Here is a 144179-nt window from a genome sequence, read left to right on the forward strand (position 1 = left end):
GCGCCCCACAGGGCAGGACCCGGGCGGCAGCGCTGAAGCTCTGAGGACAATAGATTCCTGAAGGGGGCGAGCTTAATCAATCGATCATTCGGTCAGCTTGGCTGGTTTGTGAGCCCGAGAGGGGAGTGCGATCGATCGATCAGCGCTCTCCGTGAGCCTTCTTCGGGGCGTTCGCGCGCTCTGCCCTTGCCCCAGTTGACGCCATTTTGTGCGGTGGCGGGAGAAGCGGCTGGACGAGGTATGATTCGCCTCCCCCTCATGAATCGGGGAGTGGCCGGAGTGACGTCGCCAGAGTCCCGGAGGAGGGAGAGTCGAGGCTCCTTTCACACCTCAGAGCAGATTCATGCAAAGGCTCCTCACCACTGGGCTCTCCTGGGCCTCGGGGGGCAGTGGCTGTGCCTGCTGCCATGGGGCCCGGCAGCTCTGTAGCCCAAGGACTCTGGTGACGTGACCGCTCCGTTAAGGCACCAGGGCCCCCAGCTCCTGCAGGCAGACGCGGCTCTCGCAGTCAGTGGCAGGCATCACTTGTACAGGGGGCAGTGGAGCCTTGCACCTGGTGTGTGAGGGTTGGCCGCCGGGGGAGGGGTGGAGTGGGTGCCTTTCTCCCCACGCCGCTTTGGAGGGTTTACACCAGTGGTTCTCAAACCTTTGTACTGGTGACTAGGGTTGCCAATTTTCTACTCTCACAAATCCGAACATCCTTGCCCCAACCCAGACTCCGCCTTTTTCTGAGGTCCTGCCCTCGCCCAGCCCCTTCTCCGAGGTCCCACCCCCCCACTCACTCCATCCCCCTCTCCCTCTGTTGCTTGCTCTACCAACCCTCCCTCACTCACTTAGTTTCACCAGGATGGCTCAGGGTTGGGGTGTGGGAGGGAGTGAAGGCTCTGGAGTGGGGCCAGAAATGAGGCGTTCATGGTGTGGCAGGGGTTGGGGTGTTGCAGGGGCTGAGGGCTCTGGGCTGGAGCTTTGGGTTCCGGTGTGCAGAAATGAGGGTTCAGGGTGCAGGAGGGGGCTCTGGGCTGGGGCAGTGGGTTCGGGTGCAGGGGATTGAGGTCTCCAGGTGTGGGGCTTGGGATGAGGGATTTGGGGTGTAGGAGGGCGCTCCATGCTGGGGCTGAGAGGTTTGGAGGGTGGGAGGGGGATCAGGACTAGGGCAGGGGGTTGGGGCGTGGGAGGGGGTCGGGGCACAGGCTCTGGGCAGTGCTTATCTCAAGCAGCTCCCTGAAGCAGCAACATGTCCCTCCTCCAGCTCCTATGTGGAAGCGCAGCCCGGCGTTTCTGCGCACTGCCCTGTCCGCAGGCATGGCCGCCAGCCAATGGGAGCGGCAGAGCCAGTGTTTGGGGTGGGGGCAGCGTGCAGAGCCCCCTGGCTGCCCCTTTGTGTAGGAACCAGAGGGGGGACATGCCACTGGGAGCTATGCAGAGCCACGACAGGCAGGAAGCCTGTCTTAGCCCAACTGCACCGCTGACTGGACTTTTTAACAGCCTGGTCAGCGGTGCTGATCGGAGCCGGAAGGGTCCCTTTTTGACAGGGTGTTCCGGACAAAAACTGGACACCAGGCAACCCTACTGGTGACCCCTTTTACATAGCAAGCCTCTGAGTGCGACCCCCTGCCCTTATAAATTAAAAACACTTTTTTATGTATTTAAACCATTATAAATGCTGGATTCAAAGCGGGGTTTGTGGTGGAGGCTGACACCTTGTGACCCCCATGTAATAATCTTGCGACCCCTTGAGGGGTCCCAACCCGCAGTTTGAGAACCCCTGGTTTACACATCATGCTGTACCGTGCTCAGAGGAAGCCATGTTGGAGATGGCTGCTCTGATGCCCTGTTAGCTCAAAAATAGTGAGAGGAGATGGGTGCTAAGCTGTGCCATGCTGCACCATGGGCAGAGCGAAAATGAGTGTCTGGTGCAGCATGGCACAGCTTATAGAGCTAGGAGGGCAAAGGGAATGATTACTCCTAAATCCCTGTCTTTGCTGATTAGGGAAATTTTGCACCTCAGACAAATTGGGGCTAAGCCATGTTCCTAGAGAGGCACTAGGGAATTTCCTTGACCGTCATAGACTAAGCCTAACTGAAAAACATGCGTGTGTGTTTAAAAAAGAAAAGAGGAAAGCTTACAGCAATTCATAGTTTAATGTTTTTTAAAAGTTTCAGTGATGTGTATTAGCAGAAAGAAGCAGTTCTGAAAACAAGCGACAATGCTGATAAGATACGTTAGGTAATATCTGTTGTTGGACCAATTTCTGTTGGTGAGAGAGACAAGCTTTTGAACTACACAGAGGGCTTCAGGTCTGGGAGTCCGCTGAAGATACATTAACATTATTTTCTGAAATAGAACATTTTAAAACATTTGAGAGAACTTTTCAGTGGATCTAAAGGTCTTTGCAGGATATTTACAGTTGAATTGTAAGCTTACCAGAAGCATACATCTTAAATGTAAACCTGAATCCATATGTGTAGCTGAATCTGACTTGAAAAATCAAATTGTAAAACAGCCCGAAAACATGAACATATTTATGTACTGTTTTGATCTCCAGTTCTGCAAACACTAATGGTTTATTTTACTACCATGAGTCTGAATCCTTTCGAAGCATCATATGTTACTTAGGGTACAAAAAGGCTTTATCATCTGTCCTGGGTTGGTCTTTGGATGTTTGGTATGTTGTTAAGTCCCATAATTTTCCCCTCTTGGAGCAGTGTTTGACAGAGGGATTCTTTTGGCTGGCCCCTTTTTTGTGTTCCTTCAGCTGCCCAAAGGCACACCTGACACATTAGACACTCCGGTGTCGTTCTTAACCTAAGTCCCAAATATTTCAGTGGGCCTCCTCACAGTAGTTAAGTTAAACTATCAAAACAGGGTAAAATCCTGGGTCTGGGATTCTGACCAGGGAAAGCACTTGTGGATATAAAGCTTTATTGTTTTAGTAACAGAACTTAAGTTTTGTGTCTAAGCTAATTGATATCCTTCCAAGTACATATCAAGTTTGGGTCTAGTAAATTCTTCTAAATTTAGATTTATTATAATATAGGGAGTCTTAAACTGGGCAAAGAACTGAAAGAAAAATATTCTTATTTAGTATTTAAAGTTTTAAAGCTAGTATATAGTTAGATAACGTACAGTTCATCCTATAAACCTGATCCTGCAGGCAAAACCTGTTAAGGACCTGGGGATTGGGCCCACAGTCCAATTTGCAACTAAATAATATGGGCCTATGTAGAAAGATTTCTGACCTGCTTGTAAATTAAAATAATTACATTCTTTAAATAACTGTGAGTAGTCTATTTGGGTTTTTTTGGAGGTGGCAGAATCCGGTCCAACAAAAGGAGAGGGCCCTTTGTAGTCAGAATAAAAGAAAGTATTGCAAGAAAAAATATAAAATAAAACTATAATCCATTGAATATATATTAAAATTGTTTTCTGAAATAAAACATTTTAACACAAACTTTCCCCTTGTCAGCTTCATCTTTTCTTTTTTTCAAAGGTGATATTGTGGTTATGTAAAAAGTGTTTAAAGTTCTACCTGTACATCATTTTTCTATTTCATTGGAAAAGATGAGCTAAGAACAGTTGATTTAGAAAATCAAATGTTTAAGTCTGTAATAAACTACAATGGGTATCTGGTGAAAATTCAGTTTATATTTATCACTAGATACAAAGGCAGATTTAGGCCTTGATCCTGCAAACATTTAGTATATGCTTAACTTTAAGAACATGCATGAGTGTTTAGAGGATTGTGCACATAGCTTTACTGATAGTAATCTTGAAATTTTGTCAAGAAATTGGTTGTTTTCTGGTGGTTACAAAAGAACCTATTTTTTGAAGCAAGGATAATAACCTAGAGGTGCAAAAAAGAAAAAAAGTGTGTGTTCATCTATATATATACGCACACATTTTATTTGGTTAGAAAGCTTTCTTTTTTCTTTGCATGTGTATATATACAACACAATCTTGTACTGTGTTTTACAGTGTAATGAGAATTCATGTCTGATCTTGAGCAATGCTGAAACCTACAGCAACTGTCTTTTCATTGGATAATTTATTTTTTGAAAGACCAGATGCAAATCAAAAGTAAGTTTGTTGAATGATGTACTTTACTGGTTCTCAACCTTTTCAATATTTTGACCTCATGTTGCAACAGAAAAAAGTTTTGGGATTTCCCTTTCCCCTCTAGCTGTAAATAAAAAAAAGAGAGAGAGAGAGAGAGAGAGAGAGAGAAGGTGTGACACTAATGAGGGTTGTTAGTCCCAAACTGGGAACACATAATATTCTGTAATATTGGTTAAAGTACACTGAACAATGTTACTTTGTGCTTGTGTTTATACTGTATTCAGTATGTACTTCTAAGACATGGACTAACAGACGTTTTATGTCTTAAATTTACTATGACTTCTTTAAAAAATGATTATTTATAGGGGAAGAAACAATCAATATGGTACTTATAATTAATAACGTTAATGTATATTGGTGGGAAATGGTTAAGGAATACTTCTATCTCATGTACCTGTGTTACAAGCAGATATTTAGAACATGAAGAGCCAAAAAATTGGTATCTTGCACCTGCTCCATCTGTTACTGGAATTCCAGCCACTCAGAAGTTACAGAAGGAATTGGAAAAAAGTAACTGTCTAGGTAAAATGTTTGACATTCATTTTTAATATGAAATACACTGGTGCTCATGTGAAGTATTATAGACATGTAATTTAGAAAAATAATAGCTCGGATTCTGGGGGATAAGTGTGCTCTTTGTGTTGTTCTGGTGGTGCAAAGGGAGTGAAAACCAGGCATGTCCTCTCTGCTGGGAATTCAGAAGGTTTACTTTAGGGGTTTCATGGTGGTCATGCGCAGGAGCTGGTGTAGAGGTGCAGAAGGTGGTGTTTTGGATGAGAGCAGGGCATGACCAGACTCCATTTACTTTGGATTGTGGAAAGGTGCCATGGAAAGGAGCTGTAAGAGAATGATGGCCCACACATCAGCCCAGTGTTCAAGAAATGCAAAGGTGATGTGGTATAAAGCCACCTGTGCCCTTCCACTCACCATGGACCCCCTCTGGCTATGCCTTCCCAACTGCCCCACTAAGGAGGCACAGCTTAGAATTTTACCTGAAGATTTACAATGAGTAATTATTTTGAATGATGTCAAGTATCGGGGGTAGACGTGTTAGTCTGTATCCACAAAAACAACAAGGAATCCGGTGGCACCTTAAAGACTAGGGGCATGGTTATACTTGTAGATGTAGAGTGCTTTGAGTTAAACCAGCCTTCGTAGAGCGCAGTAGGGAAAGCGCTGCAGCCTGTCCACACTGACAGCTTTCAAGCGCACTGGCATGGCCACATTTGAGGCAGCGGCACTGGGAGCAGTGCATTATGGGCAGCTATCCCAGCATGCAAGTGACTGCAACGTGCTTTTCAAATGAGGGGGTGGGGTGGAGCGTGACAGGGAGTGTGTTGTGTGTATGTGGGGGGAGAGAGAGTGGGTTTTTAGGGGGCTGAGAGCATATCAGCATGCTGTCTTGTAAGTTCAGACAGCAGCAGACTCCCCCCCCCCCCCACCATCCACTGCCTCTCTCTCTCACTCTCTCTCACTCACAACATTCCACGCTAATGGTTGCTTTGTCTCGGGGCAGATAAGCAGCCGGCTGTCAGAAAAGGAGCTTTCAAAGGGCATATCCGCATTCCTGCTGCGATTCAAAACAAAGACAAGAGTGGCCACTTGACTTTAGGGGATTATGGGATGTTGCCGGATGCCGATCAGAGCGCAGTAATGCAACACTCTGTTCACACTGGTGCTGCGGCGCTCCAGCGGGGGCACAGCAAACGTTGTTGTTCCACTCGCCGAGGTGGAGTACCAGCAGCGCTGCAGCCGTGGAGTCAGAGCGCTCTACGTGCCTTGCCAGTGTGTTTGGGTAGTGAGCTAGTGCGCCCGGGGCTCCTTTATTGCGCTGTAACTCGCAAGTGTAGCCAAGCCCTGACAGATTTATTTGGGCATAAGCTTTCATGGGTAAAAAATTGTGAACCTATCCTGGAAAATGATCCCTCACTCTCATAGACCTTGGGAAGCAGGCCAGTCCTCGCTTACAGACAGCCCCCCAACCTGAAGCAAATACTCACCAACAACTACACACCACACCACAGAAACACTAGCCCAAGAACCAATCCCTGTAACAAACCTCGTTGCCTACTCTGTCCCCATATCTACTCTAGCGACACCATCAGAGGACCCAACCACATCAGCCACACCATCAGCGGCTCATTCACCTGCATATCTAGTAACGTGATATGTGCCAGCAATGCCCCTCTGCCATGTACATTGGCCAAACCTGACAGTCTCTACGTAAAAGAATAAATGGACACAAATCGGACATCAGGAATAGTAACATACAAAAGCCAATAGGAGAACACTTCAATCTTCCTGGACATTCTATTTCAGATTTAAAAGTAGCGATAGTTGAACAAAAAAACTTCAGAAACAGACTTCAAAGAGAAACTGCAGAACTAAAATTCATTTGCAAATTTAACACCATTAATTTGGGCTTGAATAGGGACTGGGAGTGGCTGGCTCGCTACAGAAGCAGCTTTTCCTCTCCTGGAGTTGACACCTCAACTACATCCACCCTGATAGAATTGGCCCTGTTAACACTGGTTCTCCACTTGTGAGGTAACTCCCTTCTCCTTATGTGTCAGTATAATAATTCCGTCATCTGTAATTCTCACTCCATGCATCTGAAGAAGTGGGCTTTTTACCCACAAAAGCTTATGCCCAAATAAATCTGTTAGTCTTTAAGGTCCTTGTTATTTTGAATGAGTGTTCAGGGTCTCCACCAGGAGAAAAATTTCTCCTGGGATTCTGGTGCTATACTATCACAAAATAAACTTGTGCAACTCTCAGCTGCTGTGACATAGGTTTTTGTTTTGTTTTTGTTTTTTGAATTGTGGTGTTAAGACCTGTTTCTTCATATGCTTCTGTACATAAGTAATTCTATTAAACTCAGTGGCACTACTCATTGAATAAAGTTACTTACATTTTCAAATGTTTGTGTTTAACAAGCTTAACTGGCCATTGTATTTTTCACTTACAAACATATGACATTGAAATTAATATAGGATGGCGACAATACAGTAACTCCTCACTTAACGTTGTAGTTATGTTCCTGAAAAATGCAACTTTAAGTGAAACGATGTTAAATGAATCCAATTTTCCCATAAGATTTAATGTAAATACGGGGGGTTAGGTTCCAAGGAAATGTTTGGGGGGCAGACAAAAGGCATTATATACTGTACTGTACTGTGATGGGGAGGTGCCCCTGGCTTACCCCTGGGGCTCAGGGCTGGGGGTGCAGGGTATGGGAGGGAGTTAGGGTGTGGGAGGGCGCTCAGGGTGAGTGTGCAGGAAGAGGCTCAGGGCTGGGGCAGGCAGAAGGTGCAGAGCATTTACCTGGGGCAGCTCCTGTTTGGTGCAGGGGGTGTGCAGGTGGGTCTGTGCAGCGCGGCACTGCCCCATGGCTGTGATTCTGGGAGCTGCGATTCTGGGAGCTGCGATTCTGGGAGCCGCGATCCTGGGAGCTGCCCCTCCTGCCTCCCCCCCCCTCCCGCAGCCAGCGGCCGGAGAGAAGCTGCGCTTTCCCCTTCAAAGCACCACTTCTCTCCGGCCGGCTTTGAAGGAGAAAGCGCTGCTTCTTTCTGGCTGCGCGGCTGCCCCTGCTCCTCCTGAGTCCTCAGGCCCGTGCTTGCAGGGCCGCATTCTGAAAGGGGCTTTAGAGCTGCAGGCCAGGGCCCCGGGGCCCCCTTAGCCTAGGGCCCTGCAGTCCCTAAAGCCCCTGCATTCCGGGTGGCCCTGCCTGCCGGGGGGAGGGGGAGCAGCTTCCTCTTTCCCTCCCACCCAGAAAGTCCTAAGTGCCGCTAAACAGCTGTTTGGTGGTGGGGGAACCGCTGGGAGGGAGGAAGGGAGTGGGAGGAGGCAGAAAAGAGGAACTTGTGCAATGCTCCCTTATAAAGTCAGCCAAATGACATAAGGGAGCTTTGCACAACTTTAAATCAGTATGTTCCCTAATGGAGCAGCAACGTAACTTCGAAACAACATTAAGTGGGAGGACGTTAAGTGAGGAGTTACCGTACTGAGCCAAATTCTGCAATTCTCACTCATTAATTATACATATACCCCAAACTCTCAGTGACTTCATTGGGAACTTTTAGTGTGCAAGGAATGCAAGACAGGGTCCATATTCTTTAAACTTACTAACAATTTAAGGATTACTCCAGTGTACCAAAACTCTTAGTTTACTTCTGGCTGTTATGCAAGCATTGGAATAGAAGAAACAACCAACAAAGAAGTCCTTTAAAAGCAATACTGGCAAAGATCATAAGCTGAATTGGCCCCTGTGCAGGAAAAATCCATTTGGGGGATATGAAAATCCACAAGATCGCAATCCTGGCGTTTCCTCCAAATTGTTTTGCAAGAGGGAACGAGTTGACAGAAGTGGATCTGTACTTCTGAATCATTGGGGTGATCAGAATCTGTACATACTTGGGATATCTAGTAAAAGCCAAGGCTGTCTGTGTAGAAGCCCTGTGCATTCACACTTGTTCCCACCTGTGACTCACACCAATCATATTACTAAATTACAGTTTGCATATCTCCTGCAGTAGCCTGGCATCTTTCATATGTGTGTTCAGTTTTTTGCAGTGAGAAGGTAATGTCTGATTCCTCTAGATCTGGAAGATTCTTATGTATGGGCTTGAAAGGTTTTTGTGACCAGGAGAAATCTGTCTTCCACCCACCATGTAGTTTTGAGTTTTCTACTCCATTTTGTTCCCCTCTGTTTTATGTAACAGAGCGTAGCAAGTAGCCCAATTTTTGTAAGTTTTTGATTGACAGCATGATGATGAGATACATCTCATTGAAAGACAGTATATATAATAGAGTACTTAAAAGAAAATAGCACTGTCCATACAGACAATATATGTGAACTTGATCCTATTTTATGCAGAGATTTAATGCACTGACTGAATATTATATAGGGAATAATGTGTTGGCTTTTATAGATGAGACAGAGAGGCAGAAGTTTGTACTACATTTTAAGAGGGCTATTGAAGAACCAAATGGTAAATCATCAGTATCTGTCCATTTTGACATGACCTCTAACAAGCAAGAAGTACTTAGGTTAAGTTTAGGAGAGGGAGATAAGTCATTTGCAACATGAAAGTCTGGAAGTGGTTTTCTCTTTTCCCTATTCTGACCACAATAAAGATAAAAAATGAAATCAGGGCTTGTCAACAACCTGGTAGAAATATTTCAGAAAATAAAATATTAATTAACTTTCAAGAAGATGGTGATGATGAAAGTACCAGCTCAACATTCAAAAAAAGGTATGTGTTTCTAGTCAATTATCATAATTCATCAACTATCAGAATCATATTATTATTTTAGATACATTTGTCAAAGACTGAGTTTTTGATCCTTGAAATGAAAGTACTTAATAGAGCTCCAGGCACTATCGCTATTATTCTTTTGCATGTAATTAAAAACAGATATTTCCTCCTGGCAATATTTTAGTACCTTAATTAAAATTGCCCTGAGCTCAACCCTTCTACAAGAAAGTTAAGCATGGAGTTGATTTTGTTGTTTTAAGGAAATTACTGACTAATACAAACATCCCTAGATGAATGTAGCACTAACTTGTTTATTGCTGTATGAAATTGAAAGCCAATTGGAAGACTAGAAAAACAGCCCTCCATGCAGCTTCATTGGTGCCTAAGAGGAGAGGTCATACATATAAACAATTCTTCTTTCATGTCCAGCTATTCCCAGTCCTGAGGTCTTTAAGTTTCACTCTTTCATCTGTGCAGTAAGTGGCAATCTAGCATTAGGATCCAGTATTTATTTTGCATGGCAGGATAGATGGGATTGGTAGCCTGTCCATTGTGATTGAGTTCTTAAAAATCTGTCTAGAAAAGAGGACTACTTTCTAGGTAGACAAATTGCAGTTGAATCAAGCAAACTTAGACATGCTCATGAGAAGAAAAGATTTTGTTTCCTAGTATTAGTATCTGTACAAACAAAACAATACATTGTATTATCAAAAAAGTATATTCAAAAATATTAGGAAAACTGTAATAAAATATATGAAATCTCCAAATGAGACTTTTGAAGCTTATTTAAAACAACTGATTATACATATGCAAATATAGTTTACAAAGACAGTTCCACTGTGATGAAGGAAGTTGACATTTATTGTAATACAATTAAAAATATACAAGATGAAAAAAGAGTTATGGAAAAATAATCTAGTATGTAGATACCTCAATATTCAGATTTTAGTGTAAATGATGTTTTTTCCGTTTCTGAAGATGGAAAAGAAGTTAAAGTACAGTCATTTCCTGATGCTTCAAAGACTTTTGGCATGGAAGGTAATTATAATTATTCTTTGTAATATTTCGGAAAAAAATATTTACTACACTCTTGATGTGATATCTGTATTAATAATGTATATTCATGCTCTCAGATGAAGAGGAATTCAGGATATGTACAATAAATGTTAAAAATATTTGGGTAAGATGAAGTAATGAGCAGATGGTGAAGGTTAGGTGTAGACCACCAAATCAGGAAGAAGGGATTAACTAGATACTCCTAAACCACAAAAGACACAAGGGCTTATAATAATGAGGGACTCTTATTTGTACAGTGACAATAGCATACTAGGTGCTTGACAGACAAATATATGAAGACAAGGGAGTGGGACTTTAAAAAGCTCCTTAGTGTAGTACGTGAAACTTTTGCTCTTAAGTCACTTAAGCACTTTTGAAAATCACCTGATGTCTTTGTCCCAAAGAGTTTGCAATCTAAAAGCCTGGTTCTTTGAGGTGGTAAATGCTTTCATCTTCCATTGAAATCAACAGGAATTGAATGTTTTCAGAGTAGCAGCCGTGTTAGTCTGTATCCGCAAAAAGAACAGGAGAACTTGTGGCACCTTAGAGACTAACACATTTATTTGAGCATAAGCTTTCGTGGGCTATATCCCACATCTATGCATCTGAAGAAGTGGGCTATAGCCCACGAAAGCTTATGCTCAAATAAATGTGTTAGTCTCTAAGGTGCCACAAGTACTCCTAATCTTTTTTTGACGAATTGAATGGTGGCTGCTGAATAACTTGTGGACATGACTCAGTACCTCAGTGGATCCGGCTTTACAAAGAAAAAGAACAGTGAAAAGGGAGCAGGAGAAAGTAGTGTGACAAAGCATCTTGATAAAATAATAAAATGTTAGCCTTGTAGATTTTATGATTTGTATTGACTTTAAAATCAATAAACTCATATCTTTTTTAAATACTTTCAGTTTTAGATTGAGTTTTTCAGGGAAAGGACTGTCTTTCTCTGTGTGTGGACAGTGCCTGGCACACTGGTTGTTACTGGAATACAAATCATAGTTAAAAATTATATTGATAGGAGGGCTGTCAAGTGATTAAAAAAATTAATTGCTATTAATTGCGCAATTAAACAATAATAGAATACCATTTATTTAAATTTTTTTGAGGTTTTCTACATTTTCAAATATATTGATTTCAATTACAACACAGAATACAACATGTACAATGCTCACTTTATATTTATTTTTATTACAAATATTTACACTAAAAACCAAAAGAAATAGTATTTTTCAATTCACCTAATACAAATATTGTAGTGCCATCTCTTTATCATGACAGTTGAACTTACAAATGTAGAATTATGTACAAAAAATAACTGCGTTCAAAAATAAAACAATGTAAAACTTTAGAGCCTACAAGTCCACCTGAAAGTGAGAACAGGCACTCGCATGGAACTGTTGTAACCGGCGTCTCAAGATATTTATGTGCCAGATGCGCTAAAGAGTCATATGTCACTTCATGCTTCATCCACCATTCCAGAGGACATGCGTCCATGCTGATGACGGGTTCTGCTTGATAACAGTCCTAAGCAATGTGGACTGATGCATGTTCATTTTCATTATCTGAGTCAAATGCCACCAGCAGAAGGTTGATTTTCTTTTCTGGTGATCTGGGTTCTGTAGTTTCTGCATCGGGGTGTTGCTCTTTTAAGACTTCTGAAAACATGCTCCACACCTCATCCATCTCAGATTTTGGAAGGCACTTCAGATTCTTAAACCTTGTGTCGAGTGCAGAAGCCATCTTTAGAAATCTCACATTGGTACCTTCTTTGGGTACTGTCAGATCTGCAGCAAAAGTGTTCTTAAAATGAACAACGTGCTGAGTCATCATCTGAGACTACTATAACATGAAATATATGGCAAAATGCAGGTAAAACACAGCTGGAGACATATAGTTCTCCCCCAAGGAGTTCAGTTACAAATTTAATTAACACATTTTTTTAACGAGTGTCATCAGCATCGAAGCATGTCCTCTGGAATGGTGGCCGAAGCATGAAGGGGCATAGGAATGTTTAGCATATCTGGCATGTAAATACCTTGCAATGCCAGCTACAAAAGACCCATGCAAATGCCTGTTCTCACTTTCTAGTGACATTGTAAATAAGAAGTGGACAGCATTATTTCCCGTAAATATAAACAAAGTTGTTTGTTGAACGATTGGCTGAACAAGAAGCAGGACTGAGTGGACTTGTAGGCTCTAAAGCAGGGGTTCTCAAACTGGGTCCTGACCCCTCAGGGGGACGTGAAATGTAGGATATTGAAAGTTTTGGAAGGACATAATACTCAAGACATAGTAAAAAGTTAAATCCTTATGTAAAGGAAACCTAGGAAAATAAAATAAATGACCTGTTGTAGTTGCATCAGGGACATTTTTAAAGGCCTGTAAATTAAAAGGAAATCTTATAAAAATGCACAAAAGAAATAACAGAGTTCAATATAATGTGATAGGAATGACAAATTCAAAAAGCAAAGACACAAAATGAGCTATAATCAATAAAGGATGTTAAGGGGAATGCAGGAACAGTAACAAGTGACTAACCTGTCTCCCTACTGCAAAACCCTCCATGACAAGTATGTGACCTTCCTGTTACTCCCAATCTGTGGAAACCTGTACAGATCTCTCCTAGTGACAAGCCCATGACTCCCCCTCCCCCTCCCAGCTGTCAAATCCTCCAATATCACCCTATGCCCAATTACAAGCCTGTAACTCTCCAAAGGATGCATATATAAGATTTAGGAAAATAATGTTTAAAGGTTATTGGTATAAAAACTGACACTGTTTTCTAAATCTGTTTTTGTTTCTTTAGGAACTGTAAAAAAAGATTTGTTTTTTTTGAGGGCTGTTACAGAAATCCGTATCCTTTTACTTACTGTATCTGGCTTACATCTAAAACATAAAACATGTATTTTACAGTATTACTTCTGATTCCCAACAAAATCTGGGAATCAAAGGGTAAAATATTCTTTATGCTTGGTACCTCTAAAACATAGTGAAAATAGGACAATGGAATAATAATTAATCATTCATTGCCTAAGCAATTTATTCTTAGATCATGTACTCATACTTGTTTATAAAAATGATACATTTAAAATATCAATATAAAATACGGGTACTTACCTAATTCAAATATAAAACTTCAAATAAAGCTGAAGTGAATTAGCATATGGATGTGTTTCACATTTGCCATCTTTGGTTCTTTAATATTTGTTTTCTAATCCTCTGACACACTCCTAGGCTAAACATTTTCAAAAATGGGCGCCTAAAATTAGGCTTCTCAAATCCATATTTAGGCAACTAAGTGTCCAGACTTCAAAAGCACTGAGGTGTCAGTGGATCTAATGATGTAAGTGAAAGCTGCTGGATGCTGAGCTCTTTTACAAGCAGGTTGTTACATAACCTTAAGTCCCCATTTTTTAAAATCTTGGCCCTCATTTTCCTAAACACTCAATCAGCATTACTTACGCTTCTTTACTCTGTCTTTGATTACTCTTACATATTGATTGATGTTTCCTTTTCATCTTTGGTATTTTCTTTCAACTAGTTCTCAGAATAAAAACTATATTGAAAAAACTAAACCTGTTATTTTTGTTGTTTGAAAATATACAACAACAATACCAGTGCTGTATATACTAATCGGAGTTGAGCAAAAGTATTTAAAATTGCTGTTAGTTTTAAGATACTATATTTGAACCCCACTACATCTGTATATTTTTTAATTGGACAGTACCTATGTGTCCTTGCACTTTTGCCCCCCTTGGCTTTTCTGGGCAACCTCCCCTCTTTTGTGTGTGTGTACATATGTGTTTTGTGGAGAAAAGTAAAGAAGCATAAAGCTACATATACAGAATGAAGAAAACAGCATGACATTCATTTATGTTTATATATGTTTAAAAAATAAATGTGAAGTAGAAGTTTTGAAACCTTGTTTTTAAAAAATGTTAATCAATTTAATGCTTTTGAATCTGAAGTGTGCTCTTGCTCTCTTCACAGAGCAAGCATGCACAGGCAATGAATGCTCTGCTTCACCCTGGTATACATGTTTTGTGGAGTAAAAGAGTTTCCGTCTGTCTTCAGAGGGATGACCTCTAAGGATTATTTCATTTTTCTTTTAGATCTTAGTCTCTCCTAAGACTGCCAATACATTCCTAAAAGTTACTAATGTGGGGGTTTTGTAAAGTGGACTCCTGTCCACAAGGAATTGAACTGAAACCATCAAATCATTTGAGTTACATTTTGGGAACCACCTGACATGTTTGCATAAGTGGAAATTCTTTATTTAGGTTTTAATAAAGCAGCTATTATTTTCAGTTAAAAGAAAAGAAAGATATATTTTATATTCTTAACTGAATGGTTTGAATATGATCTTAAGCTGCTCAGTTTAGAAATATTTTCAAGGAATTCCCATATTTTAACTACATACAGTCCAAGGCTTTGGATGATGTAAGTAAATAATATTTCTTAATTATGTTTGCAGATTGTATTTAATATATTAAATATGTTAAATAAATTGAAGTGCCATTTTGTTATTTACAAGTGTTATTGATAAATCATTAGTGAGGTACAGAGTAGTGCAGCAGTACACATTTCAGGAGCAGGTAAGCAGAACAGTAATGCAGCTCATCTAGAAAAAGGTCCAGGATTAAATTTCTTTATCCATTTTGAATATAATATTATTGTAAATTGTGATTTGCATAGCCGTTTCACATGTTGACTCATAAGAATGTTTTTTTCCAGAACAAATGTAATCAAATTTTGAAATTAAAATTTGTGAAGTCAATAACACAGTTATGTCGCAGGGAAGACAGTCTTTTAGGAAAGATTTTCTTATCCTACATCTAGGGTTCTTCATCATTTAGGGAATCCTGAGGATTTTCCAATTTTTCCCTGCTTTTATTCTCCAAACCTCAAGACCCTACATTGAAGCAACCGTTCTTCCAGCAGAGGAAGACACTATTACAAGTGTTGCAATCTTATGATTAAAATGTGCAGAGGGGTTTGTATAGGAGATTTAAGTCCAATTCAGTGAGCATTTTAAGCATATGCTATAAAATGGATTGGGGCCTTAGGGGATGGCCATGCAAGCCTCATATCCATTAGTTAACATTTTCTGCAGAGAAGCTGATATGATTGTTTTGCCGTGCAAACACTAATATTACATTTAAACTCCCTGGGGCCTTGTAGCGGGGTGGTTCCCTGCTCCTGCCCAGAAGGGCTTAAAACAGCCCTGGCAGAGGGCTGGGGCAAAGGAAAAGCTACTAGGCTGATTGGAGAAGTAGCCGCAGCTGGGCCACGTCCCAATCAGGCCTCAGCTGGCCCTATATGAGAGGCTGGGAGCCAGGAGCTCAACAGACTCCCTCTAGCTTCTGAGAGGGAGGGACCTGGCTGCAGGGAACTAGAGACAGGGTACCTGAGTGGAGCAGGGCTGGGGAAAGGCTGAGGAGCTGAGGGATCTCCAGTCTGGAAAGCCCCAGGCTGTGGCCTAGCAGAAGACCAAGGAGTACTAGGGGTTGCAGAGGGCAGCCCAGGGGTAGGCCAAGGCAGCAGGTCCAAACCTTCCTTGCCAGTGATGAGTAGGCTGATACTGCAGTCTGCCCAGGGCGTGGGCTAGACGACTGGCAGTAGCCTTATACTGAGGCAAGGTGATAGGGGTACCAAATGGTGGGGGTTCCCCGGGGAGGGGAGACCCTAAGACTGCAGGGTTACTGCCAGGGGGCAGCACCCCAGGTAAAAGGGCACCGGGGTCGAGGGAGGGACACGGGGGCCAGAGGACAGGCAGATCACCGGCCTGCAGAGGGCGCTCTGGAGCTGGAACAAGCTAATTCCCGGAAGTCACCAGCAGGAGGCGCCGCATGGGGTGAGTCCGTACTCCTACAGGCCTTAACATGTGAACCTTTAAAATCATGTGGATTGGTATTCTTTTTACATTTGCAATCTCTTTCCCCTGTTTTTTTTTCTTCTCTTTTTGAAGTGCCTGTCTATTTTATCCATACTAGTTAGATGCCCCATTGCTCAGTAAGAGACCCAGTATTAATTAACAAGGGTTTATCTAATGAGTACCTACAAGATATATTGCACAATTTTTTTCTTATAACTTTCATGAAAATCAACTTTGCTTGTGGCCATACTCTGCCATTATTCTGCATACAGTACTCCCATTGGATTGAAGTTAGTGGTTTTTATGCAACCTTCCACTAGTTCTTCTTAGAGTGCTGTCCCTGTGGGTGCTCCACTTAAGGTGTCGGTGCATCCCGGTGCCATTGATTGGAGATTTTTGGTAGCAGTGTTCGGTCAGGATGTGCGTGCACAGAAGCTGTCTCGCGGTGCCGTTGGAGTCTTGTCTAGCATGTGCACGGCCCGACCCCTTCAGTTCCTTCTCAACCGTCCTCAGCTGAAGACTGAACTAGGGACAGTATGTCAAATTCTTCCCCTGTAGATAGAATAAAGAGAAAAACTAGTTAGATACCTTAGATAAGTTAGTTTATAGTTTAAAAAAATATATTTTCCTGTTTCCTTGCTCCTTTTTGGAGCACTCTCTGAAGCATGCCTGGTTCCCCCAGGCTTTAAAAGATGCTGCAAAGTGATGCCGAGATCAGACAGACACTCGCGGTGTGTGAGATGTCTTGGTGAATCACACATACCCCCATAGTGCGTTCACTGCAACAACCTGAAGATGAGAGCCTGGTGCAACTGGGACCTTCGCCTCAAGATGATCTTAATGGAGAAATCATTACTACCAAGCCCAGAAATGGGCCACCAAAAGCCCCTCTCTAAAGGCTCTCTGACCAGGTCAGAACTGATGAAGAGCACGGCTCGATCCTCTAAAGAAAAGACGGAGCGACCGTCAACCTCTCTGCAGAGGGAACCACATAAAAAGAAATGGTCCTCTGCGAGATCGTTACCTTCAGTGCCAATCACCTCTCAAGTCAGCACTTTCAACTCGCCTGGTACCTCCGGCACAGGCCGCACGGCCGAACCCAAAGCAAAAGAAATGGAGGCAAGGCATAGACATAGCCGAGCCTCCTCCATGGCACCAACTATGTCAGCATGGGAATCGGCACCGGCACTGATCATGCCACCACCTATGGCACTGACAACCAACTCGGCACCACTGACTTCGTTGGCACTGCCATTTCCGGCACCACCGACTGATATAACCACAATGGGACTGCTGGTACCGACAAAGGTGAGCCACAAAGCAGTTGCACATTATTTAGCTCCTACAAAAACAACATCATCGGGACCTTTGGCACCACCACCATCACTAAGTTCCCTGTAACCCACGTGGCCGTGCGGCAGCCTATTAAGCACCACATAGGCACTCAGGGAGCCCTCCCGCTTGGGATCTGCCGTGGCCAGGGGAGGGGCGCCCCTACCCCTACCCCAACCCAGCCCCGGACCTGCCGCGGCCAGGGGATGGGAGCCGCTCCCACGGCCCGAACCCAGCCCAGTCCCGGACCTGCCGTGGCCAGGGGAAGGGTGCCCCTACCTTGGCCTGAATCCAACCTGGACCTGCCGCAGTTGGGGGAGGGGCACCTATCCCGCGGCCCAGCCCCAGAACTGCCGCGACGGGGAGAGGTACCTCTCCCCGCCCCCCAGAGCCCAGGTGCTTCTGCGGGGAGAGAGTGTTGGGGGGAGTCCTCTCTCCCTGCCGTAGCCCCAGGGCAGCCTGCACCCCAAACCCTTCATCCCCGGCCCCACCCCACAGCCCACACCCTCAGCCGGACCCCTCACAGCCCTGCACCCCAACCCTCTTCCCCAGCTTTGAGCCCCCTCTCACACTCTGAACCCCTCGGCCCCACCCCCACCACATGAATTTTGTTATGTGCACCAATTCACTCCGCACATGTGTGGGGAAAATTAAAGGGAACACTGCTCCATCAGCACCACAGCAATTCCTTACACAGAGGGATATTTCAATATCTTTGGTACCCCTATCACCACTTCTTCTCAGCACCAATGGATCTCCCCCATGAAGCATCACTATACAGCCCATGTCTCCCATGGCACTGTCGGTACCAAGTGACAGGCGGATGAGGATCAGGAGAAAGGGGTCTTCTCACTACAGCATTGCACTCCTACTCACCACAGACCAATTGGAGGAACACTGTAGCCACCATAGCCCACTCACCCATGGTATGGACAACCCTGGATGTGTCCCCTCATGGCATTCCCCATGCAGTGACCATGAGGGGACACATCCAGGGTTGTGGGACCCAGGGGCAGAATATAGAGCCCACTACACCAGAACCTTATTGCCACCCAAGGCAAACTTGGGTCTCCTCCCCTATCCCCAGTGATTACATCCATTGCCCCAGAGGATATAGCAGAGGAGCTTGAGGAAGAAACAGGTCAAGAAAATGTACCACCAACTCACAACTCTTCTTCATCTCCTGATGAGGCCATTATGCCACCTCCACCTACAATGATGGATGATTTTAAACAGTTTCAAGAACTGTTTAAGAGAATTGCGCTGAGCCCGGACATACCCATTGGAAGAAGTCCAAGAAAATCAGCATAAATTGCTTGACATTTTGCAAACCTCATCTTCAAAAATTGCACTCCCAGTAAACGAGGCCATTCTGGAACCTGCCAAAACAGTGTGGCAGATGCCAGCCACTATCTTGCCTGCATGCAAAAGGGCCAATAGAAAATATGTGCCAGCCAAAGGAATGGACTTTCTCTTTTCCCACTTGCCACCAAACTCACTGGTAGTTGACACAGCAAACCATTGATCCAAACAGCCTCACTCTAAATCCACACCTCTCGATAAGGACCTCCTAGGAAGGAAGGTCTACACATTGTCCACTTTTCAATTTAGGGTCGCTAACTACAGCGCCCTCCTGGCAAAGTATGACCACGACAACTATGGGAAGCTATTCGAGCTCACAAATGACCTTCCTGAGGACAAACACAATTCAAGACCTTACTAACTGAAGGACAATTGGTGGCCATCACTGCCTTACAGGCTTCCCTGGAGGTTGCTGATACAGCAGTGCATACCACAGCCACAGCAATTGTAATGTGCAGAGTCCCTTGGCTCCTGTCTTCTGGCATCCCAAAAGAACTGCAACTCAAGGTGGAAGACCTCTGCTTTGACAAAGAAAAACTATTCTCATCTAAGATCGATGAGGTGCTACACTTGGTGAAAGACTCATGTGCGACACTCTGCAGGCTCGGCATTTATACACCATTTGCTAAAAGAAAGCGTTACCAACCTTATCACCGTTTTAGGGTCACACCATTTAATCGACAGAAACCCAGACCTTATGAAACCAACAGATAGAGAAACAGACCACAAAGATGTCGACTATCACAACCCCAACCACTTGTGTCACAACCGCCGCCAAATAAACTGCAATTTTGAATGGTTGGTTGAGGGTCTGAACGACCTCAAGACAGTGCCACTTTGCCCATTTGGACATCGGCTGAGACCTTTTTACCAAGCATGGAAGTCCACCACGAAGGACCGTTGTGTCCTAGAGATCATAAGATTGGGCTCTGCCTTTATTTCTTGCCTACCTACTCTATCCCCTTCCCCGTCCCTCTTCGGTGACCCTTCTCATGAGCACCTCTTAAGGCAGGAAGTAAATCATCTACTGGAACTAGGTGCTGTGGAACTAGTACCTACGCAATACAGAGGGAAAGACTTCTATTCCCACTATTTTTTGACCCAAAAGAAAAACAGGATGGCGACCCATACTAGACCTACAAAAACTCTACAAGTTCATCCGCTCCCAGAAATTCAAGATGGTCACATTAAGCACAATAATTCCAGTGCTGGAACAGGGGAACTGGTTTTCAGCCCTCAATCTACAAGACCCGTATTTCCACACAACCATACACCCAGCACACAGACGATTCCTCCTCTTTACAGTAGGACACGAGCACTACCAATACAGGGTGCTCCCATTTAGCCTGGCTACTGCACTGCTCCAAACCACTTGTGATCATCGCAGTGCACCTGCGTAAGCAAGGGATCATGTTTTTCCTGTTTCTAGACAACTGCCTCCTGTAAGGCCCCACTCAGATAGCGATGGCAGAAATCACTCAATGGACTTCTGCCCTCTTCCAAACACTAGGGCTGCAATTAAACATACAAAAATCGACATTGATGCACACGCAACAACTGGACTTGATTGGAGAACCCCTCAATTCTGTTCAAGCCAAAGCATCTCTACTACAGAACAGATTTCTGGCGATAAAGAAATCTCATAGAGATAGTTTACACCACTCCTCGAATCACAGCAAGAACCTGTCTACAGCTGCTAGGACATATGACAGCCACCACATTCATGGTAAAGCATGCCAGATTACATATGCACTGTCTCCAAGGCTGGCTGAGTTCACTGCACAAACCCATCAAACACAGCCTGAACAAGACCTTAACACCACCTCCCAGAGTCCTAGAGTCCCTTCAGTGGTGAACAAAGCAGGAGAATCTCTGCTCAGGGATCCCCTTTTATCAAGAACCTCCCTCAATAATTATCACAACAGACACCTCACTGATAGGTTAGGGTGCACACCTGGATCATCATGCAATTCAAGGCAGATGGTCAGCAGTGGAGAGACATCTCCACATCAACTTACTAGAACTGAGAGCAGTACGGAACACCATCCTCCATTTCCTTCGGTTCATAAAGAACAAGACAGTACAGGTGATGACAGACAATATCACATGCCTGTTCTACATCAGTTGACAAGGGGAAGTGCAATTCCATTTCCTTTGTACTGAGGCCATAAAACTATGCAACTGGCGCATTCATCACCATATTGACATCTCAGCCTCCTACCTTCCTGGATGTCAAAATAGCACAGGGGACACTAAGCAGACAGTTCTCCCAGGAACATGAATGGGAAATAAATCCCACAATCCTACAACATATATTCCAATGATGGGGTTTTCCCACCATCAGCCTATTCGCAACATCACAGAATCACAGATGTTCACTATTCTGGTCAAGAACAGGATTAGGCCCTCAATTCTTAGGGGATGCCTTCCTCACATGGAACACAGTGCTTCTATATACATTCCCACCAATTCCGCTAATCCCCAGAGTCCTACACAAGATTCAGAACGACAATGCCAAAATGATACTGATAGCCTCAGTGTGGCCCAGACAGTCCTGATATCCTTACCTGATGTGCATGACAGTTTGCACTCCATGAACTCTCCTGTTGAGATCAGATCTCCTCTCAAATGCCAGTGGTCATATCCTCCATCCAAACTTGAAACTCCATCTGAAAGCATGGCTCCTTCATGGTTCCAGCAACACAAATTAAACTGTTCGGAGCAAGTCAAACACATGTTATTGAACAGCAGACATACATCCACACGCAATACTTACCTACAAAAATGGAAAACATTCTCCATATGGAGTCAGAAAAACAATTCACTCCCAACACTACACCACTATCACTAGTGCTAAAATACCTCTTAGAGCTAAAGAACTCCAGACTGTCTGCAAGCTCTAAAGTACATCTTGCAACGATCACCACTTTCCATCATAAAATTGATGAATTCTCGGTATTTGCATACCCCATCACCAAGCAGTTTCTCACTGGCATATAGAATCTCTACCCAGAAGTATGCCAACCCATGCCCACTTGGGATCTAAACCTAGTTCTCAAAGGCCTAACTAGACCACCCTTTGAACTCCTGGCCACTTGTTCCATGCAGTATTTGTCAATGAAGGTGGCATTCTTTGTGGCTATCACCTCCGCAAGACGAGTAAGCGAGATAGGTGTATTAATGGCCAATCCACCATATACTGTCTTCTTTAAAGACAAGATCACGTTGCGACCTCACTCAAATTCCTTCCCAAAATAGCATCATCCTTCCATATCAACCAACCTATTAATCTCCCCACATTCGATCCCAGAACACACAGAAGCACATAGGAGGCCATGTTACACACTCTAGACCAGGGATGGGCAAACTACGGCCCTCGGCTGGATCCGGCCCACAAGCTGCACCACAGGGCTCAGCCCCACTCCAGCGCTCCGGCTGGGGCGCTGGGTCGGGGGCCACACCATGGCCCCGGTCCGGCTCCTATGCTTTCCAATGGGAGCTGCAGGGGCGATGCCTGTGGATGGGGCAGTGTGCAGAGCTGCCTGGCCGTGCCTCCGCATAGGAGCCAGAGAAGGAACATGTCACTGCTTCTGGGAGCCACTTGAGGTAAGCACCGCTTGGAGCCTGCACCCCCTGCCCCAGCCCTGATCCCCCTCCTGCTCTCCAAACCCCTAAATTCCAGCCCAGAGCACCTTCCTGCACCCCAAACCTCTCACCCCCAGCCCCACCAGTCAGCCCACATCCCCTCCCACACCCCAACCCCAATTTTGTGAGCATTCATGGCCCACCATACAATTTCTATTCCCCGATGTGGCTCTCGGGCCAAAAGGTTTGCCCACCCCTGCTCTAGACGTTCGAGCAATAGCATTTTACCTGGATAGAACAAAGTCTTTCCACAAATCCCTGAGACTCTTCATCTCGACAACAGAATGATCTGAGGGCTCAGCTATATCTATGCAGAGACTATCTAAGTGGATCTCAAGCTGCATTTGCTTATGTTATCAAACAAATAAGAGAGCCACCAAAGGAGATCAGATCCCATTCTACTCGCTCCATGGCAGCATCCATAGCTTTCCTGAACAACATACCAATAGCAGATATCTGCAAAGCTGCTACTTGGGCCACAGAACATACATTCTTTAAACACTACGCAGTTGCACAACACTCACAAGCTAATGCCGTACTAGGCCTAACGGTCCTTTCTTCTTCGAGTGATTGTTCACGTCCATTACACATTAGGTGTGCGCGCGCCGCGTGCACGGACGTCGGAAACTTTTTCCCTTAGCGGCTCCCGTCGGGCCGGCGGGGCCCCCACCTTCCCGCCAGAGCGGCGCCCCGCTCCAGGGTATATATATCCCTGCCGACCCGACCCCTCCAGTTCCTTCTTACCGTCCGTGGCGGCGTTGGAACAACTCTGTCTCTCGTCAGAGAGTGTCCCTTAGCAATAGTCATTAGAGTTATCTAGTAGTTATCAGTTAGTTATAAGATAGTGTTACTCAGTAGTTAATGGCTCATTAGAGTACTTAAAGCTCCTGCTGGGGTTGTTTGTTCAGCCCCGGCACCGGCCCCGGGCGGTGGGGTATGCCACACGCCCAGGGTTTCAAGGCCTGTGCCACGTGCCGCAGGCCTGTGCCATTGAGCGACCCCCACGCTTCGTGTCTGCGTTGCCTGGGGGAAGCTCACCAGAAAGAGCGCTGCAAAATCTGCAAGGCTTTTAAGCCCAGAACTAAAAAAGAGAGGGACTTTCGCCTTAAGCAGCTGCTCATGGAGACGGCGTTACAGCCCTCCACTTCGACGGCACCGTCTGCCTCCGTGCGGAGCGCACCGGCTTCGGTGCGGGAACCGGCACCGGCAGGTCACTCGAAGACCGCGGCACCGACCAGCGGGGTAGGGCACGACGCCGATCGTCTTCGCCGGCGAAAGTGAAGGGCCAGCCTAAGGCCCACGGTCGCTCACCACATAAGAAGGCGGCACCAATAAAGACCTCGAGTGCCCCTAACGCCGACACGGCCTCATCAAGGACCCCGGTAGTGGCTCCGGCGCCGAAGGGCCCGTCGAGCCCCGGGATGAGCGCGTCGAGCGACAATGAAGGGCTAGAGGAACTTGTGGAACAGCCCTCCACTCCGGACACGTTTGAGGCAGCTAAGGACCTCATCGCCTTGTCCGTTGAGGCCCCAGTACGCGCTGAAGGCGCCCCGCCGATGCTGCCGCGCAGAGGCAAGCCGGCGATGGTGCGCCCGTCACGGTCGCCGTCTCGGCACCGTTCCAGGGACCGGTCCCGGTCGAGCTCCGCCTCGGTGGACTCCCGGTTGCCCCCGGCGCAAGAAGCACCGCAGCAGTCGGGCTTCAACAAACGGTCGGCACCGACTCAGCAGCCGAGCACGAGTCGGCACCGCGAAGCATTGGCGGCTCGTTACCCAAGGCCGACCAGCCGTAGCCGTTCCCGGTCCCGGGATCACCGGTACCGTTCCAGGTCCAGGTCGACGAGGCGCCATTCCAGGTCCTGGTCGCGAAGGCGCTACTCTCCAAGATCGGACCGGCACCATTCTACGGCTCCACTGTGGCCTTCCAGGTCACCGTCCGTGGTCTCGGGGACTGACTCAGACCGATACGGCGGGGTTGCCCGTAGGTCACAGGTTAGCAGGGACTACAGACAGTCTCAATGGGGCCAGCCGAGCCAATGGCCATTCTGGACACCCTGGGCCTACCACCAACAAGGGCCCCCATCGAGGGCCTCGAGATCCGGGCCGTACCGGTCCCGCTCCCCGCGGCACCGTCCGCCATCGTATAGGGAGGCAACGGTCTCTAGACCACCGGAGCGGGAAAGAGGGGACTCGGCACCGAGTACAGTACCGTCCCAATCCCACGTGGCGGGTCATGCCGCAGAGGAGCAATTGGCTGAGGCTGCGTTGCAGGATACGGAGGATGGGCAGAAGGCCCCGACCTCTTCCTCCTCGCCAGATGAGGCAGTTGCGGGCACATTGGTGTCCGGCCCTCCCCCGATTGGCCATCGGGCACATCAAGACCTGCTTCGCCGGGTAGCCCTCAATCTGGGTTTGCAGGCGGAAGAGACCGTGGAGCAGGACGACCCCATGGTCGATATCCTGAGCCCAGAGGGCCCCTCCAGAGTCGCTCTCCCGATTATACGGACAGTACAGTCCAACTATAAGACGGTGTGGCAAACACCGGCCTTCAGTGCGCCAACTGCAAAAGGCATGGAGAGAAAATACTTCGCCCCATCTAGAGGGTTTGACTTCCTCTTTCTGCATCCGTCCCCCTGTTCGCTGGTGGTCTCGGCGGTAAACGAGAAAGAGCGGCATGGCCAGCAAGCCCCTGCCCCCAAGGGCAAGGAAGCTAAGAGATTGGACTTATTCGGGAGGAAAGTCTATTCATCGGGAGGCCTTCAGCTGAGGATCGCCAATCAGCAGGCGATTCTAAACAGGCACAATTTTAACTCCTGGGCATCAGTCGCCAAGTTTAAGGACTCCCTCCCACCTGAAGCCCATCAGGAGTTCACGGCCCTGGTAGAGGAGGGAATGGCAGTGGCCAAGACCTCTTTACAGGCCGCTCTAGACTCAGCCGACGCTGCGGCTAGAACGATTGCGTCGGGAGTCGTGATGAGGCGTTCGGCGTGGTTGCAGGCTTCAGGTCTCCCGCCGGAGGTACAGACCACGCTGCAAGACCTCCCGTTTGAAGGTTCGGGCTTGTTTTCCGACCAGACGGACGCCAGGCTGCATAGCCTTAAGGACTCACGAGCGACCCTTAAGTCATTGGGTATGCACACGCCGGTGACACAGCGTAAACCCTTCAAACCCCAGCCGTCGCAAAGGCATTACCACCCTCGGCCCAGACACGAGCCTTACCGCCGTCGAGGCAGGGATAATAGGCGGAGACGAAACAATACGCCTAACCAGGGCCAGAATCATGGCCAGGGCAAGCCATAGCCAGGAAATAAACCAGGCTTTTGAAGCTACGCCCGAGGACAGCGTACCACTCCCTATACCGGATCCTCCTTTGGGTTTCGAGGACCGTCTGTCCCGTTTCTACCGGGCCTGGTTGCACATAACATCGGACCGCTGGGTCCTGCGCACAGTGAAGGCGGGTTATACCCTACAGTTTTCCTCGCCCCCTCCCTGCCATCCCCCTTCCCCGTCCCTCTTCAGGGACCCTTCTCACGAGCAACTCCTCGTTCAGGAGGTACAGACCCTTCTCGCTGCAGGAGCAGTAGAAGAGGTCCCTCCGGACCTAAGGGGAAAAGGATTCTATTCCAGATACTTCCTGATTCCCAAGGCAAAAGGGGGCCTTCGTCCTATCTTGGACCTGCGCGATCTAAACAAGTTCCTGATCAAAGCGCGCTTTCGTATGGTCTCCCTTGGAACTATTATTCCATCCCTGGATCCGGGGGATTGGTATGCTGCCCTCGATATGAAAGATGCCTATTTTCACATCGCAATCAATCCGGCCCACAGGCGGTTTCTGCGCTTCATCGTCAGCCAGCGCCATTTCCAATTTACGGTCCTGCCCTTCGGCCTGGCGACAGCACCGCGGGTGTTTACGAAGTGCATGTCCGTGGTAGCAGCCTTCCTTCGGAAGAGAAGGATGCGTGTGTTCCCGTACCTGGACGATTGGCTACTCGCGGGCAGGTCGGAAGCCAAAGTCCGATCTCACGTAACGCTGGCCTTGCAGACGTTCGACAAGCTCGGCCTCCGGGTCAACGTGCCGAAATCCACGTTAGTCCCCACACAGAGGCTGGACTTCATAGGTGCTACCCTGGACTCGGTAACCGCGCGAGCGAGTTTACCAGAGGCACGGTTCATGTCAATTCACGGGGCCGTAAGCTCGGTTCAAAAATTTCCCACGACAACGGCAAGGTGCTGCATGCAGCTTCTGGGGCATATGGCAGCTTGCACACACGTGGTCAGACATGCCCGGCTGAGGCTCCGGCCTTTACAGTTGTGGTTCGCCCACACGCATTGCCCCAACAGAGACCCATTGGATCAAGTAGTCACGATCCCGAACCAGGTACTCAGCTCGCTACGCTGGTGGCTCGATCGCCAGCAGGTATGCGAAGGGATCCCCTTTGCTGCCCCACAACCCACTCTGACGTTAGTGACAGATGCATCAGACATGGGTTGGGGGGCGCACCTGGGGGAACTGCGGACCCAAGGGCTGTGGTCCAAAGAGGACAAGCTGCTTCACATCAATCTGAAGGAGCTAAGAGCGGTTCGCCTCGCCTGCCAGACCTTCCACGCCTCCCTAAAAGGTCACAGCGTGGCAGTCCTGACAGACAACACTACCGCCATGTTCTATATAAATAAGCAGGGCGGGTCCCGGTCTTCTCCCCTCTGTCACGAGGCACTCCTATTATGGAACTTCTGTATAGCCCATGCGATACACCTCATCGCGACGTATCTTCCGGGAATTCAAAACGGCTTAGCAGACCGCCTCAGCCGATCCTACCAAATGCACGAATGGACGCTGAGAGGAGACGTCCTGCATTCGATCTTCCGGAGGTGGGGTTTTCCCCGGGTGGATCTATTCGCCACCAGGGACAACAGCCAATGCCCTCAGTTCTGCTCGTTCCAGAACCTCAGCCCGGGATCATTAGCAGATGCTTTCATGATCCCATGGGGAGGGAGCCTAAAATATGCCTTCCCTCCATTTCCACTTATACACAAGGTTCTTCTCAAGACCCGCAGGGACAGGGCAACGATCATACTTATTGCCCCGGCCTGGCCTCGCCAGCATTGGTTCACGTCCCTGCTGGAACTGTCCATAGCCGATCCAATCACCCTTCCCCTCCATCGCGACCTAGTCACGCAAGACAAAGGTCGCCTACTCCACCCGAGCCTGTCCTCGCTTCATCTCACAGCATGGTATCTCTCTGGCTGAACAATGCAGAACACAGGTGCTCTCACCAGGTTCAGCAAATCCTCCTTAATAGTAGGAAGCCCTCTACAAGGGCAACATACCTGGCGAAGTGGAAAAGGTTCTCCCACTGGTGTGAGCCTCAACGCATACAACCTTTACAGGCCTCGGTCCCGTCCATCTTGGACTATTTACTGCACCTCAAGAATCAAGGGCTTGCGCCCGCCTCAATTAGAGTTCACTTAGCCGCTATTTCGGCTTTCCATCCGGGAGAGTTGGGAGTGTCAGTATTCTCCAACCCCACAGTGGCCCAATTCCTCAAAGGGCTGGAAAGGGTGTTTCCCTACTCACGCCCGCCGGTTCCGACGTGGTCTCTGAACCTAGTCCTAAATAATCTCATGAGTCCTCCCTTTGAGCCCCTGGCCACTTGCTCCCTCACGCACCTCTCGTGGAAGGTGGCGTTTCTCGTGGCCATCACGTCGGCCAGGAGGGTATCGGAATTGAGGGCCCTCTCGTCGGAACCACCCTATACAGTGTTCCATAAAGATAAGGTGCAACTTAGGCCGCACCCCAAATTCCTCCCAAAGGTGGTATCACAGTTTCACATGGGGCAAGACATTTGCCTACCGGTGTTTTTTCCAAAACCCCATACGGACCCTCACCACCGCAGCCTACATACCCTGGATGTCCGAAGGGCGTTGGCATTTTACCTGGAGCGGACCAGGTCGTTCCGTAGAACACCCCAGCTGTTCATTGCAATTGCGGAACGTGTGAAAGGCTTGCCTATCTCGACACAGCGCTTGTCGGCATGGATTGTGCATTGTATACGCACTTGTTATGAACTCGCCAATGTTCCGGCCCCGGAGATCCGGGCCCATTCGACTAGAGCCCAAGCGTCCTCAAGGGCCTACTTGGCGCAGGTCCCGATCCAGGAGATCTGTAAGGCAGCCACCTGGTCGTCCATACATACGTTCACAGCCCACTACGCGATCCATCATCAGACCAGAGAGGACGCAATGGTCGGCCGGGCTGTGTTACAGTCAGTTGTACCTTGACTCCTACCCACCTCCAATGGTAAGCTTGGGAATCACCTAATGTGTAATGGACGTGAACAATCACTCGAAGAAGAAAAGACGGTTACTTACCTTCTGTAACTGTTGTTCTTCGAGATGTGTTGTTCACGTCCATTACACTTCCCACCCTCCTTCCCCTCTGTCGGAGTCTCCGGCAAGAAGGAACCGGAGGGGTCGGGTCGGCAGGGATATATATACCCTGGAGCGGGGCGCCGCTCTGGCGGGAAGGTGGGGGCCCCGCCGGCCCGACGGGAGCCGCTAAGGGAAAAAGTTTCCGACATCCGTGCACGCGGCGCGCGCACACCTAATGTGTAATGGACGTGAACAACACATCTCGAAGAACAACAGTTACAGAAGGTAAGTAACCGTCTTTTCCTCCACTATGCATATAACTCCAAAGTCCCCCCAACCGTAGGGGCCACTGTTCTACAAACACCCGAAGTGGAACACCCACAGGGACAGCACTCGAAGAAGAAGAAAGAGTTACTCACCTTGTGCAGTAACTGAGGTTCTTTTAGGTGTGTCCCCCTGTGGTGCTCCACTACACACCCATCTCCCATCTACTTTGGAGTTCAATACAAGGACTCTGTGGTGGAGAAGGAACTGAAGGGGTCGGGCTGTGCGCGTGCTGGACGAGATTCCAATGGCCGCAAGACAACTTCTGTGCATGCACGTCCCAACCAAGCATTGCTTCCAAAAATCTCTGATCAACAGTGCCGGGATGCACTGACACCTGAAGTGTAACACTCACAGGGATACACATCTTGAAGAACCTCAGTTACTGCACAAGGTGAATAACCCTCTCTCTTTATGATTTAAGTAGTTCATGAATTTGGCTTAGTAATTTTAAACATGAAAGGACTTAATTACAAAATAATATTGTTCACTTAGCCTCATATATTCATAACAGTCATTGCAATTAACTGTATATTATAGAAATATTATGTTCAACTACAGAATATAGTTACTTGTTTTTTATCAACTGGCCAAGCTTGTGAGGCCTTACTCAGCTTGATGACATTTTTCTGATTTGGATGTAATTTGATAACTCCTGAACATTTTATCTGATCAATTCTAAATTTTCAGGGCATATTCTAGGCATCCATGGGCAAAACCCTCTTAATTTTGGTGACAATCAGAAAACTAGAAGCAGAAAATGGGGAACACAATGCTCCTGGTATCCGATTAGCGCCGTCTGATTAGTTAGCACCTTCTACTAGCTCTCTAATTGTCTATAGATCAAAGAACTGGTTGATGGCAGCCATTAAAATATTCCCCTTATTTTAGTTCTGCCCATTCTCCTAATACAGTAACTCCCATTTAACGTCCTCTCGCTTAACGTTGTTTTGATCTTACATCCCTGCTCAATTACAGAACATGCTCCATTTAAAGTTGTACAATGCTTTGCTATAACGTAGTTTGGCTGCCTGCTTTGTCCACAGCTGGCAGCCCCCCTATCAGCTCCCCTACGCCCCTCCCCCAGCACCTCCTGCCTCCCGGCAGACCCTGCAAATCAGCACCTTCCCCCTCCTCCCCCTGCCTCCTGCCCACAGCAATCAGCTGATCAGCTGGCTTGCGGTGTTCAGGAGGGAGCGAGGATGCGGCGCACTTCCCCCCTCCCTCCCCTGCCTCCTGCCTGCGGCAATCAGCTGGCTTGCGGTGTTCAGGTGGCAGGGGAGGGAGGGGGAGCCTGTGCGCCATGTTCTCGCTTCTCCCCCCTCCCTCCTGCCTCCTGAATGCTGCAAGCCAGCTGATTGCTGTGGGCAGGGGAGGGAGCGGGGAGGAGCAAGGATGAGGCGTGCGGAGTAAAGGGGGGGAAGGAGGAGGAAGGGGAAGAAGAGGTGGGTTAAGGGTGGGGGCTTGAGGGAAGGGGTGGCATGGGCGGGTTGAGGGTTGAGCCCCCCACCCCTGGTGCTTGCAGAGTAGGGGAAGCTGCCGCTGCTATTGCACAATGTGCTTCTCTTAGCCTACAGCACCTTCAGCCTCTTTGCCTGCCTCATTGTCTCCAGTGCCAGTGGGCTGTGCCTGTGTGGGGTAAGGTGGGAACATCTCCCAACTATTGTACTGTACTGTATGGCAAAAAAAAATTTCCCTGGAACCTAATCCCCCCATTTACTTTCATTCTTATGGGGAAATTGTATTCGCTTAACATTGTTTCACTTAAAGTCACATTTTTCAGGAACATAACTACAACGTTAAGTGAGGAGTTACTGTACAATTTTAAAATGTTGACACACTGTAAGAAAGAAAAGGGGAATAAGAATGTTGGGGGGAGGAAAGAGAAATGGGGAGGCAGGGGAGAAAGGATGGAGTGGTGATACATGCAAAATCCCGGGCATGGGGGAGGGGTAAAATGGGGGAACCTGGAATAGGGGGTGCACAAAGAGCTGCTGGGGTGGGAGAAATGTGGGCACACAGAATCCCTGGAGGGAGGAGAATGTGGGGGAATGAGTAATAGGGGGACTGAGGATGCATACGGTGCTCGTAGTGAGAGATGTTGGGCATTCATCTCTGGTAGGGAAGAGAATTGGGAACACGCAGAGGCCACGGCAAGAAGGAGGGGGATGGGGAGGTTCAGCGAGTCTCTAAAATAGAAGGGGATGGGAGGGTGGCATACAGGGGGTTTGTGGGGGAGGAGGTAGGGATACAAGAGTTCCTGGTGAATGCAATGAGCTTGTTCTACGGAAGCAACAAAGTGTGCAACTCCCTAATATAAAAATAGCAAGCAAGTTTTCCAACATTCATTTTCAGCAGCAAAAAGGTAACTATTTTCCTTGATTCAAGTAAACTTAATGAGTCTGCTGAGAAACTTTATTTTAATATTTTAAATTAATATGTGCCTAAATAGGGAACTATGTTCACTTATTTTGTTTTTATAATATTTTTCTCCATAAAAGTTGTTTAAAACTCAGAATTCTGTTAAAGTGATCTTTTTACCAGTATTAGCATTAATAGATACAGAAATTATAAAAAGACGACTACAGGAATGTCTTTGAAATTTTTGTAACAGCAAAATTAATACAACTTTATAATGAGCCTCTCTTTGCTAATAGTTGCACATTGACAGTGGTCTATTTGTACAGCAGTAATTTGAGTCTAGAGACTGGCATTTCTGTGTTTGTGACGACAGTACATCACTACATCATAGTTATAGGTGTATGGCATCTCTTTAATAAATATTTCAATGGCAACCTGGCATAGAAAAAGACATTCTTTATTCTTTTTCCATTTATTTAAGTTCTCATCTAATACAAAGTATCTAATCTTTAGAAAAAACATGTTGTGTCATACCAGCAGTCATTCACTGGTACATATATCAATTTAATAATCCCTCCTGTGTAATTTTTTTCCTTCACAGTTCTGTCAGAATGAATGAATAGGTACATTTGAATAGCTTCATTATATTTACTGCTTTCTAATTCTTTCCTAGATTCTTTACACAGATAGGAATTTTGTGATTTGTGCTCCGACTGGTTCTGGAAAAACTGTAATGTTCGAACTAGCTATTACAAGGTTACTAATGGAAGTGCCGATGCCTTGGTTAAATATTAAAATTGTCTATAGTGAGTATAATGCTAATTTTAAACAATTATTAGCTAGTAGCAATGATAACAAAATGTAAAAGTTGAAATAATTTTCTATGTACACTTAATGGTTACCTTTAATAAGCTTGAACTTAAATACGTGATGACAACTAAGTGAGGCCTACTTCACAAAACGTATGTATTGTATTGGGGTTGTTGTTATAATCATGTATTTGTATTACTGTGACTATTATTATTATTAATCTTTGTATTGCATAAGTGAGATTGGGAACCATTTATTAGGCTCTGCCTGTACACATAGTAAAAGACTGTCCCTGCCCTGAAGAGCTTATAGCCTGAACAGAGAAAGGCTGTGAAGAAACAGAGGCACTGGGAATGCTTTGCTCAGTGCTGCAACCAGGAATAGAATCAAGGTTGTCTGAATCGTAGTCCATTGGTCTGTCCACTGGACCACGACACGGCCTTCCCATTAACCATTTCTTCTTATCTAATCTTCAGGACAAAGCAGGCAAGGTTAAGAGTTATCTGCATTGATTTAATTATAACAAAAATAAAATATAATTAGTATATTTAAAGGTAATGACATCTCTTAATCTGTCATTCTGTTTTTATTTTTGGAGAAAGGAATTTTGTATCTTCATGTAGATCAAATGAGACTGGTGACTTTTCTCCCTACCCTTGATTTGTCCACATTGTAAAGCCACATGCAGTTTGGCACAATTCAACATATTTGGTAGTCTTATGTTAAATGGTCAACTTTGCATTTACAAAGGTTTCTAGCTTAGTTGGTTGAGGTAATAGCTTTTATTGGACCAATTTCTGTTAGTGAGAGAGACAAGCTTTCAAACTTACACAGAGCTCTTCTTCAGATTTAAGAGCTCTGTGTAAGCTTGAAAGCTGCCTCTGTCACCAACAGGAGATGGTCCAATAAAAGATATTATCTCACCCACCTTCTCTCTCTAATATCTTGGGACCAATAAAGCTGCAACAACATTGCAAACCACAAATTTAGTACTTTTTTAGACACGTGTATTACAGTTCCTTGCTGACAGCAGATGGAGACAGATCACTTGAAGTTTAGAGTTATGACTTGTTCTTTATCAAAGGACCTTTTCTTGTCCCAATCAGTGCAAAGTGGATTTAAACTGTGGAGAAGGGAGTTCTCTGCTGGTGGAGATAGTTCTACCGCCTTCTGCACCGGGGCATAAAGAGAGAGAGTGGACATGTCAGGGGCATAAGATCTGTGAGGGAGTTGTTCCCCTCTACTTTAACTGAGGATGCCTCTGGGTCTGGGTGGCTGAGGACTAGGGGGTCACTGGTGGCTCCTTATCCCCCCCCCCACCCATTTCACACCTCCTAGACCTGGGAAGGATGGAGAAACTGCCCCTCAAAATTGTTACTGATAACCCATGATTTTCCTGGATTTATTTGCTTGTGGCTTAACCAGAATTTGGTGGTAGTGATTTCCTAGCAATGCAGACGACTGACATGCTGACCACTGAATCAGGAAATTGATTTATTTGAACAGCTTTACTTGTGGTACTTGCTTCCCCTCTTCCCTCTCCCCCGCCTTGCCAGTTGATGTATACTGTTGTAGTTGCTTTTTTCCAACTGGACTCTGACTACCTAGCCTAGAATGCAGTTGCAACAGGACAAACTTTATTATTCCTGCTTCAATGTCATTGATGGATCACTTCTTTCACTGGTTAAAGGTCCTGAGGCATGGCATTTTCTATATGAGCTACCCATCCCTAAAGGCTTGTATCTGTTGCTACTTGTATGTCAGTGTGGGGAATCAGGGACATTTCTTTTTTGATATTTTAGAAATGAGCCACCGCCTAGGGAAGGTATGATTTGTGTTGACATCCTCAGGAAAAATGTCAGTGTTGCAGAAGTTTCAGAGTAACAGCCGTGTTAGTCTGTATCCGCAAAAAGAAGAACAGGAGTACTTGTGGCACCTTAGGCCTTGGCTACACTTACCAGCTAGTTCGACGGCTGGAAATCGAAGTTCTGGGTTCGACTTATCGCGTCTAGTCTGGACGCGATAAGTCGAACCCGGAAGTGCTTGCCGTCGACTGCGGTACTCCAGCTCGGCGAGAGGAGTACCACGGAGTCGACGGGGGAGCCTGCCTGCCGCGTGTGGACCAAGGTAAGTTCGAACTAAGGTACTTCGACTTCAGCTACGTTATTCACGTAGCTGAAGTTGCGTACCTTAGTTCGAATTAGGGGGGGTAGTGTAGACCAAGCCTTAGAGACTAACAAATTTATTAGAGCATAAGCTTTCGTGGACTACAGCCCACTTATGCATCCGAAGAAGTGGGCTGTAGTCCACGAAAGCTTATGCTCTAATAAATTTGTTAGTCTCTAAGGTGCCACAAGTACTCCTGTTCTTCTTTTTAGTGTTGCAGAAGACTCATTGTATGAATCTGTGCCTGATGATGACTTCAAGACTTGCTTCCCTACACCCCCATGATTACAAATAGTTCTGTACTGAGTCTAGATGGGATCCAACAGGAAACTGACTCTAACTCTGCAGTTGTGGATCATGTTTTCTATTATGAAGACTCTTCCTATGTGTGTATTAAAGAGTGCCCCAGAAAAATCAAGCTCTAATTTGGAGTGAGGTTGTCCTTTGTATATTAATCTATTATGTGGCTGCCAGGAGTGCTTTTCCTGTGTTTTCTTGTGTTTGTGTGAGAGTCTGGCTCTGTCAGTTGGATGTTTGTTCTTCTGTGGGAGTCAGAAAACATCCGAGGATTATGAGAGGGCACTAGGCATTTTGGTATAAAGAGACGTGTTCCAGAGGGATGTTCAAGTCTTTTGTCTCTCTTTGTGGGCAGGAAAGAACTATAGCCCAGAGATCAGAACTGCTGTAGACAGAAGAGAGTAATGCCATCATTAACTCAATGGGTAAATTTTAATATACATGTTAAAAATAAATAAAAATAAAAAAATAAAAATGTTAATTAAGTTCTTCTGGTTTTAGCTTTGCTCAAGAATTTTTTTCCCCCCAAACTCACACATTTAGCAGCTTAAGCAATACATTTGACGTTTTGTTTTAAAATCCTTTACTTTTCTCAGCGTAATCCCTCAATTTTGTATTATTTTTAGTGGCTCCAATAAAAGCTCTGTGCAGTCAGCGTTTTGATGATTGGAAAGATAAATTTGGACCTATAGGGCTCAGCTGTAAAGAACTGACAGGAGATACAGTGATGGATGATTTATTTGAAATACAGCATGCTCACATTATTATGACCACACCAGTAGGTTTCATATATAACTTGCTATTTGTTTTATTGATCTTTTTCTAAACCAAAAATCTGAAGAAAAATGTATTATAGAAGTAATTTGCTGCATGTAGTCTAGCTAATGTATGTATGCATGCTTCCGGGGCTTCCCCTTGTTTTATAGAGATTGGAAACTTTCAGTATAATTGTAAGGTCATTTTACTTGCCTGTATACTGCCATGCATACTTTTAGTGCTATATTTGTCCTGGGGGAATTCTGTGCCACTGCGCACATGCAAAATTTATGACCCCCACAGATTTCTTTGTTTCCCCGCAGAAAAATGACTTTCTGACAGGGAAGCCACAAAAGCGGTCATGCAACTCTCCCCAGCAGTATGTTTTGGGTGCCCAGGGCAGCCGGCAGAGAGGTAAATCACTATGAGGCAGGACAGGGGAAGACCTGGATGGTGGCTCCTACCCTGTGCCAGGCTCAGTTGCTAGTCCGGGCTGGGCTGGGGAAGATAGGACTTCCTCTTCCCTTGCATGGCATCCGGGGCCGGGTCAGACTCACCCCCAGTTTTATCCCCTGGCTGCAGGAAGCTCTGCCAACTCCCCCTCCTACTTTGTGCAACCATTGCTCCTCAGCTGCAGGGGGAGGAATCCCTGTACAGGTAGCTGCTCGCCCATCCGCCCAACCCCCATGCAGCCAGAACCCCTCAGACCCAGACCCTCCCACTGAGCCTTACCCACTGCACTCAGAACCCTCCTCCCCCGATTAGCCTCACTCTCCCTGCACCTGGACCACCACCACAAACCACCTGCACCCACCCCCACCCCACTGAGCCCCAACCAGTTGCACCTGGATCCCCACCCCACTGAGTCCCACTCCCCCATCATCTGCCCCCACACTGAGACCCATCCAGACCCCAACCATCTTCACCTCGACCCCCTGCAGAGTTCAATTACCATTGCACCCAAAAAAACCCAACAAGCCCTGATGAATCCAGATCCCCTCCACACCCAGATTCCCCACTGAGTTTCCCGCACCCAGAACCCTCTCAACCCACACCTGGATCCCCCCACACTAAGCCCCTCCACACTTGAATCCTGCCTTGCTGAGCCTGCCTGCCCACAACTGGTGCACCTGGCATGGAGGGGCAGGGCCCTGGGGTGTTTCTGGGGCAGGCCTGGTCCTTGCATTGTGTCATGGTTGCGTGCAGCCTCACTGCTGAGTCCGTGTCTGGGTTGGGGGAGCTGCACAGTGATTTCCAACCTCTGTGCAGCCAGTGGCCTGTGCTCCCCAATGACATGCTAGAGTCTCCACATTTATTTGACAAATAAAATTTGCCGAATTTTAAAATATTATGCATAGAATTTTAATGTTTTGGTGCAGAATGCCCTCAGGAGTACAATATAAACAATAATTAGTAATAAAATAATAATGTGTCAAATGCAAAATATATAGCATTAGCTCATCAGAACTTTACTTTTTTTTTTTTATCATAAAAATTTGGTCGTGTTTAAGGTCTATCTCTGCTACTACTTCTGGAATCTGTTTTTCATCATTTCTTCTGCCTCTTCTTCCCCCCCCCCCCTCCACCCCAGGAAAAATGGGATAGCATGACTAGAAAATGGAGAGACAACTCTTTAGTCCAACTGGTACGACTGTTCCTCATTGACGAGGTAGTGATTTTTATAGTCTGTTTGTACATGAAGAAAAAGAAAACTTTTAGGAAATATAACAATGTTATATATGTATTTTAACATATTTGTGGGTTAGAATGCAAAAAGTAAGCAATGTTATTTCACAGATTTCTTTAATTATTTTAATAGGTACATGTTGTGAAAGATGAAAGCCGTGGTGCAACACTTGAGGTTGTAGTCAGTCGGATGAAGACTATACAGTCTTCTCTTTCACGTATCTCAGAGAATCCTGACATGCTTACTCCCATGAGATTTGTGGCTGTTTCTGCAACAATCCCAAATGCTGAGGATGTAAGAGTTATAGTTTTAATTACTTTTTTAAAAATATGTATTTGTTTCTTTGACATCAGTTGTAAAAGCAGTAGTTCTTTAGACTATTCACTTCATTTGAGAATCCTGAGGAACTTCATTTGAGAAACTTAAATAAAGAAAAGTGAGTAAAGCTGTAAAATCAGCTTGACATGAATTTTAAAGTAAAGTTGTCATTTCTGGGCTGTCAGCTGAATGCTGCTGTCTTGATGAACGCAGATACAACTTTTGGCCCCAACAATATGGAAATATCAACCAAAAATTGATCAAGTACTGAAGTTTTATATTTTTAATTAAAATTTTAAGGGTGCTAACACAAGTTACAAAAGCCTGGGTACAGATCTTGACTTCAATAGTACCAGTGTAATTTGGAACAGAATTTGGTCTGCTCATTAGTGAAGAAATTATTTTCAAGTGAATTCATTAGTTTAGACACGACAAAAAGGACTTAACATGTAAACTCTCTTTGTCAATGTCATAGGACATGTGGGGCAGTACAAATAGTTGCTTCCCAGTTCTTTATTCTGTATGTGCTGTAGTTTGAAGACAGCATGTATAATAACAGAGGCATTATTTTCAAGCATCATTTTAACTTGCTTCCTTGTTCTTTAAAGATTGCAGAATGGCTTTCAGATGGTATGAGACCTGCTGTATGTCTGAAAATAGATGAAAGTCATCGACCTGTGAAGCTTCGCAAAATAGTTCTTGGATTTCCCTGCAGTAGCAACCAAACAGAATTCAAATTTGACTTAACTCTTAACTACAAAATAGCTAGTGTTATACAGACATACTCTGAACAAAAACCAACCCTTGTGGTATAATACATTTTTCTCTTAATGCTTTTGAAATTCTTGGTTTTCTTCTTAGTACAATTAATACAAAAAAGGTATTTTCTTACTTATAGTTTTGTGCCACAAGAAAAGGAGTACAGCAGGCTGCTTCAGTTCTTGCAAAAGATGCTAAATTTATTATGACTGTGGAACAGAAACAAAGGTATATTTATATTTCTTGTAGTTTCTAACCATAGAAATGTAGGGCTGGAAGGGAATTCGATAAGTCATCTAGTCCAGTCCTTACACTGTGGCAGGGCTAACTATTATCTAGACCATCCCTGATAGGTGTTTGTCTAACCTGTTCCTAAAAACCTCCAGAAACAAAGATTCCACGCCCTCCCTAGATAATTTAGTTCAGTGCTAAACTACACTTATAGTTTAGCAAGTTTTTCCTAATGTCTGTCTTAAATCTTCCTTGCTGCAATTTACGCTCATTATTTATTTTCCTGTCCTCTGTGGATATAGAGAACAATATATCACCGCCTTCTTCATAATAACCTTTTACATACATGAAGACTGTTAGGACCTTAGTCAGTCTTCTCCAGACTAAACAAACCCATTTTTTTCAATTTGTCCTCATAGGTCATGTTTTCTATATCTTTAATAATTTTTGTTGCTTTACTCTGGACTTTCTCCAATTTGTCCACACCTTTCCTGAAGTATGGTGTGCAGAAATGGACAGAAGACTCCAGCTGAGGCCTTATCAGAGCTGAGTAGAGTGGAAAAATTACTTCTTGTCTTGCTTACACCACTCCTGATAGTACATCTGTAACAAAGTGTTTGGCAGCAGCAGCTGTACCAGAATTCTGATTGCTGGATCTCCAATTATATCACCCTGGAGTAAACCTGAAGGCCAAATATTTGCCTAATTGATAAACTGGGAGGGGCTGAGGAGAGCCCCAAAGGCTAATTATCTTAGCCCAGTAGGTAGAAAAGGTACAGGCAGGAAATGCTCAGAGAAGAAGAAAGAGACTGGTAGGCTTTTGAGAGCCAGAGCCAGAAGAGATCTCTCAAGGAGAATATATCTTCTGTCTCCCCTCCTTGGCTCAGTGAGTTAAGGGCTGTATGCTTGTAAATGTAGAGCTGCACACATTTGTAAAGGTGGTAAGGGAGAACACTAAATAAATTGCACAAGTTGTTTGAACAGAATGTCTCTGAGCAGTTTGCATCTACAGAAAAGAAAGGAGCAGAATGCTACCCTTTCATAACATCCCAGAATGATGTTTGCTCATTTTTTGCAACAGTATTACATTGTTGACTCATATTTACTTGGTGATCCATTATAGCCCACAGATCTTTTTCTGCAGTACTCCTTCCTAGGCAGTCATTTCCCATTTTGTATTTGTGCAACTGATTATTCCTTCCTAAGTGGAGTACTTTGCATTTGTCTTTATTGAATTTATTTATTTCAGACGTTTTCTCCAGTTTGTCAAGATTATTTTGAATTCTAGTCCTGTTCTCCAAAGCACTTGCAACCCCTCCCAGCTTGGTATCATCCACAGACTTTGTAAGTGGACTGCCTATGCCATTCTCCAATCCATTTATGAAGACACTGAATAGAACGGGACTCCGGACAGATCCCTTTAGGACCCCACTCTATATGCTCTTCCAGGCTTGACTGTGAACGATTGATAACTACTCTGAGTACAGTTTTCCAACCAGTTGTGCAGGTTGGAAGTAGTAGGTTCATCTAGGCTATAGTTTCCTAGTTTGCTAATGAGAAGATCATGTGAGATAGAATCAAAAGCCTTACTAAAGTCAAGGTATATCATATGTTCTGCTTTCCCCCCTTCCACAAGGCTTGTTGCCCTATTAAAGGATATTAGGTTGGTTTGACATGATTTTTCTTGACAAAGCCATGTTGACTCTTACTTACTACCTTATTATCTTCTAGGTGCTTACAGATTGATTGTTTATTTGCTCCATTATGTTTCTGTGTACCAAAGTTAAGCTGACTGGTCTATAATTCTGTTTGTCCTTATTCCCCTTTTTATAGATAGGTACTATATTTGACTTTTTCCAGCCCTCTGGGATCTCTCCCATCCTCCACAAGTTCTCAAAGATCGCTAATGGTTCAGAGATCTCTTCAGACAGTTCCTTAAGTATTCTAGGATGTATTTCATCAGGCCTTGCTAACTTGAAGACCTCTAACTTGTCCAAGGCCTTGTCTACACTACAGAGTTTTGTTGACACAAGTTATGCCGACGATCAAAAACCACTATAATTACATCCCTTTTGCATGTTCACACAATGCTGCTTCTGTCGGTGGAGCACATCCATAGTTGGTGCTCTAGCATTGACAGTGAGAGCAGTGTGCCATGGATAGCTATCCCACTGTGCTACTCGCCACCTTCTGCATCTAGAAGTTTTGGGAAGGCCAAGTGGATCACAGTTGAAGTTCCCTCTAAGCTGCGCGGCCACGCAGCAGGCAATCAAGGGCCGCATGGGCAGGGGAGAGGTGTCTCTCCCCTGGCCCCAGCCCTAGAGTTGCCATGGCCAGAGAGGCGCCTCTTCCCCAACCCCAGAGCTGCCGTGGCCGGGGAGAGGCACCTCTCCCCTGGCTCCAGGCTGCTGCAGCAAGAGAGGACTGGGGGGAGTCCTCTCTCCCCGCTGCACCCCTGGGGCAGCCTGCACCCCCGGGGCAGTCTGCACCCCAAACCCTTCATCCCTTGCCCTACCCCAGAGCCTGCACCCCCAGCTGGAGCACCCCCCTACCCCAACCCTCTACCCTAGTCCTGAGCCCCTTCCCCCACCCTGAACCCCTTATCCCTGGCCCCACCCCAGAGCCCTCACCCCCCAGCCAGCGCCCTCACCACCCCACACCCCAACCTTCTGCCCTAGCCCTGAACCCCTTCCTGCACCCCAAACCCCTCAGCCCCATCCTCACCACACATCACCTTCATATTGGTGCACATAACAAAATTCATTCTGCACATGGATGTAAAAAACTAGAGGGAACATAGTTCACAGTGCATTATGGGTATGAGCTCAATGTCCCATGATACAGTTTTTTCTGTCCCAGCATTCCATGGGTTTCTGACTGTTTTGTGCCATTTTTCAATGGCTACTGTTTACTGTGCGCCTGCCATGTCTGCCTGAAAGGATGGATCCTGCACTGCTCTCTACTTTTGTGGTCACTGTTATGAACACTTTGTGACTAGTCATGCTGTATATCATGAGCTGAACAGGAATCCTAGGTGCCTGACCTGCTATGTTCCTTGGAAAGAAACAACATCAGATTACTTTTGGCATTCAAATATAGCAATAGTAAAAATAGGAGCAGCTGCGCACGGTGGACTGTCACTTTTGGACTCGGGAAACAAGCATGAATCGTGGGATCGCATCGTTCTGCAGGTCTGGGATGACAAGCAGCCACTGTAGAACTTTCAGAAACAGAAAGGCATCTTCCTGGAACTGTGTGGAATTTGCCTTAGCACTGTGGTGCAAGGACACCCAAATGAGATTACCTTTCAGTGTGGTAATCGCTGTGTCAAAGCTGGCAACTCCAGACTAGTTACTCGCAGATCAGTGTGGAGTTGGGAAATCAACCGTTGAGACTGCGTTAACGCAACTGTGCAGAGCCATTAATCTCATCCTGCTATGAAGGATTGTGACTCTTGGAAATGTGCTTGAAATACTGGATGGCTTTGCGGCACTGGGATTCCCTAACTGCAGCGAGGTGATAAATGGCTTGGCTATCCCAATTTTGGCCCCGGACCATCTTGCGATGGAGTACATCAATAGAAATGGGTATTTCTCTATGGTATTGCAAGTGCTTGTAGATCACTGAGGTCATTTCATTGACGTCAGGGAAGGTGCATGACACATGCATCTTCAGGACTGTACAGAAAGCTGCAAGCAGGGACTTTCTTTCCAGACCAGAAGATTCCAATGGGGGATATTGAAATGCTCATAGTGATCCTGGAACACCCAACATACTCCTTACTACCACGTCTCATGAAGCCTTACACAGGAAACCTGGGCAGCAGCAAGGAGCGCTTCAACAATACGCTGAATGTGTGTTTGGCAGATTAAAATCTCGCAGGCACTGCCTTTATGGCAGGTTAAACCTAAATGAGGAAAAGAGTCCCATGGTCATAGCAGCTTGCTGTGTGCTGCATAGTATTTGAGAGGTTAATGGGGAAAAATTTCCCCCGGAGTGGAGTGCGGAGGCAGATTGTTTGGTGGCTGATTTTAAGCAGCCAGGTATCTGGGCTATTTGGGGGCACTATTCGAATCAGGGAGGCTTTAAGGCACCATTTTAACAATGAGCACTAGTAATCTGACTTTCTATAAAGCACTCTGCCATGCTTTGTTAATTTCTCACCTTGCAAGAAAATGTTGATAATTGCTTCTTGACCATGATTTGTAGTCTGCAAATGTTACAATTGCCACTGTGTATTAATTCTAGCAGCAACCATTCTGTGCAGGAGACAAATAAAGATTATCTTTCAGAGGGTGTGTTTTTATTAAATATCAATTAACAACACAGAAAACACTTGGTTGAAAGGGAGATAACAGTGAAGGGCAGTCTCCTGATGTAGACTCTCATAGCTGTTTGTAACTCCAGCTATCATTTTGGAACCCGTCTGAAGGGATGTAATGAATGGGGTACTGCGACAGGCTTGGAAGATGCAAGGAATGTGTTGGAGAGGTTTGGGGGCTGCAGGGAGGGACGAGCACACATGTATTAGGCCTGCAATATGAATAGGGACTCCAACATCTCTGTATGCACCTCCATCTCTTTTGTCAACTGCTTCTGACCCATTAAAATTTACTCCTGACTCTCCTTCTTCTCCTGCCTCTCTCTTTTATAATTTTCATGTACTGGTTCTTTCCATGCCCTGTATTCATGTTTTTCTGCGCCTGAGGATTGGAGCACCTCTTGAAATAAAGCAGGAATATTTTGTCAGCGGAAGAAGCATTGTAATGTGTACTGATTTGTCAACGAAAGCTGACTTTTGTCAACCAAACTCTGTTGTGTAGACAAGGCCTTTGTAATTCTTCAATTGTTTTTCCCTATTTTAGCCTCAGATCCTACCCCATTTACACTGATGTGCACTATGTTAGGTGTCCGATGTCCAGGGCTGGCTCTAGGCACCAGCAAAGCAAGCAGTTGCTTGGGGCGGTAGATTTGCAAGGGGCGCAAGAATCCAGCATGGGAGCTAAGAACCAACAGGGGCCCCTGGGAGCTGTAGTTCCTTGGTTAGCTCCCTGCCTATAGAGCCAGCCCTGGAGTAGGGAAAGAACTACATTTCCCAGCATTCCCTTGGCCACTAGCAACAGGAAGGGGTGTGGGAAAGGCATATGGAACTGAAATCTGCAGCTTGCTGTGAATGGTAGGAACAGAGCCAGCTCTAGGTTTTTTTGCCGCCCCCCCCCCACCCTGGGATTCCCTCCCCCGCCCACACCCCCTGCTGCCCCAGCTCTGGCCCCCACCTGCACATCCCCTGCTGCCCCAGCCCTGGGCTCTCCCCCCACTTGCAACTCCTGCCGCCCCAGCCCTGGGCTCTCCCCCAAAGAAGGAATTGGGAGGACTAAATGGACGGTGCACCTCTCTATCTGAAGCCTAGTAAGGGAGGTATACGGATCCCACTAGAATTTAAAATGAAAAGTAAGGGAGGGGAGGCTCTGGACCTGGGCAGCTTTAGATACAGCACCAGGCACTTAGGAGGATTTCCACTTCTGAGCCAGGGAAGCAGAAATTGACTTTTCCTCTCCAGATATAGATAATATTCAGAAAGGGAATCTAGAACCTGCCTTCCAGATTTGAACACCCTCAAAATTCAGGAGAGCTCAAGCTCAGTTTGGGCAGCTGTTACTTCATTTCCCCCAAATCAAATATATTGATCCACTGTAACTTGCTGTAGAAAAAGTAGAATAAATTGAGCAAGAAATGCTTCCCAGTGGTTATTAGGACTGGAATTGCTATTTTCAACAGCCATTGCTTTTTTTTTTTTTAAGTTTTAGTTTTATTTGTTTAAAAGAAAGACCGTGATAGTGCATTCCCCATAGAAACAAAGAATGGAACAAAAGAATAATAAAGGCACCTCAACTTTTCCTCATTTATGTAGGACAGTCTTATAATGTTCATCCAGATATCCTCCAGTCACACAAGCTGAAAATTGTTCCACTTTACTGCAGTTCTGTAACCATATGGGAACCAATCCTGTCTGTGTTCTGTGCTCATCCAATATTCCTGCTGAATGACCCGCCCTGGGAGCGAGTTACCAGTGACCCAGGGCTGGGGCAGCAGGAGGGTGCAGTTGGGAGGGGGAGAGCCCAGGGCTGGGGTGAGGGGCAGCCAAAATTTTTTTTGCTTGGGGCAGCAAAAAACCTAGAGCCGGCCCTGCCGATGTCTGCTAAACTTTTGGGTGAAAACTAAAACAAAAAAGGCATTTAACACTTAGGCTATTGCTACATTTTTTGTTATTGTCTTTCCCTCCTCGCTGAGTAATGGGCCTACCCTGTCCTTGATCTTCCTTTTGCTTCTAATGTATTTGTAAAATGTTTTCTTGTTACTCTTTATGTCCCTAGCTAGTTTAATCTCTTTTTTTTTTTGCCTTGGCCTTTCTAATTTTGTCTCTACATGCTTGCGTTGTTCTTTTTATATTCATCCTTTGTAATTTGACCTAGTTCCACTTTTTGAGTTTCAGATCATTGAAGATCTCATAGTTAAGCCACAGTGGTGTCTTCTTGTATGTTTCTTATGCATTGGGATAGTTTGCTCTTGTGCCCCTTGGCAGTTGTTTTAAAAAAGGAACTACTAACTCTCCTGAACTTTTTCCCCCTTAGACTTTCTTCCCAGGGGATCTTACCTACCAATTCTCCGAGTTTGCCAAAATCTGCCTTTTTTAAGTCCATTATCTTTATTCTTCTGTTTTCCCTCCTTCCATTTCTTAGAATCATGAACTCTATCTTTTCTTCAAAAAGAAGAACAGGAGTACTTGTGGCACCTTAGAGACTAACAAATTTATTAGAGCATAAGCTTTTGTGGACTACAGCCCACTTCTTCGGATGCATATAGAATGGAATATATAATGAGGAGATATATATACACACATACAGAGAGCATAAACAGGTGGGAGTTGTCTTACCAACTCTGAGAGGCCAATTAATTAAGAGGAAAAAAAAAAAAAAACTTTTGAAGTGATAATCAAGCTAGCCGAGTACAGACAGTGTGATAAGAAGTGTGAGAGTACTTACAAGGGGAGATAGAGTCAATGTTTGTAATGGCTCAGCCATTTCCAGTCCTTATTCAAACCGGAGTTGATTGTGTCACAGACAACCCCCCAACCTGAAGCAAATACTCACCAGCAACTACACACCACACCACAAAAACACCAACCCAGGAACCTATCCCTGTAGCAAACCTCGTTGCCTACTCTGTCCCCATATCTACTCTGGCAACAGCATCAGAGGACCCAACCACATCAGCCACACCATCAGGGGCTCATTCACCTACTAATGTCATATATGCCATCATGTGCCAGCAATGCCCCTCTGCCATGTACATTGGCCAAACCGGACAGTCCCTCCGCAAAAGAATAAATGGACACAAATCAGACATCAGGAATGGTAACATACACAAGCCAGTAAGTGAACACTTCAATCTCCCTGGTCATTCTATTACAGATTTAAAAGTCACTATCATTGAACAAAAAAACTTTAGAAACAGACTTCAAAGAGAAACAGCAGAACTAAAATTCATTTGCAAATTCAACACCATTAATCTGGGCTTGAATAGGGACTGGGAGTGGCTGGCTCACTACAGAAGCAGCTTTTCCTCTCCTGGAATTGACACCTCCTCATCTATTATTGGGAGTGGACTACATCCACCCTGATTGAATTGGCCCTGTCAACACTGGTTCTCCACTTGTGAAGTAACTCCCTGCTCTCCATGTGTCAGTATATAATGCCTGCATCTGTAACTTTCACTCTATGCATCCGAAGAAGTGAGGTTTTTACTCACGAAAACTCATGCCCAAATAAATCTGTTAGTCTTTAAGGTGCCACCAGACTCCTTGTTGTTTTAGTATTTCTAGGTTTTCCTGTTTATTCTCCAAACTTCTTATATTAGTATTCAGACATCTAGAAGGGAAATCTAATGAACATCTTATATTCCTTCTTGTCTGTCCTTTGTCCCTGCTATAATAAAAGCATACGTGTATTCTAGCCATTCTATGGGCCATGTGAAGAGGGTTGGTGGGTTCAATACAATTTCTAGTAGAGAGGTATCTATATCTCAAAATCATCATTGCGGTTGGCCCCCTTGCTGGGAAATTTCACTAGTGGCCAGGGACTGAATGGACCATGCAGACTGGAATGTGGAATTTCTCGCCACTAGAATGCTCTCTACAGAATAGGGTTGAGATACATTTATAGGACTGTGTAATCCAACTTGCATTTCTGTTGACTGAGCTATACTTATTTCCTCTAAATAAAGGAATCTCTTCTTGAAGGATGTCTTTTGGGTACTTTTCATGAACATTAAATGCATTTAATATTTTAAATTACCTGTTTTTTGAAGAATAAAAACATTAATTTCCAGTGAGGCTGCAAAGACTTACACATATGAATAGTCCCACTGGATATGGTTTTGTTGAACTACTCACAGATACACGTGCCTAATTTAAGATACTGTAAGTCTTTGCAGGATCAAGTCCTTAGTAAACACAGTCCTAACTTCTGTTAGTGATTATTTATTTCACCAGGTAGTTATATCAAAGCTACATTTTCATTTGTACAACTCCTGGTAGGAATAATAGGAGCTGTGTATCTTGTTCAATCCCAAATGCATTTATTAGAGCCCAATTCAAGAAGGATGCTTAAGAACGAGTTTAATTCCCATTTTAAATCAATGGGATTGAAGCATATGCTAAAGTGTTTTCTGTAAAATTGATGGACATTTGCACATACTTAAGTACTTTCCTGAATTGAGGCCTACATGTATATTTTAATACAGTACTTACATTAAAGTTTATTTGAAGGCTGTTTTTTTAAAAAACAGATTTCAAATGGATCTTGAGATAATAATTATGATACAATTCCGTGTTCAGAATTTAAGACACTATTAAACAACTATTAGTAGCCCTCTTCTATATTAATGTCTGTTTGAGAAGTTCTTGAAACTCTTTGAGCCCAGTCATTATTATTACTATTTATTATAATTAATCAGTCAAAACTCTCATTGAAATCAGAGTAGTTTGAAGAAGTGAATAGAAACTTTGCTTGAGAAAGTACTGCAAGATTATGTCCATAAATATTTCTTTCCCAAGTCCAAATTCATCAATATTCAAAGAATATTGACATGAATAGCCCAACATTCATGAACAGGCTTACAGTGCACACAGTATTTTTACTGTGGGAAAATAATCAGATCCAAATTCTTCAATACTTATTCAGGGCCATAAGCACCTCTTCACTTAGGTTGATGTAGTGGAGAGAAACCTGCACAAAGTAAGTGAGATGCAAAAGAAGAGTCGCTCTTTAGCATTCTCTTTCTTTCCCCAAACCTATGGAAGCTATATTAGAGAACTACTATGATGTTGGGACTCATAGTGAACTCTCATGAGGTTGATCAGGAGGGGGTCTGATCTGGTGGAGCTGATAGGTAATGCCACTCATTGTGGCATGCTCTCCTACCAGATTGGTGGAAACATTCCTTACAAATCTGTAGTCACTTTAATGCCACCCATTAGAAGACCCATAAACTCATGTTGCTGCTGAGGGTGATTGTCTTAGACAAGGGAGGAATCGGTGAATGAGGGAAAGTAGCCTCAAAGAACAGTGTGAAGGGGCAGTTGCTTGTGAGTGGATCCTTGGCAGATATGCAGTATGGAGGTTACTCTCTGCGTTTTCACCACGGCTCACTTCATAGAGTTTCTGGCACTCACGGTCTTCCTCTTGTAGATTTTACCGTGGAAGGATGCAATAACGAAATTTAGGTTTTGCCTATAAGGAGGGTTATCGTGTGGCAACCTGGGGTGTAAATGTACAGTGCACTTGCCTGCTGTGAACTAAATTGTATGTGGATCTGTTGCTGTGCACTAAAACTCCCATAGTGCTCTTTGACTTACTGCTGTTTGAATCAGCAGTAAGTGAAAGTGCTCTACAGAACTTTCAGTATGTGGTAGCAGGGTCCACACGGTCAGTTAGTGCATGAAATGCTGAAGTGCTGTAGATTTACAACCCAGGTTCCTGGATATTAATTCTCTATCTAAACATACAGACATTACTCAAACAATGGGAGATTTGCCTGAGTTTGGATTACAGGATTTAGTCGTCTAAAAACAAACAGATTTTAGTTTCAAGTATCCACAAGGTAATTATAAATGAGAAAATTATTTAAAAATTATGCCATATAAGTTGACCTTTTAGTATTCTAAAATGTAGATATGAAATAGGACTGTATTGAAAAACACAAGGATGTAACAGAAATAAGGACAAATGAATTTAAACAGAAGAATAAATCTTATAACTCTTAATGAGTGTAACTGCTGGAATCAAAGTTTAATGTCATTATGCAGTGTTCTTCATAGGATATCGTTGTGCCTTTTTTAAAACACGTTGGTATGTCTTCATATTGTATTTAAATTAGTAAAAATGCTTTATAATTTTGGGTTTAAAAAGTACTTATTGTTTTTGTTTCATTTTTATGTAGATTACAAAAGTGTGCAAATTCAACAAAAGATACCAAAGTGAGAGGTAAGTACAACAATATAGGCAGCGAGTTTTATATGAGCCCGTGGTGCCCATGCTCCACCAGTATTTAGGAACATGGGCCCGGCTCCATCAATGTTTGAGCTTACCACACTTTGGGGGTCCCTGCGCTTCAGGGGAACGCAGGGTCCAGGGCGGCCTAGGGGGTTAGCGAACGACCCAGCCCCAGCCCACCCCATCCCACTCTGCTCGGGGGAGGGGGTGGAAGCTGGAAAGAGGCAGGGCAGGGGCTTGGGGGAAGGGGTGGAATGGGGACGGGGAGGGGGCAGAGCAGGGGTGGGCTGTGGCTGGGTCACTTGCTGCTGCCAGTGCCAGGCCCCCCACTAATTGCCCAGGCTACCATGGACCCTGCATCCCCGTGAAGCGCGGAGACCCCCAAAGCACGGGGCCCAGGGCGGTTGCCCTGGTCCAGCCTATGGATGAGATGGCTCTGTGTGGACCCGTTCTGGGAACCACCAAAAATTATACAAACCTGGCACCCATATACAGCAATGCTAATTTTTGCCAACATGAATTAATAATATTTGCTTGACGAAAGATAGTAAAGGCAATGGATATAATATTTCTTTTTCAGATCTTTTAATGTGTGGTGTGGCTTATCATCATGCTGGTATGGAACTATCTGATAGAAAAATAATTGAAGGAGCTTTTACCAGGGGAGACTTACCAGTGCTTTGTAAGTAAACTTAAAGATTTGAAAGTCAAAATGTTGTTACTATATTTTTTCTTTTTAAATATAGTGAGGAGATTAGTATTTGGAAAAAGTAAACGTTATGATTCTTTCACTTATTTTTATGACATGAAATCCATGATGATAGAGGGTATGGTTCTGCAGCCTGTATACGAGTAGGTCAATTTGTTTCAATAAGTATTTAGGACATTTTACATGCTACTACAGTATAAATGATACTAATACTCCCATGAGGCTGCATGACTGGGCCTGTACTTTAGGGTTTGATCCTGCATTCCTAAGTCCCATTAACTTCAGTTTTTCTTTTCCCTTCAAAAATAAATTCTGGTCAGAATATTACTTCTTCATTGAGGAAGAATAATACCAGTTGAAAATGGAAAGCCAACTCTTTAGTTCTAATCATGTTATCCTATTCTTCTTAAAGAAAATGGATTGAACATGTGAAAAATATTATCTAAATATGACCAGATTCTTCAAGTAAATCAACACACTTATGATTTACTCAGGGGTGAAAGTAACTTAAAGGACTTACCGGTACACAGGGCAGCCAGGCTCCTGGGCAAGATGGGGAGCAGCTCTGGGCCCTGGAAGGGGTGGGGCCTCGAGCAGAAGGGGCAGGGCTTATTTTCACCTCTGGATTTACTAATATGTCTTTTTTCAGAGTAGCAGCCATGTTAGTCTGTATCCTCAAAAAGAACAGGAGTACTTGTGGCACCTTAGAGACTAACAAATTTATTAGAGCATAAGCTTTTGTGGGCTACAACCCACTTCTTCGGATGCATATAGAGTGAAACATATATTGAGGATATATATATATACATACATACAGAGAGCATGAACAAGTGAGAGTTGTCTTAACAACTCTGAGAGGCCAATTAAATAGGAGAAAAAAAACTTTTGAAGTGATAATCAAGATAGCTCAGTACAGACAGTTTGATAAGAAGCAAGTGTGAGAATACTTACAAGGGGAGATAGATTCAATGTTTGTAATGGCTCAGCCATTCCCAGTCCTTATTTAATCCTGAGTTGATTGTATCTAGTTTGCATATCAATTCCAGCTCAGCACTCTCTCGTTGGAGTCTGGTTTTGAACATGTCTTTTGTGTTTGACGCTGTGTGATGGGTGGCCAGGCATAGTAGTCAGACCCTAAAGTCTGCAGTTACAAGACAGGAGTCAAGAATCAGTTGAGTTGGGACACTGGGAGATCAGAATCAGGAGACAAATTAGAGATCAGAACACGAGTCGGGAACTAGAGTCAGGTTGGGTCCGGATACCAGATGTAAGGATCCGTGGACTAGAACCTAGGTCTGCAGATCCTGGGATAGCTGACATTCCCACAGTACCACTGGGAAGGCTTGCAGAGCCACATCCAGGGAGCATTGTGGAAAGTAGGCATCACAGGAAGTACCTCCCAAATGACCCAGAGTGAGAGTACCCTGCAGCCCTCTGATTGATGAAGTGCACTATTTAACCCAGGTAGGTGCCCCAGGAAGTTGTCTGGGCAACCACACAGACTTCTGGCCTGCTGCAACTCCAGACTTCACCTCATCTTCTGATCTCTGGTCTCTGATTCTAGCCTGACCCTGACTCTTGCTTATTGAACCCAGCTGTAGCGATTCCTCTGATCCCTGTTCATTGACTTCTATCCTTGACATGTGGACCCCAGCCCAGCTGTGATTGCTAGGCAAGACTGCCTACACTCTGGTCCCTTACACCAGGGAGTCAGGAGCAGGAGACAAAATGTAAGTCAGGAACCACCAGTCAGGTGCCAGGAGTTAAGCAGGTCAGACTGCCAGGAGAGATCAAGCTGGGGAAGCACGGGTAGATAGTGGGGATTGGGACAAAGCAAGGGGGTGGAGCCTCGTTGTTCAGATGGCTTCCTGTTGCTGGCTTCAGTAGGGACAGTGGGCCAAATAGCCACTTGGGGACTCCACAAATCAGACCTTAGGGGCAGAATCTCACCAATGGGGGTGGGCTTCATGGTTCTCAAGTAGGCTGTTGCCAGAATACTACCATGTGGAGGGTTGGAGCCTGGTTGCTCCTATGCAGAGGTGGATTAAGCTTTTGTGGGGCCTAGGGCCCTGGGCCAGAGCAAGTGGTGGCCCCTCCCCACCCCTTCTGCCTGCAGTCGTCCCCCCCACGCACTTCTTCTGGGGAAATGGAGTTGGAGTGTGGGGGCTTGCCCTGCTCTGCCTGCCTGACATTCCTGCTGGGGAGCAGGGTTGGGGTGTGGGGGCTTCCCCTGCTCCCCAGCAGGAGCACTGGGCAAGCGGAACGTGGCAAATCCCTGCATCCCAACTCCATTCCCCAGCGTGGGGACCCCCATTTTTCCAGGGTCCCGTACAGGCCCAGTGGCTAATCTGCCACTGCTCTAATGAACCTTGTGGGCCTGGAGTTTGAGACTGGTGGGTCATGAAAAATACATTATTATGAGAATTATTCTAGTACTATAGATGTGCATGTCACTTTACAAGCAAATTAAAAGACCCAAAAACTGTCCTTAAGTATACAGTCACTACAAAACAGGATGAAGTAATGGCTATATTCAAACAGTTCCTGAACTATTTGTATTGAATGATTAGCAATTACTTCAATGTGATTTTGGTGCACGAGGAATGAAAGATTGGACCCTGATTTACCTGTAAATGTTAATAAATATTTAAATACAAATATGTTGGCTATATTTAGTTTTTAAGGGAGCATTTGACAACACAGAAATCATGATCAGATACACTGAAATACTGCATATGAATGTATATACAGATTATGGGCCCTATGAGCTCTTCAGTGCCCTTTCCTCCCATTGATTTCATTAGAGTTGAGAGTGCTTAGCACCTCACAGGATTGGACCATATATTTGCTGCTTTATTTAAAATTTTGCTAGTTTACCGAATACTGTTTATTATTAAATTAATATGCTTTAATCTGATTCAGTTACTACTAGTACCTTAGCTATGGGAGTAAATTTACCTGCACACCTGGTAGTTATAAAATCTACAATGCACTATGTTGGAGGAATGTTTCAAGAATACAGTGAAACAGATATTCTGCAAATGATTGGGAGAGCAGGGAGGCCTCAAGTAAGTTAACTGTGTATTTTATATTAATGCTTTCTAAATCTGGCTTAGTAAAAGCTACAGTATACACTTGACAAATAAATAAAAAATACCCACAACTTAAGGGATAGCATTTGCTTTTTAAAGATTTATTTGTAAGTGAATTATTGAGTTAAAATAATACTGAACAAAGAGATCTGTGTGACACTGTAGACAGATCAATGGAGATCTCCATTGATCTGTGTGCAACTGTAGTCCAAAAAGCAAGATGTTAGATTGCATAAGGAATGGAAAGTTGAATAATATGGCAAATATTATAATACCTTTTATATAAATTGTGCAGCTTCATTTGGAATAGTGTGTGTAGTACTGAGAAGGACATCACAGAGCTCTTGCATATTATTTAAATAGAACTAAAAGTTTTTGAAAATTACCTAGATCATTTGTGTTTTATGCTAAAAATCACACGGGTCATATTGTGTCTCCCTAAACCACTGGTTTTCAACCTGTGGTCTGCAGACCCCCAATTTCCAAAGGGGTCCACACCTCCATTAGAAACTTTTAAGAGGTCTGCAAATTTAAAAAGATTGAAATCCACTGCCATAAACTGTTTCTAAATGGATTAAATAATGTATTGTTGAATGTTACATATTAGCAGAAATTCCTGTACCTATGATGGTATGATCTCATTCTACCAGAGCTGTGGCAGCCTCTTTTGCTTGCCTTAAGCAAATCCCTGTTACTGAAATTTCCAAGCTGCAACGTGGAGTTTTTCATCAAGTGCTTGCTCATGTCCATTCCATTAGGTAGGTGTGTGCTTGCTCCAAGCACTGCCACTGGAAAATTTTCCCTCAGTGGTATCCATCAGCTCTGCTGCCCCCTGGAGTCGCACGCTCCTAGGACCAGTATAAAGGGTCCTGCCAGGAGCCGCAGCCCTCTCAGTTCCTTCTTACTGCCTGTGACCGTCGCTGGAATTACCTTATCCTTGCAATCTGCAAGTACACCTTTAGTGGACTTTTTCAACCCTATACTGTATATAGTTATCTCTTTTTGTTAGTAGTTAAATTTCTGTTATTAGATAGATTAGTGGAGTTAGTCTCTGCCTGGTGCTGGGGCATGCCTTGGTCTCCAGGTTTTAAGTCTTGTGCCTTGTGCCACAAGCCTATGCCTGTGAGTGACACCCATTCCAGTTGCCTTAAGTGACTGGGGGAAGCTCACATATAAGAACGTTGTAAGATCTGTAAAGACTTCAGGCCCTGCACCAAAAAGGATACAGACTCCAGACTGAGATTTATCCTAATGGAGGCAGCGCTAAGGCCTCCATCAGCACCGGACCACTTAGACTTGGCACCAAGCACTTCAGTTTCAATAAGGAGTGCTCCAGCTACTCTTTGAGATCCTCAGCGCTGTTCTTCATCACTGGCACTGAGAAAAGATGCTCCTTCTACCTTTCGAGAGCCTTGGCACCATCCACCATCTCCGGTGCCAAAGAAAAATGCTCCAGTGAGAGAACCTTGGCACCATGCTCCGTCACTGGTACCGAGGAAGAAATAGAAGAAGACTGATAGTGGTTTATTCCCATCCCCGAGGTCAGCGGGGCAGGGAAACACTAGTAGAGCGCGACCTGCGTTGGGACACTCCACAGCTTCAGCAACCTGTGCAGTGCCGTTGACTCCAGCCCCAGAGTGGGTACTGTTGAGTCCTGTACCAATGAACTCACCACCGCAGGAGAGCCACTGGAGATACTTTGTTGGCAGTACTATCGACGCCAGACGCATTTGCCGCAGCGAGAGACCTACTCACACTGCCAGTACCAGCGTCTCCAGCTATGCAGGAGCTGACAGCAGTGGCACTGATGGGAAACAACCTCAGCGGCACTGAGGCCCCAGGTGTCTTCAAAAGAAAAACAGTCCCTCTCAGCACTGCTCGCTGGCACTGATTAGCATCGCTCCTCCCTTGTCTTCAGGAGGGGAGTCTTTGGAGACAGAGTCAAAGGCCGATTCATATGCCTCTCGCAGGAACTGACTCCGTCACTCAAATTAGCACTATCCTGCCATGGACCCAAGCCAAGGCATCCCATCCACAGTGTGGCCCCCGGGGCAGTGGCAGATGCAGTACAGTGGCCATTCTGGGACCCCTGAGCTTTCCAGACAATGCAGAGGACTCGTTGCAGAAGGTCATACTCCATGGTGTCTGAGTCCAGAGCACTTCCACTGCTCCACTCAGAGCAGGACCCAGGCTTCAGTACTGAGGCCAGTGCCAAATAGCAAGAGCCAGCACCTTGAGACCTGTCTGGTGCTGAGTGTGAAGAACAGTGCCCCCTACCAGTACGGGCTTCCTCCTCTTCTCCTCATGAGACTGGAGTGGGAGCAGATGTAGCACCCTCCCAGGATGATTACAAGGCTCATCAGAAGCTCCTTAAGAGAGGGGCTCAAGACCTGGAGATCCAAGTAGAAGAGATCAGGGAGTCCTCCCATGCTCTAGTGGACATTCTAATAGTCACAGCCCATCAAGAGTGGCATTGCCCCTTAACAAGGCCATTATGGACCCCATCAAGGCATTATGGCAGGCCCCAGCATCTCTTCAGCCAACAGCAAAGAAAACTGAAAACAAATACTTTATCCCAGCTAAGGGTTGTGAGTTTCTTTTACACATATCCACCACTGGGCTTTTTGGTGGTGTCAACAGCCAATGAGTGGGAAAAACAGGGGCTACAGGGGCCAACCCCCAATTAGACCTTTTTGGCAGAGAGAGCTGTTCAACGGGGGGCCTCCAGCTCAGGATCATGAATCAGCAGGCATTCCTGGGCAAGTACGATTTTAATTTCTGGGATTCCATGCTGAAATTTAAGGAGTTATTACCCCAGGAGTCCAGACAAGAATTTGCAGCTCCTGTGGAAAAAGGCAAATTGGTGCAAAGGCATCCTTGCAAGCAGCCTTGGATAATGCAGACTCTGCAGTCCAATCTATGGCCTCAGCGGTGGCAATGCACAGAAGCTCATGGTTTCAATCCTCGGGCATGCTGCATGCGGTCCAACAGACCTTGCAGGACCTTCCGTTTGTGGGCACATCACCCTTTTCTGAGCAGACAGACTCCAAGCTGCACACCTAAAGGACTCAAGAGCCACTGTACAAGGGTTTGCCGGGCTCAACCCCCTCCGGGGCGGTGGGGAGCCACACCGGCTCCCTACACGCAGTTAAGTTCGGGGGAATTAGTCTGGCTGCGGGGTCTTCCTTGGCAGCCCTTGCAGAACTAGAACAAATACCGTAAACCCAGGCCCTGGGTCAGGGTGGGGCAACAAGGAGTCTGATGCTCAGGCCCTCAGGCAGGACTGAGCAACCACAATACAATAGAAATAGGTCCATGTCCTGGGTCAGGGCGGGGCAACAGTGAGTCAGGGGCTCAGGCCCTTAGGCAGGGCTGAGCAACAACAGTACAATTAGTAGCAAGCCCAGGCCCTAGGGCAGGGCAGGACAGTACAGAGTCAGGAGCTCAGGCCCTCAGGCAGGGCTGAGCAACAACAGTAGGCCCAAGCCTCCACAGGCCTGGGAGACTGCCACCCACAAGTTGGGTGGCAAGGGGGACGCAGGCCCTCCCACTCCACTGCGTCCCAGCTCGGGGCCCTAGCAGAGGCAGAAGACCCGCTGCTGTGTCAGTGGGGATCCTGGCCGCAACACACTGACATGGGCTCTGGTAGTGCTGCAGCCAGACTAGGGTCGATTGCCCCCGGGCTACTTTCAGACTCCCCTTTGGGTAGCACCTGGGTCAGGGTGTTGTCCTCTGGGGGATCCAGCACCATGGGTTCTTCCGGGTAGCGAGCGCAGGGCAAGTGTGCCTTGGGCTGCGGGATTTTCCCAGTCACGGGCTAGGCTGGAGGCGTCTGGCCTCTCCAGCAGCTGGGTCCTTACTGAGCTCTGAGGGTGAGCCTTTATACTTCTGGGTCACCACCTGACCCTCTGAGCTCCCTAGCTCGGCCCACTCCGGCCTCCGGATGGGCTCGTCCCTCTCCGGGATGGCGGGGAGCCACACAGACTCACTACAGCTACTCTGAAGTTTCTAGGACTTTATACGCTGGCACCCACAAGGAAACATTATAAGCCTTAACTGGCTGCTCGATTCTTCCCACCACCTGCCTGGCAAGACTACCAAAGGGAAAGGAGCAGGAGCTTTAGGAGAAGACCTCTGCCTCCATCCACATCTACGCCTTGCCCCGCCTCTCTGCCTCCATCCACATCTACGCCTTGCCCCGCCTCTCCTTCCCCCTCCCTCCCGACACTCTGGTAGGTCCAAGCAGGCCTTTTGGTGGGACGCTTGAGGACAACATACCAGGATAGAATTTGGATCCAGCCTCTCCAGTTTTTGTGGACTGTTTATCCCATTTCAATCAGGCGTGGGCCCACATTACAACAGACGACTGGGTGCTAAGCAGTGGGATACACTCTTTAGTTCAGTTGTTCCCACCCTCCCCATCCCTTTTCAGGGACCTTTCACATGAGCTACTTCTAGCCCAAGAGGTGCAGTCACTACTAAGGGTGGGAGCCATGGAAGAGGTGCCACCAGAGGGCTGATGATTCTACTCCTGATATTTCCTTATCCCGAAAGCCAACAGCAGGCTCAAACCAATTCTGGACCTGCAAAAGCTCAGCAGATACATGAAGAAGCCAAAGTTCTGCATGGTCTCCTTGACTTCCATTATCCCTTCCGTGGATCCTGGGGACTAGTACACCACTCTTGATTTGAAGGATGCTTGCTTGCTTGCTTGCTTCCATAACTCGATCTTTCAGGAACACCGAAGGTTCCTCAGGTTCATCGTGAACCACATGCGCTACCAATTTGCGGTTTTCCCATATGGCCTGTCAGCAACCCTCGAAGTGCATGGCGGTCGTTGCAGCCTTCCTGAGGAGACAAGGGGCTCAGGTCTACCATTACCTTGGTGACTAGCTGGTCAGAGGTTAGACCAATGGCCAGGTGGAGTCTGACATAAAGTTAATCCAGTCAACATTCAGGACTTGGGTCTGCTGATAAACGTTCAGAAGTCTTCCCTCTCCCTGGTTCAGAAGATAGAGTTTATCGGGGTGATCCTCAACTCTGTCCAAGCCAGAACTTTCCTGCCAGAAGCACGGTTCCAAGCAATAGTGCTGCTTATAGAGAACCTCAGAGATCACTCCATCACTACAGCGAGGAACTTCTTGAAGCTCCTGGGCCACATGGCCTCATGCACGTAAGTGGTGCAGCATGTGAGACTTCAACTAAGACCTCTCCAGGCATGGCTGGTGTCCGTATACTCATCAAACCGACACTGTTTGGACACAGTTATCACGGTTCCCTGTCGGTGATCACCTCTCTCAATTGGTGGTTAAACCTGCTGACCCCAACCATCTGTGTCTCTCATTACAGATGCTTCAGTGATAGGCTGGGGTGCTCTTCTATGTTCCCTCAGAACTCAGAGCCTTTGGTCTCTGGAAGAGCTCTCGCTACACACATCAATGTCTGGGGGCTCAGAGCAGTTTGCTTGTCATGCCAGGCATTCCAGATCCATTTGGTGGGCAAGATGTGTCAGTTCTCACAGACAACATGATTGTGATGTTTTATATCAATAGGCAGGGAGGAGCATGCTCCTCTCACCTGTGCCAGGAAATACTTCGCTTGTGGGAATTTTGCATAACGCACTCGATCCACTCCAGGCCTCCTATCTGCTGAGATCACAGAACGAGTTAGCGGATCACCTCAGCAGATCTTTCTCCATTCGTCCAGATGTTGTGAACACCATTTTCCAGAGATGTGGAACTCCCCAGATAGATCTGTTCGTGACAAAGCACAACAGGAAGTGTCTCCAATTCTGTTCCCTCCTGGGTAACAGCCCCGGATCTCTCGCAGACACCTTCCTTATTCCCTACACGAGTCATCTCTTCTATGCGTTTCCTCCCATTCCTCTAATACACAAAGTCTTGCTGAGGATCAGAAAGGACAAAGCGTGGGTCATCCTGATAGCCCGCTCTGCTCTACCTGTCCTGGAAGGTGACCTTCCTGGTGAACATTATTTGTGCCAGAAGTGTCTTAGAGATCTGGGCCCTTACTTCAGAACCACCATAACATGGTATTCTTCGAGGACAAGGTCCAATTGCGTCCTCATCCAGTTTTCCTTCCAAAGATGGTTTCCCAATTCCATAGTAACCAGGATATCTTCCTACTGGTCTTCTATCCAAAACCACATGCCAACAGAGAAGAACAGAGGTTCCACTCGCTAGACATCAGATGTGCACTGGCTTTCTAATAGAAAGGACTAAGCCATTTTGGAAAACTACTCAACTATTCGTGGCCTGTGCAGACAGGATGAAAGGTCTTCCCATCTCAACCCAGAGTATTTCATTGTGGATCACATCCTACATCAGCACATGCTATGACCTCGCAAAGGTCCCTGCCCCAGCTGCCCTGACAACACATTCCACAAGGGCCCAAGCATCTTTGGCAGCATTTGTAGCACAGGTTCCTATCCAGAACGTTTGTAGAGCTGCAATATCGTTGTCGGTTCACACTTTCACTTTTCACTACCCCGTCACCCAACAGGCTAGAGATGATGCTGGATTTGGCAGAGCGGTGTTGCAATCAGCTGGTCAATAAACTCTGAATCCTCCATTTGCAACTGCTAGAGAGTCACCTACATGAAATGGATATGAGCAAGCACTCAAAGAAGAAAAATAGTTACTACCTTTCCATAACTGTTCTTTGAGATGTGTTGCTCCTGCCCATTCCAAGACCTTCCTTCCTATCCCTCTGTTGGAGTTGGCCAGCAAGAAGGAACTGAGGGGGTTGTGGTCAGCAGGACCTTTTATACTGGTGCTGAGTGTGAGACTCCAAGGGCCACCAGAGCCGACCTAACGGATACCTCTGAGGGAAAACTTTCCAGTGGCTATGCTCAGAGTGAGCATATGCCTACCTACGTTGGAATGGACATGAGCAACACATCTCTAAGAACAGCAGTTGTGGAAAGGTTAGTAACCGTTTTTTATGTTCACACATTTAGTAAACATTATTCTCTCAATTTGGCTTCCAGGGCAGACATTAGATGTCACAGCAGTGCTTCAGTCACTATTCAGTTAGGACTCTGTTCTCTCCTTTAGGTTATTTTCAGTACTGTTTATAAAACTACCCGTGAGTGGGAATACACAGAGCCATTCGAACAAGAAATGAAGATTACTTACTTGTAACTGGAATTCTTTGAAATGGCTCTGCATATGCACACTTTCTTCCTGTCTTCTGCTCTTTCTTAGGGTCCTATTGTTCTGTATCTCTGGGATGGTGGCGGAAGGAACACAGGTAGTAGAGGGCGCTGCAGCCTCTTCTATAGCCTCATCCTCAGAATATTAAGAAATGCGGAGAGGAGTAGTAGGAAGGGTTGCGTGAGCATTCTAACAGACACTGCTTGGAGAAGGTTCTACTATTAGGCACCACTAGGAGGCGCAATACCCATAAGTATGAATAAGCGGAGCCATCTCAAAGAACTCTAGTTACAAGTAACCTTCACTTCTTTGAGAATTTGGCCATTAGTATATTCCACAATCCAGCTTCCTTCCCCTGTGCTATGAAGTCCTGTACAGCTGGAATTCTGTGGTGGTTGGCTTGCTCTGCCCTGTATGCTGTTGGTAAGGGGCATGAGAACACTTTGGGCATGTGTGCCTCCCAATGGACACTGCTGAACAAAAGACTCGGGTTTCAAGCTCCTGGAGCACACATAAATGATAACTGGAATATATATGTGGACAAGACATCTTTAAGAACTCCGATTACTGCACATATAAATAATTCTTCTTTCTTATCTTTGGCCATTTAAAAAAAAGATACATGATTTTGCTGCTAGAGGTCCTGATTCAGAAAGATACTTAAGCATATGCCTAACTTTAAGCATGTGTTTAAATTCTTATACTGAATTAGGAAGAGTTATTTGATTCAGGGCTGTTTTCATATGTACCACATACACTGATCCAAATTAAAAAACTTGGAAAATTCCCATACAAAAATTAACAATATACATTTAGCTTTATATTTCCAATTCTAAACAAAGCAAGAGGGAAAGTGAAGGTTGGGTGCTGAGTACATGAGGTAACTTGATAGTGAGTAATGAAGTCAGTAGGGCACTTGGTGTATCTCTTAATGGTTCATTTCCAGGCTTTTTAACATTTGGCAATAATTAATGAGATTATCAGTGTCAAGAATTGGTTTTCTGAGCTTTTGTTTAATAATCATTCATTTAAGAGCTGCTTCCCGCTCTTAAGGGAGGAATTGACAATCTCGCTAATCATAAGACTAATGTCCAGCACTGCAGAGTGCATTGAACGACTACAAAGTGAATTCTCTCCAGTCCTTCTCATTCAGAAGGATTGTGGTGGTGACATGCAGCTTGGGTGAGGTGGGATGTGGAAATCACTTGACTGAGGTTAATGGATTTTTCCAAATGCGTATTTGTCCACAGGATAAGTGGGATTCTCTTTTGTGTATGCACAGTATTGTTTAACAACTGTGCAAAATTTCATTGATCCTAATACTGTCTATAGTATATACGTGTTACAGCAAATAGGTTAGTAGCACCAGCCCAAATGCAAACAATTATTTTTTTTAAAGTTCAGGTACTGTTCAATGTGCAAATGGATTTGTCTTTCAGTTGTTGATGCCTTGGCATTCCTCAACGGGTTAAACATAACATTTTTAAAATACATTTTGAATTGTTACCAAAGATATGAAATGTATATTTTAGGTGTCTCTTGCTAAATCTTAAAGTACTTTTTTTTTTCAGTTTGACACTACAGCTACAGCAGTTATCTTGACTAGGTTAAGTACAAGAGAGAAATATGTACAGCTGTTAAATGGTGCAGATACAATAGAAAGCAGGTAACTAGGTAATTTTGCCACAAGCATACTGATGGATAGAACCAACAGAATGTATTGTTCTTTTGGCTTATCATCCCACGGTTTATAAAAAAACAGGTTTATGGGGAAATCATATAGAGGTACACCAGAGGTGGAAACTTCATTTTATCTATTCAGTGACTGAGAGAATATTAATCAACAAGAAAAGCAAACAATATTTACAAACAAAAAAGTAATCACAGAAGCTTTCTTGTAGTATTTTTTTTAAAGAATCAGTTTTTAATTGAGAAAAATAAATTCTGTAATTTGGGCATCTATCCTGTACATTTAAAACATCATAGATATCTACCAAACACTCCAATCCTGAGCCCATTCCCTTTCCAGTAGTCCAAGAAAAAAAGATGAACTTTGCAGTGTTCCCATACGTGATGGGGTATACCTACCCCATACTGGGATGGAGGGGATTAATCCCAGGCTCTGGGCCAAGGAAGCTGCACCCTGTCATCCCTGCTGGGCATGCTCCAACTGGAATCACAGTATAAGAGGGAGCAGTTCCACTCAGTCTGGGCTGACTGAGGAGGAGAGCAGATGTGTGCTGCAGGCTCCTGTCAGGAAGCTGCTGGAGCCCCAGGCTGCAGAGGCTGACTGCGCTGAAGCCACTGCAGACACCCAGTTGACCGCCGAGGATGACAGAAAAGAGTTTGCTGATGCTGGGAGGCTACCAATGCTGGAAGTGAGGGTAGGAAGTGATGCAGGGAATGGAATGGCTGCAGAGAGAGACCGAGCCTGAACACAGGAGAATCGGTTCCTCGGGGCCGTGGGTTGGGACCCAGTGGAGTAGGTTGGGCCTGAGTCCCCTTATTCTGCACCATACCCACCACTCGATGAGGTCACCGCTCGAAGGCGCGAGCTGTACTGCCTTGAATCGAAGGGCAGCTGCTTAGACTCTGGCCTCTGGGTCACACTGCCTTGAACCAAATGGCAGCTTTTTAGACTCTGGCTAGTGAGCCTTGCTGTCCTGAATCCTGGGACAGCCCAACTGACTCTGGCCATTGGACCATACCGCCCTGAGAAGGGCAGCTATTTAGACTTTGGCCACTGGACCTTGCTGTCCTGAACCCCGGGGTAGCCCTACTGACCCTAGCCATTGGGCCATGCTGCCCTGGGAAAAGGGTTGCTATTTAGACTTCTGGCACTAGGCCTTATAGTCCTGAAGCCCAGGCTTGCCCTGGTGACTTGGGCTACAGGGCCATACCACCCTAAGGAGCTGATGGGTTATACCCACAACACCATAACACTGACATAAATACTGATGCCTATTGTCTCAGTGGATGAGTGAGATGCTTCACAGTTACTTCAGTTACTGTCAGCAGCTTAATGTTAGAGGTGAGTTCTTCTCACCAGTTCTTTTGGTATATAAATTCTGTTCATTTCAAGTGATTAGTCTTGTTCCTAATACCAATGATGTTCCCATTCTAGCGTCCTGGTTTTGGGTGGGGTAAGGAGGTTCTTAAGTTATCCCTGTTTTGGAATGTCTGCCTGTAAATACGTAGATCCCTGCTAAAGTATAAGTCATGTTCCTTGAAAACAGCAGTATGACACTGAATGAGTTTCTGGGTTTGGAGATTGAGCTCCATGTATTTTTCATCAGCTGGAATACTACCCATACCTGATACCTACAAAAGAGAATTAGGTCTATAGTTCTGTCTTAAACATATCAAAGGAAATTGGTTGTAGATATGTGGTGATAGTATTCAAAAAACCAAGAACAGAACATAGAAAGCTCCCAGGCCATGTCTTTGAAGTTTGACACAAGAGAGATTCAGGAAACGCTAGCCTATAATGCTCAATTGATGGAAGGCCTACAGGGAGTGAGAGACATTTAAAAATAAGAACATTCAGACTTACAGTGGAATTTAAATGCTAAAATTGAAAATCGTATAAGCTAAATCTTGTTAAGACTTAAACTTGGATATTTCCCAAAGTATCAAGAATATAATGCAACATGTAAATATAGATAGTTTTGTTTCCTGGATGCCAGTGATGTCCAACAGCCAACACCAAAAATCTCCATTTCTTTTGCTAACTGGAGCCCATTCCATAACAAACAACTTGAATTCTTCATCATTTAAGTATTTTTTACCTTTTTATACTGAGTACAACAAAAAGCAGCAGCAGTAAGTGGACTATTTATGGTAAAATATAATTTAATATTGTTTGTAAAAAATGTTGATTAACATTTACTTAATTTAATTATATTTCTAATTGATTTACCTTTTGTTCCTTACTAGTTTGCACAAACATCTTGTTGAGCATTTAAATGCAGAAATAGTGTTGCACACTATCACGGATGTGAAAATAGCTTTGGAATGGATACGATCAACTTTCCTATACATCAGAGTTTTGAAAAATCCTGTTCATTATGGTTTGTTGCTTTTAAATTGATTAGAATATGATACTGGATTATATGTCATGTCTTAAGATAAAGTAGGTTACAGTAAACTACCTGCATTTTGGCAAGTAATTTTCTGTTAGTGAGAAATGATAAAAAAGATTAGTGTTACTTGTTTTCTCTTGTCTTTTATGGACTGTCATTTCAATAGGGATTGAAGACAATGAAGTTGTTAAAGGTGACCTGGAACATCTTTAGGAAAAAGCATTTCAACCGTGTTAACGTAATTAGCAGGCATTTCAACATATTTTAAACTTGTACTACTTTTTCATTAACAGGTCTGCAAAATTTCAGCCTATGATTACCAACTTCCCACTGTGTTGAGGCATCACAGCACACACAAAGCTGGTGGCATATTACCATTACTTTTCAGCTCTGAGTATTGAGTGTGCCTCCAAGGAAAAGGTAAATCAACTTTTATTTAATATTGAGTGGTTTTTCTTTTTAATATCCTTATTTTATAGAAGATAAAATGAGGATATTAAAATTCAGAAAACTGCTTCATATTGAATAAAAACAGATCTATCTTTTTCCCCCAAAGGCAGATTTTCTGCTTCAGCACTGATCGTACAGGCTGCTGACCCAATCAGCATAAGGCATTCTGTGGTGCTCAGCAAAATGGGATGTCTATGATTGTGATTGTGGAACAGCTGCTTTGTGGCACTGAAAAAGAAAATTAATAATTGGTAAATTTAAATCTTTTTGGTTGACTTTTTCCCAAGTGATAAGTGTTTGGACATTCAGCAGCTGTTAGTAAGGTACTCCTGACTCCTTTATACATATATATATGTCTGTTTACACTTTAGGATATTGTTAATATCATCATACTATTATGTGAAAAGCTATATAAAAATAATACGAAGATTACAATCCCCTGCAAAACCAAGGCCATTATTAGTTAAGACTATTACAATAGATGCCTGTCTCATTGGCACTATCATAATCCAAATAAATTACGTTCACCCAGATTTCAGTGTTTTGTTTCCTAGTTTGGTAGGAAATGGAAACATCACATAAGAAATGTTCTTAACGTTTTGGGAGGAGGGAAATGAGGAAAGCTGCATATTGTTGGAGGAAATTTTTGCTAGGAAATTCTAGCTAGGAAATTTTTTGCTAGGAAGCTGTATCGATGACTTTGAGGAACCCTTGCTCTTGTTTATGGCCGATGACTTCAGACATTTTCAAGACTTATTCTGCAGGATTGCAGATCCCCTGCAGATTCCTTTGGAGGAAGTCAAGGATTAGCATCATAAGATGCTTGATATCCTCCACACGTCCTCTTCCTTCAGAATTGTACTACTGATCAATGAAGCTCTTCTAGACTCTGCAAAAGGGCTCTGACAGACCCGAGCATCCATCCCTCTGACTTGCAAACCTGCTGACAAAAAGATAAATGTCTATCAGGGATGGTCTAGACAGCATTTGGTCCTGCCATGCGGGCAGGGGACTGGACTCGATGACCTCTCGAGGTCCCTTCCAGTCCTAGAATCTATGAATCTACTCCTCAGGGGGCTACCTCTCACCCCCCCCACTGAAGCAACAATTTTGAAAGGCCTCGAGGCCCCAAGAAGCGCCCCCCTCTTCCAGTCATTCCCACCATCTTTGAGGTCCCACCAGTTTGGTGACCGACAAGCTCTGTTTCTCCCATCATGGAGACTAATCACCTCAGACAGGTGGGTTCTAGAGATAATTAAGGAAGGATATTCCATCCCCTTCATATCTGTCCCACCCTGCCACCGCCCACTTCCTGTCCCTCTTCAGGGACCCCCTCACAAACCCATTCTAGAGGGAGAAATAAATTATCTTCTGCAACTGGAAGCCATAGAACTGGTCCCTTTCCAACACAGGGGACAGGGTTTCTACTCCCATTATTTCCTCATCCAGAAGAAATCTGGCAGCTGGCAACACATCCTGGACCTTCGCAATCTAAACAAGTTCGTCAAACTGCAACACTTCAAGGTGGCTACCTCTCCACTATTATCCCAGCACTGGAACAGGAGGACAGGTTTTCTGCCCGTGACCTCCAAGACACATACTTTTATATTGTAATTCACTCTGCCCACAGACGATTTTTCCAATTCATCATGGGCAACAACCACTACCAGTAGAAGGTACTGCCTTTCGAACTATCGACTGCCCCTTTGGTGTTCTTCAAGGTCCTGGCAGTAATCGCAGCCTGCCTAAGGAAACAAGGCATCATCATCTTTCCATACTCGAACAAAACTGTCTCCTCAAGACCCCTGCTGAGACCGACATTCTCCGAGCCGTCTACAACAATGAACTTGTTTACAAAGCTAGGCCTCCTCATGAACCTAGAAAAGTCCACTTTAATGCCAGTACAACACCTGGAATTCATCGATGCATAATTGGACACCATACAAGCCAGAGCCTTTCTACCGCTTCACAGATTCTTGGTCATACTAGATCTGATATCCAATGTGCGGGGTCTGCCCCCGGATCTCTGCCAGGACATGATTCCAACAACAGATTCCTCCCTAATCAGTTGTGTCCCCTAATCACACAGTGCAGGGCAGATGGTTGTTAACAAAATCCACTATACACATCAACCTCCTAGAACTACGAGTGGTCCACGATGCCTGACGACATTTCCTCCCTCTCCTTGAACGTCACACCATCAGAGTCATGACAAACAATCTCGCCTGTATGTTTTACATCAACAGACAATGCGGAGCATGTTCCCACTCTTTTGCTCAGAGGCACTCAAATTGTGGAACTGGTGTATCCAGCACAACATCACCATTTCAGCAGCATACCTCTCCGGATACCAGAATACCATTGCGGACACATTGAGCCAGAGATTCTTCCTTCAGCCCATCTGCAGTTGATAGGGATGTCCTATCATAGATCTTTTTGCTATACCGCAAAACACCCATTGCCCTCAATTCTGTTCCAGAGCAGGACTGGGACCCGGATCGCATTCTTTATCGCATATAGTACACCACTCCTCTGTGCCTTCTCTCCATTTCCCCTCCTATTCCAGATACTTCACAATATACAGGAGGACCAAGCTCACATCATTCTTATAGCTCCAACATGGCAACAACAGGTTTGGTATATTTATCTCCTTCACATGATAGAATGCCAACCGATCGCTCTCTGTCCAATACCACAGCTCCTTTCACAGGATGTATCCTCCATCCCAATCCAGAGATGCTCCCCTTCAAAACCTGGCTCCTCCATTGTTCCAGGATTCAGAAATAACCTGTTTGGATGCAATGAGATACTTTTGAGTGGCAGGCGTGACACAACTAGATGCACTATTCCATTTGAATACACCATGATCAGCTTCAAAAATGGAACACTACGTACTTTGAGGATCACATCCTGAAAGAAATCTTTCCCAAACCCCACTTCTGGCCCTCAAACAGCCATCCAACCTCATCAAGCTCATCATCAGAAGCAAGCTCCATGCAGTCAAGGAAACACCACCTGAAAGCACCAGACCCTACCAGAACAACAGATGCAAAACCTGCAGACACATCACCACGGCTGTGATGATCAATATTCCCCCAATACACCTTTCAAGATCAATTGGTTCTACATATAAGGGATATCTCAGTGGTTTGAGCATTGGCCTGCTAAACCCAGGGTTGTGAGTTCAATCCTTGAGGGGGCCACTTAGGGATCTGGGGCAAAAAATCAAGTACTTGGTCCTGCTAGTGAAGGCAGGGGGCTGGACTCAATGACCTTTTGGGGGTCCCTTCCAGCTCTATGAGATAGGTATATCTCCATATATTTTATTTATTTATTTATCACAATATGTGGTGTTACCTGATCCAGTTTATCAAATACCCCAACAACAACTATGTGAGTGAAACCAGCCAATCACTTTGCTCTCAAATGAACTCTCAAAGAAAGATTATAAAAGACAAAAACACCCTATCACATGTGAGTAAACACTTAAGTGAACACTCTGTGTCTGACCCCTCAGGCCTCATCATCAAAGGAAACCTGCACAACACCTTCAAAAGATGAGCCTGAAAACTTTAATTCATAACTCTGCTGGACGCTAAAAATCATGGACTTAACAAAGGCATTGGTTTTATGGCTTATTACAATTTTTAATGCACTCTGCTGCCTACTAACCCTCCTTTGTCCTAAAACTGGTGAGGTGTTCAGTGCCATCTTCATTTGAAGTGGTCTCCTACAATATTAATCTGAACAATCTGTCCAGCCTTGTATGTAGCTGTGACACTCTGGTTACCATTTCCTGACCTGAATAAGGAAGATCTCTGTGAAGCTCAAAAGCTTGTCCTCTCTACCAGCAGAAGTCAAGCCAATAAAATATATTATCTCATCCACCTTCTCTCTCATATCTAGGACCAACACAGTTACAACAACACTGCAAACTTAAAATGGATACTATTTCATATATATGCAGAAGTTGGTCCAATAAAAGATATTACCTCACCCACTTTGTGCCTTCATTTTAAGTGTCAATTAGTATGAAAGGTACAACCATTGTACTGAAATTGACATTTTTTACAGTCAGTAAATTGTTTTGGTAGACAGTAATGTTGAAAATTAAATGCATTATTGTATTAATTTAAAAGGCCTTTTTTCCTTTTCCTGCAGGTTTTTCGCCTGGACTAGACACAGTTGGAATTGAAGCAAAATTACAAGGTCAGTGCCTTTTCACCTTTCTGAGTACAACATGACATTTTGAGCCAGATTCTTCCACCATATCTGAATAGCTCCATTCATTTCCCTGGAACTACTGATGGAGCAAGATACTATTCAGTGTGATTAAGGTTGGCTGAATCTAGCCTTTTGTGAATTGTTAAAGCAACACTATTACTTTCAAGTATCAGAGGGGTAGCCATGTTAGTCTGAATCTGTAAAAAGTGACAAAGAGTCCTGTGGCACCTTATAGACTAACAGACGTCTGTTAGTCTATAAGGTGCCACGGGACTCTTCGTCGCTTTTTACTATTACTTTCATTTAACTTACATGCTATTCCATATTGTAAATACTGGACTTTCCAAATATGATTCTTTTACGAAAAACAGATTTCATAATATGGCGAAACAATAAATACTCCTCTTCCCAAGTTCTTGCCCACATGTACAGGTATGTATATCCTGCTTCTTGTATATCCTACTCATAAATCAAACTTTGGATACAGTAAGAGTCATTTCATTTTGAATGCTTTTCATTTTCCTTCCTTTCCCTCCATTGATTTGTCATTTGATTTAATTTCTTTTCACATTCCTTCAAAATTTGCTCTACAGAAATTTAATATCAGATTTCCTCTTTCCACAAAACTTAAATACCTGCAGCTTGCCCAAAAGCAATTTAAAAACTGCATGCTTGATGCACATGGGGCAGCAGTAGTAGAGACTATGTGCGGGGGAACTTCAGACTGCCTTGTATTATAGAAAACTTTGCATCAGGCCTCATAACTCCCTGAGGAAGGTGGGAGGAGAATTTTGTACAGGTCAAGGGCATGGTATTTTAGGCCAGTGGGAGTGTATCCAGTGAGCTATAGGAGGGCCTTATATGCTATTCTTTCATGTTACCTATATTGATGGCTGTGATCAGGGGCAGCTCTATGTTTTTTTGCCACCCCAAGCACGGCAGTCAGGCGGCCTTTGGCAGTGTTTCTGCGGATGATCTGCCGGTCCTGCGCCTTCGCTGTACCCGCCGCCAAATTGCCACCAAAACTGTGGGACCAGCGGACCTCCCGCAGGCATGCCGCCGAAGGCTGCCTGACTACCGCCCTCATGGCGACCAGCACGCTGCCCCCCGCGGCTTGCCGCCCCAGGCACGCGCTTGCTGCGCTGGTGCCTGGAGCTGCCCCTGGTTGTGATTTGGCTATGTATACAGTCTGGCTGGTTTAGACTGAGGATTCCATTCCCCAGGACCATGAGATTTTTGACATGGAGCAAAGCCCTTCAATGCATATTCTGCTCTATTGCTAAAGATTTAGCATTTATTGCTTGATTTATTCATTCTGTTTATGTATGCCAGGAGAAATCTTACACATCTTGCAAGATTTGTATGCATAAAGTGTTCCATAACTTATTTAGTCATACCTCAAATCTATTTGATTTATTAGGTCTTCTAAGAATTATTTTGCTATGCTAAAGTTGTTCTAAGCTTGGTTATACATTTATTCATATAGCAAATAGATAAACCAATGCCAGGAAGTAAGATAAGATAATTCAATCAAGCAATTAAGGGACCCCTTGTATGCTGTATTGTTAAAACGGACATGTAGCATCTGACTTTGCAAATACAAAAAGATCAATTATATTCTTCAGTTCTCAGGTTTTTATAGAATAGTCTTTAACTATTACTTAAAGAATTTTTAAAAAGACGATTTTGTTATGGCTTGAACATAAAATAATTATTTACTTTAAGGCTCTTTAAATATTAAAATTACTTCTCAATTTATGACAATACTATCAAATTTCCCAGATGAAACTCAACAGTTTAGGGGTCAGCCCCTCCCGTCTTTAAATGATAAAAACAAATATGCTATACTTTCTTTCATACTGTCTCCAATATAAGAATTATATGAAATGCAAAATAGGTATGGTAATAGAACATTACTTGCCAAGATTTTAACCGCACAAATCTGGAAATTCAACTTTATTATTCTAAAAGATATTGTAACTCAGCCCTCTTGCACATATGCAGTATTTTGTAGTAATGTATATTCTGTTAATTATAACAGATCTTTATATATATGTGTATGAATATGTATATATAGTGTATATACAATGTGGATGATTTGTGGTTGCTATGGGAACTACAACGTTGAGTTTCTTGACATATTTGCATTGAAAAATCTCAACATTGTATTAATGTCATTTTTGCACTTAATTTTCTTGGTTTCGAAAGAGATAAGAACAAAGGAAACACTTTGATCATCATCATCATCATTCAAATATCCACTGCTAGTGACTACATAGGTTTATTTGAATTTGTAACCATTGAAATAAATGCAGGCACAGTTACTATAATGTACATATACCATTAAAAACTCAATCACACGTGCATTTGAATAGCCATGCCTTGCTATGTTGTTAAAAATTAGTGAAAATATTGTATTGTGTTGGATGATTACTAGTGGACTCTCAACCTTTTCAGAGCTTAAGTTGACATTTTAAACTTCTCAGATCTAGTTTCTTTTACACTTTCTACAATTTTAAAGTGAGGTTGGTTGGTTGGTTTTTGTTGCATGTATAGTTGAGCTTGAGCCTGCCCCAGTGAATTTAGTAAGAATTTTTGCCACTGACTTCAATGGGAAAAGGATCGTGTGCTTAGGCCTTCTGTTGAGTTAAGTGGAGTTACTCTGGCTTTACACTGTTGTAACTTAGACCATAATCTTTTCCTTAGTATATACAAAAATATTGTATCTTTTTCCTGCATGTTCGAAAAATTAATTTCTCTTTTCAAACTCTGGACAGAATTGTGTTTGAAGAATTTGAACGATTTGTCATCTCTTGATTTGATCAAGATGGATGAAGAATTTAATTTCAAACCTACAGGTAACATTTACTTCATAATATAATTTAGACTATAGTATTGAAAACGTATTTTTAAAATATTTTTATAAGTTTTAAACATTATTCTTGATATGCATTTATCATAAGACATACTAAGGTGCACAGAGATTGTGCAGTGAACAGAAAACCATTCAGGAGAAAGGTTGTCCTCAGGTACATCTGTGTACCTCCAGTGGAGTTCTACAGATGTAGCTGAGGGCAGAATTTGGCCCATAATGAACATATTCCGTATTTTATTATCTGAGCTGAATTTAATTTAGCAAATGATAGAAGTTGTATTCTTAGGACCATATACTGATCTGGATCCCTGTGCAAATCCTCCTATTAAATCACTGGAAATTCTGCTGCAGATCAAAAGATGGCCTGGTGACAGTGATCTATGTATAATAGTATAAGGAAAATAAAAATGCAGTTCTGTTGCTTAGAAGAAGCAAGTACCCTACACCTCTCTCTTTAAAAAATGCACTAAATATTTTTAATCTTCATCTACAGAGACTGGGAAACTAATGGCTTGGTACTATATTGCATTTGATACAGTGAAACAGTTTTCCACAATTAATGGAACAGAAACTTTATCTGAACTGGTAATATAATTTTTCTAAGAATATATATCTATATCTATATGTACATCTGTAAGTTTAAAACAGAATTGAAGCCAGTTTATATTGTTTTTCCTTACACCAAAAAATTATGAAGTTCAAGATGTATAAGATGTATGCAGTATGATTTTTTTCAACGGTTTTAGTCTCTGAGATCTTCCAATTGTCCCATCTTTTACTCTTCTCAGTTACGTAGCACTGAGTCATCTTACCCTTCTGAATGAAGGAATTCTGAAGCAATTCTGATTATATATAACATACTATATTGTCTTGTGCTGTTACTTCCATTATGTCTTACTACTAACAACAATTGCATGAAAACAGGATCTGTTAAACAATGTTAAATTGTTACAGATCACAATGATATCCGGCTGCATTGAATTTTCAGATGTCAAGTTAAGAATAAATGAGAAGAAAATATTGAACACTTTGAATAAAGACAAGAACAGGATAACTATCAGGTACAAAAAAATCAATGAATTAATGTTCAGAAAGAAAGTATAATTTTTAGTTAAAGTGAATAGCAAAAAATCAGTATGTTTTATTATACAGATTTCCAATGGAAGGGAAGATAAAAACAAGAGAAATGAAAATAAACTGGTAAATATTTTGTCTTATCTCATTGGCTTGAAAATTAAAAACCCTGATCCAAACTCCTATTGACTTCATTGTGTGCAGGCTCATGCCTTTTGATGCCAAACAATGTTGCTTTTATCTTGAACTTGCCTTTGTTTTTCAATGGAGTCTTTGACTCTTGTTTTATTATATTTTGTTTACTAATATTTTTTATATACTAAGAAATATTTCTTTTTCAGTCTTATTCAGGCTCAATTAGGATGCATTCCTATTCAAGACTTCACTTTGACACAAGATATAGGCAAAATTTTCAGGCATGGCGTAAGAGTTACTAAATGTATGTTAAAATTTAATGCATTTTGATATATTTAATAATAAACTGTATTATATTATTAAATATATTTTTTCTTTTGTAGGGTTATCTGACTTTCTGGCATCACGTAAAAACAATTTCCCTGCATTATTAAACTCTTTGATTTTAGCTAAGTGTTTCAGGTGCAAACTGTGGGAAAACTCTCTGCATGTATCCAAACAGCTAGAAAAAATTGGTAGGTACCAGAAAGAAGTAGTAATTATAATAGTGTGTCAAAGTTCATCATTAACTTCACTGTAAACTTTTAGAAGATCTGTTTTCTGGACTAAATAAGTCTTCCAACTTTTCATTTGCCAGAATCATGGTAGAAAAGACTGTTGCAAAGATGATTAGTTGACAGACCAGTACAAATTCTTTCAGAATCAGTAAATTATTAACTGGATTAGTAACTAGAATGAAAACGTTGATCTAGGAATAACAACAAAAATACATTAGAGAAAACATTTAAGGAACTTTTTCCAGAGATTTAACAGTATCAGATTCATGTTTATAAAGAAAATTGAACTATCCTTTGGCAGAAACAACTGATATTTGAACTTTTAATTAATCTTTTTGTAATTTGTGATGTACCCTGCAAAATATTGAATTTCTGCTGCTTTGCTGATAATGTACACAATCCTGTCCTATTACATTACTGTTTTGCTCAATGGTAGACAGTCTTTTAATTGAAAATTCACACACAGGGCACTTTCAAGGATGACATAATTGTGACGAATGTAGTATGTTAATGATGTCTGAGACAGGCTTTAAAATAACTTATTTATTTACCTAACAACAGGAGATTACATACAAAATAAATACAGGACTGATGCTGCTGTAATCTAATCTTGCCGCCTGAGTCTGTGCAGCTGCTTCTTGGTGCTGTGTGGGAGACAGGAATAGTGGTACTGCATAGAGTCCTACAGAATGTGTAGCGACTTCCTGCTACAGTTTTAGCTCTTTAGGACACCTTCTCTTTTTAAAAAAAAATCACCATATTCTCTAACTGAACAAATTCTAACAGTGATTTAACTTAACATTTTTAATGTTGTTTTTACAATATCAGCCAATCTAATTAATCTTCAGCACTTTTCTGTATCTGCAGTATTGGGGGTTTTAGGCATGTCTATGTCTTAAACAGTCAGTTCACTCTCTTTGAAATAGTCTGAAACACAGTCGATCCATTACACTTTTTTGTGCTTCTCGTGATTTTTCACATTGCAACTGTGTTGCTCTATAATTGAGTAGTGCTTAATAAATTGCCTTTTTCCCTTCACTCTACAGAGTCCACATTCTTCAAATCTGTTTTCTTGTGGGTATCAAGAACTAGATCAGGGGTCGGCAACCTTTGGCATGCGGCTCGCCAGGATAAGCACTCTGGCGGGCCGGGCCAGTTTATTTACCTGCTGACGCGGCAGGTTCGGCCGATCGCGGCCCCCCACTCGCCGCGGTTCGCCGTCCCAGGCCAATGGGGGCGGCGGGAAGCCGCAGCCAGCACATCGCTCGCCCGCGCCGCTTCCCACCGCCCCCATTGGCCCGGGACGGCGAACCGCGACGAGGGGGCCGCGATCGGCCGAACCTGCCGCGTCAGCAGGTAAATAAACTGGCCTGGCCCGCCAGGGTGCTTACCCTGGCGAGCCGCGTGCCAAACATTGCCGACCCCTGAACTAGATGATGTACTGAATTTCATAAGTTTTAGCCAGATCTATTAATTCTTGTATTCTTGAATTGTGGTCCATTGCAGTCCTTGAAATTCCATAACATGCAAATACAGACTTAGTGATCACAGTTGAAGCTGTGGTATCTTGAAGTATCAATCTAGAAAGTGGTTAAAATAGTCCATTATGATCAGGTGATCATGTCTGGTGGGCAAACAAATCCATTCCGACTTTGCCTTCGAGTATTGTAGGTTGTTCATGTGGTGTCATGTTTCTTTCCCATTGTGTATCTCTGTATTTCAGGCAGGTTCCACACTTGCTTATTATTTCATCCATATCACTGTTTATATGTAGCCAGAATATTACTTCTGCTCTTTTTTTTTTTTAATTAATCATTCCAAGGAGGTTTTGGTGTGGGACTTAATTCTCATGTACAATAAAGTCCCTTTACAACGCACTGGGAGTGGGAGTAAATGTACTTTTTAAAGGGGCCCTCATATAAATGAGAATCAGGTCCATATTCTTTCCAGTATTTTTCTTCTTATGACTATGGAAATTATTGTTTTTGTACATTTCATGAATACTCCCAAAATCAATGAGAGGTTCATTTTTATATGGTGAATAATGCATGTGGGGAAATGTTGACTCCATCCAGTACTTAGAGCATGTATTACTGCTTGTATTGTTTCATCCTTAGCTGTTTCTCTTTCCTGCTAATCTTTTATTTGTGGCAAAAGGGCGCGTGGTGCTTTTCTTGGTTTCACATGAACTGGTAACTGCTTATTCTAGATCAACTATTTGGAAGGTAGCAAAGAGAACATATGCTTTTGATGGCATCTATTTGGAAGGTGGCAAAGAGAACATATGCTCTTGACAGTCTGCAATTACTAGATGATGTCCTGTCCAGAACTATAGGATTAAACTATACTTTTGTACTTTCATGGTCTGTCTACACTGCAATAAAACACCCGCAGCTGGCCCGTGTCAGCTGACTCAGGTTCGGGCTGCAGGGCTAAAAATTGCAGTGTAGATGTTGGGGCTCGGACTGGAGCAGGTCACAGATGCTGAGCTCCAGCCCGAGTACCAACATCTACACTGCAATTTTACAGTCCTGCAGCCTGAGCCTTATGAGCCCAAGTCAGCTGCCATGGGCCAGTTGCGGGTGTTTTATTCCAGTGTAGACATATACACAGAAGTAACTTCTGTATTCTTCTCAAAGTCCTTTCTTGTGTGTTGTATTCAGTGGGTTAAGGTCAATTTCAGCTTTTCAGCTACAGTTGTACAGAAAATTGTGAACTTTGTACAGCTATATAAAAAGCCCACATCTTTCTCTCTTTTGGTTTCCTCTTGTATGTTTTTCTGTTGCTGTCATAGCTCTTGCAGCATATTTTATTGACAGCCATTCATTTTCATGCCTCTGTAGTAGTGGTAGGGTGACCAGATGTCCCGATTTTATAGGGCCAGTCCCGATTTTTGGGTCTTTTTCTTATATAGGCTCCTATTACCTCCAACCCCCCGTCCTGATTTTTCACATTTGCTGTCTGGTCATCCTAAGTAATAGAGCTCCCAGGTTCCTTTTGAAGGTACTCTTTCGGTGGGTCAAACAATTGCTGAATTAGAGTTGATATCAATACTTTCTTCAAATTCTTGAATTCTTTCATGCTCTGGCAGCTAACTCAATCTTTTATCTTTGTGAAGTGAGGTGAGTTATTCTAACTACATAGTTGGGTGTGAATTTACTGACATAGTTCAACATGCATTGTGGTCTTGGATTTATTTATTTTTATTAAATTTTTGGGTCTCTGTATGTCAGTGTTGCATAAATCTTAGAAACTTCAAGCTTTGTGGTCAATTTATCTCCTAAATGTGTGATTTTTTTTTTAATTGACACGTGACCTTGTTCAATTTAGGACTGTTCTAAATACTTCTTGCATTTTCTAGTACCCTCCACATTTCTCCCTGATGTTCAGCAGAAATGCTGCTCCAGGCTATTATATCAAATGCCAAGTTTCTCCTCACTTCTTCTGGCAGGCAGGATTATGACCAATCACCATCCAGGGTTTTTTCACCTCTTCTGTTTCTTCAGTTTTTTAGCTGCTTCACCCAGAGTATTATGCAAAAAGGCAACTTCTATATCTGCATCTTGTTCTATTTGTCTCCCAACCAGAGAATGAAAAAGAAAAAGGGGGAAAAAACCATATCCTTATAGTAACGTTTTTTCCTTCCTTTTTTGACAGAATCTCCGACTACTTCAGCTAGGCAGTGGCTAAAGCAAGTTCAGGAGCTGTGACAAACAAAATTAGTCAGCTAGTCAGCTTCCTTAAAGGGGGATGAAGGCTCACCTAAGAGGGTAGAGACATTTGCTGAAGTAACAGCAAACTAATAAAGTGATTGATGCAGACTCTGGGGCTGGAAAAGACAGCCTGCACAAAGTTATCACAAAGCGGGAGAAGAAGAGGTCTGTTAGGAAGAGAGGCTCTCCCTAAGTCAGACCTGGAAGAGGTGCTTCAATACTTCATTGAGGGAAGTGATCTCAACAGGCCCCTTCCTTTTCTCTTACCTAGTCCTCCTTGGCTGCTAAATCTTACCAGGAGACTAACCTTTCCTCCCAGAAGTTATCTAAAAAGGCTTGAAGGCTTCTAAGTTGCTGAAGGCTTCTAAGTTGCTTATTCTTAGCCTTCTTTCACTGTTCCTAGAAAATTATTTATGATGAATGCCGATACTTTTTGTTCTAGTGCTGGTCCCTGTGTGAATTCCACACGTGGGTATGCATGCGTACCATGCACCCAAGTCCAGAGATTTTAACGAGCTGTGTCTGTTGCCTTGCACATGTGCAGTAGGTCTCCTTGTGCTCCCAAGTGAGGGTATAAGAAGTGTGTGGGTCAATGCCCCCCAGTTCCTTGTTACCACTGCATGGCTTGATGCAGAATCTGTAGTCCTCGCTTCAGTTTTTCAAAGAACCTGTAAATAAAATTGTAAATAGTTATTCTTCCTAGATTTAATAAAGTTATAGTTTTAGTGTAGCTTCCTTCCCAGACTGGGGATTCCCTCCCCACAATCTGGGACTATGCCCAGAGTCCTGGGCTTCAAAAACTGCGTCTTCTGCCCTAGATCCTTCTCTGTTACCGATAAACAGCAACACTTTCTCTACTGTCTGAGTGAGACACATATTTCTGCAAAGTGCAGTACTTGGCACTTGTTTCCACCAATGGCTTGTAGAGCCTGTGAGCTTCACTTTAGGAAACACTTGATGGAGAAGGCCATGAGGCCCCTTTCCAGTCTGGGCCAGGGAGACATGAGTAGGAGCGGAGCTTTTGGTTTCTAAGCCCAAAGACCCTTCGGGTCTTCCCATGAGAGTAAGGGACACTGTTATGGGCACAAGGGCAGATCCCCATTGAGGTCTATCCATAAGAGACATGGTCCTTTCCTGAGCCCATCAAAGTCAGGTGCCTTCACACGCAGACCCCAAGAAACTGGCTCTGCTAAAACCTCCTAGATTGCAGGGTAAAGTGTGTAGGAAGGATCTGACATTTCCGTCAGTGATTCTGTCACCAAAGCATAAGGACTGTTATCTGCCTGTTCCATCTACAGGTGCAGGTCTGGACTTCTTGGTTCCGACTCGTCCACCCAAAGAATATACCTTACCCAGGGACACACTGTTATTGTTGGTGCCGACCACTGGGACCCGTTGCAAATCAGGACACACATAGACCTACATGGCACCGGCGGATATCTTTCTTTTCTACTTGCAGTCCCCCCGTCTTCTCTGGCCCAGCCTTCCTAAGTGTCCTCCAGAACAAAAATGCAGTGCTCTACACAGGATAGGATCACCTACATCGATGGGCGCATATACATTCCACCGAGGTGCCCCCGGCTAGAAGGGCTCCATCTTTGCCATGACCCTCCATTGACAGGCCACTTTGGCCACCTTAAGACTTCCACACGCCTTCCCATTTCTTCTGGTGGCCCCGTAGGCAAACTGAAGTCCAGGACCATGTTGACTCTTGTGGCCTGTTTGCTCACACCAGGATGCCCCAGTACTCCAGAGACCCCGGGCCTCAATCACCCTGGATTCCATAGTGCAATTCCCTTCCTTTGGCCACAAGTCGCCTTAACTGTTGTAGACCAATTGATCAAAATGGCGCATTTCATCCACTGTATCGGCCTAACCTCTGCTGAAACAATGGCTCGACTCCTAGCAGTTCATGTGATCCATCTTCATGGGCTTTCAGACTGTAGCACTTTGGACCAAGGCTCTCAGTTGGTCTTACGCATTTGGCATAAAGCCCTCTGGCTAATGGATGTTCACACTTTTACTTCCTCCATGTACCACTACCAGACAGATAGGCAGAGAGAGAGGGTGAACTAAGTATTAGAGCAATACCTATGGTGCTTGGTCAACTACTATGAAGATAACTAGTTGTCCCTCCTTTTTTATGCCAAGTTCTCATACAACAACGCTGATTGTGCCTTCTTTGCAAATTATGGGTTCCAACCTCGCTTTCACCTGGCCTTATCAGCAGCCTCCATGAACCCAGCAGCCGGTGACTGAAACCAACAAATTCACCATATCCAGGAGAAACTTAAGGACCACCTTGAAGATGTGAAAAGGAACTACAAGCAGTATGCGGCTGTTGACCCCAGGAAGGCCCAGCTCTCATGGTGGGTCAAAAGGTCTGGCTTGCAGCAAAACACCTCTGTATGAACAGGCCATCCTTCAAGCTAGACCACCAGTTCCTCAGACCCTTCCAGGTTTGTAAGCAAATCAACCCTGTTACAGTCAAATGGCAGCTTCCTCAATCTCTTGAAAGTTATCCAGTTTTCCATGTATCCCTCCTGAAGCATTACACAGAGGGACCCCTTTCTTGATTCATCCCAACAGCTGCCCCCACCAGTCCAGGTCCAAGGGCATTTAATCCATGCTATCCTGACTCTAAGCTGAAGAGGGAGAGACTGTACTACCTAATCAATTGGGAAGGCTAGGGTCCTGAAGAAAACTCCTGGGAACCTGCTACCCATGTCCATATCCATGTCCCTGACCTGCTAAAAAGTTTTCATCAAGACCCCTCAGATAAACCAGGCTCAGTGCCCATCTCAAGGAAGGATGCCTCTGAAGAAGGTGATGATGTACAGATACAGGGACTAGAACCCAGGTCTTCAGAATGTAAGACAGCTGACATTCTCACAGTGCCATCAGGAGGCCCTGCAGAGCCATAGTCAGGAAGCACTATGGAGACCCTGAGTGGCAGTAGCCTGCGGCCCTCTGATTGGTCAGCCACCTTATTTAACCCTGGTGATTGCCCCAGGAAATTGTCTGGGAAGCCACACAGACTTTGGGCCGGCTGCAATTCCAGACCTCACCTTGTCTCCTGATTTCTGGTCTCGAATCCGAGCCTGACCCTTGCTCTTGCCTCCTGACTCTAGCCTGGTAGTACCTCTGATATCCAGGATCTGACTCCAGCCTTACTCTGACCCTGATTCCTGCCTCTCAATTCCAGCCTTGTACTACCTATGGTCTCCAATCCCAGTCTGACTTTGATCCTGACTCTTCGTATTGAACCTAGCTCCAGCGATTTCCTCCGACCCCCGTTCACTGATTACCCACCCTGATGTGTGGACCCCAGACCAGTTGTGACCTCTAGACCAGACCACCTATGCCCTGGTCCCTTACAACACATTTGCTAGACATGCACTAATCCAGGCCTCTGCTGCAGATTCAGCAATGGGATCTGCAGTACTGCAAGCATCTTTGCTGCCTGCTTCCTCACATCCACCTCCAGTCTGATCACAGCTTGCCCATCATCTACATGTGGAATACACATAGGGACCAGGACTTGAGGAAGAAATGGAGGTTATGTACTGTAACTGGAAATTCTTTGACATGTGTGTTCACTATCTATAGTTCACTACCCGTCCTCCATCCCCTCTGCTTTGGATCTGATTAGATTTGCAGTAAGAAGAGGAACTGAAGGGGCAACGACCTGCACTGCCTTGCTTGGGAGAATGAGGAGACCTACTGCACACAGGGCCGGCTCTAGGCACCAGCGTTCCAAGCATGTGCTTGGGGCGTCAGTTTTCAAGGGGCGGCATCCAGCTCTTTGGGGCAGCACTTTTCAAGGGGCGGCACTCCAGCCTTTTTGTTGTTGTTGGTTTTGCTTCGGCAGCGGCATTCCGGCTTTTTTTTTTTTTTTTTTGCTTGGGGTGGCAAAAAACCTGGAGCCGGCCCTGACTGCACATGTGTGGGCCAACAGACACTGCTTGTTAAAATCTCGCACTTGGGCATATAGTGTGCAGCTTGTGTAACCATGTGTTGAATAGAGATAGGACCACACATCTCAAAGAACTTCCAATTACAGTAAGTAACCTCCATTTCTTCCAAGTAGACTTTTCTGTCTAAGTTATTTGTATTCATGCCAGTGAGTCATAGTTCCAAGAAGGAATTTCCTGATTTGGAATCTAAGTGCTGACTCCCATACCCCACAAGGGGAGACTGAGGAATTGGGAATACTTGTAGAGGCATGTTTTTTTGTTTTGTTTTGTTTTTTGCAGAAGTCCCTGCTAGCTTATCCTTTAGTCCAATAGATCACAGAGACTGCCTGTTCTTTTCCTGATTCTAATCAGGTGTTTTGCTAAATCTGTTCAGGGACTGTGTATTCTCCCAGAAGATTTTGGAGGCAAGTGGCTCTCCCTAGAGTGGATTTTAGTTACATCTTGCTCAAAAAAAGATAGACTTCACAGGGATTTCTAGCATATGCTTAAAGGATCCCTTGGGTAATCAACAGGAGTCTCTTGCATGAAAACTTATTTTATTTCAGTGCCATGCTGTTTATTCATTTGTGTGTCCACATTAGTTATTTGCTGACTGTTGGAGTTTTTCCTGTGTAAAGCCTGCAGGAATTGGCCCTTGATCTGCCTTTCTTTGATTCTATAACTTAGTAAAAGACATTGTCATTTTCAAGTGTTTTATACTTCATTTTATTGCTTTTATGTTTTGTTTATACTGTTGTATAAATTGAACTAAACTGTATTAATTTTTCTGGCCACTTGAAGAGAAATAAAATTGTTTTCTTTTCAACAATAGTCATTGACCACCTCTTGAAAAAATGCTAGATAAAAGACCTCTTGTTAAAATTAGTTATGCTTTATATTTATTTGCCATAATGCAGTTGTTGAAAGTAATAATTTGGAATTAGGAATTCCATATAAAAATATTACAACATTTTTCATTTTTTACAGGTGTAACACTATCAAATGCAATGGTAAATGCAGGTCTGACATCATTTAAAAAAATTGAAGATGCAAATGCAAGGGAGCTTGAATTGGTATTTAAAATTTTATATGCCTATTTATATAAGGAAATGCTAATGTTTAATACTTAATAAGTTATAGACTCCAATGTTTTAAGTGGTTTATTCTTGTACAGTATCACACTAGATTAAAGAAATATGCAATTATCTGACAGAGGTAGTTGATTCTTTTCCTGAAGTTGGTTAAGTTGGTGTTTTGCTTCAATTATAAGTTACATCTTAATTTTACTGACATTTTTGTATTACCATATGGGGGAAGAGAGATTCACCCTAGAACTTTCCGCTAACTAAAAGAATAATAGCTCAGATTCAGGAATTTCATCATTATCCTTTTAGTAGTGGAAAGTCGTAGAATGAAATCCTGACCCCACTGAAGTCAATGGCAAAACTCCCATTGAACATGGGTGAGGCCAGGATCTCACTGCTGGTGCGGAAAGATGTGGGATTAAATTTTGCTGGGCTCTGATGCACAATTTCTTTGGCATTTCTGGTTTTTAAGTGTGATAGCATCCTCTCCCCACAGTGTGTAAGGTGCTCTTTCAGATCTCCAAATGTTGTGGGCTTCATTAATACTCTTGTTTTGCATTTGGGAATTTGTTAGATCTTAATTTGCCTTCTCTGCCTGTTTCTCCCCCCACCCCCCAGTTTCTTGTGTTTCATCATTTAATACATTAAAGTTTAGGACAACATAGTATAGATTCCTAATGTAGGCACTAGAGGCAGCTTTTTGAGGTCTGGCTCTACTCTGGAGAGAAGCAACAGTTTGAAGCATTTCTGGCTTTTTGGTTAGGTTGCTATTCAGGTTACCATTGGAGGTAGGGAGATAGGAATCTTATATTTGGTTTGTTTCTTTTAATGACTCAGATGGCCTTACTTGGTTCCTTGTCCTTGGTTTTAAATTTCTCTCATATGTAGTTTTTATATTATGATAAAATAATAGTAAAGTTGGAATGTCAAGTACTCCAAAGTTAGAAAATGCCAGTATTAAGATTTCCTGTGCAACCTTAATTTGGCTCCCTTTTGTTTATGCTTTATGATACAATATTTAATTATATGATCACAAATTACTTTCTCCGCAGAATCCCTGCCACATTCAGTGCGGTGCTGCCTGGCTAAGGCAGGTTAGTCCCTATCTTTTCTGACAGCAGTCTGCGCCCCGGAAGCGGGCAACAGCAGGTCCGGCTCCTAGGCAGGGGGACCACAGGGCTCTGCGTGCGGCCCCGGTCCCAAGCACCGGCTCTGCACTCCCATTGGCTGGTTCCCAGTCAATGGGAACTGGGGGAACGGTGCCTGTGGGCAAGAGCCGTGTGGAGCCGCTTGCACTCGTCCACCTAGGAGCCGGACCTGCTGGTGGCCGCTTCCGGAGCGCAGCGCAGTCTGTGGTGCCAGAACAGGCAGGAAGCCTGCCTTAGCACCGCCGCTGACCGGGAGCTGCCCGAGGTAACCCCGTGCCCCAATCTCCTACCCCAGCTCTGAGCCCCCCCCAAACCTGGAGCCCCTTCCTGCACCCCAAACCCCTCATCCCCAGCTCCGTTGGGTCACGGGCATCAACAGTTTTCTTAAACTGGGTTACCAGAAAAAATTTTTAAAACCACTGTTCTAGACCATACCCTCCACTACACAGCCCTGATTCAGTCCAGAGGAAGTCCCTCCTGTGCACTGAATGAGGCAGGAGCCTCAAGGAAAAGATATGTGGTCATGTAATCCGAGACCATATCGTGAACCATATACACAAGAGTGCCAAATTAAGATGGCAAAAGCTAACTCTTTGTGTGCTTGACTTTGCAATCTTTTTGTTCTTTTAACATAGCTTTTGTGTGTAATTTCTTAGATTTTTAAAAAAAGCAAATTGAAAGAACAAATACCATCACGTGTCTTCATATTGACATCCAAATGGTTCATCAGCCAGGTTAGAACCTCTAGATCCCCAGCATGACCTCTGCCACTGAAGCCAACACAGTAAATGATAGCAAGAGTAGGTTATCATCTGCTATGTGGACCAACCCTAGAGAGGGATAAGACACATTTTACCAGTATTTCATAGATATTTGCTCTCTTCAATTCTCCTTGCCTATTCAGTCCCAGTCTCCACACCTCAGGCTTCTTGTCCCAATCTCCTTGCTCAGCCAGTCCCTGCCTTCCCTTCCTCCAGCTCTTAGTCCCAGGCTCCAATTAGTCCAATGCTTCCCCCAGATCCCAGTGTCAACCACAACACCCGGTCACTGTTTCTCTCTCCCCTTCCCCCACTTGCAGTTTCAGTGTCACCAAGCTCCTTGTCACAATCTACTCCTTTCCTTCCCCCTGGTCTGGCTCTTGTTCTTTCCACATTCAAGTCAGGCAGCTTCCTCTCCCATGCTGCCTGGGCTTATCACAGGGTCCTTGAGTGCCCATGGGAGGCAAGCTCTACGCTTTCAGTTTTGGTGCCTGACCCCCTCACCTCCCCCCCGGCCCTGGCCCATAGCAGACAGGAGCAGCAATTACAGAAAAAGCCTTATTTCACTCCTGTATTCCTGTGTTTAGGCATGCTCTGTTGCTTTTTGGGCATGGTGCATGCCTAGTTTGAACAGCACTGGGAGCTGTGAGGGGATGGAGGCTGCATGCTCATTGAGAATGGACTATTCAGAGATTTTAGCTACTAAACTTTAAGAAGTCTCTACTGAGCATGTGAGAACTGAGATTTTTCAAAGGTTTATAATTTGGCCAAGTACGGATGGGTTTTCACATGAACAGCAAAATGCACATTCCTAATACAAAGGCCACTTTTGCCAAATGTCAGTTCCCTACTCCAAAGTCTGGGGGTGATAGAGCTTCTCAAAGAAAAAGTCACCAGAATTCTTTTGACATTGCAAAACAATGCTTTTTTCCCCTAACCTCATTCTTGGAAGAAGCTGAACAGTTTTAGCTGAGACATTCACCGTCCTGCCCAAAAAGATCAGCCTGTGACACTGAAAAATGGAAAATTTCAGCCTGTTGGTTAAAGTTTGACAGAGTTTTAAGTGACTGAAAATAGCGTCTTATAATTGGAAATGTCAGGAAACTTTAATAGGTAGTGCTACCAGCCTATAACATTAGGATAATATACATTTCCTTAGGGCAGAGGTTCTCAAACTATGGTCCGTGGACCACCGGTGGTCCGTGAACTCCATGCGGGTGGTCCGCAGATAGTTCCCTCTAAGGTGCGTGCCTGGGCGGCCGCACACAAAACAATGAAGGGCCACCCACCTAATTAGTAGAGCTGCGCAGGCATGGCTCCACAAATTAGGTGCCTGTACCCTGGAGAAGACGCACATGTAAGGTGAGGTGGTGGCCTTGGAGGGAATCGGGGGTAGGTGGTACGGGGCACTGGGGTGAGAAGAGGGGGTGGGGGAAATTTGGGATGTGCAGGGCTGTAGCTGCCAGGGAGAGATGGCCCTCCTTCCCAGCTCAGGGGCTGCCACACGGGGGAGAAAGGGCACATCCATCGCATTAGAAAGGTAAGACTACTGATATTAAAATATGAGTTGGGTGCTTTTATTTGTAGAACAAAAAAAAACGTTTATAATTAAGGGTTTTTTTATATGGTGCTTTTATCCAAATCGCTTTACAATAGTTAGCTAATGGTACAAACAACATTTGGAAAGATCATTAAGTGGTCCACTGAGACCCTCAGCAATTTTCAAGTGGTCCATGAAAAAAAAAGTTTGAGAACCACTGCCTTGGGGAACCCCTGTGGATGCTGGGTCATCTAGTAACTTCCTTTTATTATGGTATTGCCAATACTGCATCTAAAACACCTCCTTTCTCCTACTCCACTGTAATGTTGAGGAACTATGGTCCTTCCAAAATGACAATAGAAGCTCTCTATGGTCCCAAAACACTAATTTGTATGACTGAAGTTATGCTTGGACTTCCATATATGTGCTATCACAGTTTTCTCTCAAGAATAGCCCTTACCCAGGATTAGGGTTTTCCCCTCTTACACTTAATAGTATAATTTATCAGATAAAGTTGTTCATATTCATTCTAGCGTGATCTGATCCATTTTACTGGGGGCAGTCTTCTATAGCATTTCTTTTTTTGTGGGTGGAGGAGGGCTGGGACAAAGGAGTTCAATAGGTTCCAAGTTCCGTGCCTGTTGAGGATTATGAGTGAGATGAGAGTCAATCTCTGAGAGACTATTCTGCTTGTGGCTGAACAGTTATTGTACATCAAAGCAACAGATACTTTTTCTTGTCAATTCTTTCCTGGTTGGTGAAGTATTAACTGCTTCCAGTTAAGACATTTCTTCATCAGGATGAGGAAAGAAGAAATTATACCATCCCTGGAAAATAATTATCCCTCTTTAATAATAAGTACAGTATTTGCAAATTATGGGCCAAATCTTGAAACGACATGGAAACCTCCAACTTCTTTGATATTAAGGGTAGTTGTAGGTGAATAAGAACTGTCCATAGTTGATCCTGTGCATTCTCTTATTAAACTTCTTTATTTGAAAGTTATTTTTATTACTGGTAATACATGACTTGTAATATATCAGAAATAAAACTAAATATTTGCAGATTTTAAACAGACATCCTCCTTTTGGAAACCAAATAAAAGAATCTGTGCTACACCTGCCAAAATATGAACTTGACATTGAACAGGTAACTTCTTCCATTTGCTTTAGTTGGATAATGCTTTTATGATTGTTTTGCTTTAGAATTCTGCTAACATAGTAAAAATAAAATATTTCAATAAAATATTATAATATTAAATGTGTACATCCCCCATCAGGAAAACGAAACCAGTCATGCCCCCCCTTCAACCTTGCCATTTGTTGTTAAAGGCCTGCCCATTTAATTTATACATATTCTGTGTTCCTAAGAGTGTTCTTTGTGACCTCTGTATGGGCACACTCCACATTTTAGGAAATATTGTCATAAGAAATGTTCCTGAAACATAAGTTCATTCAAAGACTTCTTAAGTCAGTTGTCTACATTCTACACAAAATATCTGATCTCTTTCTTTTCTTGTTTCTTCTATTTGTCAGCAATCTTTTTATGTTAAAAGATGTGAAAGGAGACAGTTCACCTATTGATCTAGCTCTTTTGAATATGTAAATCTGACAGCTCTCTTCCATCTTAAATATCAAACATGAGGCAAAAAGAGGTCAATAAGAATTTTTTTCTGTTTTTAGATGTCAGATTCAGGAACATACAGAAACAATAGCTGATTAGAATCAAATAATTGATACCATGCATATCAAAGGAGGCATGAGCTAATGCTTTGGTTGGGAGACCGGAAATCCTGAGTTCTGATACTTACTCCCTCTCTGACATTGGGCAAGTCACTTAACCAGTCTGCCTCATCGTTCTTATCTGCAAAATGTGGATGATAACACTTAATTGCCTCATAGCGTTGTTAAGACAATTAGTTACAGTTTGTACTTCGAAGATAAAAAACTTGATATAAGTTTAAAGTGTTATGACTATTACTATAATAATGATCAATTCAGTTTTAGTCTGTCATTTTGTAGATTAGCAGAAGTGCTTGAATAATGTATTGGTAATTCTAAAATCCTTTTCAGAAGGAAAAGTTAACAATGATAAATGCTTCATCCCCAGACATATTTACATATGAATTAATAAGAGAAAAGGAGGATTTTCCTTGTCTTATTCTGTATTCTTTCCTGTGAAGCTAGTTCATGTTTATTTTGATACATATATTTGGGTCTGATACATTTTTGTTGATGCCAACAATGGAGGATCAGAATTTAATGTATTAACCTCTTTCAGCCAAGATTTATTGTGATTCTATTTTAATTTATGTAATCCAAATTGGACCCATAATAGCTGATATCATTAACTGAAAAAAACACCAAGACCATCTCAAATCAGCATTTGAAATAGCATTATATTGTTTATGAAAAATATACATACATGTAAAATACACTTCATTTTTACCATAAGTTTCTCCAAAGCAATTATTTCCTATATCTTCCATAAGAATTCTTCAAAATTATGGGCACAGTTCATTTCTCTAGAATTTGGCGATCACGTTTCTGGCTTCCGTTAACCACTGATTAATCATTTAAATGGTATAATTAGTATCCAGCAATTAAACTTAATAAAGGGATACGGAAGCTCTGATTGTTAGATTACCAAACTGAGCAAGACTGAACTATGCAGTGTTGTAGCTGTCAGTCCCAGGATATTAGAGAAACAAGATGGGTGAGGCAATATCTTTTACTGGACCAACTTCTGTTGGTGAGAGTGACAAACTTTCAAGCTGCTTCTTCTACCAGACCTGAAGAAGAACTCTATGTAAGCTTGAAAGCCTGTCTCACTTACCAACAGAAGTAGGTCCAATAAAAAATATTACCTCATGCCCCTTGTCTCCCACATAGAACTGGCAGTTGTGTCTGTAAGTCATTATAATAGGAAGGTTCTTTAGGGGTTTGTGAGAAAGAAGTTGATGGTCTCAATCTAGTTTGTAGTGAAAAAAGTCCACTCTCAAAATTGCCATGATTAGCACTCATCATTGCAGTCTTAACATTAGAAAAAGAATGGAGACCGAACTATCTTCACTCACCTAAAGTAGTCTCCTTCTAGATCAGACAAATAGACATTGGAATGGGGGAACAGGGCAGTGTTGTGAAAGCTTGCCTCGCTGCTGTCTGTAATGAACTTGTTATGTGGGTGAATAGAATAATAGTTGATTAACTTGCATCACCAGTCTGACATATTTTGAAAACATTAGGATTACAGTAACTCCTCACTTAAAGTCATCCCGGTTAACGTTTTTACGTTGCTGATCAATTAGAGAACATGCTCATTTAAAGTTGCGCAATGCTCCCTTATAATGTCGTTTGGCAGCCGCCTGCTTTGTCCACTGCTCGCAGGAAGAGCAGCCCATTTCAGCTAGCTGGTGGGGGCTTTGAACCAGGGTGTACCGGCAGCCCCACTATCAGCTCCCCATTGCCCTAAGTTCCCTGTGCGGCAGCCACCCAGCAGGCTATCAATTGCCAGTAGTTCAGCTGTCCCTCCCCCGACTGCCATGTGCTGCTCCTGCCCTCTGCCTTGGAACTGCTTCCCGGAGCCTCCTGCTTGCTCTGTTTGTGCGCGGTTGGGGGGGGAGGCGGGGGGCTAATGTCAGGGTGTCCCCCTCCCCCTGCTCCTGCACCCCGCTTACCCCTTCTCTATAGTGCAGGGGGGAGGGGACACGACAGGGCTCAGGACGGAGGGAGCTTGCTCGCAGCACGGGCTGTCTCAACTTGCTGATCTACTTAAAACGGCAGTGTACTTACAGTGGGGTCAGCATACTTAAAGGGGCAATGCACATCTCTCTCTCTCTCACACACGGTGTGTGTCTCTGTCTGCCATGCTGCACCACCTCAACCAAGCTTCACAATCATCATCGCTGTGTACCAGTATAAAAATTGTTTGTTTAAAACTTATACTCTGTGTGTGTGTGTGTGTGTGTGTGTGTGTGTATGTATGTATGTGTGTATATATATATAATTTTGTCTGGTGAAAATTTTTTTCCTGGAACCTAACCCCCCTAGTTACATTCATTCTTATGGGGAAATTGGATTCACTTAACATCATTTCGCTTAAAGTTGCATGTTTCAGGAACATAACTACAACGTTAAGCGAGGAGTTACTGTACTTAATAAAGTTCTAGTCAAATAGGTATTTTACAAATAACACATTTCTAGAAAGCACCTGGTTTAAAGACTAAAACACATCTTGAAATGCTAGTATAAACAGGGCATGAATCATTATTTCTGGTGTTTGAACTCCAGCAATGGATACATGATGAGCATTCATATCTTTCTTTGGATTTACTAGTAAACAGACTGTTCCACTGGAAGTCACTGATGTGCATCCCTCATAGAATCAGGTTTCTATTTTCCTTGGCAGTGAACAGAAGGGGTTTTTCTATGCTGTGACATTCATCTTAGAAGTGCAGAGTATCTTTGAACAGTCATTCAAACTTAGAATCTCAGCAATGAACTCATGATGATAGCCCTTTCTGGTGTATGAACAAAACAAATGTGTGTTCTGTTGAAATTGCACCTGTCCAAATTGAGCCTTTGTTTGTGCGTGGTGTACAAATTCATGAAAAGGCGTGTGGCTTACTCTGAAGTGTTTTTACTGGTTATATCATTTTATGTATGATTTATTTTCCTAGCTTACAAAATACAGTGATACAGTGGCTGAAATCTTAGTGACCATCATATTAACAAACTTTGAACAGCTTCAGATTAAGAGAACTGCACCAGACTTTCACTATGTAACCTTGATCATAGGAGATGCTGATAATCAAGTGGTTTTTAAACAGAAAATTATGTAAGTGTGATCAGTCATGTTATTTACATCTTTAGGAATGCCATTTTGTATTATTTCCATGAAGAGTCAAATAATATGTAGCTGGTGTAACATTTTTTTATATTAATGAGACTAACCAAATCTCTATTATTTTAGTGGAAGTCCTGCTGCAAATGGATTCCCTAGGCCTGATCCTCTGTTGCTTTGTGCACTGTGTAAAATGGGCATAAAGTGCTTCCTGATTTCATAGCATTTTACAGTTGCTTTGCACTGGTGTAAATGGCTAAACAAGGCGCAGTGCAATAGTCATGCCATTCTAAATATCTGTGTAATTATGTTATCAATTTTATTGATTATATTGAAGCCAAAAGCATCCAGTTTTAATATAAATATACAAAATTTACATTACTTAATGCTAATAGAAAGGAAACTTTTGAATTGTTACTCATGAAAATTAGGTACTGAATTATTTACATGGGCAGCACTTGCCTACCTTCCCTACACTGGTTTTTTTTCACCTGGCGGAGGAATTAGACACTCTCTCTCCAGTTGGATGAGCTGTACTTGAAGGGAATGGGAAACAAAGAGTAAAATAAATCTTCTCCAACTAGATGACCTGCACCTGCGTCCTGATCAAGTCCTCACAAAGAGGAAGGCTTGCTCTTTGCACCTTGCATCTTCAGGACCCTGGCTATCTTAGGGCTGCAGGCTGTGTGGGCACATTCTATTGAGAATGTTTTTAAGAGACCCTTCATCAGTTAGATCCCCTGAATCAAAACTGCTCTATGGTCTTTTACTAGATTTCCATACTGCTAGCATCACAAATAAAGTGACTTCTTTTAATAAAATGTTTACCACTATCTTACTGTCCATTGTGTTTACTTAATATCATTATATTATTATATGTTGCAGGGATTCTGTCTTGCTGAAAAATGGAAATTGGACCAAAAAAATTGAAGTGAAAAGAGCTCTTAAATCTGACGAACTTAGCATAAATTTAATTAGCTCTGAATATGGTAGGTTTATTGATATGAATATACTTTTAAAGATGTTGAATAAATAGGGAAACCAGTTTCCTTTATACCAAGCCAAAAATTTAATAAAAATGAATTAATTTTAAAATAATATTCTATTCATTGTTTTATTGTATGGCATACTACACTAAAAGCATTAATAATGAGATTTTTCTAATGTAACTGTTTCATCTAAATGTCATATACATTACCAGTCATCTCTCCTTGCTCCCTAGGATTTAACCCGAGCCCTTCTTCCCAAAACTCTTTAGAAGATGACTCCAAAACCCTTCACCCCGTCCATCCCCAAAGTTTTCCAATCTCCTCTCCATCAGTTCTGAGCCACTTACCAATTCATCATATCAGATTTGCCTGATTTAGCATTGATTCTCTTAATGGCAAATCCCTCCTAGTCTTTTAACCTTGTGTAGATTGTTCTGTTGTCCAAAGCTGTAAATATTAATAGCATTTAACATCAAAAGTACTATCGGCACTTAGTTGTACTTCTTGTGTAGCTGCAAATAGTGCTACTAATGTTCCCTAACAGCAGCTTGCAATGCAATGCTAAGGAGGTGAAAATTGTTCAAAATTGGATCAGAAATGCCCAAGACACAGTCCCACTTCCTAAAACAAATACATATACACATGTTAAAGTGAACAGTGTATATTGTACAGATTAGCTAAATGATTCTTGTAGGAACCATAACTTTAAATTTCCAGATTTTTTTTTCGTTTAAATCTCAATCACAACATTAAATGCAAAATACTATATTACTATAATGGTAAATTATGAAAACATACTGTATAACACTGTTCATTATAAAATTGGAAGTACAGTAAATGGTAATTGAAAAATAATTTTTTATATTTACATAAACATTTTTGTGGATCATTTCGAAAAGTTGGGGTGGATATTCAGCAAAACTATTCAGCCTTTTACTTAGGACCAAAAAGGTTTGGAAATGAAGTGGTTTTACAAAGAAAATTAGAAGCTGAGTCTTCACCTATGTATCATGCCTCTTCAATAAGATCAGCAGCAGCGAGAAAGGATACAGGTAATTAATAATACTCTAAAGAATAGAGTCCCACATCCTGCACCTCTTGAGGTCAATGGAAGTTTGGTCAGTTACTTCAATATGAGTAGGACTGGGCCCCGTATTTGGTCATCTTTCCTCACTTTTGAGTAAAATGTTGTATGAAAACACACTAGAATATATTAAGGAATTTAGTGTACAATGGCTTTGAATCTGGTATAGACAATTAGGACTATTTCCATCGAGTCCCAACAAGGGCATAGAGTGTTGCTCCATCTAGTACCTCATGCTTTCAGAGTTTTAGAGTGGTGTTGAGGTGATGCTTACAGCTTTTAGTGGGGACAATTATTGCTTTGCTATGAAAACAGTCTTAGCAACCCAAAGGGGAAGTCTCTCTGGCAAACATGTAGCAGTTGACTTTTTTGACCCAGTTATTTGGAGGTGAACAAAAATCTAGTGCCATGGATTACTTTGTTCCTTTTTCTCCCTGAGAAACCCTCAACAAAATCAGTGAAATAGAAAAAGTCAGCATTTCTTCTTCTTATATTACCTCAGGAGGTGCCTGTAACCGAGAGATCACCTACATGAAACTTGGGAACAGAGAATGCAGCCATCACTGTAAAAATAAAGATGTATGTGGACATGACTGCTGTGAGTTTCATGAAAACTCATTATTTCTAACATCTAAATTCAAAGGATCTAGTTCCCTCATTTACACAAGTGTACATTAGGATTTTGTTGATATCTATGGTGACATTGGTGTAAAAAGAGTACAAAGCAAGAGAATCATGCTTTAAAATGTCAATATAATGCAATCTAAAAAGTAAAAATTATTAATAAATAAATGCAGTAGAATTATTCTGTAGTGATTACAATGAAGAGTAATATTTTACAGAATTCGATAGCAATGTCAAGCTTCTCATATTTTTGTATGAAAACAAATGCATCAAAATTTGTCTTTTATAAAACATCAAAGATGAAATCTTAGCCCTGTTGAAGTCAAAATTGACTCAAATGGGGCCTGTATTTTACCCCTAAAATTTAATCTGAAGAATCTTCAATTCCTTTTCTTAGGTAAAGTTGGAGTTTCACAGAAATCTGAGTTAAAGAGAGATTCAAAGTTTTCTTCATACCTAGCTGATTTAAGGAACAGAAACTCAATTTCATCAGTTCCCCCAGTAAAACAATTAAAGGTTCGTTTTAACATACACACTCCTGAAAAAAAAATTATTTAAACATGTTTATTGAATATATAAGTATTGGTAGATTGAAGGTATTTTATTAAACACATATAGACACATAGGATCAAATGTATCCCATTGCTGTGAAATATGGAAATAGCGAAGGAGCACAAAAAGGATGAGAAAAGCCCAGTAATCTTGGAAAGGTATAGCTGCTAAGTGGTATGCTTCCCATGAGCCTGTGGAAGCCTTTCTCTGCAAACACTGCCTGATTTGTACTCTGCAGGTTTAGGAAAGTATAGTAGACTGAGTAGCAGGCATAGCTGGAAGCCACCACTCTATGTGACGACCTAGGGAAATACTACCTGAAATTATAAGTAAAAATTAATACTAGTGTCCTGAGAGAATTACGCTGCCAGAGGAGGTTTTAAGAGTAACATTCTTTTTAGATTCTTAGACGCCACAGAGTTTCAAGGCTAAGCACTTTGCCCCCTGGATGTGCCTGCAAACCCCTCTTCCATATGGGGAGAATGTGGCATCTGAATTTTTGCAATGCTTATTTCCCCCTCCCTGCAGGTTTTTCTGCAGTGGAGGATGATTTGACCCAGAGATAACAGAGAAAGAAATGTGGTTAACAGTCTGGGCTTGCTGAGATACTTGCATTACTCCAAGATCTCACTGGCTAAATTGAATAATGTGCGTAATAAAACTTTTAAAAAAATCTATTCCATCAAATAGCTGTACATTTTGTGCATTAATTGTATAAAATAGGAATAATAACTTTCTTCCTATAATGGCTTCCCTATTCTTTGGAAAGTGCAAGTGGTGTGATCCAAACTATTAAAATACAATAATACACTAATCATCTGTAATGATCTTTTTTTTAGATGCAGATACAGTTAAATAAATCTCAAAATGTGGATCTGAAACAATTTGTTTTTACACCGAAATCTTTGTTGCCAGCATTGCCAAGGTACTATATTATTGCTATAAATATAATAGAATTTAAAACCTGCTCAGTTAAAATTCTCTCATTGGCATAAGCAGTGAAGACATGTTTTCTGAAGCAAATTATTTTTAAAATGCAACTTTCTTGTGACTCTGTTTTACTGATTTGTATGAAGGTCTGACTATGTACAGTCTTCTGCCTCAGCTTCACGAGAACACTGGAATAATGTTAACATCCTTGGTAGACCTCAGAACCAACTGCAATCAGAGAGTTATGAAAAGAGTAGTAAGTTATTACTAATGTATGAGATTTTCTATGATTTTTTTCATTGTTTTGAATTAAATGTTTCTTGCAAAATTAAACCTGTTGAAATCACTACAGCAACCACCATAGTGCTGCAGGGAACTGCATATTTAGGGCTATACAATACGCTCTGTCAAGGCAAGGAACTTGCTTTGACATTGGCTTTTCTTCTAAAATCAATTAAAGTTGCAAGCAGAGCTCTCAGCCAATAAATGTCCCTTAAAGGAAAACTGTAGTGGTTAGTTCTAATACTTTAGGGCCTAATTCTGTAAATACTTATTACTGAGTTTGATGCTTATGACTGTGCTTATTCCCGTTGGTGCCAATTGTAATGCATCAGATAGTTTATCTCTATCTCCTTCTGCTTTCCACACACCTTTCCCATCATTAGTGGAGTATCTGAGTGAAAAATGAGCATTTTTGTATTGTTTGCTGGGTTGGGCCCTTAAAACAGCTAAATTAACATTTAGTAAAACCTCTCTCTCTATCTATATTAAAAACTGAAGTTTTATTTTAATACCTTTCAAGGTTCTAATTTCTCCATAAATGTGAGTATATCTCAATAATCAATGAAACTTTACTGCTGCTTCCCATCACTGTTGATGAAGGTCCCAATCCTACCACATAAGCTATTTTCACATACATACACTGCATATTACGTGCTTTCCATTTCTAGCATATGCCGATTTACAGTATACAATTGTGTTCTATTTCCAGTGTTCAAAAGATAGCAGTATTTTCTACTTATTTTGCTAACATGAATGTGTATCTCCAGAAGTGTACTGCCGCCACATCTGCTCATGCTCATTTCTGCTACTCATGCAGTGAAAGGAAATGGAAACCCTTCCATTCTGCATAGTACTCTCAAATAATGTTTTAGTTCAGCTATCTTAACATATTTTAGTTAAATGCTTTTAAAATTAATTATTTAAAATGTGTTTGTCTGCTGTGATTAGTTCTTGGGGAGTTGAATTTATAGGAGAGGGAGACAGTGAGTCAGACTAAATAGAGTGAATAAAGAGCAAATGAATGAGGGAAGGTAAAGGGACTGGGCTCATCAGTGTTAAACTTGCACTCCACCAGACCATAATTCTCACACTGGAAAAAAAATTAAATCAGAGGTGACTTGAAATATTCTTTATAAGGGTCACTTGCTGGAATTTGGAGTGAAGATGACTTTTCTTAAAATAATGTTGAGAAAAAGTGTGTAGCTAACATAGTTTGCTTTTTTTTTATAGGTTGAACAAATAGTCTTAAGCATGCAATCCAGAGTTTTACATCCCTATTATAATTGCATTACAGATTTCTCTTGGGAACATTCTGTGACTGTAAGTGAGGAGAGCCATCAGACGATGACGTCAAAGAAAAATCTTAAAGAATCTTTAATGCATAATTTTACTAATGCAGATAAAAGCAGCTCTTGGTTTTCAGAGGCTTTGAATGTGAACTTTGAATTGGGAGATGAAGTTTGGGATGATTTTGATGATGACAAATTGATACATGCTAGCAGCTTTTTCACTGGTGTGGAGAGTAGAGAAGATTTAGGTAAAATTATTTTGGTGTAACCTATTGTTTATAATTGTCACTGTATGTACCAAATGGACAGTGCACCAGATAATCTTCTTCAAATTAACTCTTCACCCCCTTTTTGTTAAAAGTAATTAATTATGATCTAAAGTAAAATTTAACTTAAAATCTGTGGGTAACTTAATTGACCGTCTAGAATTGTAGTTTAAAGACAGATTTTTCATTAAAAATTACTGCAGCCTAAATATCAAAGATGGTTTTCTACTGAACCTTCATTCACAGTCTCAGAAGTTGGGTATTTGTTAAAATGATGAGCAGGTAAATAGTTAATGTTTTCACTTCAATTGTCACCAATTTGGTACAATTAATTGTAGGTCTTACCAACAAATTATAGACTCAGCACCTGCTAGCCCTCTAAATTATCATAGACTTCAGAGGTTTTAAGATCAACAGATTTTGCCTTTTTCCAGCAGGCAAGTTCTACTGTCTAAATGCTGTGAAATTACTTTGCAACTGCCAAACATTTCTCCCTTCCTGTGGCCTGAATTACAGACACTGTATCCACCCTTTTCCCATAAATTATATCCTAATCAGGTTAAGGGACCTGATTCCATGTGTATTATTCCCTATTCACAATCACAGTCTGAAGCAGGTTCTTTCTGACTGAGTCCATAACCAATCTCTCTCACAAAGATAGATGACTGGAAGAGCCTCCACAGTATTAGATTAGAATACAGATTGGGAGAATGGAAAGTTTCCTTTCTTCCCCTGTGTCTCCATGTAAATATTCACATTTTAGGCCCATTTCTAGAAGGTGCAGAGCACCTTCAAATCTCATTGAAGTAAATGGAATTTGCAGAATTGGGCTTACTCACCAGGGCCTGGGTAGGATAGCTTTATCAAGATGCATGCTTCAAGTTGGAAGAAGAATGGTTCCTGAGAATTAAGAATTGTTTTGGCCTTCCTGCTTTCTGTGTTTCAATAAGTGGTATGGTTTTGAAGACAAAATAAACCTTTGTTAAATTGCATATTGAATTATGCATTCATTGTTCTCACAAGTGAATGTAACCATAAATGACCTTGCAATGTATTTCCTTCTGTTCTTCTGCAGCTATATACATGCTTAAAATCAATAGAAAAGCTATCTAAGGGAACAAGTGTATTAAAAGTCTCCACATTATCATGAAAGTCAAATGATAGATCAATTCAGAATTATTGTGATAATTTTGTAAATATGTGAATTTGTTGTTTTTTTATTTATGCTGCAGTGTTGATAAATGTAAACTTTAAAATTAATCGTCTTAACAGCATCAGAACAAGTAACAAATGTTAAATTAAAGTCTTAGAATAGGCTGCATCTACACTGCAAAATGTGACCCTTAATTCACCCCTGGTGGTAGCAATGGCAGGAACTATAGCATAGATAGGGCTCAAGCAGACTAAGTTGTTTTCACCACCATTTTGTCTATCCCCACTCTGAGCAGAGTTGAACAATACAATGGTAAAAACACCTGTCTAAATTAGTTTCTTCTTTGAATGGTGGTCCCTATGTGTATTCCACATGTGGGCACACAGGCGCGTCATGCACCTGAGACTAGAGATTTCTAGCAAATAATGTCTGTTGGACCACACTTGTGCAGTGGTTCTCATGTTCCATACCGAAGGTATAAGGGGTGATTTGAACTGACACCTCTCCAGTTCCTTCTTACTGCAGCATGGCCTGAGTCAGAATCCTCTGTCTCCAAAGAGTATTGTCTACCTATCTATAAACATCTTGTACATAGTTCTAGTATTTTACCATTTTAATAGTTTCCCCCACCTCAGGGACCTTTCCCATTTTTCCCTTTGGGAGAAGGACTGTGGCCAGAGTCCCAAGGTTTAAGAACTGTCTCTCCTATACCTGCTCCTTCTCGATCAGTGATGAACACTAATGCTGCCTTTACTACCTTGGGGAGGCTTATATCTCTGCCAAGTGCAGCAACAGCTGCTGCTTCCCTCCCTGAAACTGAGATGGACGAGAACTTTGACTGAGGAAGTATCTTGTGGAGAAGGCCATGAGACCCCCATCAGATCCAGGCTGGGGAGAATTCCCTGTATATCGGCTTCAGGCTGTGAGCAGTGCCCCTTTGAGGACAAGCTCTGGAATAGAGGCCAGAGTTGTTAAGCCCAACTTCCGAAGGAATCATTAGCTTAGGCCTTTCATGAGAGTAAGGGGCACTCTCATAGACATAAGAATATATCCCTTTCTTTATCTGCTCTTAAAAGAAAGGATCCCTTTCTGTCTCTGTTCAAGTTGTGAGAGTCCTAAAAACTTAGGTCCACCTAAATCTTCTGGCCACAAGGGTAAGGTGCGAAGGAGAAAGGATCCGTCGGTTCTGGCTCTGGCTCCAACTCATAAGTTGAAAGATCAGCACCAACTGAAATTTCCAAGTTGGACTCCTCTTTGATGATACTGATTGACTCCCATCAGGGTCCACTGATGACCATGCCCATAGTCACACTAGATCCATCGGTTCTGACTACCATAATGCTTTGCACTCAGGGACAGACTGAAACTTAACTCTGTGAGGGTGAGATAAGGCAAAAATATCCTCCAACCTCCTCCTCTTCTTCAAGTGCTTACTCATGTCCATTTCATATTAGGTGTGTGTGCTCGCCACATGCAATGGTGCCGGAAGTTTTTCCCTCAGTAGTATCTGTAGGGGACCAGCTCTGGCGCCCTCTGGCTCCCCCCACCCTCAGTTCCTTCTTGCCGCCAGTGATGGTGCTGGAACGTCTGTGCTCATTCAGTGTTTCTTATGAAAGTTTTCCTGTAAAATAGTTGTATGTAGTTAATAGTTCCCTTAGTGTTGGCTCTAATTTAGCCAGACCCAGACGGGACTCATATCCCGGTCCCCATGCTTTAAGCCTGTGATCATTGTAAGCAGCCTATGCCCATCAGCGAACCGCACAGTAGTTGTTTAAGGTGTCTGGGCGAAGGGTACATAAGTGAAAAGTATCACATCGGTAAATCCTTTAAACCCCAGACAAAAAAGGAGAGAGACATCCATCTCCGGGCACTCCTGATGGAGTCAGTGCTAATGCCGACACTGGACCAGAAATCTGACTCAGTCCTGAGCACCGCAGCGTCGGTGCGGAGTGCCCTGCCAGCGCAGTCTACAAGCTGGCACCGATCCCCCTTCCTGGTTCTGGCCAAGAAGCCAAAGAGGACCACAAGGGGAAGATCTCCCACTTCCCGTAAGACAGTGTTTCCCAAACTTGGGACGCCGCTTGTTTAGGGAAAGCCCCTCGTGGGCCGGGCCGGTTTGTTTACCTGCCCGCATCCGCAGGTCCGGCCGATCGCGGCTCCCAGTGGCTGCGGTTCACTGCTCCAGATCAATGGGAGCTGTTGGAAGCAGCAGCCAGTATGTCCCTCGGCCCGTGCCACTTCCAGCAGCTCCCATTGGCCAGGAGCGGCGAACCACGGCCAGTGGGAGCTGCGATCGGCTGCACCTGCGGACACAGCAGGTACGCAAACCGGCCCAGCCCGCCAGGGGCTTTCCCTAAACAAGCAGCGTCCCAAGTTTGGGAAGCACTGCCATAAGAGAAAGGAGAGGGCCGGAGGAGAGCTAAGACCTGTGCTGGGTGGCTCAGCACCTCCGTCAGGGAGTCGGGCCCCAGCTCAAGTCGAGCGGTCTAGCCCATCCCGTAACATGCCTGCCACGCCAGACAGTGACAAGGGCCTCTGTCAACTGGAGGTCCCGTTGACACCCGACGCCCTGCAGGCAGTGCAGTAGATCCTGATGCTACCAGTGCCACCCACACCGGCTCTGGCAGTACCCCAGTGCAGGGGTAAACGCGCCTTGGGATCTCCCTGTGTGTCACTTCCTCAGCAGCACCGCTCCCCATCAGAAGTTGGGAGGCCAGCTCAGCGAAGCCCTCTTCAGGCTCCGGACCCTGGGCACCAACAGCAGGATTCGAGGCACAGCTCACCGGTAACCTGGCGCATACCTACAGAGGCACACGCCCCCCCCGGCAAGAGCATCAAGACTGGCCCTTCATGTCTCCAATGCCTCGGCACTGATCATGTGACTGATAGTTTGAGCAGAGCCACCAGTCACTCACCCGCTGACACTTGTTGCCAAGACACGGATCCCCACGGTGAGGGAGATCCAACAACTGGCCCATTCCAGCTCCCGAGCCCGGTCTAGATCCCGGTACCAGTCGAGCAGCATGAGGTGTAGATCGACGGATTACCAACAACGATCAGCCAAATGCTGCCAGTCCCCAAGGTCCTGCGTGAGGAACTCGTCTCGATCGGACAGGTCTATGTCTAGGCATAGCAGCTGGCACTACACAGAGAAGGGCCAACAGTCTGCCCGATCATGGTCACCTGACAGCAACCCCTCTGCTTCTGGCTCTGGCACTGAGCAGGAGTCCTTGACATTGGGACAAGCCCTGGCACCGGCGGTACCATCTACGTCATCGGCACCGCAACCAACCCCATGGCTCCAAGGCCAGTGGCCAGCGGCCTGGTAACCCTGGAACCCTTGGGAGTTTACCCAGTCTTCGCAGGGCATCCGGTCAATGTCGGGAGCCTCGGATAGGCCATTTGGCTTCAGCATCCCACCCTTCCCGGAGGTGGAGGCCCCAGAAGAGAAGACCCCCCCCCCAGGCCCATGAGGACCCAGGGGAACAGCCAGAGGGACCACCAGAGGATATGACAGCTCCTATGGCACTGGCTTCTTCCTCATCGTCTCCAGGCAAAGCTATTACGGGTCCTTCTCACCTAGTTCCATAAGATAATGCTAAAGCTCATCAAGAACTATTGAAAAGGGTCGCCTCCAACCTGGGCTCCACAAAGAGGAGCTAGAGGAGCCAGCGGACACCCTGGTCAGCGTCCTTTGCTCTACGGCATCTGCTAGGGTGGCTTTGCCCCTATATGAAGAGGTATCGAAAATTACTAATGTCCTATGGCAAACCCCCTCCTTCCTGCCCCCATTTCAAAATACTTTGTGCCAGCTAAAGGTCACGAGTACCTGTACACTCACCTGGTCCCAAACTCACTCGTAGTTGAGGCTGTTAATCAGAGGGAGAGGCAGGGTCAAACCAGGGCTATGCCCAAGAATAAAAACTTGGAGACTGGATCTGTTTGGGCGAAAAATTTATTTGTCTTCCAGCCTTCAATTGAGAGTGGCCAATCACCAAGCCCTCCTTGATGGCTACAATTATAACATGTGGCAGGCCATGGCCAAGTTTGAGGTTTCACTTCCCGAATGGTCCAGGAAGGAATTCCGGGCGATCCTCGAGGAAGGCACAGCTGCAGCCAGAGCGGCCCTCCAGGCAGTTTCAGATGCAGCAGACTCGGTGGCTTGCACCATGGCCTCAGCCATCTCCAAGTGGCAGGCAACCTGGCTGCTCCTCTCTGGCTTGTTGACTGAAGCTCAGCAATCGATGCAGGCCCTCCCCTTTGACAACCAGGCCCTGTTTGCAGAGCAGACAGACAGTAAGCTGCATGGACTAAAGGACTCCTGCACTATCCTGAAAACTCTAGGGCTGTACGTCCCCAGTCCAGCCTGTAAGCGGTTCAAACCACAGCAATCTCAGTGCCAAGGGAGCCAACCCCGGCAAGCGCCATCCCAGCCACCCACCTCCACCCTCTGCCCAATCAGGCTCAACCCGCAATAAGCAGGGTGGCAAGCGAGCATTTTGAGGGTGCGCCCGAGGGCAACCTACCAGACTATACCCCAGATCCATCTTTCCCACTTTTCTCCAACAGCCTTTCTTTTTCTTCTCTGCATGGACCACTATAACTTCAGACTGCTAGGTCCTCAATACAGTGGCATAGGGTTATATGCTCCAGTTTCTTTCTACCCCTCCTTCCCACCACCCCTTCCCCGTCCCTCTTCAGGGACCCCTCTCATGAGAGAGTCTCCTCGCGCCGGAGGTAGAAGGGTTGCTGCAGTTGGGGGAGATGGAGGAAGTTCCTCACGAGTACAGGAACAAGGGGTTCTGTTCCTTGTACTTTTTAATCCCCAAAGCCCAGGGCAGTCTACGGCCCATCCTGGACCTGCGCAACCTCTACAAATACCTAAAGCAATTGAAGTTCTGCATGGTCTCACTGGCCTCCATCATTCCCTCCCTGGATCTTGGAGACTGGTATGCCGCCCTCAACTTGAAGGACACATATTTCCACGTAGCGATCTTTCAAGGTCACAGATGCTTCCTACGATTTACGGTGGGACCCGATCACTATCAGTTTGTGGTCCTCCCATTCGGCCTACTGACAGCACCCAGGGTGTTTACCAAATGTATGTCAGCGGTAGCCGCTTACGTCAGGCGTCGGGATATCCAGATCTACCCATACCTCGATAACTGGCTCATCAAAGGCCACTCCAGTTCCCAAGTCCAAAGGGATGTTGAGGTGCTGCAGGCCACCTGCTGATCCCTGGGACTGCTCGTAAATGACAAAAAGTCGACGTTAGTTCCGGTGCAGAGAATAGAGTTCATCAAAGTGGTGCTCGACTCCACATGTGCCAGGGCATTTCTGCTGCAGGAGAAGTTCCAAGCGTTGGAGGACCTCATTGCGGGAGTCTGTGCGTTCCCCCTGACCATGGCTAGGGTTTGCCTTTGCCTGCTGGGCCACATGGCAGCATGTACGTATGTCGGTCACCATGCCAGGCTCTGGATGCGCCCCTTACATCTGTGGCTGGTGACGGTCTATTCCCAGTTCAGAGATCACCTGGAAAAGGTCGTTACCATCCCACTGACGATACTTACCTCGCTGCAATGGTGGACCAGCCCCAGGGCAGTCCTGGAGGGAGTTCAATTTGAGAGCCCTTGTCACTCGATGGAGTTGATATCGGACACCTGGGACCTCGGCTGGGGAAGCACATCTCGACGACCTTCAGACCCAGGGCATGTGGTCCCCAGAAGACATGATGTTGTAGATAGACGTCAAAGAGCTCAGAGTGGTCCGCTTGGCATGAGGAGTCTTCTTACCGCACCTGATGGGCAAAGCGGTGAGAGTGATGGACAACACAGCCTTGATGTTCTACATCAACAGGCAAGGGGGAGCATGCTTGTCGGCTCTCTGCCAAGAGTCATTCCATAAGTGGCATTTCTGCATCAGCTACAAGATCCACTTGGAAGCTTGTCATCTTCCCAGCATCAGAAACATACTGGCAGATCACCTCAGCAGGTTCTTCTCCTCTCATCACGAGTGGTCACTCCACCCAGAGGTAGCCTGCATGATCTTCCAGAGGTGGGGATCTCCCCAAGTGGACCTGTTCGCCACCAGACAAAACAGAAAATGTCATCGTTGTTCTCTGCAGGGTCTGGGCAAGGACTCTCTCTCTGATGCCTTCCTCCTGTTGTGGTCTGGGAGCCTGATGTATGAGTTCCTGCTAAGTCTGCTCATCAGCAGGGCCCTGGCAAAGATCAAGAGAGACAAGGCACAAGTTATCGTGATCGCCCTGGCATGGCCGTGCCAGCACTGGTTTGGCCCCTGCCCAACCAACTGGACCTGCTGTCTCAGGACCATGGGCGTCTCATACATCCCAATCTCGCCCCCCTCCACCTCTCGGTGTGGAGGCTGCGTGGCTGAACCCGGAGGAGAGGACCTGCTCTCTTGAGGTCCAACAGGTCCTCCTGGGAAGTATGAAGCCTTCCACTAGAGCAACTTAACCTCGTCCCCTTGGACAGGTTTCCCACTGGGCGTCCGAGCACGGTATCTCTCTGTTGCGCTCATCCGTACAGTCTATCCTAGACTGCCTTCTCCATCTGAAGAACCAGGGTCTGGCACACTCTTCAATCAGGGACCCTCTCGCGGCCATCTCCGCCTTTCACCCTCCGATCCAAGGTCAGATGGTGTTCTCTCATGACATGTCGGTCAGATTCTTGAGAAGCCTCGAGAGCCTCTTCCTGCCAGTCCAGGCTCCTGTCCCCAGAGTGGGACCTTAACTTGGTTCCTTCTAGGCTCACAGGCCCACCCTTTGAGCCGTTGGGCTCCTGTTCCCTTTCCGACCTGTTATGGAAGGTCACCTTCCTTGTAACAGTAACGTCAGCGAGACGAGTCTCAGAGATTAAAGCCCTGTCATTAGAGGCCCCATATACGGTGTTCTACAAGGACAAGGTTCAGCTGCGACCACATCTGACCTTTCTGCTGAAAGTGGTGTCTTCCTTCCATGTTAACCAGGACATCTTCCTCCTGGTATTTTCTCCCAAGCCACACACCACTAGTGAAGAAAGGAAGACGCAAGCCCTGTACATCAGACGTGCCCTGGCATTTTACCTGGAGCATACCAAGCCTTTCCGCAAGTCGACCCTGCTCTTCATTGTGACAGCGGACAGGATGACGGGCCTTATGGTGTCCTTGCAGAGGATTTCCAACTGGGTCACCTCCTGCATCGGGACCTGGTACGAGCTGGCACAAGTCCCAATCGTGAGGGCCCACTCGACCAGAGCTCAGGTGTCCTCGGCGGCCTTCCTGGAGCACATTCCTATCCATTCCTATCCAAAGTCCCTCAGGAAGAGAGTATCCAATTCCAAACTCTTATTGATGAGGGCAAACTGGTAGCTAAGACATCATTGCAAGCGGCATGGACACGGCTGACACCAGACCTAGATCCATAGCCACAGTGACAGTTACGAGACATGAATTGTGGCTCCACTCTTCGGAGTTCTCCAGGGAGGTACAGAGTACCATTGAGGACTTGCCCTTTGAGTCTCATCACTTTAATGAGAAGACAGATGAGTCACTACACCCATTAAAAGACTCAAGACAGTCCCATACATCCTGGGTAGTTATACCTCGGTCCCGAAGAGGAACCACCACAAACAGATGTGTAAGCCAAGGCCTCTTCACCAGCCTTTCTGTCACCAGCACTTATATGAGCCATCATGCAAATTCCAGAAAGGACAAAGACAGGTATGCAGCCTCCTCAACCTCAGCCACTCAAACCCATCTGCTGTCCAAGAGTTACTGTTGATGGGAAGCTTTAGAACTGCATACCATTACTGATGCCATCGCTTGTCGCCCATCCTCCCGCAAAGTTTTGGTGTCCATGTAGTGTACTTTGCCCACAACTGGAGGACAATAACAATGAAGAAGTGGGTACTAGATATCCACTCTGACTACACTGCTGAGTTCCTTTCCCCTCCTCTGAACAAACCCCCTTCCTGGCCTCTCCTCAGGGATCTCCTGAGGAGATCCTCTGGCAGGTGGTGGATTTTCTCCTCCAAAGTGGGTCTATGTTTTCCCTTCAACATCAAGGGAAACAGTTCTACTCCCAGTATTTCATACTATATCCATACTATCAGATTCTTTACGGGAATCACAAGGACCTTCCCACCAGTAGTGAAGCCAACATTGCAATAGGACCTCAGTCTTGTACTTTCAATATTTACCAAGCCACCCTGTAAACCATTGACCATGTGGTCGATGTCTGTATACTTGAAGTCACCTTTCTCATTGCCATCACATCATCCAGAAGGGTGAATGAACTGGGAGCACTTATGGATGATCTACCATACACCACATTTCATAAGGAGAAGTTTTCCCTTCACCTTTTACCCAAAGTTCATCCCTAAGATAATTTCTGAGTTTCACATAAATCAATCTATTCACTTACTTGTATTCTTTCCAAAACCTCATGTTTCCAGTGAGAGAAAGGAGTCTTCATTCCCTGGTCATTAGACAGGCTCTAGCAGTCTACCTTCAAAGAGTGAAACCAATCAGGAAAATGTCTACATTTTTTGTCACTATAGTAGAGTGATCATGGGGACAAGTATTATCTGCTCAGAGACTCTCTAAGTGGATCTCTTGCTGTATCACTCTTTGTTATCAGTTGGCACATCTCTTTTCTCTGCGGGGAAGGACCCACTCCAGTAGAGCACAGGCAATCTCAATAACATCTCTTCAATATGTACCTATACTGGATATTTGTAAGGCAGAAACCTGAAGTTCCATCCCTACCTTCACAAAGCATTACACCTTATTCCAAGCCTCTTCTGCAGATTCAGCAGCTGGGACAACAGTATTACAGACATATATATCAACTGCATCCTCACACCCCTTCCTCTTTGAGTACCACTTACCAGGTATGGAATATACATTAGGGACCAGCACTCAAAGGAGAAATGGAGATTTCTTTAAGTGCTTGCTCATGACCATTCCATGCTAGGTGTGTGCATGCCATGTGCACAGTTGCCAGAGATTTTTCCCTTCACGGTATCAGTAGGTCTGGCTCTAGCACATCATGGAGCTGCACGAGTATGTGCCAGTATAAAGGGTGCCGCCAGCTCTGCACCCTCTCAGTTCCTTCCTACCGCCCATGATGGTTACTTGGAACAATCCCTCTTGCTAGGCTTCTTTCCCAGTGATATGGACTTTGTACTATATTGTATAGTTTTTGTAGTTAGTGTATATAGTTCTTACCTAGTGTTAGTGTATATTGTGTGAATAGTAGTCCGTGTCGTTGAGGGACTTTCATCAAGCTTCAAGCCATGTGCCTCCTGCGGCAAGCCCAGTAAGTGACCCACATTCTAGTATCGAAAGTGCCTTGGGGAAACTCATGTTACGGAGATGTGCCAGATCTGCAGGGGCTTCAGACTGTGCACTCAAAAAGATAGAGACGTTCATCTGAAGGCCTTACTCATGGAGGCAGCCCTCAGAACAGCCTCAGAGGTGAGCTGCTCCGAATCGGCACTCTGTACTTCGGCTTCCATGCAAAGCGCTCCACCGGCATCATGCTTTTCCCTGCACCATTCTCCATCCCTGGTGCCAAGGAATAAGCATAAGAAATAGCGTGCCGAGAGTGGGCACTCTCTGGTGCTGAAGAGTGACAAGCGAGGACTGACTAGAGCATTGAGTCCCACGCTGGACCACTTGTCCTTCCCAGGGCCTCCGTTAGCTCCAGCGACTCCACCTAGACATGGAGTCCAGTCCAGGGCCCACCCCTGACTCCCAAGAGTGGTTGTGGGAACTCGTGCCTGCGGGCCCCTTCAACTCCGGAGGCTTTCCAGTTGGCAAAGGATCTGATATCCCTCCCAAACCCATCCACCCCCCAAGGTCCCCTGACGGCCACGGCTACCGGTAATAGAAGGGATCAAGGGGCGGTGAGCTTCATCGTGGCACCAACCATCATAGCACCATCTAGAGGAAAACCGTCTATAATCCCATTGCAACAATTTCCAGCCGGTCATTGGTCACCAGTTCCCTGGCACCACCTGGAGGCGGAAGCGGATATGGCGCCTCCGTGGTCTCTGAGGGAAGACCCTTTGAGCCATTAGTATCTTGTTCCTTACTACTTCTGTCTTGGAAGATTGCTTTCCTGGTGGCAATCACCTCCGTCAGAAGGATCTCCAAGATCAAAGCCCTGCTGTCAGAACCCCCTTATACAGTGACCAAGGACAAGGTTCAGCTGTGCCCCTATTCAGCCTTCCTACCAAAGGTGGTGTCACAATTCCACAACAACCAGGACATTTTTCTGCCTGTTTACTTCCCAAAACTTCACAAGACTGCTGAGGAATATCAGCTCCATACCTTAGGCCTTCTATATTGAGAGGAGTAAGCCCTGTATCCGGGCTTGTTACGAGCAGGTGAAGGTTCCGTCTCCAGCCATTGTGACTGCTCATTCTACGAAAGCTCAGGCTTTGTCAGTGTTCCTCGCACAAATATCAATCCAGGATATCTGCAGAGCTGCGACATGGTCATCGGTTCATACCTTCACGTCCCACTGCGCCATCACCAGCAGACACGTGACAATGCCAGTTTTGGAAGAGTGATGTTTCAGTCAGCAGGTCCATAAACTCCAAGCCAACCTCTGAGGGTCCTGGTTGTGAGTCACCTAGCATGGAATGGATGTGAGCAAGCACTCAAAGAAGTAAAAATGGTTGCTAACCTTTTGTAACTATTGTTCTTCAAGATGTGGTACTCATGTCCATTCCATGACCCACCCTCCTACCCCTCTGTTGGAGTTATTGGCAAGAAGAAACTGAGAGGATGCGGAGCTGCAGTACCCCTTATACCAGAGCATACATGCATGGCTCTGGGGGCGCTAGAGCCAGTCCTATGGATACCACTAAGGGAAAAATCTTTGGCAACTGTGCATACGGTGCACACACAGCTAGCGTGGAATGAACATAAGCTACACATCTCAAAGAACAACAGTTACAAAAGGTTAATAACTTTTTTTTCTTACCTATAACTGGAGGTTCTTTGTGAAGTGTGGTTCCTATCTGTTTTCCACCACCCACTCTTCTTCCCCTCTGCTTCGGATCCTGTCTAGTTCATGCTAAGAGGAAGACCTGGACAGGTGTCCATCTACACCCCCTCTTATTCCCTCAGTATAAAGAATGAGGGGAGCAACTACACAGGCAAGGACACTACTTGCTAGAAATCTCTGGTCTCAGGTGCATGGAGCACCTGCGTTCCACATGTGGCATAAGGATAGGGACCACACATCTCAGAGAATGCCCAGTTACAGGTAAGTAACCTCCATTTCCAGATTTGCTACTTGTGGTGAATTTTTGGGTCACATTTTTGCCAATATAGACAAAGGAGGACCAAATTTATTATTGTTAGTTATTATTTTTATTACTGTGGCACCTAGAGGCTTCAACTGCAATTGGGGTTCCATTGTGCCTAGACACTGTATAAACATATAGTACAACATATATAGTTGTTGCCCTGAAGTGCTTGAAATCTAAATAGCTAAAGACAAAGGGTGGGAAGAGAAATGGAAGCTCAGAGAGGTAAAGTGACTTGCTGAAAATAACATAGCAGAGCTAGGAATAGAACATACATCTTCTGAGCCCCAATTCAGGTCCCAATCCAGGGAACCACACAGACTATCAGTAAATTGATCCACTGATGTCATGGATTTACACCAGCAGAATATTTGACTCATTCAGTTTTTTCTATAGTGGTATAAGACCAACACTCATGGAACAGTAAGAAAGAAATAGCTTTGAATCTTTCAGAGGATATGTGACTCTTCAGGTTTGATAGTTTGACTGTTTCCCTCGACATTTTAAAATTAATCAAAAAGCCAAACAAACATTAAAACTTGATGAATATTAAAGTTCCTTTGTGAGACTATGACTTCTGGAATTCCAGAAAGGATTCATAAGGAGTTCTTTGGCTATTTTGTGACTATATTTTACAATTATCATTCTAATATAGGATCTGGAAACACTTGCCTTCAAAGTACAATAGAATGTAAACCACTGTTTCAGAATTCAGAGAGCAAAGTCACAAGTGACATTTCAAAAAAGTAAGTATAATACTAGTTATTATTCAGTTCAGTAAAAGCATTGTCTATATTTGAGGGACATATGTATTATTAAATTTGTATCAGTGTGTCCCTGAGGTTTTGGGAAAGCTTGAGAACTAAGTAGCTGGAATACAAGCTCTAAAGTCAGAAGTTTGAACATTTTAAAAAACTACTTTAAATAGTTAATTTTTGAATTATTTTAAATAAACTTAGACCTGGAGGGATAGAAATTGAAAGCACTGAACTTTGAGAAAACCATTTATGCTTATGCACAAATATCTAAATTATCCAAACTTTCTACATTTTCAGTTTTTGCATGTTACAAGATAAGTCTGATGTTCATCTACAAAATTCTGCCTTTTCCACATTAAATGCACCATCAGAAAAGAAATTATCTGTACAATATGGAAATACGAATACTGTAAGTAAAGATATATTTATAACAGGATTTCTTGCAATGCAGTGAAGTGATTTTTTTTGTAAACTTGTTTGCTATATTGGACTTATTCAGTTTTGCCACGTTCAGTTGTCTGTGGATATTTGGATGACTGGTGTGTCTATTCACATACATTTTTGTGGAAGCTATCTTAGTTCTTAAAATATGTATATTCATCCATTTTTGGCTTTGTGTGCCCTTCACTTACAAAAAGAAATAGGACCTGAATTTTGACCGATAAATTCCATTATGCAGTGTTTTGGAACTGATTTCAACAAGCCAGTTGGTTTTTTAGGCTTTCATTCAACAAAGCACTTAAGCCCATGCTGAACCTTAATCACATGTATATCCCATTGACTAGTGTAATCTCAATTTTATATATCAAATCTTTATTTTTAGAGTTTGAATCCTATCACATTAAGCATAGCTTTGATTGCATGCTACTGTATATATTAGAGTTTATTACAATATGGAAGATTGTCTTAAAATTAGTTATTTTTAATCATGTTTATTTTGTAACCTATACATTTCAGTTCAGCTTTCAAAAAAGAAAACATCCAAATCCTCTACAAGAGTTGAAAAACAGAGAGTTTTCTCCTAACTCAGAAATAATCTCAGGTTCTTCTCAATTCATTGGAAAGGAGAATTTTTTTATTTGCAACAAAGAAAGGAAAAAAGAAATTGATGTCAGGTAATAAAAATGATTTGTGTATTCTGTTGTAGATTCTTATCCTTCAAGGTACTGAGGATCTTAGGTCATAGGCAAAGCTCTTCTTTCTAACTTACAAGTTTTTATTTTAATAGTCGTAATTAGCTTTTCATGCAGATAGACTTTAAAATTATTTTTTGGATACAGATCTTTCCTGGCTGTTTTATAAATAATATTCTAATTTCATGGTTTTTGGTATAAAGTATTGTTCACAATTTAATTCTTTTGGTTTGCTTCATTTTCATTAGATATCTTTCAGACGATGAAACCAATGACATTAAGCCTTTTCTTGGAATATTTGATGGCATTTTCTAAAACATAAACAAGATATATCGTAAGTGCTGAAACATATTATACTCTCATTTCCAGAATGAAAACTTTAAATATAGTTAGAGGATTTTCTTTAATAGCTGTTCATTAATAGCCATCTTTGCTACACAGACTAGATAATGAAATTGCTAGCTAATTTATTTACAGAATTCCATGTATGTTTTATCTTTTAAAAAGTTATTAAAATCTTTGTTTATCTAACTTGCTGTTTTTAGGATTGGAATGATAAACATATTTGACAGTCTCTCATTAAAGGGGATAGTTTTCAAGCTAAGCACTTTTTGTATAAATCATATGTAATTTTACCATAAGAACAAAGATGCTGTTTGTAATATGCATGTGCTCACAAAACACATTTCTGAGTAACTGAAATGTTGTTCATTAACAAATTTCTTATGCTATTTGTTTTTATGATGTCTGGTAGGTATCCCATTTAGACTGAATTTTTCATAATACTGATTTTTTTCTGAAACAATGAGATTTACAAATAAAAAGAAATAGACTGAATTATTTAATATATTCTGTACTCTATATTTCTTTCTACAGCGCTATAAGCCTGTAATGTATTTGTCAGCATTAAAACGTTGTATAGTATTGTCCATGCAAAATGTATCTCAGAATGGACCACAAGACAGTTTTAAAATATGTCCACAGAGAATATCTGGACGTAGTATTTGGGTGTTGACATTGCCACATAAACTTATAAAATGGGCATTTATGCATTTTAAGTCTGATTTGTACATACTAATATTGGATTTAAGCGTCCTGTTAAAGCACCTATGCTTGAATATTAGGCTTCCCAAATTAATACAGTTATGGATATATATAATATTACATAAAAATCTATATTAAGAAAATGTTACAGTTACACGGTTAAACACTCAAAAGTAAGGAAATACCATTGTTTTGGTTTTGTATTTTTGATTTTCTTATCCTTAATATTCAGTTTCGAAAATGTTTGGAGAATAAATCAAAACAGACCATGAATTAGAAAACACAATCAAGACAAGCAAACAGAAACTACACAATTGAAAATCAGAGTGCAAAAACACACCCATTTTGACAGACTGAGTGCCCCAAGGGTCGGTCCTGGGGCCGGTTTTGTTTAATATCTTTATTAATGATCTGGAGGATGGTGTGGACTGCACTCTCAGCAAGTTTGCAGATGACACTAAACTAGGAGGCGTGGTAGATACACTAGAGGGTAGGGATCGGATACAGAGGGACCTAGACAAATTAGAGGATTGGGCAGAAAAAAACCTGATGAGGTTCAACAAGGACAAGTGCAGAGTCCTGCACTTAGGACGGAAGAATCCCATGCACTGCTACAGACTAGGGACCGAATGGCTAGGTAGCAGTTCTGCTGAAAAGGACCTAGGGGTCACAGTGGACGAGAAGCTGGGTATGAGTCAACAGTGTGCTCTTGTTGCCAAGAAGGCTAACGGCATTTTGGGCTGTATAAGTAGGGGCATTGCCAGCAGATCGAGGAACGTGATCGTTCCCCTTTATTCGACATTGGTGAGGCCTCATCTGGAATACTGTGTCCAGTTTTGGGCCCCACACTACAAGAAGGATGTGGAAAAATTGGAAAGAGTCCAGCGGAGGGCAACAAAAATGATTAGGGGTCTGGAGCACATGACTTATGAGGAGAGGCTGAGAGAACTGGGATTGTTTAGTCTCCAGAAGAGAAGAATGAGGGGGGATTTGATAGCAGCCTTCAACTACCTGAAGGGGGGTTCCAAAGAGGATGGAGCTCGGCTGTTCTCAGTGGTGGCAGATGACAGAACAAGGAGCAATGGTCTCAAGTTGCGGTGGGGGAGGTCCAGGTTGGATATCAGGAAAAACTATTTCACTAGGAGGGTGGTGAAACACTGGAATGCGTTACCTAGGGAGGTGGTGGAGTCTCCTTCCTTGGAGGTTTTTAAGGCCCGGCTTGACAAAGCCCTGGCTGGGATGATTTAGCTGGGAATTGGTCCTGCTTTGAGCAGGGGGTTGGACTAGATGACCTCTTGAGGTCCCTTCCAACTCTGATATTCTATTCTATTCTATTCTATTCTATAATATGTTGAGCACTCTGAGTTGACAACTTCAGCTTAGCACCTAATCAAAATGAGCAGGATACGTTTTCTGATTTTTTCCCCTCCAATAATTTCTTTCCCTTGCTATTGACTGTTTTGGCCACATTTGCACATTGAGTGAGATATTTCCATTGAGTTGTCTTCAGTGGGGCCTAGATCTTAGTTGTTTGTAAGTTGGAAAGCGCTTTAAATTAGTATTGTCAATTTAGATTTATTGTGTAATAAGTGTTTTTAGTACATGCAATTACAGATTCCGATAGCAAATTATTTTAACTGAATTTTAAAAAAATCCAGCATTTTATGGAATTATGGTAACCTTCCTTGTTAGGAGACAGCCAACAGTAGGGGAAGGCAAAAGATCTAAAACCACATATTACATGATAAATCTAAATTGACAGTGCCAATTCAAAGTACTTTCCAACCTACCAAATGTTTAGAAAAAGATCTAGACCTCATAGGAAACATGGTAGCTCTTTCCTACAGAAGGAGATGATATAGGCCAATATGAAGAGCTTTTTGGTGAGCTGTGTGTGGTGCAGAACAAGGCCCATATTATTGCTCCTTTGCAAAATTAGATATGCCTGTATGTGCCCCAAAATTGAACACCGCCTGAATTTGAGCCTTTATACTTCATCTACATTTGCTAGTTTTATATTGATAATATTATCTTGAAGATATTAGCTTTGAAGTTACTCTCTTTTCCCCTTAAATTAAAGCTTACCCAAGTGTAGGGGGTTAGTAATTATTATTGGAATTTTTACATCTTCAAACTGGTTAATTTTCTATAGCCAAATTTCAGATCTCTTCTGATAGTTTTCCTCCCCATATGAAATTTTTCATTTCATATGCTGTTCATCAATAACCTATCCTCCATGTTTTGGGGAATATCATCAGTTTGTTTGTAATTCACGGTCATATTTCTTTTGATAGAAAAGGCTTTCATTTCCATTTTGGTGTATAGTCAGAACACATTGTAATAAACTCATTTTACTACCTTCAAGACTATTGTGACTTTTTTTCACCTCATTTATTAAATCACTTCCTGACTTTCTTTCCTTTCATAACAAATCAATATCTTATAATGTACTTAGAAAATAACAAAACTGTGCTATTGTTGTTAATGGTAACAGTATTTCACAGATCTCAAAAGGTATGAACCTTTTTTATACTGCAGCGTCCTTTTAGTAATGCTGAATTTAGGGTAAAAAATAGAAGAGCTTGCAGTATTTAATTAGATTGTTTCATTTGACACCATTCTACTTCATTATTCATTTTGGTTCTGTGATTCTTTAAAGTGTAATTTCCTTTCAAAAAAAGAGTTTGGAAATATTAATATATGCTGAAATGTTCCTAAGTCTCAAGAGAAGGAAAGATTGTTGTTTTTTTAATATGCTGACATCCATTTTCTGATTGTTCAGCTTTCTGATTTATAAATACACCTCTACCTCGATATAACGCTCTCCTCAGGAGCCAAAAAAATCTTACCGCGTTATAGGTGAAACTGCATTATATTGAACTTGCTTTGATCCACCGGAGTGCACAGCCCCGCCCCCTGGGAGCCCTGCTTTACCGCATTATATCCAAATTTGTGTTATATCTGGTCGCGTTATATCGAGGTAGTGGTGTAGTTGCAATACCTGATCAAGATCAAAGGTGATAAACATAGGATTAGTAGGTCTTCTCAGCAGTATTTAGTTCACACTAGCATGCAATAATTCCTTTTAAAAGCAAATAAAGGTAGAAGGAATGGGTTTGTTGCAGTATCAGCAAAACTTAGCCAAGTCTAAGTAAAATTTATCTTACAGTGTACATATCAAATGTGCTGGTAGTCATGAAAAAACACTGGACTGCTTATAGTAAATACACAAGTCTACTTCAAGAACTTTTAAGACTGCCATGGTCAATATAAGTGGTGGCATAAATGCTGGTTGTGACGGGTTACCCCCTTTCAAGGTGCCACTTGATGTGCTGAGATGCCACTGAGCCCACCTGTTCTGCCAGCATGGGCCCCCTTTAATCTGTCTTGCTGAGCCAAGCTCTTAAGCCTCCTCTAGCACACACACAGGCAAGGCCACCCCAACTGCAGAAAGACAGACACTGAGATCAGCTCTGGGAAGACTCACCTTAAGACTGACCCAGCACTCAGGAGCCCACCTCCCCTGGAGCGCAGACCCAAAGGTATATTGTGAAATCCGCCCCCTCCCTCAATGTGGAGGAAGGTATGCATAGCCTCTTCCACTCCCCTCCCATTATGATATACACAAACTGGATTTCAAAATAAACAAAAAAAAGTTTATTAACTAGTAAGAGTAGATTTGAAGTGAGTATAAGAGAGAACAAACAGAACAAATCAGATTACTAACAAAACACGCAAACTAAGCTTGATTCACTAAAGAAACAGGTTACAAAATGTAATTTGTCACCCTAAATATTGCCACAGGTAGATTACAGAAACTCTTGAAAGGCATCTGCACTGACCTGCAGTTTGAGACTTCAGGTATTTCCACTCACAGACTGGACACCCTCCCAGCCTGGGTTCAGCCCTTCTCTCCTCAGTTCAGTTCTTGCTTCCAGGTGTTTTTCAGTGTCTCTTTGGGTGGGGAGGCAGAGGAGAACTCAGATGATGTCACTCCCCTGCCTTATATAGCTTTTGTGTATGGTGGAAACCCTTTGTCTTCCAGTGGAAAAACACTAGCATTCCAAGGAGTGGGTCCAGTACCAGGTGACCCAGACCCATGTCTCGGCAGGGCTGTGGCAGCCATTATTCATATGCTGTCTGGAGCGTCCACAGAAAGACTAAGCTCTTTCACAGTCAATTTGCTAATGGGCCATCAGCCCTGTCTGGTTTTTCCATTGTTGTATCTGAAGGACTAGGTGTGGGTGACACCCAAAGTAGCATATTTGAAATACAGATACATGATCAATATTCCTAACTTCAGATACAGAAATGATACAAATTGGATAATCACATTCAGTAAATCATAACCTTTCCAATGATCTCTTACGTGAGCCATCTTGCATAAAGTATATCTCAGTTATGTCATATCCATATCATAAGCATATTTTCTTAAAGAATATGGAGTATAACATCACACTGGTCACATCCTGAATGATGCATTGGAGCTGCTCAGAGGTCTGACATGACTTTTCAGAAAATTTGCCGTTTTGTTTTCATGAGCAGGCATACTTTGCCTGTATGTAATTTGCCATGATATGCTCTCTTATTTTGAGATCACTGAGCACCATGCTAAATGTACTGCACCTATGAAGTATCCTATTATATCTTTGTTAAAGTGAATAATTAAGATATATTCTGCCTTCACATACACCTCATGTAATCCTATTTAAGTAACTGACACAGAAATCACCATGTTAATTCAATAGAAATATTTTATAGAGTTCTTTGATCTTAAATTATTGCTTAACTTATATCTGGAACTATGGCAGGAGTATTGACAAATGCTATATATATTTTTCTCATACTGCAACATGGCAAGCATCTGTTTAATTTGAAAATCACTAATATCGTCAACTTGCAATTACATAGTGCCTTTCACCCTAAAGATTTTTATACACTATTCACTTTAAAATTATCTCACCTACTTGTGAACTGCCGCCACCGCTGGGGTGTAATGCAAGTAGCTGTTTAACAGAACATAGGACAGTAACTGAAGAATAATCTCATATTCATTTGATACTGAATGTGGATTTTAGATAGGTAAAATATAATTGTCTGTATTGGAATTAAGCAAGGATATAGAGATTAACACCTTTTCTTACAAAAAGTGCACTGTCATGTTAAGTGTTGACAAATGGACCTTGGTCCTACACCTTATCGAAGGAGACCACCTCTTCCAGCAGCAGTTTCCTCCCACCCCATGGTTGTTATAGCATCGATTCAGTAAAAACTGATTAAAACCTAAACATCAATATACATAATGATATAGCTCACATCACCATAATATCTGAGCATCTGATTAATTTATTCTGACCACACCCTGGGAAGTAGGAAAATATCCCTGTCTTGTAGATTTTAACAGTATGGCTTGCCCTGTGGGCTAGAGAGCCTATTGCTAAGGCAACCTGATTACAGCATTAGTTCTACCTGGGGGAATCAGACTGCAGTAGAGAGGGGAAGAGTCAGGCTTTTAAGTGATAGCAAAACTTGGGTAAGGAAAGATCCAGGCAGGAAGCAAGCTCAGAGCAGTAAGGAAAGCTTTCCAGGCAGGGAGTCCTGGAGGGACACTGACTAAGCAGGCAAGAGATGAAGAGACCCAGAAGGGAACTTAAGAGGCTGGGTAGGAAGTGGCCCAGGAAAACTATAGCACAGGTAAAGGAGCAGGCCAGATCTAGCTGTTCAGTACAGGGCCCTGGGCTGGAACCTAGAGTAGAGGGTGGAATTGGGTTCCCCTATTGGACCCAGGGAAGGGGGCATACAAGCCCATCACAAAGGTTAACCAGCCCAGTGGAGGGGGCTACAGGTTAAACCCCCAAAATAGGCTAGGAATAGACCCCTAGGAATAGATGTTAGAAGGATTTTGTTTGTTTTAAAGACATATTTAGGACTTTTAAATTTGGACAGTCGTGACTCCAGAAGGTGCTGACTTAAGTCTTAAGACAATGACCCAGCTGGAGGACTAAGTCACTGCAAGAGAAATTGCTGGAGCGACCGTTGGCAGGGGGCGCTAGAGAAGTGAGCAAGCTGCTACACCATGCCTGGCCACAAGGAGGCCCATAGCAGTAAATAAACTCTGTTTCACAGATAAAGAGCTGAGGCAAAGGCCAATTAAGCAATCTGCCCAGTGTTACACAGGGAGCCTGTGCAGAGCTGGCAACCGAACCCAGTTCTCCTGCAGCCCAGTCCAGTGTCTTAAGCATGCTAACCTTCCTCTGTAGAGGCTGGTCTAAAGCCCACTGAGATCAAAGGAAAGACTCAGCTGACTTCAGTGCACCTTGGATCAGACCCATACTGACTCACCAGTGGTAATTCCTACAACACTTCCCTTCTAAGTATTGTCATGCCTGATCCTGCTTTGTTTGTGAAATCTGACACAAACAAAACCAACCATAGAATGGCTACATCCTTACTAATGTCACTACACACAACTTTCCTACAGATATTATGGGAGATAATAAAAATGCTAATTAAATACAACAGGTGTAATAAGGACAATTTTACTAAGCTACTAAAAATAAAATATGAGCTTGAAATAAATTTTTTTGTCTATAATTTAATTGTAAGTGAGTATATTCAAGTATTTTGATTTTTTTTCTAGTATAGAAATGTAGCATTAAATGAGTGACTGGGCTTGGATAGAACAACTAGTTCTCCAAGGATTCAAGAGAATGCTATGGTCATTATTCAAGGGAAGATTCTATGTAACTTACATTATAACAATGCTGCTTCCCATAATGGAGTGGTGAAAGAAAAATTCAATATGACAAGATGTCAAATTTTACTATCTTACCAGTTTGAGAAGCACATGCTGATACCTGCTTTTAATTTAACTTGTCCTGTCAGATATTGGTTTCCAGATAAAAACTGAGGTTGACAATAGCTGCATCTGAATATGAAGAAATCGGAAACGAAATCTATTGAAAAGCATGATTCTCAAAATTGTTAGTGCGAGAATGTACTTAGGACTAAATTCACAAAAGGATTTAGGTGCTGAACTGCCATTTCTGGTGTGTAAATCCCAGAATCAGGCCCCCCGGGATTCACAACCCCCCTGCTCAATTGCCCCCAAACACTGTAGGTGCCTAAACTCGCTCTGTGCCAAAGTTTTGCAGTAAAAGTTCCATAGGGGCCCAAGTTCCTGCTTCTGGGTATGTGCATTGCTGCCTCTTCCTAGACATCTGGGCATCTATCTCCTGCCTAAGTCTCAGAGTGATCAACAGACTGGAGGAAAGACAGATGTTCTGTCTAACTCACCTGCAGTACCCAATCTGGTAAGGGTATGTCTACACTACGGGATTAATCCGAATTTATATAATTCGGATTTGAAAAACAGGTTGTATAAAGTCGAAATGAATGCGGCCACACTAAGCACATTAATTCGGTGGTGTGCGTCCAAGTACCGGGGCTAGCGTCGATTTCTGCACCGTTGCACTGTGGGTAGCTATCCCATAGCTATCCCATAGTTCCCGCAGTCTCCCGCGCCCATTGGGATTTTGGGTTAAGATCCCAGTGCCTGATGGGACAAAAAACATCGTCGCAGGTGGTTCTGGGTACAGCCTCACCTCCTCCCTCCCTCCCTCCCTGCATGAAAGCAACGGACGGCAGACAACCATTTTCGCGCCTTTTTTCCTGGGTGGGTGAACACTGCAGACTCCATACCACGGCAAGCATGGAGCCCGCTGAGCTCAAGACAGCAGTCATGAATATTGTAAACACCTCGCGCGTTCTCGTGGAGTTTATGCTCAGCCAGGACCAGAAAAACGAGGCAAGGAGGCAGCGGCGGCGGCAGCGCAGCGACAAGCATGATGAGGACATTGACATGGACATGGACACGGACATGGATACAGAATTCTGTGAAACCACGGGCCCCGGTGCTTTGGAGATCATGTTGTTAATGGGGCAGATTCTATCCATGGAACGCCGATTCTGGGCAAGGGAAACAAGCACAGACTGGTGGGACCGCATAGTGTTGCAGGTCTGGGACGATTCCCAGTGGCTGCGGAACTTTCACATGCGTAAGGGCACTTTCATGGAACTTTGTGACTTGCTGTCCCCTGCCCTGAAACGACAGAATACCAAGATGAGAGCAGCCCTCACAATTGAGAAGCGCGTGGCGATAGCCCTGTGGAAGCTTGCAACGCCAGACAGCTACCGGTCAGTCGGGAATCAATTTGGAGTGGGCAAATCTACTGTGGGGGCTGCAGTGATGCAAGTAGCCAAAGCAATCACTCAGGTGCTGCTACGAAAGTTAGTGACTCTGGGAAATGTGCAGGCTATAGTGGATGGTTTTGCTGCAATGGGATTCCCTAACTGTGGTGGGGCGATAGACGGAACCCATATCCCTATCTTGGCACCGGAGCACCAAGCCACCAAGTACATAAACTGCAAGGGGTACTTTTCAATGGTGCTGCAAGCACTTGTGGATCACAAGGGACGTTTCACCAACATCAACGCGGGCTGGGCGGGAAGGGTTCATGACGCTCGCGTCTTCAGGAACACTACTCTGTTTAAAGGGCTGCAGCAAGGGACTTACTTTCCAGACCAGAAAATAACCGTTGGGGATGTTGAAATGCCAATAGTTATTCTTGGGGACCCAGCCTACCCCTTAATGCTATGGCTTATGAAGCCGTACACAGGCAGCCTGGACAGGAGTCAGGAGCTGTTTAACTACAGGCTAAGCAAGTGCAGAATGGTGGTAGAATGTGCATTTGGCCGTTTAAAAGGTCGCTGGCGATCATTATTGACTCGCTCTGACCTCAGCCAAAGAAATCTCCCCATTGTTATTTCTGCTTGCTGTGTGCTCCATAATCTCTGTGAAAGTAAGGGGGAGACCTTTATGGCGGGGTGGGAGGCTGAGGCAAATCGCCTGGCTGCTGATTACGCGCAGCCAGACACCAGGGCGATTAGAAGAGCACACCAGGAAGTGCTGTGCATCAGAGAAGCTTTAAAAACCAGTTTCATGACTGGCCAGGCTACAGTGTGAAATATCTGTTTGTTTCTCCTTCATGAAAACCCGCCCCCTTTATTGACTGATTTTCTGTAAGGAACCCACCCTCCCCCTTCCCCCAGCTTTCTTTCAAACCAAATAAAGTCACTATCATTTAAAAATCATTTATTCTTTATTAATAGATTAGAAAAAGAGGGAGGGAACCTGGGTGGTATTTGGGAGGAGGATTGCTGGGAAGGAAAAAGCCACAAAGAAAAGGTTAAAAAAATGACAGCCTTTTGCTTGGGCTGTCTACTGGGGTGGAATGGGAAGGTGTACGGAGCCTCCCCCCCCCGCGTTCTTACACGTCTGGGTGAGGAGGATACGGAACATGGGGAGGGGGGAGGGTGGAACAGGGGCTGAAGCTGCAGTCTGTTTTCCAGCAGCCGTTCCTGAAGCTCCACCAGACGCCGGAGCATGTCTGTTTGCTCACGCAGCAGCCCCAGCGTTGCATCCTGCCTCCTCTGGTCTTCCTGCCGCCATCTCTCATCTCGAGCGTCTCTCCTCTCCTCACGTTGGTCCCTCCTGTCCTCACGTTGGTCCCTCGTGTCCTCACGTTGGTCCCTCCTGTCCTCACGTTCACTGGCTTCTTTACTATACTTTGAAACTGTTTCCTTCCACTCATTCAGATGAGCTCTGTCACTGCGACTGGATTCCATAATTTCAGAAAACATCTCGTCTCGCGTTCTCTTCTTACGACGCCTTATCTGTGATAACCTTCGGGATGGAGGAGGGAGGCTTGAGGAATTTGCAGCTGCTGTAGGGAGGGGAAAAAAGAGAGAATTGTTTAAAAAGCTACATTTTGCAGAACAATGCTTATACTCTTTCACGGTGACCAACACTATTCACATTACATAGCACATGTGATTTCTGTGCAAGGTCGCATTTTGCCTCTTAATGCTGAGTGCCTGTGGCTTTGCTGCTAGAGATCACAGGTCTGGGCAACAGAATTCGGCTTGCATGCGGCCATGGTAAGCCATTGTCTTACAGCTTCTGCGCCCTCCTTTCCCACATACCAAGCATAGCCTGTAGAGTGCTGCGGTTTTTCTGTTAACATTCAGCAGCACCAGAAAACAAACTAACCACCCCCCCCTCTCGCCATGAATTCTCTGGGATGATCGCTGTACCCCTCCCCCCCACCGCGTGGCTGGTATCAGGGAAGATCCCTGCAGGCACCAAACTAACCACCACCACCCCCGCCGCCCCCCCCCCTCCCGCCATGAATTCTCTGGGATGATCACGGTACCCCTCCCCCCACCGCGTGGCTGGTAACAGGGAAGATCCCTGCTAGCCAAACGCGAAAAACTCAGGCCCAATTTCCCATCTGCGCTTGGCTAACTGCAGGGAAGGATTTATTTTCCGCCACAGGCAAACAGCCCAGTAGGAACGGCCACCTCTGTCCCCTTAATTAAGTTCCCGTATTTCAACCAGGTTACCAGGAGTGATATCACTCTCCTGAGGATTACACAACAAGATAAAGAACGGATGTTGCTTGAATGCCAGCAAACACCGGGACCATACGCTGCCAGGCTTTGTCAGGCAATGATACCAGATTACTTGCTGCAAGCATGGCGTGGTCAAGTGTCCTACCATGGAGGAGGGAATAAGGATGCACTGTCCAGAAACCTTCTGGCAAGGCTTTCGGAGTACCTCCAGGAGAGCTTCATGGAGATGTCCCTGGAGGATTTCCGCTCCATCCCCAGACACGTTAACAGACTTTTCCAGTAGCTGAACTGACCGCGAATGCAAAGTCAGGCAAAGTAATCATTAAAAACCGTTTGCTTTTAAAACAAGTTTTATATTTTAAAAGGTAAACTCACCTGAGGTCCCTTCCATGGGGTCAGAGTCTTGGGTACTGGCTTGGGAGGGTACTTCAGTCAGGGTGAGAAAAAGATCCTGGCTGTTGGGGAGAACGGAGTGCTGTGTGCTCTCTGCAAGCTCATCCTCATCCTCCTCCTCCTCCTCTCCCCCATCGGCAGAATCCTCAGGCGTCGCTGATGAGACTATCCCCGACCCAGAATCCACGATCACAGGTGGGGTAGTGGTGGCAGCCCCCCCTAGAATTGCATGCAGCTCGGCGTAGAAGCGGCATGTCCGCGGCTCTGACCCGGAGCGACCGTTTGCCTCCTTTGTTTTTTGATAGGCTTGTCTGAGCTCCTTGACTTTCACGCGGCACTGCTCTCCATCATGCCCTTGGAGATTTTTTCAAAAGTTTTTGCATTTCGTCTTTTAGAACGAAGTTCTGCAAGCACTGAATCCTCTCCCCATACAGCGATCAGATCCAGTACCTCCCTCACGGTCCATGCTGGTGCTCTTTTTCGATTATCAGCCTGCATGGTTACCTGTGCTGATGAGCTATCTGTGGTCACCTGTGCTCTCCACGCTGGGCAAACAGGAAATGAAATTCAAATGTTCGCGGGGCTTTTCCTGTCTACCTGGCCAGTGCATCCAAGTTTAGATTGCTGTCCAGAGCGGTCACAATGATGCACTGTGGGATAGCTCCCGGAGGCCAATACCATCGAATTGCGGCCACACTATCCCTAATTCAAAATGTTAAAATCGATTTTGGCGCTACTCCGCTCGTCGGGGTGGAGTACAGAAATCGATTTAAAGGGCCCTTTACATCGAAATAAATAGCGTCGTTGTGTGGACGGTTGCAGGGTTAATTCGAATTAAAGCTGATAAATCCGAATTAAAGTCGTAGTGTAGACCAGGCCTAAGTAGGCTCATCAGAGCTCGTCTACTGGATCAGGCATGGTATGCAAACTTGCTCAGAATGGTTGGGTTGGGGAGGGGAGAGAAGGAGGATCTCCCTCATGACTTTTAGCCCAGTGGTTAGCGTACTCACCTGGGAGACCACTGGTTCAAGTCCCCGCTCTGCCTGAAGGAGGGAGACGGGATTTGATCAGTCACCTCTCAGGTGAATGCCTTAACCACTTGGGCGATGAGATATTGTGATTGGGTATCCTTCAGTCTCTTCTGTTGATGTTGTTCCACTGTGAATAAATAATGAGTCACTGAGAGACTGACTTTGTATCCAGTGGTTAGAGCTGTCATCTGGGAGATGGGAGACCCAGGATCCATTCCCCCTACTCCACTCCTAAATTCCTTTGTGACTCTAGCCCTCAGGGCTTATACATGCTGCCCATCAGATGTTATGTATGTATATGCATATAATATAATCTGTGAATGTAGTGGGATGTGCCATTTTAATCATATACCTGCATCTCATATTTAGTTTTTAATTATTATTTTGCTTTCATACTGTTTTAAACATTTTATTGGCTTAAAATTACTTTTTTACTTTATTGTAACTGTAGCAAGTTGCAAACCAGTTGTTAATGTAAGTAGGGGTATTGATAGTAGGTAGGGTTGCCATGCATCATGTAAAATCAGTTTCTGGGCTTAAATAGGGTTACCATTCGTCCGGATTCTCCGGGACATGTCCGGCTTTTTAGGTTAAAAATAGCATCGTGGGGGGAATTTGTAAATATCTTAAAATGTCCAGCATTCTCCCCCCTCTGCAGAGCATGGTGCGGGTGATAGGGCGGCCGGCTGGATTGAGCCACTAGCCTGGGGCTCTGGCAGCCAGAGCCTCTCCTCCCCTCCCCCGTCTTTTCCCCTGCAGCTTCAAATCACTGGCCAGGTGGCCTCCGGCACCTCTAGAGCTCCTCCCCCTCCCCTGCTGCCCAGCATGCCGCTCCCTGGGGAGAGCCGGGGCATGGCTGTTCTAACCTGCTTTTGCAGGGGTGAGAGAACTGCCCCGCAGCAGGGAAAACAGAGTTTAGCTCCTGTCTGGAGCCCAGGTGTCTGTTTCCTCACGGGGCGCTGGTCGTGCCCTCGCTGGAACGGAGTGGGGGCAGGGGGAGGGTGACTGCGGGGCACTTGACCGATGGAAAGGACGCCTGGCAGCAGTAGCCGTGCCCAGCCTGGTGCTGGGCGCTGGGGGATAGATTTTGGGGAAGATTTAAAAAAACAAAGCCCCAGACAGATGATGGTTAGAGGCCTTGGGGGACAGATGATGGTTAGAGGCCTTGGGGGGTCCCCCCCATTAATGTCTTCTGAAGTCTCCCCACCCCCAGGCCCTCTGAGCCAGTTGTGGCTGTGTCCAGATGCCCCCTGGAGTATGCTGTGGAGCGGCACGGTAAGGGAGCCAGGGGGTTGGAGAAGGGGCAGGGGGGTTCTGGAGGGACAGGGAGTAGGGGGGGTTGGATGGGTTGGAGGTTCTGGGGGGGCCTGTCAGGGGACAGGGGTGTGGAGAGTGGTCGGAGCAGTCAGGGGACAGGGAGCAGGGGGGGTAGATGGGTTGGGAGTTCTGGGGGGGGCAGTCAGGGCACAGTGAGTGGTTGGATGGGCGTGGGAGTCCCGGGGGTCTGTCTGGGGGCAGGGGTGTGGATAAGGGTCGGAGCAGTCAGGGGACAGGTAGGGGGTAAGGTCCTAGGGGGGCAGTTAGGGTGGGGGGATCTCAGGAGGGGGCAGTCAGGGGACAAGGAGCAGGGAGGCTTAGGTAGGGGGTGGGGTCCCAGGAGGGGGCAGTCAGGGGACAAGGAGCGGGGAGGGGTTGGGGATTCTGAGGGGGGCAGTCGGGGGCGGGAAGTGGGAGGGAGTGGGTGGAGGGGGGATCCCCCGGTCCTCTTTTTTGATTGTTGAAATATGGTAACCCTAGCTTAAACATATGGTGACATGATAACAGGATCCAGTCCACAGTGGTTTTCTACATGCTACATGTGGCTGACATGCAATGACTTGTACAGTGCAATTCTTTTTGTCAACATTAAATGACACTTCCTGCTCTTACTCAAGGATTTAAAAAAATATTCCTTAGTGTAGGAAAGAAGGCAAAATAAATCCTGTTCAACAGAATAAGGATGCTTTATTTGGATAAATGAAACAGAGTTTCTTTTATAACTGTAAAACTTCCTATGAAAGTATTAATGTAAATTTCAAAATAAAAAGAAGCTTGTAACTGCAAATGAATATGATATATTTGCTTCTCCCCCACTCTATTTAGAGGCAAAACCTATTTATGAGGCTTTAAGTGCAAATAATTCCCATGGCTTCAGTGAAGAAACAGCTGCAGAATATAGTCTCATTTGCATATAAATGACATGATTGCAGCTCAGAGAGGAATATTGAAAAATTCACATTGCTACAGTGAAAACCTGATAGTCACACACATTATGGTCAGATTGTATAATATTTTTTTTAAACTGCTACATGTTGATGTCTGTCTGATCACACTTCCAATAGGATTCAGGCTGTATCAGTTTTACCCACTATAAGATTGTTGAATTTTTAAATGTGAACTTATTAAACTATTACTTTTTAAAATAGGTTAAAAAAATGTAGGTCAGCAATCTAAACTGTTTATAAATGGTCTGAATATTCAGTAATCCAAGTGCCCAACCACAAACCATGCACTTTCTTTATCTCCAGTACTAAAATCCTGTGATTTTGGGGAAAATACTACTGTTTAGATAAGATGAAAGAAGTTCTACCAACTACCTCAGTCGTTTCACGGGCCAAATTACTAATGGACAGAGTGATATTTATTTTAATATCCCCCAAACAATTTCCTCAGTACATAATTATATCTAGGATATGGTTGTTCTCTCTAAAAATTCCCTCCACGCAGGGCCAACAGTTAACCTGGTGAGATGTCATCCCTAAACAAAAATCCAGTTTCAAAACTAAAGCTATAAATATTTGACTATACAAGCCATCTTATTCCAGTTATTCCACAACCCCATCACCAATACATTAAAACAAGTTGCAGAATAATATCTATAATTCTAGGTGGAATATTTTGCATGCTGTTTCATTGACAGGTTTCAATAACTGTACAGGATCCATGCCGCCATTGAGTAAGTCCCTATTTAGCTGCTCAACAGCAGCCATAGGAGGGAGTTTGCAGCACCTAATGTTGCTTTAACATCAACTCCCACCCAGAGTTTTAGGCACTGAGCAAAGCAAGATTCTGCAGAGAACTTCTGGTCCACTGCTCCACCTCCACACAGCCCTGCCCACACAACCCTGCAGAGCACCAACTCCACAGAATTCCAGAAGAACATCCTTGGGAAGCCTGCTGGGATGGGGGGAAGAGGGAACATGATGCAGTCAGCATCGCCCCACTTTCATGCAAGTAGAGAGAGTTGCATCTGAGTATACACCCCTTGTAAAGGAGCTCCTGGGGCCCTCGTTGCAGACATGACAATTCCTACCTAAATTATGCCCCCTACGGTTAGACCCTACTGAGCCAGAGAGTGGGGATTTGGCAGAGGAGATTAAGTCCCAGCAGGCGTTCCAGACAAATTTTTTGCTCTTGCTTACAAATACCTTCTTGAGCTGAGGCTATGTCTACACTACGGACCTTACAGTGGCCCAGCTGCACCGCTGTAAGGTCTCCTGTGTAGCCACTTAGAGCTCTCCCGACGGCATAATTAAACCACTCCCAATGAACAGCGGTAGCTATGTTGGCAGGAGAGCATCTGTCTACACAGGCACTTTTGTCAGTGAAACTTATGTCAGTTGGGGGTGTTTTTTCCACACCCCTGACCGACAAAAGTTTTGCCAACAAAAGTGCTAGTGTAGACAAAGCCTGAGCGTCACTGGAGGAACCCATAGATCTCCAATCCACAGAGGAGTTAATCAGTTGCAGCTAAGTCTAATTAGTCTGAATGCCTTAGGAAGGGGCTGGGTGCCTTTTAGGGATGAAATAGACAGAAGCTTCTACCTGAAAGCTGGTACAGGCATGTCTGGAGACACAAGAGCTGCCCCGTTTATATTGTTTGTTTTGGTGTTTAAAGACTGTTGATTTACTTGAAGGAATGCAGTTAGTGTTTGGTAGCAGGCCTTATTCTGATTGCACAAAAACTGCCTTATAAATAAACTTGAAATCGTGACAGAGAGATTAATTTTTGTAGTCAAGTTACTATGCCTGGATATACAGTTCTCTTGTCTCACAGCAGCATTCCTGTGTCATATGTGTATTACATCCAGAAAGGGTTTTTTCTGCCTACCCTGGGACTTTTGCTGAATGTATGTCTACAGGCATTGACCCTATATCAGCTACATTCCTGTATATGAATTAGCACAGTGGCTGATCCAGCCCCAGACTAGGTTGTTGGTTCAGTATTGACATGGGTGAAATTTTCAGATGGGCCTAAATGATTTAAGAGCCTAATTCTTACTGACTTTCAGTGGAACTGAGGCTACTAAGTCCCAGTGAATGTCAGTGAGTCTTAGATTCTTAAGTCATCTAGGTACATTTGAAAATTTTTACCCAAAAGCAGCACTTAGTAAATCACCACCACATGATGTTAAAATTATTTTGCTTCTAAAAGATACCATTAGAAACTATTAGCAAACTGTAGCCAATGAAACGGACACACTTCAATTTGTGACATACTGCAGGAATACATTCCAGATTCGGAAGGCTTGTTTAGTAAGAAAACTTCCTGTAATAGGAAGATAAGAGGCCCAAGTGAATTACTCCCTTTTTCTCTGGGGTATGATTGTCTCAGACAACCGTATCAGCAGAGGATTAGACACATTCTCACTTCCTAGAACAGCTTTACTAAAATGACAACATATATTTGGGATGATGGTGGTAAAATGGACATTGCATTCGAGAAGAAGATAAAACTGGCTGTTTAGATTGTTGAAAAAACATTTCAGATAAGCTTGTGGTTCCACAGAAATTAATCCCCACCCTTTGACTTGCTATCAGCCAATCAGAAATGCTCTTTCAGTTCAAACAGCTAATAATCTCTCAGTCTTGTAGCTTAAGGGATACAATTTTCAAAATTATTGCAGTGTGGGAACCATAAAGTCACGCACAAGGAAGACTGCACTTGATATAATTTATTTTAGATTTCCACCTAGGGTATGTTCTGATGCTCCACATGAAAGTCAAATTGTCCATGTAAAATGGTTTCCAGGTGATAAATTGACCCTCAGGGTTCTAGTAAAATAATAGATTCAGAGTTATATCTGACTCTCGCAATCTATAAAGGCTAGTTATCAGCTTTTTGAAGGATTTGATAAGGAGAAGAAAAAATAGCTTTTGTATACTGACATTTTTCTCATTAATGGGAGCAATGTTAAAACCACAAACACCTATCGGATTTGGTTGTAAATACGTCACTGACATAAGTTTTGGGAGGTTGCTGTTCTGTCTGAGTAGGAGTGTATTTGCCTTACTTGCATCTACTGTAATAGGCATATGGAACTTGTAATATTTCTGACATGCACATACAGCTTTTTAAAGCTGGGTCACTCACTATGCCACTATCTGTCAAATTCAAGGCCATCACATTTTAAAATGTATGTTCTATCAACAGTGCATGCCCTAGTGGAAGTTTTATTAGACAATAATTCTCTCTCATTCTTGGAAAAAGGAAAACACTTCCTAGTATTATAACAATTTTTTTAAGCTCATAATATAAAAATGGTAAAATGCTGCAGGATTCTTTGCTGTTTAAATACAGCAAACAATTATCTAAAAAGGAACATGATGTTATTTCATACTCTGAAAATCCTGATCTGCACATTTATATAGCATGGGCTGAAGTTTGGTTGATTCTTAGGATTTTATTTAAACCTACGTGTATGTTCTCAAGAATGCCCACCAGTGTAGTTGTTATGGTCACTTACATGCTATACAGTGGCAGGATGATGACACAAAGTAATAGATATACATGCAATAGCCTGGTAAGCCTCTTTGGCCCGTTTCACTTTTTTTCCATTTTGGCATTGAAATTGTGTAATACTTCACTGAGTACACTGCATGCACTGTTTGGCAGAATAAACTTGGTAGTGTTTTTATAAGAGGGTAAATTGTGCCAGGTGTAAAATAGGTCTGTATAATATTAGTTGTCAGCAAAACTATTCTGGAAAATATGTTGGAACTTACTCAGAAGGATTTGCCAGTTTCTTAAAGTGCATTTCTTTTGGGGAGGTTGATCTGATGATATTAGAAATTTTGTTACTTCCCCTCTGTTTTTGTGTTACTCACTCTGGGCCTGCTTTTCAAGTTTGACCTCCAGTTTTAATAGTCCAAATGTTACCAGTTAAAAATCAAACTACGTGATATGTGGACCCAATGAAGTAATTAGGCACCAAAATGCTAGCTTTTGTGCCCATCATTAACTGAGAGTCCAAACTTGTGCCTGCCAAATTGTAGACCAGGTTTAAAAATTAAGCCCCCTTTGTCTTCCTGATGCACTTCATAAAGACAAGTATTTCCTCTTTTGGGGGTGTGATGGTGTGCATTCAAGATATATGGGGTTTTAATAAATAGTTGTGTACATGACAAACGCCTGACATAAAAGGAAAGACTTATGAAGAACTGTGAAACGCCTAGCAAATAAGGAGCCAAATCATGTCCCTCAGAGACTAGTAAGTGGAGGTGTCCTCTGCATGTGGATTTCCCTTCCTCCACACAGAAGTGGGGCATGGATATCTTCATGGGTACTGTACCAGACCCATCCAGGGTCAGTGCTAGGGAAGGGGATAGAAGCTGGAGGGGCTGGGATTGTATATGACCCCCAACCCCGACTTTTGGCTTCACAAAAGCTACCTGGAAAATTGCCACTGCCGCCATAGGGAAAAGCCATGGCAGTGCAGCAATAGACCTAGACTGCAAGGGAGCAGGGGGAGGTCCACTGGGGTCAAGGCCAGAGCAAGGGGACAGAGTCACTGTGTGTATGGCCCGGGCCACTTGCATATGCCCTGGGATCCACCAGTTTTGGGGGCGGTTTTTCCTTGGGACAGAAGCCCAGCCCCTTATGACAGGGCAGGGTGGGGTAATGCTTGCAAAGGAATCCTCACAGAAAGTCTGATTTAGATGTGTGGGGAAAAAAAAATCCCCTCCTACTGCTTTTTATGTGGGAGGGGAGTATCTGGCCCAAGAATTTTAATTCAATTTATAACTAAAAAACAGAAGGAAGAAGCTAGCATCAAGCAAAATACTGCTGCCTCATATTTACTGCTTTAGAAATGAGCTACTACATTTCTTGGCGCACAGGGATTTTCTCCACTTTGGATTGATTAAAGAATAAGGACATTCTGACATGCACAGTTAAAATGAAACATGCATGTCAATTGGACTATAGTGTAGGTATTATGGAGATACATGTAATAACCAAGGTTTTGAGGTACTTTCTATTCATTTGAAAGTGTCCATTTTGCTAGACAACACCATTCTGACCAGTTTATTCTTTCTGTATAGTTGTAGAAGTTAATGTGACTTACACACATCCACATAGAGATTAGACCCCTAAAATAGTGAAACTACTCAGAGCATTGATTTGTTGGTAATGCTTTTATGATTAGGTAATGGTGAATATATGAACTTCAAAGGAGATTCTTCTTCGATGAGCTCCACTTTACGTGTCCATGCGCCCCTGCGCTTGTAATTGGAGATTTGGAGTAGCAGTGCCTGGTTGGGTTGCACATGTGCTGTCCCCATCTCGCATCGCCGCAGGCAGTTACATAGCACTGTGCGACCAACCCCCCTTCAGTTCTTTCTCTACCCCCTTTGAATTGAGGAGTACTTAGCAGCGCCTCTATACCTAACCGAAATAACTGAATAACTATGCTAAGAGTTCGTTGTTGATTAGTTTTAATTGCCTTTCCTTCTCCATTTTTTCCTTCCCCTTTTTTTTAAATAAATAAAAACACATTTTTCTCTCATATTAGAAAATTAAGTTTCAGTTTCTAGTGACCCTTTTGAGTAGAGTACAGTAATGGTTCTCCCTTGCGGGAGAAACCCTTCTCTGAAGGGCATGCCCAGCTTCCCAGGTTTTAAATGCTGCCTTATGTGCAAACTCTCTATCCCAGTCTCAGACGGGCATTCACAGTGTGTCTGCTGCCGCGGTGAGATGCACATCCTGCAGAAGTGCTCATATTGCCATAACCTGAAAGCCCACACAAGGAAGGCAAGACACTTGCAGTTGAAACTTCTCATGATGGAAAGTCTCTACGCCCAGTATCCAAGCCCGAATCATGGACCTCTCCTGGACAACAGTCTCCCACCGTAGCCTCTGACAGAGGCTTTCCTTTATTGGCTCAGGCAAAAGAGCACCCCGTCAAGAAAGTGACTAAAAAGCAGGCTCTGACTTCTCCTTCTTGGGAATCCACCAAGAAATGGCATTTCCCAGATCAGCATACCCCATCAGTACTGACCACGCCAGGACCTTCCACCGCCCAGGTAGCGGGACCATCTGGTACCATGGGTTCCATAAGAGCAAAAGACCCTAAGTGGGCTAGCTCAGACAATGGCAGGGAAATTGAAACCCTCTACCTTGGCACTGTTGGAGCCGATGAGACACTTGGCACTGAGTAGCTTGGCATCACTACAGACCATGGCACAACCTTCTGTCGGCACAACCCACATGGTACAATCCTCAGCACTGACAACTGCACAGCAGCAGTCGGGTACCACTAGCAACACCTTCAGTGGCACTGAGGCTCCTGGTGCTGCAGCAATTCCTGCACCATAAGGACTTGCTGGTTTCCTCAATGCCAGAATCTCTTCTTCTCGGTACTGACATCACTCCAGCATGGCCAGTACCGAGCCCTCTCACCACACTGCCCAGATCTCTTCCCTTCTCAAGTGATGAGGATGATGGAGGAATCTACTCCTCTCACCACTCTTCCCCGCTCTACACATCTACTGGACTAGGTCCATCATAGCAAAGGGGCTATCACACGGGGCCTGAAATACAGAGTTGGTATGGACACCCGTAGATGCCATTGATGCCTTTCCCACCAAGGTGGCCTTACTGGAACCCCCCCCCCCCCGAAGCATACCTCCCACAACATCACAAGCCTCCCAGTCTACCCAGGATGAGGACACAGCATTCGCCTTCATCTTCAGTACTGGGGACACTCTGAGCCCCCAGAAGAGGCGGTCGAGGAGTTGAAGGAGGTTTCAGACCAGGAAGATGCACTAGCAGCCAATTTCTCATCCTCTTCCCCAGATGAAAACATCATGCCCCCACATCCCACCATGAGGGATGACTTTAAACAATTTCAGGAGCTCTTTAAGAAAGTGGCAGACTCATTGGACATTTCACTAAAGGAAGTGGCTGAATCCCAACATAAGCTACTAGATATTTTGCATACATCAACCTCCTTCAAAATTGCTTTACCAACTATTGACTCACTCATGGAACAAGCAAAAACCATCTGGCAGACCCCAGCGACAATCTCCCCACCTGAAAAAGGAAGGATAAATAGTATTATTGTGCCCTCTAAGGGAATGGAATTCCCTTTTTCACACCCTGCACCAAACTCACCAACTATAAGGCATTACTGGCCAAGTACAACAACACAAATTATTCAAATCTGTCAGAATTTATTGAATTCCTGTCGGAAGAAAAGAGGACAATTTAGGGCCATCATCTCCAAGGAGCATCTTCTTGATAGAACAGCATTGCAAGCTTCATTGGGTCTGCAGACACTGGTGCAGTCTATAGCCACAACTGTAGTCATGTGACCTGCATCCTGGCTACACCTCTCTGATTTTCCTAGAGAAGTACAATAGACAGTTGAGAATCTTCCATTTGATGGCCCTCAACCCCTTGCAGCCAAAATTGATGAGTCTCTTCAGAGTGATGCTGAAGTTCCTGGGCATCTACATGCCTATGAATAAGAAAAAAACAGGGCAAATACTATGCATCATAAAGATTTCAATCTGCACCTAACACACAACCCACAAAGACGGACAGCAAAGAGGTGTGAGTGGCAGGCAGGGGGACTCTGGGAGAGCAGGGAGAAGTAGGGCCAGGAGCGGAGTGAGGGTTTGGAGTGTGGGTGGGCTTTGGGGGAGGAGGCCAAGTGGGGGCAGTCCTTGGAGTGGAGCAGGGGGCAGGGCCATTGTCCAGGTGCTGGTGGGCCCCCCCATTTCTAGGGAGCTTCTGGCACTCATGCCCAGTCTCCCCAAATGTGGGAGTCACATGCTGCCCTTGCATCCCTACTAGGTTGGGGGGCACACTTACACACTCATGCTGTCCAAGGCCGTTGGTCCCCATCAGAATCCCTCCTATAGATACACCTACTGGAGCAATGGGTGGTTTGCAATGCATGCTGTCATTTCCTATCTGTGATCAAGATCAAAACGATAAAGATCCTTACAGACAACATTGCTTGCATATTCTATATAAATCAACAAGGGGGTGCATGTTCACATGCCCTATGCATGGACGCCATGCTACTTTGGACCTGGTGCATCAGTCACAACATCGACATCTCAGCCTCCTACCTACCAGAATGTAGGAACACCACTGCAGATGCGCTAAGCAGAAAATTCTCCCTGGACCATGAGGGGGAAATGGACCCTCAGCTACTATGGAATATATTCAGAGAGTGGGCATTTTCAACTATAGACCTCTCCGCAATGACAAAATGCAAATGTCTGCAGTTCTGCTCCAGAGCAGGATAGGGTCACCATTCCTGGGTGACACTTTTCTCAAATGGGATGCACCCCTACTTTACATCTTACCTCCAACCCCCCTTCTTTAATGGGTAATACACAAGATCAGAATTCCAAAGTCATCTTGATAGCCCCCACATGGCCCTGGCAAATGTGGTTTCCTTACCTCCTAAAGATGGCTGCGTGCTCATCACACGTTCTTCCTCTTCTGCCTCATCCCCGGATCAGGTTCACCACCCCAACCTGACAAGACTCTGCCTCAAGGCATGGCTACTCCATGGCTCCGAGAAGCCAAAATGACCTGTTCAGAGGAAGTAAGAGACAGTCTGTTAAATAGTCGCATACCAACTACCCGACATACATACCTACACAAATGAAGGTGATTCACTATATGGTACCAAAATAAACTAATCACAGTAGTCTCCTCTCCTCTCCCTCTGATATTGAACTATATATTGGAATTTAAGAAATCTGGTCTCTCCCTGAGCTCAGAGTACATCTTGTAGCTATCACAGCATTCCACCGTAAGGTGGATGAGTTATTGATCTTTGCCCACCCAATCACCAAACGTTTTCCTAAGGGCCTTCATAACATCTGCCCCAAAATACGAACTCCTACTCCAACACTTAATCTAGTGTTACGGGGCATTATCAGACCACCTTTTGAACCATTAACGACATGTTCACTACTCCACCTTTCAGTGAAGGTTGCCTTCCTCATCACCATCACGTCTGCCAGATAGGTGGGGGAGCTAAGGGCCCTCATGGCACACTCACCATACCCAACATTCTTCAAAAATAAAGTGACCCTAAGACCGCATCTCAAGTTCTTACTTAGGATTGCCTCCTCACTCCATCTGAATCAGCCCATTCATCTCCTGTCGTTCTTCCCAAAACCCCATGGGAATAAATGAGAAGCAGCACTCTACATCCTGGACATCCAAACGGTTCTAGCCTTTTATATTGAGAGAACAAAGACTTTTCAAAAGTCACCAAAATTATTCCTCTCCATCACAGAACACTCAAAAGAAGACGCCGTATCTAAACAGACACTATCTAAATGGATTTCTGGATGCACTGACTTTTGCTATAGTCAATCCCCCTGTTTTAACAGCATGAGGCTTTGTACCTCAAGTGTAAGATCTGAAAAAAGATAATTAAATTTACATTTCCAGTTGCTATATAATTGGAATGGGAAATCAGTTGTTTGCCACAGAGTGGAATTGGTAATATTGTTTCAAGTACTGACTAACATCTGTAAACATCTGTGCCTGCACACAGATTCTGTCAAGAGATTTCAGAACATATTTCTTTAAAAGGTCAGTGAGGAATACAACCCCCATGATGCACTGCACACTAAGTGTTTTAATATGTCTTTCATATAGGTCTCATATTGGACATTTCTCCTTCTTAATTATGCCAACAGTTTCCAGCCTGAGGCACACTGAAGAATCATCCATCTGCCATGGTGGGTAAAAATTTTACACAAAGAAGTGATGGTGCCCGATTCCCTTTTTGAATACAAACTACAGAGTTAAACACCCTGTCCGCTTAAAAATCATATTGGAAAACAGTTCCCCTCTCAGTTTTGTTTTTAATAGAACCTCAGAAGCTTCACTGGGAAATTCATTTTTTAATTGAATTTGTCTGGCTAGAGACTTGTAGCTGGTTTCCTTTGATAATTATTCTGCAAGAAGAAGCAATTTTTGTGATGCATCCTTGTGCTCCCTCTGTATCTGCATCAAGAGGATGTCATCACTATGTTCATGCACTGCTCTGAGAGTCACACACACTGTCCCACATGAGACCAGGACATAATGAGCGCAGATGCTCTGGGCTGCCTATCGGAAATGTGAATGGGAGTAAAAACAGTCCATGTTATTACAATGTAGTGTTACGCAAAACTGCCCCTCTCTCTCTCTCTCTCTCTCTATATATATATATAGAGAGAGAGAGAGAGAGAGAGTGTTCCTCCTCTAGCTTGATGGGTCCTGCGCTTATTGGCGGATTTGCTCACCTCAGAGATTTATCTTGTGGGTTGAGAAACAGCCCAGAGACCTTCCCCTCTGGTAGAAGCCACAGTCCAGGTCAATTCCTCCTGTGTCTGATCAGGAGTTGGGAGGTTTGGGAGGAATCCAGGCCCGCCCTCTACTCTGGGTTCAAGCCCAGGGCCCTGTGGACTGCAGCTGTCTAGAGTGCCTCCTGGTACAGCTGCACAACAGCTACAACTCCCTGGGCTACTTCCCCATAGCCTCCTCCCAACATCTTCTTTATCCTCACCACAGGACCTTTCTCCAGGTGTTTGATAATGCTTGTACTCCTCAATCCTCCAGCAATACGCCTTCTCACTCTCAGCTCCTAGTGCCTCTTGCTCCCAGCTCCTCGCATGCACACTACAAACTGAAGTGAGGTCCTTTTTAAACTCAGGTGCCCTGATTGGCAGCCGGTTTCAAGCGGAGTGCCCCAAGGGTCGGTCCTGGGGCCGGTTTTGTTTAATATCTTTATTAATGATCTGGAGGATGGTGTGGACTGCACTCTCAGCAAGTTTGCAGATGACACTAAACTAGGAGGCGTGGTAGATACACTAGAGGGTAGGGATCGGATACAGAGGGACCTAGACAAATTAGAGGTTTGGGCCGAAAAAAACCTGATGAGGTTCAACAAGGACAAGTGCAGAGTCCTGCACTTAGGACAGAAGAATCCCATGCACTGCTACAGACTAGGGACCGAATGGCTAGGTAGCAGTTCTGCAGAAAAGGACCTAGGGGTCACAGTGGACGAGAAGCTGGATATGAGTCAACAGTGTGCTCTTGTTGCCAAGAAGGCTAACGGCATTTTGGGCTGTATAAGTAGGGGCATTGCCAGCAGATCGAGGAACATGATCGTTCCCCTTTATTCGACATTGGTGAGGCCTCATCTGGAATACTGTGTCCAGTTTTGGGCCCCACACTACAAGAAGGATGTGGAAAAATTGGAAAGAGTCCAGCAGAGGGCAACAAAAATGATTAGGAGTCTGGAGCACATGACTTATGAGGAGAGGCTGAGGGAACTGGGATTGTTTAGTCTCCAGAAGAGAAGAATGAGGGGGGATTTGATAGCAGCCTTCAACTACCTGAAGGGGGGTTCCAAAGAGGATGGAGCTCGGCTGTTCTCAGTGGTGGCAGATGACAGAACAAGGAGCAATGGTCTCAAGTTGCAGTGGGGGAGGTCCAGGTTGGATATCAGGAAAAACTATTTCACTAGGAGGGTGGTGAAACACTGGAGTGCGTTACCTAGGGAGGTGGTGGAGTCTCCTTCCTTGGAGGTTTTTAAGGCCCGGCTTGACAAAGCCCTGGCTGGGATGATTTAGCTGGGAATTGGTCCTACTTTGAGCAGGGGGTTGGACTAGATGACCTCTTGAGGTCCCTTCCAACTCTGATATTCTATGATTCTATGATTAGCCAGCTTGTCCTAATTGATTCTAGCAGTTTCTTCTTAATTGGCTCCAGGTGTCCTAATTAGCCTGCCTGCCTTAATTGGTTCTAGCAAGTTCCTGCTTGTTCTGGAACCGCCCCTGTTACCTTACCCAGGGAAAAGGGATCTACTTAATCTGGGACTAATATATCTGCCTTCTAACACTCTCCTGTAGCCATCTGGCCTGACCCTGTCACAATATATATATATATATGCGTTACTTCTATTTATTTAGTTTTATTCACACCAATCTGTATGATGTCCCTTCTCCTTCCCTTCCCCAGCTACCTTTTTTTTTTTTTCTTTTCAGAAAACCAAGGACTACATCATGCCTTTAGCTATGAGCAGAGGTTACTCCTGGGCAGCAACTTTCACCCTTCAGGGCCAGCAGGAGGAGCCAGTAACTGCTGTAGCACTGTTTTCACCTTCCAAGGACCTTGCTGAGCAGTCTCTGTAGGGGTGGGACCAACGTGTTGGGAGGGAGCAGACCAGAGGCAGTGGCAGGAAAATGTACAGTACCGCTCTTCCCCAAGCCAAGCTGTGTTCACCAGGAATGGTAATAAAGGTAATTTGGGGGTATGTTGCCTTTCCTGCCTGGTTCTTCCATGCTGGAGGACCTTGGCAATACAATTACATTGGAGCCATGGTCTGCCAGAGAGCAGAAGGAGGTGTGAGTGCCCTGACATCCTCACGTTTGTGGGGGTTAATTCACAGAGCTGTTTCTAGATAGAGGTGAGAAAAAAACCTCACTTCACCTGAGGAACAATGTGGAGGATCCTTGTGGTGTTCCACTTAGCTCCCTTCTATGGGTTTTACCACAGGAGGGAGAGATCAAGATCTCTGAATAGTGGACTATATTTATCTCTGGAGACACTACATTAAAATCAATATGCTACTCAGGAGTGAGGTAAGCCAAAGAGCAGCTGCTTCTTCCATTGTCTGCCTTGGGGACAGTTCCTGCTCCTATAACTTTTATGTCTGACGTAAAGAGATGCATGCGTGAAGCCATTTGCTGTGCACAACAACCAAAGCTTTATTGGTACTACAAAAGCAAGGAATTATGGTGCATATTCTTGAGAGCCATCTACCACCACCTTAGTTATTAACTGACAATTTACATAAATAGACACCTTTCTTTTATAGATCACTCTTATAACAATGTTATCTAATCCTTTAAAAATATTGACATTCCAATCCTGTGTAGATGAAGTAGATTTAAAATAAAAATTTAGCAGAAACTGACTTTTTTGCTAAAAGCAGGATTTCTGCAAGAATTCCCAGCACTTACAGTAGACTAGTGATAGCTACAAGAGGTTGAGTAGGTAAATAATGCAAATGGATTTTAAAATTTACTGTATTTTATGATCAGGTGAGACGGAATTTTGTTAACCTCCTTACTACATATTGTATTATATATGAAGGCAACTGATTTAAAGTCTAAATAAAAATTATTTATACTGGTGGCTGCCCTGTTGGCAGAGATAGCTAGGCATTAATGATTAAGCACCATTTCCCAGAAAAACTTCCACCTTCTCCACAAATGGATATGACTTTTAGATGGTAAAAAATGTCTACACATTCAGGATCGCAGAGGGGAGATTATGGCTGGCTCCTGCAAAAGTGTGTAAAGGAGAGTGAGAGGGCAAAGATTTTCCACCTATCCACCTGACCTAGAATAACTGGCTACAATTGCTACGCTATTGTATCCCAAGAACCAGCTCCCTACTATCACCCACTTTGCTATGAGCTACCTCAAAAGAAGAGGCAAGAAGCAAGAGGCATGGCTATGACTCTTTCCCCTACCCTGCAACTGGCTAACTCTGTATATACTGAGGGGTTGCAAGCAGGCACACTCATCCTGCAAGCTGAGCTCCCCCAGGCTATTTCTTAGAGCTGTCACATCCATCAGGTAAGCGTCGTAGCTGGCAGTCTTATCTATACAGGAGCTTTACTGCCTGTTCCAGGAGGACAAGGTGGTGCTCAGATCACCAGAATCCTTTCTTCCTAAGGAAATTCCTCTTTCCACACTTCCCAAGAGGTTGTGAGTCCTTTGTTCTGGCCAAAACCGCAACATTCAAATGGAAAAGACATGGCACACCTTAGATGTTCAAAGAGCACTGAAAATTATCTCAAGTGTACAGAATCCACAAGAAGATCGGGCTCCCTATTTGTGTCCTTCCACCCAAAAAGCCAGGACTCAGAGTTTCCAAATCCTCCATCATTAGGTGGATTAGACTATGTATGGGGGAAGCCTAATACAAATCTTCACAGGATTCATGGTGGAATAAGCAAGTGCGTCCACTTCAGAAATTCACAAAGTGGCCCCTTGGTCTAAGCTAACATTTTCATTAAGCACTACAAGGTGGACCTTCTGTCTTCTTCAGAGGCTTCCTTTGGCAGGAAGGTGCTACAGGCAGTGGCCAAGAAGAAATAAAGGCTTTTAAGCAAGCTCACAAAATGGGGAGTGCTTCTTTCCTGCCAAGCTTTTGTTTCATAACTCTCCCTACATCTGTTCACTGCTCACTACTTCCCAGACATCCAGAATTGTGGGAGACACTGGGCTGCAGAACAGAATATTTCTTACTGATAACTTCCTTTCTTCTAGCAGCATCTCCCACAATTGTATCCACCTGGATGATTCATGAGTCAAGGGTCAGATATTAAATAGAATCATTACCATATGACCGTCTTCCTTGGCCTAATGTACATAGTTATTTTGTGATTTCTGGAAATATTTGTCAATAATGATGTTATGCAAGTTTTATAGCTTGTGAATAACTCATCTAGCAGCAAGCAGGAGGAGAAAGGGCATGGCCAGATTTTAGCGCCAAAATGCTGATCTGCCTTCATGAGCTGCAGAGACAGAAGAGCAGCCTCTAGATGTCCAGAACTGCAGGAGATGTTGCTAGCAGAATAGAAGTTATTGGTAAGTACTTTTCCAATCTGTGTTTCTTGGCACCTGCCATTCTGCCCCATCATCCCCCGCAGAACAGATCAGCAAGCAGGGAGTGCCACCATTTCCTCACCTTCCTATGGAGTCTTTACACTACACTTATCACTGTGGTAGCGGAAAGCTTGGAGATCCACAGGAATAACAAAGCCCTGTCCCGTGAATGCCAGTTTGTGCACATTCCCTCTCCCAGACTGCCTGTGCCAGTGGCAGCATGGCTCTTATATCTAGGCTGTCTCCCCACCCCCAACCAACCAATGCACGCTCTGTGGTGTGGAAAAGCGATAGAGGAAAAGTTATTGCTCCTTAAAGCAGAAGTAGGTTACAGGGTTTTTTGTATTATAATTTACACTCTCCTGCGAGGGGAACAAGCCACCCAGAGCAACTGTTCCCCTGACCTCTCTCCAAACCCTCTCCCGCTTAGGCTGCATGGCAATGGCACACAGCTCCCACATTACAGTCTTGGAGGAGGAGGGGCAGATTTGTGACATTATTCTGTGTGCTGCCCTCCCATTATCTCTCTGTTTGGCTAGGCTCAGCCGAAAGAAGCAAATGACCCTATGCTACCATCAGGGTTGAAAATGCGTTTGTGCAAACCTGCAGTAGAGGTACATGATCACAAAATAGTATTTATACATTTCCTGCAGTAGAGGTTTGTAATCGAAACTGATTAATATAATCTTGAAATTCCCTTTCAGGGTTAATAAGATGTTAACATAAAAGAAAAAAGAAAAAAAAAAACATGTGTCTTATGTATTTATGCCAGTGATTTTTGGGTTTAAAACTACTCATGCATGAAAAATGACTGTAGGAATTGTATACTCCCATGTGTGAATAATGACTACACTGAAGCATGAATTATAGCAGCACTACACTGACACTGCTGCAGCGTACGTGTTCTCTTTGGGAACGTTACAAAGTGTTTTTTAAATGCTGGTGCATGTTAATATATTGATTTAAATCAGTGTCCTTTTTGTACCCTTTGGATTTGTTCAGTCTAGCAGATAATGTGTCTCACATTCCCTCTAAGAGATGTTCCGTAAACTAGGGAAATTAAGAATTTATGCAAAGATGTGTTTTTAATGTAAATTTACCAATACTATTATTTATTAACAGATTCAAATATTCTTACAATATCCTATTTTTTTTATTCTAGCCAAATGGATAGTTTATGCTAATCATTTGCAGCAAACCAACTTTTGAATTTGGTTTTGTTTTTCATATCTATACACACATTCTATGCTCAGGTATTAATTAAACCCTGTACTGACTTTAAATGCTTCTATTGTCCTTTTCATTTAAATAGGACTTTTGTTAGATCTTTAACAAGACCTCAGTGGGGTAATAAATCTAAGCAATTGTCCTTATTAGGAGTAGATTATTCTCATGGGACTATAACAGTCACTGAAGTAACTAAAGCCATTTGTAGACACTGCACTAAGATTTTTTTAAACACTAAACTGACTTGTGAATCCGTTGCTTAGATGCTCAAATTAAATTAAATGATATTTTGTTTATTTTTCACATTTTTCATTTCACTTGTTTGTGTTTGCTTATAAACTTTAAGGGTTTAGTTCAGCAAAATTCACTTCCACAGTAGTGAGCCTTGTTCTCAACAAACAGCTTTCTTAGCAGGAATTGAAACCAAAAATGTATCTCTGTCTCTTTTGTTAGTAACCCTTGCAACTCTTATAATCTATAGGCCACGGTTACGTGATAAGTATATTCACATGCCCATCTTATTGTATATAATAGACGATCCTTAGTGAAGAAATTATTCCTGAATTTGGCCAACTCTCATGGTTGATTAAAGACATCCCTTAGTATAGACCAGTATGGTATTTGTGCAAAAATCTTCTTTGACACTGGGCCAGCTTCTGAAGTCCTTATTCAGCTCTTCATTGGGCAAAAGTTAAACAAGGACTTTTCAGTATTTCACTGACTGCTAATAGGCTATTGGGTTTTTATAGGTTCTTTGAACAACCTTCCCATAGGAGTAGTGGGGGCAAACAACCTAACTACTATTAAGATGGAGTTTAATAAATTTATGTACAAGATTACATGATGAGGTTGCCTCTGATAGCAGGGAACTTGATGACCAAGGAGGTCCCTTCCAGCACTGTATCCTGTGTCCTATGTTCATGATGGCTTTTGCTCTACTTCTGTTGGATGATGCCTTCTTCTCCCCCCCACCCCCAAAAAAACCCAACAACAACATGTGAGTTGTTATAATGCTGGTTCTTCACTATCTGAGGGATGTTTTGGTTGAATGGTTTCTCCCTTGTACACAAAAGGCCCAATCCTGTTCTCCTACAATATATTTTATTGCCAGCTCTGGCATAGACACTAAGGCCTACATTTTCAAAAGTGTCCAATTCTTTTGGGAGACTCCATTTTTGGGTGCCCAAGTTGCGATATGAAGTGCCTAATTTTCAGGTCAGAACTAACACCTTAGTCTCTACCCAGAAACCAACAGGCAGCCAGTGCAAATTCAGAGCAAAGCTCACAGCGAGCAACATTGTTTAATAAACAGGCTGCTGCCTCCTGCACTAGGTTCAGTTTCTGAGCTGATTTAAGGTGTCACCCCCTGCTGGCCGCATTGTAGTAATCCAGGCTTGAAGAGCGAAAGCCATGGCTAACAGTACCAAAGTCCACATCCAATAGGAAGGATCACAATGTACTGACCAGAAGCAGATTAAAAGAAGCTATCTTGGTCACTCCAGCTGCACGATCCTTCAGCCTCTGGAATTCCAATAGATCCTAATATTGCTAGCTTATGGCAATTTTTCCTGAGTAGTCTGTGCCCTGCAATCCAGAATGCCCATAGTGATGAACACTATGAGCACACTGCCTTCTGCCTATGTCCCCTACACTATGAGGGAGCAATATATGGCTGGCGGTGTTAAGCCTACATTGCCCCTGCAGCAGGGGAATTTTCCCCTGGTCTCTTGTGACCCCTTTATGGCCTTGAAGTGTGACTGGACCAACATATGGGGACCAGAGCACCTGTGATGGGGAAGAATATGGTCCATAACCATTAATTTCTAATTAGGGATGTGAGTTTCCAGGACTAATTTGCAGATTCAGACCAACCTTTCTCAGCCTTGCCCTCTATGTATTACATGATTCAAATAGCAAATAATTTGTCCTCATCCTGTGAAATGTCAGTTAGTGGGGACAGGGAAAATTGGCGTAATGT

The 144179-nt window shown here is 43.9% G+C and overlaps 1 protein-coding gene across 1 annotated transcript; it reads left to right on the top strand.

Moving 5' to 3' along the window:
- Positions 1 to 32416: 32416 nt before the first annotated feature.
- Positions 32417 to 111861, top strand: HFM1 (helicase for meiosis 1). Its single transcript, XM_054037883.1, has 32 exons — positions 32417 to 32504; positions 35598 to 35749; positions 37319 to 37396; positions 37547 to 37708; positions 38341 to 38541; positions 38631 to 38719; positions 49223 to 49266; positions 49856 to 49957; positions 52907 to 53052; positions 61820 to 61914; positions 64185 to 64318; positions 68942 to 68989; positions 71782 to 71862; positions 72373 to 72464; positions 72834 to 72940; positions 73032 to 73079; positions 73295 to 73392; positions 73472 to 73603; positions 82302 to 82387; positions 86911 to 86994; positions 90524 to 90681; positions 91573 to 91676; positions 92576 to 92728; positions 93281 to 93358; positions 93782 to 93900; positions 94782 to 94861; positions 95013 to 95122; positions 96443 to 96685; positions 109833 to 109923; positions 110233 to 110344; positions 110893 to 111050; positions 111317 to 111861. Exons 1-32 carry the CDS (start codon positions 32432 to 32434, stop codon positions 111381 to 111383), a joined length of 3525 nt encoding a protein of 1174 aa, XP_053893858.1. The 5' UTR covers positions 32417 to 32431; the 3' UTR covers positions 111384 to 111861.
- The last annotated feature ends 32318 nt before the right edge of the window (positions 111862 to 144179 follow it).

This window comes from Malaclemys terrapin, chromosome 8 (genome assembly GCF_027887155.1).
Source record: "Malaclemys terrapin pileata isolate rMalTer1 chromosome 8, rMalTer1.hap1, whole genome shotgun sequence".
Lineage (NCBI taxonomy): Eukaryota > Metazoa > Chordata > Testudines > Emydidae > Malaclemys > Malaclemys terrapin.

Bases quoted from the DNA above. Each gene is read 5' to 3' on its own strand.
- HFM1 (XM_054037883.1), top strand. From the start codon at position 32,432: ATGTTCGAACTAGCTATTACAAGGTTACTAATGGAAGTGCCGATGCCT. The intron at 64,319-68,941 runs GTTTGTTGCTTT...CTTTTCCTGCAG, and splicing joins GAAAAATCCTGTTCATTATG to GTTTTTCGCCTGGACTAGAC. The intron at 90,682-91,572 runs GTAAGTGTGATC...TATATGTTGCAG, and splicing joins GTTTTTAAACAGAAAATTAT to GGATTCTGTCTTGCTGAAAA.